The sequence below is a fragment of the Macaca mulatta genome, chromosome 6, assembly GCF_049350105.2.
Source record: "Macaca mulatta isolate MMU2019108-1 chromosome 6, T2T-MMU8v2.0, whole genome shotgun sequence".
Classification (NCBI taxonomy): domain Eukaryota; kingdom Metazoa; phylum Chordata; class Mammalia; order Primates; family Cercopithecidae; genus Macaca; species Macaca mulatta.
In genome coordinates, this window is record NC_133411.1 from 34,069,993 (window position 1) to 34,214,171 (window position 144,179).

At 40.9% G+C, this 144,179-nt stretch overlaps 1 protein-coding gene across 4 annotated transcripts; it reads left to right on the plus strand.

Annotated features, from left to right (window-relative positions):
- The first annotated feature begins 27,418 nt into the window (after positions 1-27,418).
- NPR3 (natriuretic peptide receptor 3) lies at positions 27,419-116,376 on the plus strand. Of its 4 annotated transcripts, none has more exons than XM_028849366.2 (8): positions 27,419-28,362; positions 41,716-41,838; positions 55,373-55,539; positions 103,106-103,241; positions 108,834-108,928; positions 111,006-111,141; positions 112,927-113,014; positions 114,345-116,376. In XM_028849366.2, the coding sequence occupies exons 1-8, from the start codon at positions 28,242-28,244 to the stop codon at positions 114,454-114,456; spliced, it is 978 nt and encodes a 325-aa protein (XP_028705199.2). In that variant the 5' UTR covers positions 27,419-28,241; the 3' UTR covers positions 114,457-116,376. The 4 variants fall into 4 exon arrangements, with proteins under 4 accessions (XP_028705199.2, XP_014995283.2, XP_001087354.2 ...); XM_015139797.3 differs by having other exon boundaries at positions 112,930-113,014; XM_001087354.5 differs by having other exon boundaries at positions 27,778-30,096.
- The last annotated feature ends 27,803 nt before the right edge of the window (positions 116,377-144,179 follow it).

Consider the following 144,179-nt stretch of genomic DNA (forward strand, 5'->3'; position numbering starts at 1 on the left):
CAGAGCCTCCCTCATTGCTAGCACAGCAGTCTGAGATCTAACTGCAAGGCAGCAGCTAGGCTTGGGGAGGGGCGCCTACCTTGCTGAGACTTAAATGGTAAACAAAGCGGCTGGGAAGCTCGAACTGGGTGGAGCCCACTGCGGCTCAAGGAGGCCTGCCTGTCACTGTAGACTCCACTTCTGGGACAGGGCATAGCTAAACAAAAAGCAACAGAAACCTCTGCAGATGTTAATGACCCTGTCTGACAGCTTTGAAGAGAGCAGTGAATCTCCCAGCACAGAGGTTGAGATCTGAGAATGGACAGACTGCCTGCTCAAGTGGGTCCCTGACCCCTGAGTAGCCTAACTGGGGGACATCCCTCACTAGGTGCAGACTGACACCTCACACCTCACATGGCAGGGTACACCCCTGAGACTAAGCTTCCAGAGCAAGAATCAGACAGCAGCACTCGCTGTTCACCAATATTCTATCTTCTGCAGCCTCTGCTGCTGATACCCAGGCAAACAGGGTCTGGAGTGGACCTCAAGCAATCTCCAACAGACCTACAGCTGAGGGTCCTGACTGTTAGAAGGAAAATTAACAAACAGGAATGACAACCACACCAAAACCCCATCAGTACATCACCAGCATCAAAGACCAAAGGCAGATAAAACCACAAAAATAGGGAAAAAGTAGGGCAGAAAAGCTGGAAATTCAAAAAATCAGAGTGCATCTTCCCCTCCAAAGGAATGCAGCTCATCGCCAGCAATGGATCAAAGCTGGACAGAGAATGACTTTGATGAGTTGAGAGAAGAAGGCTTCAGTTGATCAAACTTCTCAGAGCTAAAGGAGGAACTATGTACCCAGCGCAAAGAAACTAAAAATCTTGAAAAAAGAATGGGAGAATGGATAACTAGAATAATCAATGCAGAGAAGGCCATAAACAAAATGACAGAGATGAAAACCATGACACGAGAAATACATGACAAATGCACAAGCTTCAGTAACTGACTTGATCAACTGAAAGAGTATCAATGATTGAAGATCAAATGAATGAAATGAAGCGAGAAGAGAAGTCTAGAGAAAAAAAAGGAAAAGAAACGAACAAAGCCTCCAAGAAATATGGGACTATGTGAAAAGACCAAATCTATGTCTGATTGGTGTGCCTGAAAGTGAGGGGGAAAATGGAACCAAGTTGGAAAACACTCTTCAGGATATCATCCAGGAGAACTTCCCCAACCTAGTAAGCCAGGCCAGCATTCAAATTCAGGAAATACAAAGAACGCTGCAAAGATACTCCTTGAGAAGAGCAACTCCAAGGCACATAATTTTCAGATTCACCAAAGTTGAAATGAAGGAGAAAATGTTAAGGGCAGCCAGAGAGAAAGGTCGGGTTACCCACAAAGGGAAGCTCACCAGACTAACAGCAGATCTCTCGGCAGAAACTCTACAAGCCAGAAGAGAGTGGGGGCCAATATTCAACATCCTTTTTTTTTTTTTTTTTTTCGTTCTTTTTTAATTATTATTATTGTACTTTAAGTTCTAGGTTACATGTGCATAACGTGCAGGTTTGTTACATATGTATACTTGTACCATGTTGGTGTGCTGCAACCACCAACTCGTCAGCACCCATCAAATCGTCATTTACATCAGGTATAACTCCCAGTGCAATCCCTCCCTCCTCCCCCCTCCCCATGATAGGCCCCGGTGTGTGATGTTCCCCTTCCCGAGTCCAAGTGATCTCATTGTTCAGTTCCCACCTGTGAGTGAGAACATGCAGTGTTTGGTTTTCTGTTCTTGTGATAGTTTGCTGAGAATGACGGTTTCCAGCTGCATCCGTGTCCCTACAAAGGACACAAACTCACCCTTTTTTATGGCTGCATAGTATTCCATGGTGTATATGTGCCACATTTTCTTAATCCAGTCTGTCACTGATGGACATTTGGGTTGATTACAAGACTTTCCTATTGTGAATAGTGCCGCAATACACATATGTGTGCATGTGTCTTTATAGCAGCATGATTCATAATCCTTTGGGTATATACCCGGTAATGGGATGGCTGGATCACATGGTATTTCTACTTCTAGATCCTTGAGGAATTGCCATACTGTTTTCTACAATGGTTGAACCAGTTTACAATCCCACCAAGAGTGTAAAAGTGTTCCTATTTCTCCACATCCTCTCCAGCACCTGTTGTTTCCTGACTTTTTCATAATCGCCATTCTAACTGGTGTGAAATGGGATCTCATTGTGGTTTTGATTTGCATTTCTCTGATGTCCAGTGATGGCAAGCATTTTTTCATGTGCCTATTGGCTATATGCATGTCTTCTTTTGAGAAATGTCTATTCATATCCTTTGCCCACTTTTTGATGGGGTTATTTGGTTTTTTTCTTGTAAATTTGAGTTCTTTGTAGGTTCTGGATATTAGCCCTTTGTCAGATGAGTAGATTGCAAAAATTTTCTCTCCCATTCTGTAGGTTGCCGGTTCACGCTGATGGTAGTTTCTTTTGCTGTGCAGAAGCTCTTTAGTTTAATTAGATCCCATCTGTCAATTTTGGCTTTTGTTGCCATTGCTTTCGGTGTTTTAGACATGAAGTCCTTCCCATGCCTATGTCCTGAATGGTATTACCTAGGTTTTCTTCTAGGGTTTTTATGGTTTTAGGTCTAACATTTAAGTCTCTAATCCATCTTGAATTAATTTTCGTATAAGGAGTAAGGAAAGGATCCAGTTTCAGCTTTGTACTTATGGCTAGCCAATTTTCCCAGCACCATTTATTAAATAGGGAATCTTTTCCCTATTTCTTGTTTTTGTCAGGTTTGTCAAAGATCAGATGGCTGTAGATGTGTGGTATTATTTCTGAGGGCTCTATTCTGTTCCATTGGTCTATATCTCTGTTTTGGTACCATTACCATGCTGTTTTGGTTACTGTAGCCCTGTAGTACAGTTTAAAGTCAGGTAGCGTGATGCCTCCAGCTTTGTTCTTTTGACTTAGGATTGTCTTGACAATGCGGGCTCTTTTTTGGTTCCATATGAACTTTAAAGCAGTGTTTTCCAATTCTGTGAAGCAAGTCATTGGTAGCTTGACGGGGATGGCATTGAATCTATAAATTACCTTGGGCACTATGGCCATTTTCACGATATTGATTCTTCCTATCCATGAGCATGGTATGTTCTTCCATTTGTTTGTGTCCTCTTTTATTTCACTGAGCAGTGGTTTGTAGTTCTCCTTGAAGAGGTCCTTTACATCCCTTGTAAGTTGGATTCCTAGGTATTTTATTCTCTTTGAAGCTATTGTGAATGGAAGTTCATTCGTGATTTGGCTCTCTGTTTGTCTGTTACTGGTGTATAAGAATGCTTGTGATTTTTGCACATTGATTTTGTATCCTGAGACTTTGCTGAAGTTGCTTATCAGCTTAAGGAGGTTTTGGGCTGAGACAATGGGCTTTTCTAAATGTACAATCATGTCATCTGCAAACAGGGACAATTTGACTTCTTCTTTTCCTAACTGAATACCCTTGATATCTTTCTCTTGCCTGATTGCCCCAGCCAGAACTTCCAACACTATATTGAATAGGAGTGGTGAGAGAGGGCATCCCTGTCTTGTGCCAGTTTTCAAAGGGAATGCTTCCAGTTTTTGCCCATTCAGTATGATATTGGCTGTGGGTTTGTCATAAATAGTTCTTATTATTTTGAGAAACGTTCCATCAATACCGAATTTATTGAGAGTTTTTAGCATGAAGGGCTGTTGAATTTTGTCAAAGGCTTCTTCTGTATCTATTGAGATAATCATGTGGTTTTTGTCTTTGGTTCTGTTTATATGCTGGATTACGTTTATTGCTTTGCGTATGTTGAACCACCCTTGCATCTCAGGGATGAAGCCCACTTGATCATGGTGGATAAGCTTTTTGATGTGCTGCAGGATCCGGTTTGCTAGTATTATATTGAGGATTTTTGCATCGATGTTCATCAGGGATATTGGCCTAAAATTCTCTTTTTTTGTTGTGTCTCTGCCAGGCTTTGGTATCAGGATGATGTTGGCCTCATAAAATGAGTTAGGGAGGATTCCCTCTTTTTCTATTGATTGGAATAGTTTCAGAAGGAATGGTACCAGCTCCTCCTTGTACCTCTGGTAGAATTCAGCTGTGAATCTATCTGGTCTTGGACTTTTTTTGGTTGGTAGGCTATTAATTATTGCCTCAATTTCAGAGCCTGCTATTGGTCTATTCAGGGATTCAGCTTCTTCCTGGTTTAGTCTTGGGAGAGTGTATGTGTCCAGGAAATTATCCATTTCTTCTATATTTTCTAGTTTATTTGCGTAGAGATCTTTACAGTATTCTCTGATGGTAGTTTGTATTTCTGTGGGGTCAGTGGTGATATCCCCTTTATCATTTTTTATTGCATCGATTTGATTCTTCTCCCTTTTCTTCTTTATTAGTCTTGCTAGCGGTCTATCAATTTTGTTGATCTTTTCAAAAAACCAACTCCTGGATTCATTGATTTTTTGGAGGGTTTTTTGTGTCTCTATCTCCTTCAGTTCTGCTGTGATCTTAGTTATTTCTTGCCTTCTGCTAGCTTTGGAATGTGTTTGCTCTTGCTTCTCTAGTTCTTTTAATTGCGATGTTAGAGTGTCAATTTTGGATCTTTCCAGCTTTCTCTTGTGGGCATTTAGTGCTATAAATTTCCCTCTACACACTGCTTTAAATGTGTCCCAGAGATTCTGGTATGTTGTTTCTTTGTTCTCATTGGTTTCAAAGAACATCTTTATTTCTGCCTTCATTTCGTTATGTACCCAGTAGTCATTCAGGAGCAGGTTATTCAGTTTCCATGTAGTTGAGCGGTTTTGATTGATTTTCTTAGTCCTGAGTTCTAGTTTGATTGCACTGTGGTCTGAGAGACAGTTTGTTATAGTTTCTGTTCTTGTACATTTGCTGAGGAGTGCTTTAATTCCAACTATGTGGTCAATTTTGGAATAAGTGTGATGTGGTGCTGAATGGAATGTATGTTCTGTTGATTTGGGGTGGAGAGTTCGGTAGATGTCTATTAGGTCTGCTTGCTGCAGAGTTCAGTTCAATTCCTGGATATCCTTGTTAACTTTCTGTCTCATTGATCTGTCTACTGTTGACAGTGGGGTGTTGAAGTCTCCCATTATTACTGTATGGGAGTCTAAGTCTCTTTGTAAGTCTCTCCTTAGAGAATCTGGGTGCTCTTGTATTGGGTGCATATATATTTAGGATAGTTAGCTCTTCCTGTTGAATTCATCCCTTTACCATTATGTAATGGCCTTCTTTGTCTCTTTTGATCTTTGATGGTTTAAAGTCTTTTATCAGAGACTAGGATTGCAACCCCTGCTTTTTTTTGTTCTCCATTTGCTTGGTAGATCTTCCTCTATCCCTTCATTTTGAGCCTATGTGTGTCTCTGCGTGTGAGATGGGTCTCCTGAATACAGTAAACTGATGGGTCTTGATTCTTTATCCAATTTGCCAGTCTGTGTCTTTTAATTGGACCATTTAGTCCATTTACATTTAAGGTTAATATTGTTATGTGTGAACTTGATCCTGCCATTATGATATTAACTGGTTGTTTTGCTCGTTAGTTGATGCAGTTTATTCCTAGCATCGATGATCTTTACATTTTGGCATGTTTTTGCAATGTCTGGTGCCTGTTGTTCCTTTCCATGTTTAGTGTTTCCTTCAGGGTCTCTTGTAAGGCAGGCCTGGTGGTGACAAAATCTCTAAGCATTTGCTTATCTTTAAAGGATTTTATTTCTCCTTCACTTATGAAACTTAGTTTGGCTGGATATGAAATTCTGGTTTGAAAATTCTTTTCTTTAAGAATGTTGAATATTGGCCCCCACTCTCTTGTGGCTTGTAGAGTTTCTGCTGAGAGATCTGCTGTTAGTCTGATGGGCTTCCCTTTGTGGGTAACCCGACCTTTCTCTCTGGCTGCCCTTAAGATTTTTTCCTTCATTTCAACTTTGGTGAGCCTGGCAATTATGTGTCTTGGAGTTACTCTTCTCGAGGAGTATCTTCATGGCATTCTCTGTATTTCCTGAATTTGAATGTTGGCCTGCCCTACTAGGTTGGGGAAGTTCTCCTGGATGATATCCTGAAGAGTGTTTTCCAACTTGGTTCCATTTTCCCCCTCACTTTCAGGCACCCCAATCAGACGTAGATTTGGTCTTTTTACATAATCCCATACTTCTTGCAAGCTTTGTTCATTTCTTTTTCTTCTTTTTTCTTTAGATTTCTCTTCTCGTTTCATTTCATTCATTTGATCCTCAATTGTTGATACTCTTTCTTCCAGTTGATCGAGTTGGTTACTGAAGCTTGTGCATTTGTCACTCATTTCTTGTGTCATGGTTTTCATCTCTGTCAGTTTGTTTATGGCCTTCTCTGCATTAATTATTCTAGTTATCAATTCTTCCACTCTTTTTTCAAGATTTTTCATTTCTTTGTGCTGGATACGTAACTCCTCCTTTAGCTCTGAGAAGTTTGATGGACTGAAGCCTTCTTCTCTCATCTCGTCAAAGTTATTCTCTGTCCAGCTTTGATCCGTTGCTGGTGATGAGCTGCGTTCCTTTGCAGGGGGAGATGTGCTCGTATTTTTTGAATTTCCAGCTTTTCTGCCCTACTTTTTCCCCATCTTTATGGTTTTATACTCCTCTGGTCTCTAATGATGGTGAAGTACTGATGGGGTTTTGGTGTGGTTGTCATTCCTGTTTGATAGTTTTCCTTCTAACAGTCAGGACCCTCAGCTGTAGGTGTGTTGGAGATTGCTTGAGGTCCACTCCAGACCCTGTTTGCCTGGGTATCAGCAGCAGAGGCTGCAGAAGATAGAATATTGCTGAACAGTGAATGTACCTGTCTGATTCTTGCTTTGGAAGCTTCCTCTCAGTGGTGTATTCCACTGTGTGAGGTGTGGGGTGTCGGTCTGCCTCTAGTGGGGGATGTCTCCCTGTTAGGCTACTCAGGGGTCAGGGACCCACTTGAGCAGGTAGTCTGTCCGTTCTCAGGTGTCATCCTCCATGTTGGGAGATCTACTGCTCTCTTCAAAGCTGTCAGACAGAGTCGTTTGCGTCTGCAGAGGTTTCTGCTGCCTTTTGTTGTTGTTGTTGTTGTTATTTTTGTGTAGATGTGCCCTGTCCCCAGAGGTGGAGTCTACAGAGACAGGCAGGCCTACTTGAGCTGCTGTGAGCTCTACCTAGTTCAAACTTCCCAGTGGCTTTGTTTACCTACTTAAGCCTCAGCAATGGCGGGCACCCCTCCCCCAGCCTCGCTGCTGCCTTGCGGTTAGATCACAGACTGCTGTTGCTAGGAATGAGGGACGCTCCGTGGGCATGGGACCCTCCTGGCCCAGTGTGGGATATAATCTCCTGGTGTGCCCGTTTGCTAAGGCCCTTGGTAAAGTGTAGTATTGGGGTGGGAGTTACCCAATTTTCCAGGTGTTGTGTGTCTCAGTTCCCCTGGCTAGGAAAAGGGATTCCCTTCCCCCTTGTGCTTCCCAGGTGAGGTGATGCCTCACCCTGCTTCAGCTCTCGCTGGTTGGGCTGCAGCAGCTGACTAGCACCAATTGTCTGGCACTCCCTAGTGAGATGAACCCAGTACCTCAGCTGAAAATGGAGAAATCACCTGTCTTCTGTGTCACTGGCGCTGGGAGCTGGAGACTGGAGCTGTTCCTTTTCAGCCATCTTGCTCCCAACATTCTTAGAGAAAAGAATTTTAAACCCAGAATTTCATATCCAGCCAAACTAAGCTTCATAAGTGAAGGAGAACTAAATCCTTTATAGACAAACAAATGCTAAGAGATTTTGTCACCACCAGGCCTGCCCTACAAGAGATCCTGAAGGAAGTACTAAACATGGAAAGGAACAACCGGTACCAGCTATTGCAAAAACATGCCAAAATGTAAAGATCATCGATGCTAGGAATAAACTGCATCAACTAATGAGCAAAATAACCAGCCAATATCACAGTGACAGGATCAAGTTCACACATAACAATATTAACCTTAAATGTAAATGGACTAAATGGTCCAATTAAAAGACACAGACTGGCAAATTGGATAAAGAGTCAAGACCCATCAGTTTACTGTATTCAGGAGACCCATCTCACACGCAGAGACACACATAGGCTCAAAATGAAGGGATAGAGGAAGATCTACCAAGCAAATGGAGAACAAAAAAAAAGCAGGGGTTGCAATCCTAGTCTCTGATAAAAGACTTTAAACCATCAAAGATCAAAAGAGACAAAGAAGGCCATTACATAATGGTAAAGGGATGAATTCAACAGGAAGAGCTAACTATCCTAAATATATATGCACCCAATACAGGAGCACCCAGATTCATAAAGCAAGTCCTTAGAGACTTACAAAAAGACTTAGGCTCCCATACAATAATAATGGGAGACTTCAACACCCCACTGTCAACAGTAGACAGATCAATGAGACAGAAAGTTAACAAGGATATCCAGGAATTGAACTGAACTCTGCAGCAAGCAGACCTAATAGACATCTACCGAACTCTCCACCCCAAATCAACAGAACATACATTCCATTCAGCACCACATCACACTTATTCCAAAATTGACCACATAGTTGGAATTAAAGCACTCCTCAGCAAATGTACAAGAACAGAAACTATAACAAACTGTCTCTCAGACCACAGTGCAATCAAACTAGAACTCAGGACTAAGAAAATCAATCAAAACCGCTCAACTACATGGAAACTGAATAACCTGCTCCTGAATGACTACTGGGTACATAACGAAATGAAGGCAGAAATAAAGATGTTCTTTGAAACCAATGAGAACAAAGAAACAACATACCAGAATCTCTGGGACACATTTAAAGCAGTGTGTAGAGGGAAATTTATAGCACTAAATGCCCACAAGAGAAAGCTGGAAAGATCCAAAATTGACACTCTAACATCACGATTAAAAGAACTAGAGAAGCAAGAGCAAACACATTCCAAAGCTAGCAGAAGGCAAGAAATAACTAAGATCACAGCAGAACTGAAGGAGATAGAGACACAAAAAACCCTCCAAAAAATCAATGAATCCAGGAGTTGGTTTTTTGAAAAGATCAACAAAATTGATAGACCGCTAGCAAGACTAATAAAGAAGAAAAGGGAGAAGAATCAAATAGATGCAATAAAAAATGATAAAGGGGATATCACCACTGACCCCACAGAAATACAAACTACCATCAGAGAATACTATAAACCCCTCTATGCAAATAAACTAGAAAGCCTAGAAGAAATGGATAATTTCCCGGACATTTACACTCTTCCAAGACTAAACCAGGAAGCAGTTGAATCCAGAATAGACCAATAGCAGGCTCTGAAATTGAGGCAATAATTAATAGCCTACCAACCAAAAAAAAGTCCAAGACCAGATGGATTCACAGCTGAATTCTACCAGAGGTACAAGGAGGAGCTGGTACCATTCCTTCTGAAACTATTCCAATCAATAGAAAAAGAGGGAATCCTCCCTAACTCATTTTATGAGGCCAACATCATCCTGATACCAAAGCCTGGCAGAGACACAACAAAAAAAGAGAATTTCAGACCAATATCCCTGATGAACATCGATGCAACAATCCTCAATATAACACTAGCAAACCGAATCCAGCAACACATCAAAAAGCTTATCCACCATGATCAAGTGGGCTTCATCCCTGGGATGCAAGGGTGGTTCAACATATGCAAATCAATAAATGTAATCCAGCATATAAACAGAACCAAAGACAAAAACCATATGATTATCTCAATAGATACAGAAGAAGCCTTTGATAAAATTCAACAGCCCTTCATGCTAAAAACTCTCAATAAATTCGGTATTGATGGAACGTTTCTCAAAATAATAAGAACTATTTATGACAAACCCACAGCCAATATCATACTGAATGGGCAAAAACTGGAAGCATTCCCTTTGAAAACTGGTACAAGACAGGGATGCCCTCTCTCACCACTCCTATTCAATATAGTGTTGGAAGTTCTGGCTGGGGCAATCAGGCAAGAGAAAGAAATCAAGAGTATTCAGTTAGGAAAAGAAGAAGTCAAATTGTCCCTGTTTGCAGATGACATGATTGTACATTTAGAAAAGCCCATTGTCTCAGCCCAAAATCTCCTTAAGCTGATAAGCAACTTCAGCAAAGTCTCAGGATACAAAATCAATGTGCAAAAATCACAAGCATTCTTATACACCAGTAACAGACAAACAGAGAGCCAAATCAGGAATGAACTTCCATTCACAATAGCTTCAAAGAGAATAAAATACCTAGGAATCCAACTTACAAGGGATGTAAAGGACCTCTTCAAGGAGAACTACAAACCACTGCTCAGTGAAATAAAAGAGGACACAAACAAATGGAAGAACATACCATGCTCATGGATAGGAAGAATCAATATCGTGAAAATGGCCATAGTGCCCAAGGTAATTTATAGATTCAATGCCATCCCCGTCAAGCTACCAATGACTTGCTTCACAGAATTGGAAAACACTGCTTTAAAGTTCATATGGAACCAAAAAAGAGCCCGCATTGCCAAGACAATCCTAAGTCAAAAGAACAAAGCTGGAGGCATCACGCTACCTGACTTTAAACTGTACTACAGGGCTACAGTAACCAAAACAGCATGGTAATGGTACCAAAACAGAGATATAGACCAATGGAACAGAATAGAGCCCTCAGAAATAATACCACACATCTACAGCCATCTGATCTTTGACAAACCTGACAAAAACAAGAAATAGGGAAAAGATTCCCTATTTAATAAATGGTGCTGGGAAAATTGGCTAGCCATAAGTACAAAGCTGAAACTGGATCCTTTCCTTACTCCTTATACAAAAATTAATTCAAGATGGATTAGAGACTTAAATGTTAGACCTAAAACCATAAAAACCCTAGAAGAAAACCTAGGTAATACCATTCAGGACATAGGCATGGGAAGGACTTCATGTCTAAAACACCAAAAGCAATGGCAACAAAAGCCAAAATTGACAGATGGGATCTAATTAAACTAAAGAGCTTCTGCACAGCAAAAGAAACTACCATCAGAGTGAACCGGCAACCTACAGAATGGGAGAGAAAATTTTTGCAATCTACTCATCTGACAAAGGGCTAATATCCAGAACCTACAAAGAACTCAAATTTACAAGAAAAAAACCAAATAACCCCATCAAAAAGTGGGCAAAGGATATGAATAGACATTTCTCAAAAGAAGACATGCATATAGCCAATAGGCACATGAAAAAATGCTTGCCATCACTGGACATCAGAGAAATGCAAATCAAAACCACAATGAGATCCCATTTCACACCAGTTAGAATGGCGATTATGAAAAAGTCAGGAAACAACAGGTGCTGGAGAGGATGTGGAGAAATAGGAACACTTTTACACTGTTGGTGGGATTGTAAACTGGTTCAACCATTGTAGAAAACAGTATGGCAATTCCTCAAGGATCTAGAAGTAGAAATACCATGTGATCCAGCCATCCCATTACCGGGTATATACCCAAAGGATTATGAATCATGCTGCTATAAAGACACATGCACACATATGTGTATTGCGGCACTATTCACAATAGGAAAGTCTTGGAATCAACCCAAATGTCCATCAGTGACAGACTGGATTAAGAAAATGTGGCACATATACACCATGGAATACTATGCAGCCATAAAAAAGGGTGAGTTTGTGTCCTTTGTAGGGACACGGATGCAGCTGGAAACCATCATTCTCAGCAAACTATCGCAAGAACAGAAAACCGAACACTGCATGTTCTCACTCACAGGTGGGACTTGAACAATGAGATCACTCGGACACAAGAAGGGGAACATCACACACCAGTGCCTATCATGGGGAGGGGGTAGGGGGGACCTATGGCATTGGGAGTTATACCTGATGTAAATGACGATTTGATGGGTGCTGACGAGTTGATGCACACCAACATGGCACAAGTATACATATGTAACATCAAACTTGCACGTTGTGCACATGTACCCTAGAACTTAAAGTATAATTAAAAAAAAAAAGAAATTTGGTGTATTTTTGTCCTGATAACGTTACTTTTGAACATAGCATATTTGCCTGTTGTAACACGATTGGCTATCACACAGATTTAAATATAACTTGGGCCAAATCACATCCTCAAACAAAAGGAATGAATGTCTGATACAAAAGGTTCAAGCCATAGAGCACCATGGTCCTTGACATACTGTAGATATTTCAAAGGTTTCTTGAGTTTAATAAGAGCATTAAGCCCTGGGCCGGACATTTTTATAAGCTGAGTATTGAGTACATTAGTACATTCTACTCTTCTCTCATTATTTATAATAACACCCATGATCCAAAATTTACATACACTCCCCCCAATGCAATCCTCTTTGTGCCTTCATACAATCTGTTTCTGGCTCTCCTTCATCCTCAAAGTCTTGCCCCTTGCATAGCCACTTTTATTTTCACCCTTTCTTTTCTTGTCACCCCTGATGGCTTCCTGTCTTCTCTTGCTCCCTCTAGTTCTCTCCAGCTGGAGACAGCCTGAGTTTCTGGAGGATACTGAAAGCTGTTAAGGGCACCTGTGGCATAGCAAACATGACTTCTGTTCTATTTGTCCCATTATGTAAGAGAAAGAATATTGAACAAGTGCTGGTCTCAAGCTTACTTGGAAATATCTGAAGTTGGGATACCAGGGCCAATATCAAGATGACTACTAAAGAGTTCCCCCAGGGAAGCCACTGTTAACAAGCAAACATTACGCAGTAAGGTCTGTTGTGATCAGGTCGTAGATAATTCCAAACAAGTTACAACATAACAATATTGTCTAGAGTTTTGGATTAATTTGCTCATTCCATAAGCATTTATTGAACACTTACTTGGTGTAAAACTTTTTACCAGGCACTGAAGGGAATGTAATAAAAAGAGCTGCCATTTATTAATATACTGTATACTAAGCACTTCGCATCTGCTCTTTCTCAATCTTATTGTTACAACACCAGGATGATATCTGCATTTTATTTATTTTTATTTGTCTAATTTTTAATTTTTGTAACTACAGAGTAGGTATATATGTTTATAGGGTATATGAAATATTTTGATACAGGCATACAATGTGTAGTAATCACATCAGGGTGAATGGGATATCCATCACCTCAAGCATTTATCTCTTTGTTTTATTACACACAATCCAATTATACAGCTTTACTTATTTTAAAATGTATGACAAATTATTGTTGACTGTAGCCACCCTGTGGTGCTATAAAATACTATATCTTATTCATTCTATTTAAGTATTTTTTTTACCCCATTAACCATTCCTATTTCCTCCCTCCCCGCACTGTCCTCAGTCTCTGGTAATCGTCATTCTATTCTCTATCTCCATGAGTTCAATTATTTTAATTTTTAGCTCCAACAAATATGTGAGAATATATGAAGTTTGTCTTTCTGTGCCTGGCTTAGTTCATTTAACATAATGGCTTCCAGTTCCATCCATATTGTTGCAAATAACAGGATCTCATTCTTTATTATGGCTGAATAGTAATCCACTGTGCATATAAACTACATTTTCTTTATCCATTAGTCTGTTGATGGACACTTGGATTACTTCTAAATCTTCGCTATTGTGAATAGTGCTGTAATAAACATGGGAATGCAGATATATCTTCAATGTACTAATTTCCTTTCTTTTGGGCATATGCCCAAGAGGGGTTGTTGGATTGTATGGTAGCTCTATTTTTAGTTTTCTTTTCTTTTTCTTTTCTTTTTTAAGATGGAGTCTCGCTCTGTCGCCCAGGCTGGAGTGCAGTGGCACCATCTCGGCTCACTGCAAGCTCCGCCTCCCGGGTTCAGGCCATTCTCCTGCCTCAGCCTCTCCAGTAGCTAGGACTACAGGTGCCCGTCACCATGTCCGGCTAATGTTTTAAAATATTTTTAGTAGCGACGGGATTTCACCGTGTTGGCCAGAATGGTCTGAATCTCCTGACCTCATGATCCGTCCACCTCGGCCTCCCAAGGTGCTGGGATGACAGGCGTGAGCCACTGCGCCCAGCCCTCTATTTTTAGTTTTTGAGGAACCTCCAACTTGTTCTCCATAGTGGTTATTCTAGTTTACATTCCCACCAACGGTGTACAAGAGTTCCCTTGTCTTCACTTACTCACCAGCATTTGTTATTGTCTGGCTTTTGGGTAAAAGCCATTTTAACTGGGGTGAGATGATATCTCATTGTAGTTTTGATTTGCATTTCTCTGGTGATCAATGATGTTGAGCACCTTTTCACATAGTTGTTTGCCATTTGTATGCCTTCTTTTGAGAAATGTCTATTCAGATCTTCTGCCCATTTTAAAATCACACAATTAGATATTTTCCTATAGAGTTGTTTGAGCTTCTTATACATTCTAGATATTAATCCCTTGTCAGATGGATAGTTTGAAAATTTTTTCTCCCGTTTTATGTGCTGCCTTCACTTTGTTGGTTGTTTCCTTGGCTATGTAGAAGCTTTTCAACTTGATGTGATTCAATTTGTTCATTTTTTGCTTTAGTGCTTGTGCTTGTTGGGTATTGCTCAAGAAATCTTTGCCCATACTAATGTCCTGGATAGTTTCCCATGTTTTCTTGTAGTAGTTTCATAGTTTGAGGTCTTAGATTTGATTTTTGTATATAATGAGAGATAGGGTTTCAGTTTCATTATTCTGCATATGGATATCCACTTTCCCCAGCACCATTTATTGAAAAGGCTGTCCTTTCCCTAATGGATGTTCTTGTCCTCTTTTTCAAAAATGAGTTCACTGTAGATGTTTGGATTTGTTTCTGGGTTCTCTATTCTGTTACATTGGTCTCTGTCTGTTTTTATGCTAGTACCATGCTGTTTTGGTTACTATAGCTTTGCAGTATAACTTAAAATCAGGTAATGTGATTCTTCCAGTTTTTTTTTTTCTTTTTGCTTAGGATAGCTTTGGCTATTCTGAGTCTTTTGTGGTTCCATATAAATTTTAGAACTGTTTTTTCTAGTTCTGTGAAGAATGTCATTGGTATTTTGATAGAGATTATATTGGATATGTAGATTGTTTTTGGTAGTATGGGCATTTAACAATATTGATTCTTCCAATCCATGAACATGGAATATCTTTCCATTTTGTTGTGTCTGCTTCAATTTCTTTCATCAGTGTTTTATAGTTTTCATTGAAGAAATCTTTCACTTCATTGGTTAATTCCTAGGTATTTTATTTTATTTTTAGCTGTTGAAAGCGGGATTACTCCCTTGATTTCTTTTTAAGATTATTCACTATTGGCATATAGAAATGCTACTGATTTTTGTATGTTGATTTTGTATCTTGTAACTTTACGGAATTTACCAGTTATAATATCTTTTGTGGAGTCTTTACATTTTTCCAAATACAAGATCATGTCATCTGCAAACAAGAATAATATGACTTCTTCCATTCCAGTTTGAATGCCCTTTATTTCTTTCTCTTGTCTGATTGCTCTGGCTAAGACTTCCAGTACTATGTTGAATAACAGTGGTGACAGTGGGCATCCTTGTCATATTCCATATCTTACAGGAAAGGCTTTCAGTTTTTCCCTATTCAGCATGATACTAGCAGCGGGTTTGTCATGTATGGTTTTTATTGTGTTGACATATGTTCCTTCTATACCCAGATTTTTGAGGGTTTTTTAAATTGTGAAGGGATGTTGAATTATATTTAATGTGTTTTCAGCATCAGTTGAAATGATCATATGGTTTTTGTCCTTCATTCTGTTGGTATGATGTATTACACTGATTGATTTGCATATGTTGAACCATCCTTGCTTCCCTGGAATAAATCCTACTTGGTTACAATAAATGACCCTTTTAATGTGTTATTGAATTTGGTTTGCTATTCTTATATTGAGGATTTTTGCACCAATGTTCATCAGAGATATTGGCCTGTAGTTTTCTCTTTTTTTTGATATGTCTTTTTCTGGGTTTGATGTCGGGGTAACATTGGCTGCATAGAGTGAGTTTGGAAGTATTCTTTCCTTCTTGATTTTTTGGAGTAGTTTGAGTAGAATTGGTATTAGTTCTTCTTTAAATGTCTGGTAAATCCAACAGCAAAACCATTTGGTTCTGGGCTTTTCTCTGCTGAGAGACTTTTTATTATGGATTCAATCTTGTTACTTGTTATTGGTCTGTTCAGGTTTTGGATTTCTTCATGGTTCAATCTTGGTGACTGTATGTGTCTAGGAATGTATCCATTTCTTCTAGGTTTTCCAATTTATTGGCATATGGCTGCTTATAGTAGCCTCTAATGATTCTTTGAATCTCTGTGGTATTGGTTATAATGTTTCCTTTTTCATCTCTGATTTTATTTATTCAGGTATTCTCATTCTTTTTTTAGTCTTGCTAAAGGTTTGTCAATTTTCTTTATCTTTTCAAAACACCAACTTTTCATTTTGTTCATCTTTTGTATTGTTTTCTTTGTTTCTGTTTCATTTATTTCTGCTCTGATCTTTATTATTTCTTTTCTTCTACCAATTTTGGGGTTGATTTGCTCTTCCTTTTCTAGTTCTTTAAGATATATTGTTAGGTTGTTTAATTGAAGTTTTTTTACTTTTTTTTATGTAGGGGTTTATAGCTATAGACTTTCCTGTTAGTACTGCTTTCACTGTATCCCGTAGGTTTTGGTATGTTGTGTTCCATTATCCTTTATTTCAAGAGATTTTAAACTTTCCTTCTTAATTTCTTCGTTAACTCACAGATCATTAAGGAACATATTGTTTAATTTTCGTGTGTTTATATAGTTTTCAAAATTCCCCTTTTGATTTCAAGTTTTATTCCATTGTGGTCAGTGAAGATACTTGATATAATTTCATTTTTTTTGAATTTCTAGAGACTTGTTTCGTGGCCTAACATATGGTCGTTCTTTGAGAATGATTCATGTGCTGAGGAGAAGAACGAATATTTTGCAGTCATTGGATGAAATGTTCTGTAAATATCTGTTAGGTCCATTGGTCTATAGTGCAGGTTAAGTTCAATGTTTTGTTGTTAATATTCTGTCTGGAAGATTTGTCAAAGGCTGAAAGTGGGATGTTGAAGTCTTCACCTATTATTGTATTGGGATCTGTCTCTCTCTTTAGTTCTAGTAATCTTTGCTTTATACATCTGGGTTCTCCAGAGTTGTGTGCATATATTTGCAATTGTTACATCCTCTTGCTGACTTGACCCTTTTATCATTATATAATGATCTTGTTTGTCTCTTTTTGTAGTTTTTATCTTAAAATATATTTTGTCTAAGTATAGCTACTCCTGCCCTATTTCAGTTTCTATTTGCATGGAATGTCTTTTCCATCCCTTTATTTTCAGTCTATGTGTGTCTTTGTAAGCAAAGTGTGTTTCTTGTACACAACAGATGGTCGGATCTTGTGTTTTTAAATCCATTCAGCCAGTTTATGTCTTTTGATTGGAGAGTTTAGTCCATTTACATTTGATGTTATTATTGATAAGTAAGGACTTAACTCCTGCCAGTTTGTTATTAGTTTTCTGGTTACTTTTGTGGTCTTCTCTTGTTTCATTCTTTCTTGTCTTCCTTTTAGTGAGGGTGATTTTCTCCGATGGTATGTTTTAATTTCTTGCTTTTTATTTTTTATGTATGTGTTGTATGTTTTTTATTTGAGGTTACTATGATGCTTGCAAATAATATAACCCACTTATTTTAGACTGATGGCAACTTAACACTGATTGCATAAACAAACTAACAGACAAGCAAAAAGCAAATGAACAAAAACTCTGCACTTCATTTTTGTATTTTTTATTATTTTATTTTACTTTAAGTTCCGGGATACAAGTGCAGAACGTGTAGGTTTGTTACATAGGTATATGTGTGTCATGGTGGTTTGCTGCACCTATCAAATCAACCCATCATCTAGGTTTTAAGCCCTGCGTGCATTAGCTATTTGTCCTAATGCTGTCCCTCCACTCATCCCCTAACCCCTGACTGGTTCCAGTGTGTGCTGTTCCCCTCCCTGTGTCCATGTGTTCTTATTGTTCAACTCCCACTTATGAGTGAGAACATGCGGTGTTTGCAAAAACTCTGCACTTTAACTTCATCCTCCTGCTTTTTAATTTTTTGTCATTTGTATTTATATTTTCTTGTATTATGTATGTCTTGAAAAGCTCTTGTAGTTATTATTTTTGATTAGTTTATGTTGTTGTCATTCTACTCAATTTATGAGTAGTTTACACACCACAATTACAATGTTATAATATTCTGTGCTTTTCTGAGTACCTACTATTACACAGTAATAGTGAGTTTTGTACCTTCAGATGGTTTCTTATTACTCATTAATGTCCTTTTCTTTCAGATTGAATCACTTCCTTGAGCATTTCTTGTAGGACAGGTCTGGTATTGACAAAATCCTTAGCTTTTGTACTTCTGGGAGAATGTTTAATTTTCTTTCATGTTTGAAGAATATTTTCACCAGATATACTATTCTAGTTTAAAAGTTTTTTCCTTCACACTTTAAATATGTTGTGCCACTCTCTCCTGGCCTGTAAGGTTTCTACTGAGAAGTTTGCTGCCAGATGTATTGAAGCTCCATTGTATGTTATTCGTTTCTTTTTCTCTTGCTGCTTTTAGGATCCTTTCTTTATCTTTGACCATTAGGAGTTTCATAATTAAATGTCTCAAGTTCTTTTTTGGGTTAAATCTGGTTGGTGTTATATAACCTTCTTATACTTGAATATTGATATCTTTTTCTAGGTTAGGAAAGTTCTCTGTTATTATCCCTTTGAATAAACTTTCTGCCGCATCACTCTCTCTACCTCCTCTTTAAGGCCAATAACTCTTGAATTTGCCCCTCTAAGGCTATTTTCTAGATTTGGTAGATGTACTTCATTGTTTTCTTTTAAATTATTTTTTCTTTTTAAAATTATACTTTAAGTTCTAGGGTACACGTGCACAACATGCAAGTTTGCTACATAGGTATACATGTGCCATGTTGGTTTGCTGTACCCATCAAGTCATCATTTACATTAGGTATTTCTCCTAATGCTGTTCCCTCCCCCAGCCCTGCACCTCCCAACAGGCCCCAGTGTGTGATGTTCCTCGCCCTGTGTCCATGTGTTCTCATTGTTCAGTTCCCACCTATGAGTGAGAACATGTTGTGTTTGGTTTTCTGTCCTTGTGATAGGTTGCTGAGAATGATGCTTTCCAGGTTCATCCATGTCCCTGCTAAGGACATGAACTCATCCTTTTTTATGGCTGTATAGTATTCCATGGTGTATATGTGCCACATTTTCTTAATCCAGTCTATCACTGATGGACATTTGGGTTGGTTCCAAGTCTTTGCTATTGTTAATAGTGCCGCAATAAACATATGTGTGCATGTGTCTTTATAGTAGCATGATTTATAATCCTTTGGGTATATACCCAGTAATGGGATGGCTGGGTCAAATGGTATTTCTAGTTCTGTATCCTTGAGGAATTGCTACACTGTCTTCCACAATGGTTGAACTAATTTACACTCCCACCAACAGTGTAAAAGTGTTCCTATTTCTCCACATCCTCTCCAGCATCTGTTTCCTGACTTTTTAATGATTGCCATTCTAACTGGTGTGAGATGGTATCTCATTGTGGTTTTGATTTGCATTTGTCTGATGGTCAGTGATGATGAGCATTTTTTCATATGTCTGCTGGCTGTTTTTTAAAAATTATTTTTTCTTTTGTTTCCTCTGACTATGTATTTTCAAATATCCTGTCCTCATGTTCACTAATTATTTCTTCTGCATGATCACTTCTGCTATTAAGAGATTCTGATGCATTTTTCAGTAGGTCAATTGCATTTTCAACTCCAGAATTTCTCCTTGATTCTTTTAAATTATTTCAATCTCTTTGTTGAATTTATCTTATAGGACTGTGAATTCCTTCCCTGTGTTATCTTGGATTTAATTGAGCTTCCTCAAAACAGCTATTTTGAATTCTCTGTCTGAACGATCACATATCTTTGTCTCCCCAGGATTGATCCTTGTTGCCTTATTTAGTTCATTTGGTGAGGTCATGTTTTCCTAGATGATCTTGATACTTGTGGGTGTTTGTCAGTGTTTGGGCATTGAAAAGTTAGGTTTCTATTTCGTCTTTGCAGTCTGGGCTTGTTTATACACATCCTTCCTGGGAAGGCTTTCCAGGTATTCAAAGGGACTTGGGTATGGTAATCTAAGTTTTTGGTCACTGCCTCTGTATCTGCATTAGGGGGTATCCCAAGCTCAGTCATGTTGTGGCTTTTGCAGACTTATAGAGGTACTGCCTTGGTGGTCTTGGATGAGATATGAAAGAGTACTCTGGATTACCAGACAGAGACTCTTCTTTTCTTCCATTTATTTTCTGCCAAACAAATGGAGTCTCTCTCTCTCTCTGTGCTGAGCTGCCTGAAGCTGGGGAGGGCTGACATAAGTACCCCTGTGGTGGCCACCACCACTGGGACTGTGCTGGGTCAGACCTGAAGCCAGCACAGCAGTGGGTATTGCCCAAGGTCTGTAGTAATCACTGCCTTGTTACCAGTTAGGTTCACTCAAGGCCCTAGGGCTCTACAATTAGCAGGTGGAAAAGCCAGCTGGGCTTGTGTTCTTCTCTTCAGGATGGTGAGCTCCCCCTGTCCCCAGGTGGGTTCAGAGATGCCATCCAGGAGCCAGAGCCTAAAGTTGGAAACCTTAGGATCGACCTGGCTCTCTAGTCTACAGTGGCTGAGCTGGTACCCAAGCCACATGACAAATTCTGTGCCACTATTCCCTTCCCTTTCCATAAGCAAAGGAATCTCTCTCTGTGGTCATCACCACTTCAGGATTATGATGAGTGACTTCCTGGCTACTGCTGATGTTCACTTATGGCCCAAGGACTCTTCAGTTAGCTTGTCATAAATATTGCCAGGCCTGGAAGTCTCCCTTCAGGGCACTGGGCTCCCCTCTGGCCCAGGAAATATCCATAAATGCCATCCAATGGCTTCTTGGGGTCTCCATTTCCAAGAGCCAAGGCCTGGAATTGGGGACCCCAAAAGCCCGTTTAGTGTTCTATGCCACTGTGGCTGAGTTGGTACTTAAGCTGGTACTTAAGGAGACAAAGTCCCCTTTATTATTCCCTTTCCTTTTCTCAAGCAGAAGGAGCCTCCCCCAGTAGCTACCACGGCTGGGAATGTCCTGGGTCACACCTAAAGCCAGCATAGCCCTGGGTTTCACCAAAGGCCCATAGCAAATACTTCCTGGCTATTACTGCTGACTATTCAGGGCCCAAAGGCTCTTTAGTCTGCAGGCGATGAATCCTGCCAGGACTGGGTCCTTCCCTTCAAGGCAGCAGGTTCCCTCCTTGCTCAGAGTATGTCTAGAAATGTCATCTGGGAGCTAGGGCCTGGAATGGGGGCCTCAGGACTCCTTTTGATGGCTTATCCTACTGTGGCTGAGCTGGTATCAAAATTGCAAGACAGTCCTCTTTTCTCTTCCATTTCTTCTCCTCAAGTGGAAGGAAGGAGTCTCTCATGGAGCTGCAAGCTGCACTGCCTGGGTTTGAGAGACGGTGGGGTGCAAGCACTGCTTTGGCCACCCTGGCTGGTGTCTCTCTAGGTCATGTGCCCCCCACGTCCACTGGCTCCACGCCTAGCACAGCACCAGGACTTGCCCACAAATTGCAATCCCTGTGGCCTAGACTGCCTTTCAAGTTTATCTAGAACCCAGAGCACTTTAGCCCACTGTGGCAAGGCTTGTTGTATCTCAGGTTCCAACCACTAGGATGGATGATTCCCCTCTGGTTAGGGCTAGTGTAAATGCTCCCTCCATAGGCACTGGCTGAGTTCTGCTCAGTGTTACTTTCTGCTGTTAAAGGGAAGCACTGAGTCCCAGTGCAAAGTCCCACAGTCATTGCACTCTGTCTCTCAAGTGCACAGATTCTGTCTCCACACCACGTGGCTGCTGCTGGAGGATGGGGGAAGGGGAAAGGGGGAAGGGTAGCATTGGCAATTCAAGGCTGTCTTTCCTACCCTTTTTAGTACCCATTTCAGTGATATGAAATGAAAACCAGGTACTGTGATTTATCATCTGGTTTTTGGTTCTTATGAAGTGTTCTTTTGGTTGTGTGTGTGTGTGTGTGTGTGTGTGTATAGTCGTTCAATTTGGTGTTCCTGTGGGGAGAACAACTGATGGAGCTTCTATTTAGCTAGCTTGCTCTGTCTCCCAATTGATATCTCTATTTTAGAAGTGAGAAAATTGAGAAAGTGAAGGTTAAACAGGTTAGGTGATAATGCATAGACAGGTTTATGAGGCTTCTAAATGCATGATCTTAACACAGTATACCACCCTAGAGACTAGATCCCAACCCAGACATATTTTCCTGCAAATAGAAATACAGTTTGGTGTGATCACAAATCTGAGCAATGTTATGGAAACTGAGATGGGAGAGGAGATCATTTCTGAGGCTATTACAAGAGAGTAAGACCCAGTGGCTCTGCAACATGCACTGGCATTTGCACATGGCCCAATGCCCATTCCCCAGCCAGTGCAGGAAAGTTTTCTAAAATTTGATTTTATATATTTGTGTGCTTTCTTCAATCCTTTTTGGAAGAAGGCAGCGTACAACTAAATAAGTCCATTAAATGTAGTCAGTATTGGTATGCATGAAGTTGAAGTGCATATAAGGGGTCTTCAAAAAGTTTGTGGAATATGTGTATTATGAAAAAACTATGCATAGATTTCAAAATTATTTTTTAACAAACTTATACTAACTTTTTATGACACGTCTGAATAGGATTCAATTTGAGGCACTATCAGAGCAAAATGAATTCTGCTGAAATTGAAGGAAGGCGAAACATTAAATTTACAGTGAAGCTTGGGTTGAAAAATGGTGAAGTAATTGGTGCTTTACAAAAAGCTTGTGGGGACAATGCCTTAAGGAAATCAGAAGTGTATAAATAGATAACTCATTGTGAGAAGGGACAAGATGATGTTGATAATGAAGCCCACAGTGGCAGACCATCCACATCAAGTTTTGAGAAAAAACAAACAAACCAACCAGCCTTGTTCATGCCTGTATTAGTCCATTCTCACACTGCTATAAAGAAATACCTGAGATTGGGTAATTTATATTAAAAAAAGAGGTTTGATTGGTTCACAGTTCTGCAGGCTATACAGGAAGCAAGATGATGGCCGTCTGCTCAGCTTCTGGGGAGACCTCAGGAAACTTACAATCACGGCAGAAGGCAAAGGGGAAGGAGGCATGTCTTACATGGCTGGAGCAGGAGGAGGAGGGATGTGGAGGGGGAGATGCTACACACTTTTAAACAATTAGATTTTATGAGAACTCTATCACCATGGCAGCACCAAGGGGGATGAGAAACTGCCCCCATGACCCAGTCACCTCCCACCAAACCCCTTTTAAATATTGGGGATTATAATTCAACATGAGATTTGGGCGAGGACACAGATCCAAACCATATCAACGAGGAAGACCAGCGATTAACAGCAGAAATAATAATCGACACCATAGATATCTCAATTGGTTCAGCTTACACATTTCCGATGAAAAATTAAAGTTCAGCAAATATTCCAGTCCATGGGTGCCAAAACTGTTGCAGCTAGATTAGTTGAAGACAAAAGCAGAACTTTCAATGGAAATTTTAAGCAAATGAAAGATCCCAAAGCATTTATTTGGAGAACTGTCCCTGCCAAATCTCATGCTGAATTGTAATCCTCAGTGTCAGTGGCGGGGCCTGGTGGGAGATGTTTGGGTCATGGGGGAGTATTCCTCATGACTTGGTGCTGTTCTTGGCAATAGTGAGTGAATTCTCATGAGATCTGGTTGTTTAAGTGTGTGGCACCTCCCTGCCAACTCTGCACTCTCTCTCAGCATGTGAGGTGCCTGCTCCCCATTCGCCTTCTGCCATTCTTGTAAGCTTGCTGAGGCCCTCATTGGAAGCTGAGAAGATTCTGGTGCCATGCTTCTTGTACATCCTGCAGAACCATGAGCCAATTAAACATCTTTTCTTTATAAATTACCCAGTCTCAGTTATTTCCTTATGTCAATGCAAGAATGGTCCCTGTGTTGTCATTTCAACACAGGGGATGAAACACTGCTTTACCAACATGATCCTGAAGACAAACACAATGAAAGCAGTAGCTACCAAGAGGTTGAAGTGGTCAAGAGCCAAGGTTATGGCAACGGTTTCTTGGAATGCTTAAGGCATTTTCCTTGTTGACTTTCTGGAGGATCAAAGAATGACAATTTTTGTTTATTATGAAAGTGTTTTGACAAAGTTAGGCAAAACTTTGCAGAGAAATGTCTGGGAAACTTCACCAGAGACTTCTTCCCCACCACAACAATACTCCTCCTCATTCCTCTCATCAAACAAAGGTGATTCTGTGAGAGTTTTGATGGGAAATCATTAGATATCTACCTCATAGTCCTGATTTGGCTTCTGACTTCTCTTTGTTTCCAGATCTTTAAAAAATCTGTAAAGGGCACTCATTTTTTTTTTTTTTTTCCAGTTAATAAAGATTACATTGACATGGTTAAGTTTCCAGGACCCTTGGTTTTTTAGGGATAAACTACATGGTTGAGATCACCACTCAGAAGAGTGTCTTGAACTTGATGAATCTTATGTTAAGAAATAAAGTTCATATTTTAAATTTTTATCTTTTAATTCCATTTTACATGAACTTTTTGAAGTCCCCTCATACACTCATTTTTGTGAATATAATAATCTACATAAAGTAACTTGTCTATAAATCAATGATATAAGAATTCTTCATATAGCTTGCAAATCTCATGCCAGTATTCAGGTTAAATCACAGACTATATATTTTTCAGAAGTCTTTCTAAATGTCACTTTGCCTCAGAACATCTTCAAAGAAGTGAAAAAAAGATTGTAGTTGATAGAAATCTAAGAGGATTATAATACAGAAACAACTATGTGTTTTCAAAAGAACCCCTTAAGGTCACATTTAGCTGCAGCTTCTGAAGAAATTGAATCATAAATTTAATTAGAAAAAAAATAAAATTACTATTATTTATAGTGCTGGAAAATTAAAATAATAGATTTGTATAATAGAAGAAAAAGGGTAAGTTAATGAAGTTCCTGCCAAGGAAAGTGAGAACCCAGAGGCAAAGTTTTAATTTAATTTTTTGGCATCCATTGATTTTTTTCCCCACTTCTTGAATAGTTCCCTCTAAAACAGCAACTGTATGTAAAGAATGAAATCTCAACACTCATTACATTATAGAAATGTTCTTGAATTATTTGTAATGTTCTTTCATCTTTTCTGCCTCTAGGGGGGAGTGTGTTTTCAACAATTCTGGCCTCAGAAGGTATTTTATTGTGGGCCACAGGCTTCACAGGGGTATTCTTGAGTACAACTTTAGGACTGGCTCAACGAGGTAGAAAAGGCCCTTTGAAAATCTGGATGGGTTCTTACTTTAGAGGTTGCAGCCAGGATGCCAAGGGAGAAGAGTTGCAGAGACTGTTACGGTTGGTGGAGAAAACTTACTTCTGATAGAATTTCTAATACACTTCAAAGAATCACATGTTAGTTTCCCTATATTAATGCTGTCGTTCCTGGTGTGAGAAATAACATATAGACAGTAATTTCATTTCATAGAGCTGAAAAACGAACCGTTGAATACTTTATAGAAAACTTGCCACCTTATTGTAGTAGCTTAAAAAAAAAACAAAAACAAAAACAAACAAAACAACAAAACATGGTTTGTGGATCTTAAGTAAGACATTTCTAAACCTCATAAAAAGTCTATTAGTTTTGGAAATATCCTGTTTAGGGCTAACATCGTCTTTCTTTCAAATGGCTAATTTTCTTTCATTTTGTAGCATTTTCCGATAATTTTCCTTTGGTTTCATTCAACAACTGAAGCCAGAAAGGAAGCACCTAGTAAAAAGGTTACCACTCTTTTGAATGTTAAAAAAAATACTTATTTTTTCCCCATTTCAGTGTTTTACAGAATTGAAAGAAATAATATTTAAAAATCGAGTCAAAGAAATGAGTTATTTCTATTTTTTCCTTTTTTTTTATTTTGGTTCATTTTTGTGACTAAAGTGCTGTAAAAATTCTACTATAAAATGTTATTTGTGGGTTTATTGTGCTGTAGTGGCCTCAAAACTTAGCTATATATATAAAAAATTGATATAAAGAATGTTGTTACTTAGAGTAGGAATTAACTTTGTTCCTAACACTTTTACATGATGTAACTGGTGGTCCATGGTTTGTTTTGAATCCAATCCAATTTAAAAATATTCTCAGGGGATGAAGAGGTATTTAAGTATATAATTTATACTGTTTGGGCCTTAATTCATCTAGAGAGTAAGGGGTGTCAGGCTGGGTGATTTAAGTCTTCTGGCCTGAAGATTTAGAACTACATATTTACACAAACTTTTAGTTGGTTGCAAAAATTCTAATTTGATGGAAAGTAAACAAACCCATAACACTGAAATCCATACACTTACATTACTTGGTGGGTCCTCCTATAATCTTGTGACTCTTTTCATTTGAAAAGGTTTTAAAAAAATCTTAATTGTTGCTCCTTGGAATTCATAAGGGGTGTTTTGAGCCTCAGCAAAAGCATAACACTGGCATTTGTTTTTTATTCGTTCCGCTGCATGGTTTGGGGTCTCTTCCCTTCCGCAGCTTGGTCTTGTTGGTGCTCTTAAGTGTGACAAACTGCAAGTCGAGAGCTCTTGTCCAAAAGCTGCGGAGAGGCTACGGGCACTCACCCCTAACTTAGGTGCACTGCCCTGCTGTTGAACTGCGGGCGAGGTTGGTTTGCATCTGGGATGGAACAGGCGTTCACACTGGTGCCACTGAAACCACAGGCTCTCCGCATAAACCCACACCACACACAGCAGAATCATATCGCCGTTGGCTGGTGTTCCCCAGACACAGGGCATACCGCGGAGTAACAGGAAACCCTGGTTCCTTGATGTCTCCTGGCAACCAGTTTTGAAATCCATTAAGACCCTTGGAATTCATGATTTAGCTCTTGTTTTGTTGTTGTTGTTGTTGTTCTTTTTTTTTTTTTTTTTTAAATCCATGCTGTCATAAATGCCTGTCGTTCTGCAAATTCAGGAAAGATGTAATTGCTGTGAAGCACTAAATCTCAATTTTCAGTGTGTGTGGATTACCTGTTTGTGGAATTAAATTTTATACAGACGTCTCTTTTGCTCCTGGTTAGTGGCGCTAATTAAATAAATGGAAATTCTCGCAGGAATTAGAAGCTCCTACTTAACGGGGAAGATTTCAGGATCACAGTGCATAATCTGAAATCTAAATGACCCAGAAGCTGAAACATTACCCATAATCACATTGACGTTTCCAGAAAGAGTGATGAGAGTGCTGTTAAGGGCGGCGAGCGCTGACGCCAGAAGTTGCCATATCTCCAGAAACCCCAGTTTGCCTTTTTACCCGTCGCAAGTGAGAACCAGAGCGCATTAGGGCCTCGGAGTAAAAAACGCCGGGTCTGGGACTGCCGCACCGGGGTTGAGTCGGGTGCAAGTTTCTGCCGAAAGAGGGCGTTGGTCTGAGACTAGAAGAAATTTGTGGATACGGACGCCTAGTTAAATGAAAGACCATTTTAACACATTTTCAATGTATTTAAATGTGCAGGACTTAATTGTCAGAATTCTCCCTCCTAGTGTAGCACGTTCACATTGCAAATGACTTGCAGAAGAAGGTCCAGTTCCGTTTTGACCTGCCCAGCCGCACGGCGGACTCCCGCGATGCTCCTCTGGTCACGGACTTCTCCAGAGCCGCTTCCCTCCGGTCTCCACCGCTGTTGTGGCTGTGGCCAGTGAAAGGACTGGGTCTCCGAGGCAGAACTTTTCTTGGCGTCACGGAACCACGGCACAGTGCCTGGAGCGCTCCAGATGAGGAGCGGTTGGATCTTTGAGCGCTCAGGTTGGAGGGGAGCGTGTGTCGTACCCGGGGGACCTACCGGGAACGTTTTGGGAAAGGCAGTCCCTTTATTTAGGTACCTGGTTTAGCAAACAAAGCCCCGAGGACGCTTTGGGGATGCTTTCCAAGCTTTGTGACACCTCCAGAAGTTGAACCGTTCGCTCGCCTTTGGGAGCAACAAGTTTCACTTTCCTGCTCTCAGTGAGCTGACGGAGGGTCCATGAACTGGGACACTGTGACCCCGGCACCACTGCGATTCCAGCGCGAACCTGCGTGGCCCAGCGGGAGGGGGCTGGCGCGGGGCTGAGGAAGGCGGGGTGTGGGTGACGCCCGGGCCAGCCGGGCACACCAGGTCCGCGATGGAGCCATCTGCACTGGGACCTTGGTCCTTGTTCCCTGACCTTGCACCGAGGGACCAGGAAGGTCAGGTGCTCGCCCCGCGTGGGTGCGTCGGGAGGGAATGTGGCCGCAACCAGAAAGGTGAGAGCAAGCGGCACCTAAGGATTATTGCACCGAAACCACAATTTCTAGAACCATCCCTTTCTCCCAGTCCTGTTGTTGTTGTTTTCTTTTTTTTTGCACGGTGTGTGTGTGTACGTGTGCGTGCGCGCGCGCATTTCTCTACTTTAAAGCACATTTCCTTGTTTAAAGCCAGGAGCTGGAGCTGGCAAGGGAGAGGCGGGGATCGCAGAGGCACGCGGCGTGGTGGGGGCTCCTGCCGGTGCAGACGTGGGCGATTTCAGCTTTAAGGAAAAGGCTGAGGGCCGGCGGGGAGTGGTGGTTAGGGACAGGGGCGCGATGGGTAGGGAAGGGGTGCGGGGAGGAGCCCTGATGTAAGAATGTTAATGAGAGACTCCCCCAGCCCAGCCCCCACTTCTTCCCACCCCTACCCACCCTACCCGCTGGAAATACAAGCCCGGCCTCGGAGCGCCATGTGTGGTAACACGCTCAGCCGCTGCCACGCTATTTAAACGCGGGCTATGGATCCAGGAACCGGCGCGAATCAATGAGATCAAACGCGAGGGAGATGCATCGTCAATTACAAACACTTGGACAAGTCTAACTTTTTTTTTTCTTTTACAAAAACGCTTTCAAAAGCAACCTTAGCAACGCCCAAATAAGAAGCCACCTCTAAGCAAAATAGTATATGTATAAAGGGAGGGCGAATATATACAAGTATATATGTATAGTACAGACGCACAGGTTTACACCCGGTGAACTTTTTCTTTTTTCTTTTTTTCTTTTTTTAAGAAAAACTAGTGACATTGCAAAGAAGGACGCTTCCTCTCTATCTTTTGGCGCATTACTGAAGGGGGTATTCTATTTCGTTAAAGCGCCCAAGGGGGCGCAGGGACCTTGGAGAGAAGAGTGGGGAGGAAAGAGGAAGGGTGGGTGGGGGGCAGAGGGCGAGTCGGCGGCGAGGGCAAGCGCTTTCTTGAGGCACGATGCGGTCTCTGCTGGTGCTCACTTTCTCCCCGTGCGTCCTACTCGGCTGGGCGTTGCTGGCAGGCGGCACTGGTGGCGGTGGCGCTGGCGGCGGCGGCGGGGGCGCGGGCATAGGCGGCGGACGCCGGGAGAGAGAGGCGCTGCCGCCGCAGAAGATCGAGGTGCTGGTGTTACTGCCCCAGGATGACTCGTACTTGTTTTCACTGACCCGAGTGCGGCCGGCCATCGAGTACGCTCTGCGCAGCGTGGAGGGCAACGGGACTGGGAGGCGGCTTCTGCCGCCGGGCACTCGCTTCCAGGTGGCTTACGAGGACTCGGACTGTGGGAACCGTGCGCTCTTCAGCTTGGTAGACCGCGTGGCGGCGGCGCGGGGCACCAAGCCTGACCTTATCCTGGGGCCAGTGTGCGAGTATGCAGCAGCGCCAGTGGCCCGGCTTGCATCGCATTGGGACCTGCCCATGCTGTCGGCCGGGGCGCTGGCCGCCGGCTTCCAGCACAAGGACTCTGAGTACTCTCACCTCACGCGCGTGGCGCCCGCCTACGCCAAGATGGGCGAAATGATGCTCGCGCTGTTCCGCCACCACCACTGGAGCCGCGCTGCGCTGGTCTACAGCGACGACAAGCTGGAGCGGAACTGCTTCTTCACCCTCGAGGGGGTCCACGAGGTCTTCCAGGAGGAGGGTTTGCACACGTCCATCTACAGTTTCGACGAGACCAAAGACTTGGATCTGGAAGACATCGTGCGCAATATCCAGGCCAGTGAGAGAGGTGAGCAGGGGCGCGTCCCGGACCCCGGGCCCTAACCCAACCGCTCTCCGAGGCTCTTCCTGCACACCCGTCCACTCTGCAGACCCCACTCCCCCTTGCGGCGCTGAGGGCGGGTACGCGCGGGCACTCGTTCAGGTATGCGCTGTGTGGCTGCGACGACCTTTGACGACCGCCCATCGCGGTCGAGGGGGTCCCAGGGAGGTGAAGGGGTTGGAGGGGAGGGCGTCTGAGCCCGCAGCTCCTGCGTGCCCAAGTCCAACAGGTGCTGTCAAACCACTTGGGTGCTTTTTCTTCCCGGTTTCCACTTTGCCAGCACTGGGCTGGCGATTAGGGGGCGCACTCCCAGTGACTGGCTCCATCCACGGTCTGAAGCATCCGAGACGGAAAGAACTTGTTCCTCAGTCCTTTGCCGGCTTGCACCCCAACTTAGTGCGGAAGCGTCCGCGGACGCCTCGCAGCCAGGCGTCACCACTTGGCTGGCCTGCTCTCGAGGTTTCCCTGACTGTTGTTTCCACAGACCCCAGGTTTCTTTTAAAGGCTTGTTGAACCACTCTTCTCATTCCTTTCATTTCCCTTCCAGCCCCTTATAAACGAACTTCTGTGGTTTCCATCAAAAATGCCCCTGTGTGTCTGAATTCTGGCTGCACTCACTTCCCCCGGCGTGTTCTGCAACGCAGTCTCTAATGCGCCCAGAGCTAAGCTTTGCGGGAGTACCTTTAGAAGAAACGGGAGCTGAATCTTCTTTCCACCTGTCCTCCAAATTTTCTCCATGGGTCTTTGGGTGTTGGAATAAAACCCAAACTGAACAAAGGGCTCGAGGCTAAGGATGGTGGCTATGGCTGCGGGGAGCGGGTGGACGCGGACGTGTAATCGCCAGTGTGGCCCATTTTACTGTAGGGTAGAATCTGAGGGAAGGCGGGCTGAGATCCCAGCATAGCGGCGATCCCTCCTCCCTCCAGTCAGGGATTAGGAGCACAGCGATGAGGGAAAACGGTCTCTGCTCCCCCTCGGCGCTCACGCACCTGGAATCTGAGTGGTGCAATCCCGGCAAAGCTCCCCGAGACCCCAGTGCCACGCGAATGAGACCGAAGGGGAGCGGAGCTGAGCCAGGCGCGGGGCGCGTCCACAACTTGGCATGGCCGGGCACCTGGGCGTTGGTCGTAGGGGACAGCGCAACCTGAGGCCCAGGGCCCCAGGAACAGGTGAGAGTGGACAGAGAAGCCATCAATATTGGCGCTGCAGTCACCGCCTTGCCATCTTGGCCACCTGGGACTCACCCTTTAGAGCAAAGAGGCGAGAGGTGTTTGACAGTAGGAATGCCTTGCCAAGTTTTGAGCTCTCGAACTCCAGGCTGTCTGTGCCGAATCCCTGCCAGCCAAGCAGGCGGGGCGCGGGCTTTGCCGATTATGAAAAAGGGCACGTGTGTCCAACGGCTGCGGGCTTGCCACGCCTCGGCAAGGAACCCACATCTAAGCTCCCAACTCGCAGTCGCCGGGTTTCTGCAGCCTCCATGGGGGAGTCTGCGCCCCGGGCTGCTATGGTTCCCGGAACCTGCTTCTTCAGTTCTCGGCTTTCGAGGGCTAGGAGCTAAAAGTCAGAGACTTCCCAAGGCGGGCTGGGGCTTGGGGTGTGTCACCCTACGGGCGAGATCCGCGGTTTGCTGACTTGTCCGTAATGCCACTACCCTGTAGGTCCCAATGTCAGCGGCTGCCCCGGCGCACGTGGCCTGGGATACAAAACCAAGGGCGTGTGTGAGCCCAGAGGAGGGCAGATCGCTGCCCGGGCCCCTCAGCCTCACAGCAGTGGCTGAGGCCTGGGACTGGGCGGACAGCAGTGCCCTGGTGGGCCTGGGGACTGGTGCGCCCCGGGCTTCAGAGGACTAGGGCTGCAGTCGGCTGCTGGGAATTATTTTTTAATTCCAAAAGCCTTATAGACGTTCCGAAGTCTCCTTGCTTTTTTTTTTTTTTTTCCTCCAAGTTTGCATTGAGTGGTGAAAGTTTGCTTAACTGACCTGTATATTTTACAAGTGATAAGATTAGTATTTTACAATTCTTACTCTAAAAAAGATTTCCAACAGTGACCTGGCAGATATTTAGAAATAGGAAACACAAGTTTCTCCTCTAATCGTCCTCGCCCTGCCACCCTGAAATTCCTTACACTCAAGAGAGAAAGTTGCCTAATAACAAAGCTCTCTTAGGGGACCTTTTACAAACACATTGAAATAACACAGTTACTTTACCATAAGAAGTTAATGTATTAAATAGGGCTTCGGTATATGGTTGCAGTGAAGTTTGTGGCTCGGTCACCGACTGGGGATCTTGGACTGCTATGAAACCTCTGTACCTCAAGCTCCTTAGGTAAAGTGGGGGTAGTCAGAGCACCCACGTCTTTGGGAAACTGGGAGGGTTAGAGGAGCTAACCCAGGAATGCGTGGGAGCAGTGCCAGGCGAATACAAAGTGCTCAATAAATGTGCGGTTTCATTGTAGTTATTGTTTTATATATGATGACAATCACCTTTACCCCAAGGGTGAGGCCATGCCATGGGAAAGAACCCTGGACTGAGATGCAGATGCTCTGGACTTGGCTGGTTTCCTTATGTGAGTTTTCTTCTCTGTGAAGCAATGTGTGAGGTGAGAATCAGGCCTCTTCAAACTGATATTCTCACCCAAGTGTGAAAATGCAGCTGACAGTATTTTTGCTTTTGAAAATTCCCTATTAAGCATTATGAATTAAAGTAGGAGAGTTCCTCCCTCTTTTGGTGAGAACATTGACATTACTTTTTTTTTGGACTTAAGTTTCTCTTTAAAACCAAATCACACATGTTTGAACAAGTAAAACACTGACATGCCAGCATCTCAAATAATAATGCGACTAAAATTTCACATGGCGTACTATAGAAAGAAAAACTAAGGGACGTCAATTATTCCTTCATTTTAAGGATTTACCATCTAAGTCAATAATTTAAAATCTTTTTTTCCTGTCATGTCTTTTGCTAATACCACTAAAATAAACAGACCTGAACACATATTATTTTTAAAAACAATGATCTTTATTTAAAATGGATTTTCTTATACAGCCAGCTACTGCCCTCAGTATTCCACACACTTAACAATAAATTTAGTTTTAAAAAGACAGGCTTAGAAATAATTTTTTCAAGCAATAAAAGCCAGTAGTTGTTTTGTCGATGCACTTTATATGGTGCAGAACTAGAAGTATCCTAATGCAAATGTTGTTATGTGAAGAACTGTAGTTGTATCCTTTTAGTTATTAGTATGTCATTAATCTGGGCCTAGATAATGACTGTATAACATTATACAGTTGGTAGAGATAGAGATAACAGTATTTAATCCATACAAGAGTCATTTATTTTTAGAATTAGTCTGGGGTAAATGACCGAGTGGTCAGTCAGCAGCATTTTTAAGGAAGGAACCCATGATAAGTGTAAAATAACTAACACAGCAGGGGAAAAAGGAGCATTGTAGGCTGCAGTGTGGAAATTCTAAAGGCCTTTGGAGTAGATGGAGCTTTATGAACAACAGAAATAAAGATTCAATCTGCATTTTGCAAACAATATCCATTGCTATGTAGTGTAGAAACAACCAGAGGGAAACTTTTTTGAAAAAAATTAGATTTACTTTTTACCAAAGTTTAGTTCTACAGCTATAGAAAGTGAGAAAACTACACAAGGTTTATGAGGATAAAAAGGTTCCTGTCTCCTACTCTCCATTTTTCACTCTCAATTCTTGTTAGCTGTTCCTGTAGGTATTGGCCTTCATATCTCTTAATAACATGCTACTTTTTTTTTCAGTTTTAGGTCTTATCTCTTGGAATCCTAGTGGAAGAAAATTCTCTTCTCGATCATTCTATTGCCTGTTAACCACACATGCAAGCTTTCTTTCCAGTCATCTTTCCAATATGGTTGTGTCAAAATTTTTCTCAGTAGGCTGAGACAGGAGGATTGCTTGAGTCCAAGAGTTTGAGGCTATGGATTGTACTATTTGAATAGCCACTGCATTCCAGCCTGGGCAATGTAGCTAGACCCCATCTCTTACACAATCTTTTTAGTTAGCCCAGTATTCAGTATAAGCATTATCATTACTTTCTAAACGATAGTTAAGGTTAAGTCACATAGGCTCTTATGTTGCCATTTCCTTTTTTCCCCTAGTTATTTTCCTTGGAGTTAAAAAAGTCCATTTTTGTTTATTTGCTTAATTTCCTATGGATTTATAATTAAGTAATCTTCTAATTCTTTATTTTAAATCTCCTGAGTTTTTTTTTAAAATTATGCTACTTTAAGTTCTAGGGTACATGTGCACAATGTGCAGGTTTGATACATAGGTATACATGTGCCATGTTGGTTTGCTTCACCCCATCAAGTCATCATTTGCATAAGGAATTTCTCCTAATGCTATCCCTCCCCCAGTCCCCCAACCATCAACAGGCCCTGGTGTGTGATGTTCTCCACCCTGTGTCCAAGTGATCTCATTGTTCAATTCCCACCTATGAGTGAGAACATGTGTTTGGTTTTCTGTCCTTGTGACAGTTTGCTGAGAATGATGGTTTCCAGCTTCATCCATTTCTCTGCAAAGGACATGAACTCAGCCTTTTTTGTGGCTGCATAGTATTCCGTGGTGTATATGTGCCACATTTTCTTAATCCAGTCTATCATTGATGGACATTTGGGTTGGTTCCAAGTCTTTGCTATTGTGAATAGCGCTGAAATAAACATACGTGTGCATGTGTCTTTACCCAGCATGATTTATAATCCTTTGGATATATACCCAGTAATGGGATGGCTGGGTCAAATGGTATTTCTAGTTCTAGATCCTTGAGGAATCACCACGCTGTCTTCCACAATCGTTGAACTAATTTACACTCCCACCAACAGTGTAAAAGTGTTCCTGTTGCTCCACATCCTCTCCAGCATCTGTTGTTTCCTGACTTTTTAATGACTGCCATTCTAACTGGCGTGAGATGCTATCTCATTGTGGTTTTGATTTGCATTTCTCTGATGACCAGTGATGATGAACATTTTTTCATGTGTCTGTTGGCTGTATAAATGTCTTCCTTTGAGAAGTGTCTGTTCATATCCTTTGCCTACTTTCTGATGAGATTGTTTGTTTTTTTCTTGTAAATTTGTTTGAGTTCTTTGTAGATTCTGGATATTAGCCCTTTGTTAGATGGGGAGATTGCAAACATTTTCTCCCATTCTGTAGGTTGTCTGTTCACTCTGATGGTAGTTTCTTTTGCTGTGCAGAAGCTCTCTAGTTTAATTAGATCCCATTTGTCTATTTTGACTTTTGTTGCCATTGCTTTTGGTGTTTTAGTCATGAAGTCCTTGCCCATGCCTGTGTCCTGAAAGGTATTGCCTAGATTTTCTTCTGGGTTTTTTTTATGGTTTTAGGTCTAGCATTTAAGTCTTTAATCCATCTTGAATTAATTTTTGTGTAAGGTGTAAGGAAGGGATCCAGTTTCAACTTTCTACAGATGGCCAGCCAGTTTTCCCAGCACCATTTATTAAATAGGGAATCCTTCCCCCATTTCTTGTTTTTGTCAAGTTTGTCAAAGATCAGATGGCTGTAGATGTGTGACATTATTTCTGAGGGCTCTGTTCTGTTCCATTGGTCTATATCTCTGTTTTGTTACCAGTGCCATGCTGTTTTGGTTGCTGTTGCCTTGTAGTATAGTTTGAAGTCAGGTAGCATGATGCCTCCAGCTTTGTTCTTTTTGCTTAGGATTGTCTTGGCAATGTGGGCTCTTTTTTGATTCCATATGAACTTTAGAGTAGTTTTTTCCAATTCTGTGAAGAAAGTCATTGGTAGCTTGATGGGGATGGCATTGAATCTATAAATTACTTTGGGCAATATGGCCATTTTCATGATACTGATTCTTCCTATCCATGAGCATAGAATATTATTCCATTTGTTTGTGTCCTCTTTTATTTTATTTTATTTTTGTTGAGCAGTGGTTTGTAGTTCTCCTTGAAGAGGTCCTTCACATCCCTTGTAAGTTGGATTCCTAGGTATTTTATTCTCTTTGTAGCAATTGGGAATGGGAGTTCACTCATGATTTGGCTCTCTGTTTGTCTGTTATTGGTGTATAGGAATGCTTGTGATTTTTGCACATTGATTTTGTATTGTGACACTTTGCTGAAGTTGCTTATCAGCTTAAGGAGATTTTGGGCTGAGATAATGGGGTTTTCTAAATATACAATCATGTCATCTGCAAACAGGGACAATTTGACCTCCTCATATCCTAATTTAATACCCTTTATTTCTTTCTCCTGCCTGATTGCCCTGGCCAGAACTTCCAACACTATGTTGAATAGGAGTGGTGAGAGAGGGCATCCTTGTCTTGTGCCAGTTTTCAAAGGGAATGCTTCCAGTTTTTGCCCATTCAGTATGATATTGGTTGTGGATTTGTCATAAATAGCTCTTATTATTTTGAGATACATTCCTTCAATACCTAGTTTATTGAGAGTTTTTAGCATGAAGCATTGCTGAATTTTGTCAAAGGCCTTTTCTGTATCTATTGAGATAATCATGTGGTTTTTGTTGTTGGTTCTGTTCATGTGATGAATTACGTTATTGATTTGCATATGTTGAACCAGCCTTGCATCCCAGTTATTTTGTAGATATTTTCCACAGTTGGCCACTGTGGGTTCTTCAACATCCTCCTGGTGCTTCCATCACCTGTCTGTAGAGCTAGATCCCTGTGTGTTTCTCTTTTTTGATTATGTTTCTGTTTTGGTGGAGCACATCTACCAAGAGCTTTCTGAGAAAGGATGAATAAGGCCGAAAGTTTGAGATGTTTTGTGACTAAAAATTTTCATTATACCTTTATACATAATTATAGTATTCTAGGTTGGAAATAATTTCCCTCAAAATGTGACAGTATTGCTTTACTGTCTTCTAAATTCTAACATTGTTATTAGAAATCTGGAATCAGTTTGGATTCTGAACTTATTGTTCGTTGCTTTGCTTTCCTGGAAATTTTTAGACTCTTCTCCTCTTCCTTGTGTACTCAATAGGCCTCTTTTATCCAGAAACTCATATCTTTTAATTCTTTTAATTCTGGGAATACTTCTTAAATTATTTCTGTGATACTTGTATTCTTTTCATTTTCTCTATTTCCTCTTTCTAGGTTTTTTCTAATTTGGATGCTAGACCTCTTGGAATAATCCTCTACTTTTCTTACCTTCTGTTTACCACCTATTTTTTTTTTTTTTTTTGTAATTCATCTTGTTTGGATATTTCCTTGGCCACTTTTAAAGTTACTGTTGAGTTTTTCATTTTTGGTATCATATTTTCAGTGTGTAGGACATGGCATACTCTGCTTTGCTTCCATGCAGTAATATCCCTCTTTTCCTTCTAAATTTAGAATTAACTGGAAGTTGGGTACAGTAACCAGATGGAGAATATGAATATATCCCTATTATTGATAAAACCAGTTGAACATGGATTTAGATCTATTTCCAAAAGGGCCTGCTTGCTATTACTTCCTCCCAGAATTAGGCAGGAATATCTACTAAATCACAGACAGTGCCATTTAGCTGCAAATCTCCCCTGCTAACTCTTGACCATGTGACAAAAGAAGCCCATGATGTATGCTCTCTGCAAACAGCCACAACCCAAAGAAGAAGGAAGAAAAGACTGAGCCAGCGTACTCAGTTTTAGGTTCAACAGTCAGACATTTCACTTCTTTTCCTCTTGTTGGGGGTGAGGGGAGGGAAAATGAAAGCACATTGAGAGATGAGAAATGTTAACCCATTAGAGGTTTCTCCCAATGAAAACTTGAGGTTTTGGAAATAACTATTCCCCCGATTCAGGGATACTACCTGGAATGTTTTTGATTCTCTGAATTGATACCTCTTTGCATTTCTCTCTGCTGTCCTTAGAGTGATTGCAAGAACATGATGCAATAGTGAGAAGTCATTTACAGAAGTAATTGTGGGAACCAGATGATGGAGGGTGGCATGGAACATTGAAAGTTCTTTGGCAAGGAGGATAAAATAGAGTAGAATGAGGAAAAGTCTATACATAAAGTTAGAGTTACATCGTCGTCCCCTCTTTTAGAATTTTAACAATTTGACCCAAAATTAATATTTATGTATTTAACTATACTGAGATACAACAAAAACTGCCTTAATTAACCTCCATTTTTGCAGGTCGCAGGATTAGCTGATGTTCTCTGTTCTCTATAAATCTTATCACTTGTTGGTAGATGCTGGCAGCTAGTAGAGTTCTCCTGAGTGTGCCACACACTTCTCATACTTCTTCATATATTTTCTAAGAGTTGTCCCCAAGTCCGTTGATGCTGGTTGTGCTTATTATGATAAATATGTAATTTAATTAGTTATTATATAAATTGATGAAACATAAGCAGGAAAAGAAAGTTATTTTAATTAAAACTATTCTAAACCTTTTGATTGTATAAAGGCAAGTTACTAAAAATACTTGCTGTTCAATTAGGCATGAGTGAGACAACCCTAAGAGATTGGGGAGCATCATAAAAATCTAGGATCGTGTACTCTGACTGCTTTGCCAGTGTCATTAGGTGCTTGTTCCAGTTTGAACTGAAACTGGATGATAATGTGCATTATGGGTTTGGTTTATTCAAGAAAGACAATGCTCTGCCTATGAACTGGGAAATTAGGGCTTCCTTTTGAGTCTTAAATCACATGGCCAACACAAAATGGATAAGATCTAAAATAATCAAAATCTGCTTAGATAGACACAGTGCCACTCTATGTCTCTCTTGCTCAGTCTAAGTGGGTACTAACATTTACAGAAAGAATGTAGGCTGGGTCTGATGGCTCGTGCCTGTTATCTCAGTACTTTGGGAAGCCCAAGATGGGCAGATCACTTGAGGCCAGGAGTTTGAGACCAGCCTGGCCAACATGGTGGAACTCTATCTACACAAAAAGTACAAAAATTAGCTGGGCGTGGTAACATGCACCTGTAGTCCCAGCTACTTGGAAGGTGCTGAGGTGGGAGGATCGCGTGAGCCCAGGAGATGGAGGTTGCAGTAAGCTAAGATTGAGTCACTGCACTCCAGTCTGGGTGACAGAGTGAGAGTCTGTCTCCAAACAAACAAACAAAATAACAACAACAAAAAAGAAAACAAAGAATGTGTCCATCAGAAGGACTTGGTGGTGGTGGGGTGTCTGTTAGTTTGTTTTCTGTTGCTATGACAAAATACCACAGACTGGGTGATTTATAAAGAAAGAAGTTTATTTAGCGTATGGTTCTAGAAGCTAGGAAGTCCAAGAGCATAGTGCCAGCATCTTGTGAGGGCCTTCTTGCTGTGTCATAACACTATGGAGGGCATCACATGGTAAGAGAGCAAATTTGTGCCAACTCAGGTCTCTCTTCCTCTTCTTCTAAACTGCCAGTCCCATCTTAGGGGACCCACCCTGATGACCTTATCTAATCATAAGTATCTACCAAAGGCCCCATCTCCAAATACCACCAACAAATGATTTTGAGCATTAAGTTTCCAACACATGAAATCTGGGGGACACAACCAAACCATAGCAGGAAGAGAGAGAAGGAGATGGGCCAGGAATGTAAAAATAGAAAAAAGGTGCCACAGAGGCCAGTGTTTAGGGAAACTTCAGACAAAGTTTAGGAAAACTGGTCCTCTGGTCCTTGGACCCTGCCTGTTTGGTCCTGAACCAGATATATCTCTTAGATGGATGCCTAGGGTCATCAAGTCCTGGTGACTTTGACAGCTGAATCCTCTACTGGCCTCCCTGATTCTGATTTCATCCTTACTTGCATCCTACTGCTTATAATTTGTCTCTCCAGTTAGCATGCCCAGCTATAGGGCATGTTGACACAAATATATTCATAACCATCCTGGACCTCATTGAATTTAAATAGTATGCATTTCAGATTACCTACACATATCTGAGTTAGGTTATTGGAAACTTGCCCCTAAGCAATGATTCTACTCTCTATATGTTGACAGAATCAGGTTCTGCATCTTGGAATTGAGAGCCAGATCCTGGACTATGATCACTTGCTCGAAAAATGATGAGGGCTGCTTGGTGGCCAATCAGCCAGAACTTCCCGGAACCTCCTGGAGACATCTACTCTTGGAATCCACATTCTTCAAACTTGTCCAGCCTCAGTCCCTTGTTGAATGTGTTATGGGACACCTTGACTCTTTGTTCATTTAAGAGGCTAGAATCAAATCAGAGGTAAAACAAGGGTCTAAGTCATAACAAATAATTAGGAGTTTCTTTGAAAACTTTCTTACTGAGGCATCTTGGAATTGATTATCCCAAATATATACCTATACTTTCAGGGCAGAAACAACACCTACTCCCATTGTTACAGATCTTTAAGAATTTTGTATTGTTTTAGAAACTTTTTCTCTAGAGCTTTTATGCTGTACACCTAGCCCTTCTGGGGTATGAAATGTCAGAGTCATGATCTAACACTGAATTAACGTGTGCAGTAAACTAAATATCAACAAGAGCCCAACCTCCATGCAGGTTGCCAAGGCTGCTTTGGCATAGCCTGAAGTTTGTTTTACGTGTTTCAGCACCCATGCTTTTACAAAGAACATACACATCTTGGAGGGCTGGCATGCATCGTGATAATGCGGTTTATAGCACCCAGGTCTCTCCAGGTCTCTCTGCACAGTATGTGTGCAGCAAAACACAGTGGATCTGGTCATGGAGACCTGGGTCTATCAACAGGGGTCAAATTGACTGGGTAATGGTCAAGCCCTACTTCACTCTAGCCTGTGTAGCCCTTATATGGTAGGCAACAATATCTAGTTCGAGAGGCTTTCGAGTTGTGTGAAGCCTCTTGAATCCAACAGTGTGGATATAAACTGAGAGAACAGGGGAGAGACACCTGGAATCTTACAAATGATTTCTTATGTATGTTGAGACAACCTGAAAATAATGTTTTAAAATTCAAACAGCAGAAAGCTTGTAGCACTCCCTGAATCCTCTGATTTGTCAAGTTAATGTTCTCTCTAAAATCATTAAGTTTGCTTTTTCAGGACAGTGCATTTACTATGCTATTAAGTATAAAAAGCAGTTGACAATTTTCACTATCTTATATTGGGCAAATCTGGTGATTTATTTGATGCAGTTTTTTTTTAAAAAGAACTTTTTTTTTTTTTAAAAGAAAAGGTCCAGAATCCAATCCAGCATCACACACTGTAGTCAGTAGCCTATTCCTTTAAGCCTCTTTCAGTCTAGAATGTTTCCTCAGCCTGTCTTTGTTGTTCATGAAATTGACCATTTTAAAGAGCATACGCCGATTTTCTACAGACCATCCCCCAAGTTGGGTTTGTGACTTTCTTCCTTCTGATTAGATGTAGACTGCCCATCTAGACATTTTGGTCCTTAGAGTGTTATTCCACGTGTCCCATGAGTGTGTGTTCCCATGGTTGGTGATGTTGGCTTCCATCTCTTGGTTATGGAGGTGTCTGCTAGGTTCCTCCATGGTCCATTTGTAGTTTATAAGTGATTGTGAGGAGATACTTCAGGACCATACAAGTATCCCATTCCTTGTCAGATGTCCCTCACTGGTGTCAGCATGCTCAAAGTGCTCTGCAAAGGGGTGCCTCATGTGTGTTGTTTGTTCCTCCCCTAGTGGTGATCATGTGTGCGAGCAGTGACACCGTCCGGAGCATCATGCTGGCGGCGCACAGGCATGGCATGACCAGTGGAGACTACGCCTTCTTCAACATTGAACTCTTCAACAGCTCTTCCTATGGTAACTCTGCTTTCACTTTCCCCTCCTCTGCTAAGGTTCCAAGAGAGGTTATCAGATGCCGATGAATGGTGGGTTGGATAAATAATATGTGGTACATAAACACCATGGAATACTATGCAGCTATATAAAAGAATGGAATCATGTCCTTGGCAGCAACATTAATGGAGCTGGAGGCCATGATCCAAACAAATTAAAGCGGGAACAGAAAACCAAACACTGCATGTTCTCACTTATAAGTGGGAGCTAAACATTGAGCACACATGGACATAAACATGGAAACAATAGGCACTGGGGACTCCTGGGGGTGTTGGGGATGGGTTAGAAAACGCTGTTGGGTATTTACATTCACTACTTAGGTGATGGGAAACATACTCCAAACCCCAGCATCACACAATATTTCCATGTAACAAATCTGCACATGTACCCCTTGTATCTAGAATAAAAGTTAAAATAAAAAACAAGGGGGTTGTGAGAAAGATTCAAAAATTTGAAATATGTCCATAAATGCGATTGCCATAAATGCAATTTTGGAAATTTGTGACTCTGAACACTCCTACAGCTTCTCAAATTTCTTGAATTTGCTTGATCTCTAACAATTCAATTAGAGCAAAAAGATACCATAGTCCTGTGATGTCAAGGCTCCTGTCTGGGTATGAGCGTAGCCCAGTCCTGCACTCCAAATGATCATAAATCCAGGTCCCAAAGACCCCTTGTCCAGTGCTTTTCCAACTGCATGTTGCTATCATCATGAAAGTATCATGAACAGAATAATTTCAATGAGATTTGGGCAGAATTTTTAATAGAATGGAATAGACTAGAACATAACACTACTGAACAGGTAAAGGTGTGTCACACTTAGCATGTGTATTGTTTTAGAAAGCTTTTACTTTAGTAATATTATTGCACATTTGTGTGTATATGTGCATGTTACACCTATGTTTACAATGGGCCACAGTGTGAAATAAAATAACTGTTATTGCAAATTGAGGTAAAAATCATTTGAAAGCCACTGTTCCCAGTCCCCTTTCTTTCAGATTACTGCACCTTAAACCTCTCCTATACAGAAATTGTGAGCCACTAATGTATAGAGTTGAAAGCATTTAATTCCCTATAATGAATCTGGGGAAGTTTGCAGGGTTCCTGTTATGGAGGGTGTTTAAGGAGATCATAAAGATAATAGGTACAAGACATTTCTCCCCCAAATGTGGTTAGGGCTCTCTCTGAAGCAGACAGCACAGGGCTACAGAACATGTTCTCAAACGCTGCATGCTGGCTGCTCAGAGTGGAGCAGTGGTAAGGGAAGTGTAAGTGTGTATATCACAAATGGCATGTTTATACTGAGCTTCACTTCCCAGTTCTTGCTGATGAGATATAGTTGGACAGGATCTAAACCTTAAAACATAAGCCCCGGTTTCCTGCTCTGATATCCTGGTTTACTGGAGCAGTACATCATTGTGCATATACAGATAATAAAACACACTTATCATGGAGATAAAGAAAAGTTGATGAAACAAAAGTAGCCACTGCTTCCTGTAGCGGATAAAATTGGAGATTTGAGGCTTGCAAGATAAACACCCTATTTTGCCCTCCTTGCTGCCATGATGGTCTTTTCCTCTCTGTTTCACACAAGCAGAGTGGTGGTTTCACTTCTTGACTCAAGATCAGAATGCAGTTTTACTACGAGCTGCAGGGTTGAGTTCATTGAAATAATGGTAGAAACTAGTGAAAATGAAAAACATGTATGTTGAGTTTTGCAAGTTGGCAACTACAAATACAGAATTTAGAGGCAGTGCATGTGAATTTAGAGACATTAGGTCTGGCAAGTACCTAATACAAATGTTAGGTACTAGAATTCCTCTCATCCACAGATAAAGCCTTTATTACTTTTCCCTGTTAATTACAATACATGAGTATTGTAGACAATTTAGAAAACACAGAAAAGCACGGGAAAGTAAATAAGTTATCATAATTCTGCCACGCAGACAAAAGTACATTGATAATTTTTAGAAGTATGTACATCCTATTTTATAAATATATGTCTTACAAAAATATTCTTCAATATATTGATCATACTATTTATGGTATGGCTCTATGTTCTTTCATAATGTTGATAATCATCTTTTATAAGTCTTATTTTTCAATATTGATGTTGTTCCCAGCTTTTTGCTATTAAGAACAGTGCTGTGTTGAGTATACACACACACATATACACACTCTCTCTCTCACATATTTGTACATATATATATTATCTGTAAAATAAATTTCTAGAAGTAGAATTGCTGGCTCAAAGGTTATGTGCTTTTAATCTTTTTTTTTTTTTTTTTTTTTTTTTGAGACAGGGTCTCACCCTGTTGCCTAGGCTGGAGTATAGTGGCGTGATCTTGGTTCACTGTAGCCTCAACACCCTGGGCTCAAGTGATCCTTCTACCTCAGTCTCCTGAGTAGCTGGGACTACAGGCATGTGCCACCAAGCCTGGTTAATTTCTTTTATTTTCTTTAGAGACAGGGTTTCATCATGTTGCCTAGGCTAGGCTTGAACTCCTGGGCTCAAGTGATCTGCCTGCCTCAGCCTCCCAAAGTCTAAAGGGACTACAAGCATGAACCACCATGCTGCCTGCCATTTAGGTTTTGATAGATATTGTTCATTTTTACTTTTGCAGCAAAGTGTGTAATTATCTGTTTTCTTGTAACCTTGTCAACCCTGTATAATCTAACTTTTACCTTATTTTATTTAATTGAATTTCTTTTTATGTTTATAAGCAAAGTTTTGCAGTTTTCTCATTTATATTGTGCATTTTTCTTGTGTTTGTTCTTAGGTATTTTATGTTTTTTGGTTGTTATTATGATCATGATCTTTTCCCATTGTATTTTGGAATGATATTTATGTAGAGAAGCAATGAGTTCTTGTTTATTTATTTTGCAAGAATTCTACTTATTAAAATCCTCTGCTCTAATAGTTTTTGTATCATTTCAAATAACAATGACAGTTTTTTTCCTCCATTTTGATAGTTGAACATCCTATTTCTTATTCTTTTCTTATTGCATTGGCAAGAACTTCCAGAATAATATCATATAACGGGGGTTATACTTTAAATTTTGACTTCTGTCATGAAGTAGATGGTAAGGTACCCTTTTATTCCTAGTTTATCAAGTCTGATTTTTAAAATCAGAAATGAATATTGAATAATATCAAATGCATTTGACCTGTTCTCCTAATAAATTTAAAAATATTGGGCCACCATGGCATTCTTGGAATCAAGTGTACTTTGTCATGATGATTTTTTAAAAGATATATTGTTGAGTTTAAGTTTTTAGTATTTTATTTAGGGTTTTGGATCCATATTCATGAGTGAGATTCAAGAGCACTTTTTGGCTGGACTGCAGTGGCTCATGCCTTTAATGCTAGCACTTTGGGAGGCCGAGGCAGATGGATTACCTGAGGTCAGGAGTTCAAGACTGCCTGGCCAACATGGTGAAACCCCGTCTCTACTAAAAATACAAAAATTGGCTGGGCGTGGTGGTGTGCGCCTATAATCCCAGCTACTTGGGAGGCTGAGGCACGAGAATCGCTTGAACCTGGGAGGTGGAGGCTGTAGTGAGCTGAGATCTCACCACTGCACTCCAGCCTGGGCAACAAGAGAGAAACTTGATCTCAGAAAAAAAAAAAAGTATTTTTTTGGGATGACATTGCCAGATTTTAGTATCAGGTTCTTATTAGCTTTATAGAATTAATTGAGATACTTTCCATTGTTTTCCATGCTCTATAACAATTTTGATACCAGGAATATTCCTTGAAATAAAAAAAAAGTTCAACTCTGTATTTGCACCTAACTTCTTTCTGGAAGTAATTTTTGGACAACTTAAAAAAACTCTTCTATAGTGAAATAATTTCACACATAAAAAACTTACAAAAAATGTAAGTTGAGAATCACTTATTTGAAATTCTTGGTATTAAAGTGTTTCAGATTCCAAGTTTTTATTTGGATTTTGGAATCTTTGTGTGATATATATATACGTGTGTGTGTGTGTGTGTGTGTGTGTGTGTGTATATATATATATATATATATGTAAAATGAGACATCTTGGAGATGGGACCCAAGTCTAAACATGAAATTCATTTATGTTCCATATACCTTATACACATAGCCTAAAGATAATTTAACTTTTTCCCTAAGGATGCCGAATAATCTGTATATCGTGTGCCTGTGTTTTGACCCATCACATGAAGTCAAGTGTGGAATTTTCCACATGTGGTGTTATGTTGTTATGTTGGTGCTCAAAAAGTTTTGAATTTTGGAACATTTTGGATTTCCCATTTTTGGAGTAGGATGCTTAATCTGTATAGAGACTTCATGTACAGTTATGTGTTGCTTAATGATGAAGATACATTCTGAGAAATGAGTGGTTAGGCAGGTTCAGCATTGTATGAACACCATAGATGGTTTTCATACAAACCTAAATGGCATATAGCTTACTACACACCTATGCTATACGGTATAGCTTGTTGCTCGTAGGCGATAAACATGTACAGCAAGTTACCATACTGAATACTGTAGACAATTATAGCACAATAGGATTTGGGTATCTAAACATAGATTCTATCTAAGCATAGAAAAGGTATAGTAAAAATACAGTTTTATAACATTATGGGACTGCTGTCATATATGTGGTTTGTCATCGACTGAAATGTTATTTGGGGCTTGACTGTACATATTTTACCAAGCTTACTCTAATGTTACCAGATAACCATAGTACAATGATCAAAACAGGGAAATTAATGTTGGCACAATATTATTAACTAAACTACAGGCCTATTTGAAGTTTACCACCACTTCTCTAATGTCCTTTTTCTGTTCCAGGATCCAATCCAGGATCTCACACTGCCATTTAGTTGTTATGTCTCCTTTATCTCCTCCAGTATGTGATAGTTCCTCAGTCTTTCCTTCTTTCATGACTTTGACACTTAAAAAAAAAGTTTTCACTATGACCAAGTGGGGTTTATCCCAGGGATGCAAAGTTAGTTGAGGATATTTGAAAAGCAATCAATTTAATCCATCACATTAAGGAAGTTAAAGAAAAAAAAATCACATGATCATATCAATAGATACAGAACAAGCTTTTAACAAAGTTCAACACCCATTCATGATCTTAAAAATAAAAAATAAAAAATAATAAAACAAGAAATATAGGGGAACCTGCTTAGGTTGACAAAGAATACTACAAAAACCTTACAGCTGATATCACAATTAATGGTGAAAGACTGAATGCTTTTCCCATAATATGAGAAACTAAGCAAGGATGTTCACCTTCATTACTCATTCAATTTGCCACTAGGGGTTCTAGCCAGATAAACAGGGCAAGAAAGGAAAATAAAAAGCATACAGGTTGGAACAGAAGAATCTGCTGTTTTGTACAGATGTCATGGCTGTCTATGTATTGAATCCCAAATAATCTACAAAAATTCCTTAAAGCTATTTAATGAGTTTAGCAAGGTCCCAAGATACAGGTTCAACATACAAAAATCACTGTGTTTCTATATTCTAGCAATCAACATGTAGATGTCAAAATCAACAATATAATATCATTTAGTCAAAAAAGAAACATTTAAAAAATGTAAACTAAAAAATATCTAGTTTTTTTTTTTTTTGCTGAAAACTACAAAACGCTGATGAAACCACTAATGAAAGAAATAAAAAAATGATCTATATTAATGAGAGACGTACCTTGTTCATGAATTGGAAGACTCAACATGGTGAAGAGGACAATTTTTCCTTACATTGAGGTTAAGTAAATTTCTTATAAAAATTTCAACAAGTTTTTTTTAGATATAAGGAAGATTATTCTAACTTTGACACTTTTCATGAACCCATTATTTTGTAGAATGTCTTTCAATTTGGATTTATCTGGTATTTTTCCACAATGAGATTGAGTTTGTGCATTTTGGTGAGAATACTGCAGGCATGATGTTGTGTCCCTCTCATTGCATAATACCAGTGCATAAGAAGCCATACTATATGACTTATTGCTGGTGATGTTTGGGCAACTTTTTAACACTTCCTTTCCTATGAGTTTAATTTTTCTGCTTCTTGAAAATTCTACTACACAGAGTTATACAGAATGCTCTTACACAACTTACAAAGTATACTTGGGGTTTCTGATTAGATCCTTTATATTTTACATTTACACCATATTTGCTCTGACTTTGTGCTTTGGTGTTGTTCTGCCTGAGAGGCTCTGCCATGTACTAGCTGTTAGCTCTAAGAGCTAAGGGTTAAGAGATGGTTAAGAGCTTAATCTTTAACCCTGGCAAAGTAACATAACTCTGCCCTCCCCTGCAAGCCTTAGTTTCTTCTAATGAGAATAATAATACTTATCTTATGGCATCAGATTGAGTAATAAATGAGGTGATGTATATAAAATATCTTGCAAATTTCTCAGAATAACTATTTAATAAATGTTAGCTATATTTTATTAGTCCTAGTTTATTTTGACCATTACACCTAATACTTAAAAAATTATCTTAAGTTTATACATTTTTTTGTGTGGTGATAGGTTTATAGATAGATTTAAGGCCATACATTCTGTTATCAGGTTAGCCAATGTTAATATAATACATCCCAATCACCTGGGTGCGTTAGGAATTGCATCTTCATGCACCTAACCAAGAAGTCCAGTTGTAGTGATTTTAAATAAATGTAGAGATTTATTCTCTTACCTGAAACACATCCAGAGGTGGGAAGTTGAAGGCAGGGATGATGACTTCCTAATGTCATCAGGAGTCCAGGCTGGTTCTGTTTTCCTGCTACTCTTAATCTTAGTGCATAAAATCCATTCTCAAGATCAAATATGGTGGCTAGAGCTCCAGGGATCATGTGTTAATTCTAGGCAAGACAAAGAGAAAAGACAACAGGTAAAAAGAGACCCTCCTGGATGACGTGGTTCTCTGTGAAAGGCTTTCCTGGAAGCCCCACTCATTAACTTCTGCTTACTTTTCACTGACTAGCTCTAGTAATAAGGGATATCAGGGAATGTGTGCTTTTAATTGGACTCACTGCTATCCTACATCAATTTAGGAATCTGTTACTAAGGAAGAAGACAGCGTGGATGTAGGAAGGCAACTGTCCATCTTCCACAGACTCTGAAGCACCTTTTTCCTTGGGGTAGAAGCAGTCAACAGAATCACATGGTGGGCAGAGTGACCTAGACCGAGCTTCTGCTATACATCAGTAGTAAAGGGCCTTGTTTGAAACTTTGTACCCCAATAATCAGATATATATGTTCATGAAAAGTTCTTCAACATCTACCTCTCCCTGGGCCTCTTCATACCAAACCCTATACTTTTTCTAGGAAAAGGCCTCTGTTTTATTTTATTTATTTTATTATTTATTACTATTTTATTTTATTTGTTTTTTGAGACAGTTTCACTGTTGTCACCCAGGCTGGATTGCAATGGCATGATCTCAGCTCACTGCAACCTCTGCCTCCTGTGTTCAAGCAATTCTCCTGCCTCAGCCTCCCGAGTAGCTGGGATTATAGGCATGTGCCACTAAGCCCGGCTAATTTTTGTATTTTTAGTAGAGACAGGGTTTCACCATGTTGGCTAGGCTGGTTTCGAACTCCTGACCTCAGATGATCCACCTGCCTCAGCATGCCAAAGTGCTGGGATTACAGATGTGAGCCACCATGTCCGGCCAAGGCATCTAATTTTAGTCACTACTTATTTGATGTTGGATTGAAACAAACATATTGATAGAGTATCTATTTTCACTAATTACTAGATTGTTTGATCTTGGTGAGCACTCAAAAAAAGATTCTCAGATTTGCCCAAATTATGTGATTACAGGAGTTCAGTGGGTAATATATTATGGGATAATTCAAGTGATTGAAAATAAGACATAGGTTAGGTTTTAAACATAGGTTTAAAAAAGTCTAGAAAGAAGGTAATATATATTGCCCCATAGAGCTTTTAAAGGCACCAGTTGACATTTTTGTCCATTGGCATTACCTACTTAGAAGGTAGGTTAGGTGGTAATTTATCTGGGCGATCCTGTCCAGAACTGTTATTATTGTAGAGCTTCCCTATCTTCCTGAGAACTCAGAGAGCACTAATTAAGATGAGAACAGAAGTTCAGTAGAGATTGGTGATGCACACAAATTAAATTATTTGACTGGCTAAAAATGGAAAAATAACAGAAAAACCAGGGAGAGATTAGAATTATGTTTTGCCATAAAAGTGATACATGTACATTAAAGTTAATTTGGAACACAGAAAAAAGAAAAAGAATTCTCACATAATTCATCAATCATAACAGCTGCTAAACAGCATTTTGGCACTTCCCCTTCTGATACTTTTTACTCTGCTACATTTGTTTTTAATGTTTTTGTCAACCACTGCATATACAATTTTAAATCTTAGAACACCCAAACTCTGATGAAATGAGTGTACGTTGGGTAGGGCATTGGTATTTGGAGTCTGGCTTGCATTAGGATCTTGTTCCTATCATTTATTAGCTAAATGACTTTGGGCATGTTAATCTCCTTGAGCCTCAATTTCCTCATCTGTAAAACAGGGATTGTACTTAAATCTTTTTCAAAGAGTTGTTATGAGAATTAAAGAAAGAAATACTGCAGGTTAGAACAGCTGTGTGGAGCGTGCACAATGGTAGCCCCCATTAAGGGGTGCTGTTATTAACAATGGGTGTAATTGGACCAGCCTAGCCATGGCAAGCATGTGACAGTGGGTCGTTTGGAGAGGGTGGGGGTAAGCCAAGGAAGGCAGTGATTTTCTCTCCTTAAATGACCACCAGAGCTGAAGAGCCACAGTACTGTGGGGCCAGGCCAGGTGAATGCTAAGCATTCATTTCTTGGACAGATTCTGATGGCTCAGCTACTCATTCAGGTGACATATATTGAAAGTTTACTATGTGCTAGGTCCTATATAAGTACCGGGAACTACAGGATGGCACAGTTACCCCAACATGGGTACCCTTTATTGGCTGCAGCTCTTCAGCCACAGGGTTGCTGGGCATAGGGCTTGGTGCTGAGCAGACTACTTTTCTCTTTCATAAGTATTCTGGACCCAGTGCGAGCTTGGGTGTTTAATACGGCATTAGTATCCACCACTCCTCTGCAAGTGCTGTCCTCAAGGTCACCAGTGAGCTTCTCATGACCAAATCCATTAGCCTTACCTGAGACCATGCTTCCATGCCTCCAAAGCTGTGCCACCCAATGGAACTTTCTGCAATGACGGCTGTGTTCTAGTCTGTGCTGCCCAATATGGTAGCCACTAGCCACATGCGGCATTGAGCGCTTTAAATATGGCAAGTGTGACTGAAGAGCTGAATTTTTAATTTTAATTGCATTTAAATAGTCACACATGTGGCTAGTGGCTCCTCCGTGAGACAGCACTGCTCTAGAGCATTCAATCTTCTTGTCATCCATCCCTTTCTGGTAACCCTATGCTCTTAGCTTTGGCGACACAGCATTCTTCTGGTTCTCTGTTAGCTCCTCTCTGTCTCCTCTTACTCCTCTTGCCCACTAAAAATAGCATCCCCCCAAAGTGTCTGTGCTCTGCCCTTCTCCCTCTGCTTTCTGCACTGTCTTTCATGTCTGGCGAGGCAGCCCCTGGTTTCTAACTTGGAGCCGTGTGGAAATGACACCCAGCACGGTCTCTAATCCTCACTCCTCTTTTTGACTTCGGACTAGTGTTTCCACCTTTAGCCTGGTGGTCACTTGGACATTCTGCAGTCGCCTTGGATTTACCATACCCCTAACTGAAATCATCATTTCCATGTCCTCCTAACCCCCTCCTCCTCCACCCGGCTCTGCTGCTGCTTTACTGATAACCTGTTTTCCTTTTCTCCTTGGCGTCATCTGTGACGTGCCTCCCTCTCTGTTGTCCCTCACTCCCTAACTGTTGTACAGTCTTAAGATTCCTAGCGCACAGCACTCTGCCTTTGTTCTCAAGGGCTCTCTTTTTTTGATAATAAAAGTCAAGGCTTATTGTTGAAAATTTACTATATTCAGAAAAATACCAAAAAGAAAAGAAAAGAAAAGAAAACTCGCGCATAATTGTAACCATCCCGAGAACCATTTTTAACTTTTTTGGTGTGACTTCCCACATATAACCTTCCCTAACCTCTTGCCTGGATTACTGTGGCTGTGAACGCTTGGTGTCTCCCCCACCCTAATCCACTGCTATTTCCCAAGGCTGATTCTCATCATATCACTCTTCTGTTCTGCTCATAAATCTCCAGAGGCACCCAGTTGTCTACTGCATTAAGTTTGTCCCCACTGATGGGGCATCATGCCAAGCCGACCTCTGCTTTCCTAATGCTCAACAGCCCTGATATGGGAGATGTTACTGACACACCACAGTTAGAAATGCCCACAAAAGCAGGAACTCATAGTATCAGTTATGGTTAGAATAGATACCAATTTAGCTTGGCTTAAATTTATTAAGCACTACTATTTCCATCCTTTTTTTCTAGGAAGCAAAACTCCAGGCCAGGCTCGGTGGCTCATGCCTGTAATCCCAACACTTTGGGAGGCTGAGGCAGGTGGATCACTTGAGGTCAGGAGTTCGAAACCAGCCTGGCCAAGACAGTGAAACCGTGTCCCTAATAAAAATACAAAAATTAACTGGATGTGGTGGTGCATGTCTGTAATCCCAGTTACTTGGGAGGCTGAGGAAGGAGAATTGCTTGAACCCTGAAGGCAAAGGTTGCAGTGGGCTGAGATCATGCCACTGCACTCCAGCCTGGGTGACAGAGAGAGACTGTATCTCAATAAATAAATAAATAAATAAATAAATAAATAAAATAAAAGAAAGAAAAAGGAAAAAAAGAAAAGAAAAAAAAAAAAGGAAAACAAAATTCCAAAGCCATTACTTTTTAGATTGTGGTAGACAGATTTATTATACTGGATTTTGCTTCTTTGCAAATTAAAAAAGTTTTTGTCCATTTGGTTCCCTGAGATAGTTGCAGTTTCTAGTTCTATGTGTATTTTCTAATTACATAGCATACAAGTCTGTAGAGTTAAGCATTTCCCTTCTTAGACCCCTGGAGAAAACTTTTTTTCCAGAGCTGAAACTCGCTCCCTCTTTGCTTGAGACATCACCTCTACTGAGTCTTGATACTTTGAGTCAATGAAAAATGAATCAATAACTATTTATTGCATGCCTGCAAGCAATGGGCTCCTCCATTGGACAAAGATGTCCTGAGCCTTCTTAGAATTTGGGGTCTTCCTGGCGATGGACTTGGCCTCTTAACAAAGGCCATGCTGTATCTTGATGATTGAGCATCCAGCTGGTTTTGCCTGCTTGATGGCTCACTGGCCCGAGCATGGGTATGACTCTGCCCACACTGTTGCCTCCTCAGTGTCTGGGAGGTTTCATGGGAGAGGAGGAAGACTTTGTCAAGTTTTGCTCAGTGGCCTGAAAGTTAATCTTGTGCTCAGTGAGTACAGATTTAGTGCCTAATGAATTCTGTCCTCAGCTGTGTCTTATTTATCTTTTAACAGCTCCCTGGCACATGTAAGCAATTAATAAATGGTTGCTATTATTAGGATTATGATTATACAGATGCCTCTGCAAACATTTTCTTTGTCTCTGCCTTTTCTCGGGCTCTAGACTAAGTGCCCAGCTGCCTCCTGGCTGTCAGGCACATTTGCACCTTGCCTGTGTTGTGATGTAGGCTCAGCCAAGCATGCCTTCCACCCTCCTCCCCTCCTATTAAAATCCTGTTCACACAGTTAGGACCTTTCTAATGCCTCTTCCTCACATGCAGCCTTCCCCCAGGTTAGAGCTCATTGCCTCTTCTTCTCTGCTCTGTGTTGTTTCTTGTACCCCCCGTAGTAAGCTGTGGTCCTACCTGTAATGACTTCAGTTGTTTACGTGTCACACCCTCAGCCTCTCATTGAATGTGGTGGAGACTGTATTTACAATGCTCACCCTGCCAGTCTCAGGACCTTGTATAGTTCATACATGTTTGTCTGATTCACACTGTCATAGAAATTCCAAAGCCCCCAAATCTTTGCTAAACTTCTTCAGAAAGAGTAGAGTGAGTGCCACAAAGTCCTGGCCGTATATCCCAGAGACATTCTCACGGCTTAGCTGTTGGGTTCGAGGCCTCTGCCAAGGATGAGGGGGCTGGCGCTGGACTCCGGCAGGTGGAGTTCCTTGTATTTTCAGAGATCACCAGGAATCATAATAATAGTTCATAGAAAAATAGCTTATTGTCAAAAGTTAGAGGTCCACCTTGTCTTTTGGGGCTCTGTAAGCCACATGTTTTCTGGAAAATAAAATAACGAAGAGAAAAGTAATTATTCTTACTCACGTAATTTTTTGCTTTTGTAAAAGAGAGACCTGTGAAAGACTGGGATACCCAGCTTCTCACCGCATCAGTTTCCTTATCTGTAAAATAGAGAGGATCATAGTCCCCATATCGCGGGGTCTTGTGAGGAGGAATTATTTTTATGCATATAAAGTGCTCAACAAATAGAGCTTTTATTATTATTATTTTATTATTTATTTTATTATTATTACATATGTGCTTAATAAATGTTAGCAATGTTAATTATTATTATTATATATATACTTAATAAATGTTAGCAATTATTATATATGTACTTAAGAAATGTTAGCAATTTTTATCTCATTACCACTAATGCACTAATGGACATCGTCTAATAAATAATTTCTATGATGTTGCTAGCACTAGAGAGACACGAATCTTTGAGTTCACCTAAGCTACTGTTCACCCTGAAAAGATTCAAGAAATATCAATAATCTCAAACTTTTTTAACAGCACTAACTTTCTTTTTTTAAAATTATACTTTAAGTTCTGGGATATATGTACAGAACATGCAGGTTTGTTACATCGGTATACACGTGCCATGGTGGTTTGCTGCACACATCAACCCGTCATCTACATTAGATATTTCTCCTAATGCTATCCCTCCCCCAGCCCCCCACCTCCTGACAGGCCCTGGAGTGTGATGTTCCCCTCCCTGCGTCCATGTGTTCTCATTGTTCAACTCCCACTTATGAGTAACATCACTGTCTAATAGTTGTGCATATCCATTGTCGTGCGTCGCTGTGACCTGCCGTCCCACCCACACATAACATCAGGTTTATTATGCCACACTAGCCACTTGATTCACCTGCACATTTGATCGTAGGTATTAAAAAAGAAGTGTGAATGGCAAGGAATAAAAACTGAATTCTTTCTTTTATAGTGCTGCAATTTTGGGGGTGGGGTAGAGCTGAAAATTGCACTTACATGGTTATTACAAGGCAATTACCTCAACAGTACTCTTCTTTCTTGCTCACGTTTCAAAGGAACACATGTGCAAAGGGCCTTCTTCTCCTTTAATGGTCTTGACATCACATCATACCTAAGGGCAGAGCTATGACAATACTTCTCTTCCTGGTTGCCAAAAGTAACATGCGGGGGGCACATCGCAGTTGTAAAGGCAGAATGGCCTCTTTTTGGTGGCTGGCTTGGAATTGCAAATATTTTTATTTCTTTCATAGGAGATGGCTCGTGGAAGAGAGGAGACAAACACGACTTCGAAGCTAAGCAAGCATACTCGTCCCTCCAGACAGTCACTCTACTGAGGACAGTGAAACCCGAGTTTGAGAAGTTTTCCATGGAGGTGAAAAGTTCTGTTGAGAAACAAGGTCTCAATATGGAGGATTACGTAAGTGCCTGATTATGAACCTAGGCCTTCAGCATCCTGAAAACAGTCTTCTAATTAAATCAGAGATGACAGAGTGTCCCGTTCTGAGCCATTCAAAAATTCCTAGGTTCAGGTCTGAATTTCACTGTTGCCTTCTGTGTGTGTGTGTGTGTGTGTGTGTGTGTGTGTGTGTTTTCTTTCTGAGTGGTTTTCCTCCTTCCCTCCCAAATATACTCACTATCATCTGTACCCTTCACTTACACTTTTTCAGCTGCTGCAGGAAGGACCATTGCTATTTCGTGGGCACTTGTGGTGGTGCTGAGTAGAATGTCTGTAGACTTCCATCACGTATTTGACTAAGAGGGTTTTGGGGGAGAAGAAGGATGAAGGAGTGCCAAAGGTTTGCATGCCTCATTTTTCCAAAGCTTGGTGGCATTGGGTATTTGGGGTTTTAGGAGACACTTTCTTTTGGCAGCCTGGCTTGGCGTTCTGGCTAGTCTGCTTGTGGATGGTGTTGTCGCCTCTTTCTGCTGGAAGTTGCTTCCTGCTCACATATTGCAGGACTTCACATTCCATTAGTGCTGTTGTTACTAGTGCATTTCAGGAGTGGACAAGAGTCAGAACCTTAGTTCAGACTGAGGATTAAGCAGAGGGACTCATCTAAGAGCTGGCACCGCAGGCAGCTGACCACACCTCATTTGGCATCATTGTTTTGACTGCCTCTGACATGCTTTGCTGCATGGCCAACACGCCACTCCTGTAAATCCTTTCTTAGAGCAGGATGAAAGGTGGGCACCTTGGACTAGTTGAGTAGGTGTGCTGGTCTTCAAAACGAATCACTCTACAGCATCCAAAACTGAAAAGGAGCACCTTCTTCCTCCTCTTCTTTTGTTTTGAGTCAACATTTCGCTCTGTCTCCCAGGCTGGAGTGCAGTGGCGCGATCATGGCTCACTGCAGCCTCAAACTCCTGGGCTAATGCGATCCTCCCTGTTCAGCCTCCTGAGTAGCTGGGACCACAGGTGTACACCATCATGCCAGCTAATTAGGAGCACATTCTTAATGATAGGCATACGGCCTGGATAGTCCCTGCTCAAATTGGATAATGATCAACTTCATAAGAGATGGCCACTTCCAAACAGGGTTTCTCCTAGTTTCTCTACTTGAAGTACCACAGAGTACTGGCATTGGCCTCAGAGCTGCCTTCAGAGTCTAGATCTAGCACTTCTGAGCTGTGTGGCTTGGAAAAATTGCTCCATTTCCCCGATTCAAATTACTTTTTCCTGCTGGAGGATTTAGGATTATTTACCTGAAGCATTTAGCACTATCCCTGTCAGAAAGTTAGAACGAAATAAATGGTACCTCTTTTGTACCACTGTTTCAAGATTATACCTGTCTTTATAGGAATTTGTTATCAAATGGCATACAAAGTGTCTTATAAACATATTTATTAATGTTTTAAATGTTGCATATACTATACTCACATCATTTAAAATATCTTTTGACTTTTTAAATCAGTGCTGTCTGGTAGTTATACAACGTGAGCCAAAAAAGTGAGCCACATATATAATTTTAAATTTTCTAGTTGACACATTTGAAAAAGTGAAAAAAAAAAACAGGTGAAATTAATTTTAATAATATATTCCAATTAACACAATATAAACACAATATTTCAACATTTAATAAATTAAAAAATTTTAATGGGATTTTAGTGTATTTCTTGTACTACGTCTTGGAAATCCAGTGTGATTTTACACTTATAGCGTGCGAAGCCCTTGTTCAAGCTCCACATGACATAGCCACACATGACTAGTGGCTACCATATTGGACAGCGTGTTCTGAATTATGAAAGAAGTAGGGTTTCTGCAACAGAGCCTACGTTTAAGGAAACATATGGTAGTGCTGTCATCATCCAAATCCTTTGTCTCAGAAACAAGAAAGAACACAAAAGGTACTGAACTTCCTTCAGTAGTGCTGCCACATGTAGGCTGGGTCGTTATTGAAAACATCAAACTCTTTTACATATGCCACTGTATATTATTTTACTTTATTAGGTTCATATTAATTTTATGGTTTAAAAACTCAACAATGGTGCCATGTTGTCTGGTTTCCTCTCATTGGGCAAAAGTTGGCATCCCAGCCAGGAGCAGTGGCTGACGTCTGTCCTCCCAGCACATTGGGAGCCTGAGGCCGGCGATTGTTTGAGCTCAGGTGTTGAACACCAGCTTGGGCAACATGGTGAAACCTCATCTCTACAAAAAATACAAAAATCAGCCAGGCATGGTGGCATGCACTTGTAGTCCCAGCTACTTGGGAAGCTGAGGTAGGAGGATCACCTGAACCCAGGGAGGTCGAGGCTGCTGCAGTGAACCGTGATCGCACCACTGTGCTCCAGCCTGAGTGGCAGAGTAAGACCTTGTCTCAGAGAAAAAGTTGGCATCCCACTACTGGGTAATTCTTCTTGGTTATCTGTTATTCTGTGTTCATAATATTACATCTTATTTTAATGGTAGTCTAAGCAAAATCTCACTGGAAACGTATACCTACTACAAAGCTTTATAGAACATTCCAAACCTAATAAGAGCACTGTAGAGATTGTTTGCAGCCCTAGATTACCATACTGCTTCCCTCTGATAGTGGGACTGTTAAAACTGACTTCATAAATAAATAAAAATTAGAATTTTAAGTAGAAGTTGGAGCTAACTATAATAACTTATTTTAGTTCTGAAGATGTGTCCATCTTTTGTATGTATGTAGGTTTTAGTGGGCCTTTTTTTTTTTTTTGAGATGAGGCCTCCCTGTGTTGCTCTAGCCAGTTCGTGGGCTCAAGTGATCCTCCTGCCTTAGACTCTGGAGTAGGTGGGATTACAGGTGCGCACCACCACTCCTGGCTGAGTTGGGCTCTTGTAAACACCAGCTGCAGAGGTTTATCAAGTTAGGTTAGACAGGTGGTCCTGGTGAGTATCATGGGAAGGAACTATGGGAGCCAAAGAGCCAGCACCTGGTGTGGCTGGGTTCCCAGATTCTAGTGCTTGATCTAATGTGGTGGGAGAGCCTGTAGGAGTCTGGGGTCTAGACTCAGTCTTTTTGCTTCTCTTACTTGTGCTAATGAGTTGTCTCATCTGCTTTCTTAGAACTCCAGTTGATGACACCCATCGTGAGCTCTTCATTCTCTGCTATCCATCTCGAATTCAGTGACTTTGGTGGACTCTCATTTGTTCTAAAATTAACCATGCATTTCCAAAGAATCACATAATCTAGGAATAGTGGCAGTTTTGTTTCTTTTAAATTCTTCTACTTTTAAGTATGTTTAATTGAAAGTGTACTTAAGAAGCTGGGCACAGTGGTACATGCCTGTATTCCCAGGTACTTGGGAAGCTGAGGTGGGAGGATCACTTGAGTCCAGGAGTTTGAGCCCAGACTGGGTAACATATCAAGACCTCACCTCTAAAAAGATAAGTAAATAAAGTAACTTTTTAAAAGTATAATTAAGAATGTGTATACTTAATTCAAGTATTAAGTATATTGAATTAAAATTAAATATAATTAATTAAATTAAAACTTCAAATGGCCTTGGGTGGGATCCCAATACATGTTAAATATAAGCAGTGATAGTGGGCATCTTAACTTTAATGTAAAGAGTATATGACAGAATTCATATCTGTTCACATCACCACTTAAGCATGATGTTTGCTGTGGAGTTTGGGGGACACTCTTTATTAGACTGGCAATTCCCTTTTCTCTCTTGTTAGTGAAGTTTTTTTCTTTGGCAAAATGATTCCTTGTAATACGATAACTGAAACAAAAATAGCACATCAAGCATCAAGGTTTGTATAATGTAGGTTAAGGAAAATCTTTGGACATAGGTTTTTTACTTTAGGTGTTACATGTCATATGATACCACTGACTCTATTTCATATATGTTAGTATTGCATTCATCATATTACCATGTTTTCAGCATCCTTAAAAAGGTTATGGTCTTCTGAAAATGAAAAATTTGAAACTTTAAAATATTTACAGACTATACTAAAGCATTGGGAGAATAGAGTAGCAATGACGGTTTTAGTAAAATTAATGTTCCATATTTTTAACTTACCAAATTTTGATGGATTAATGCCATTTTGTTTTGGTAAAATTGATCTCTTCTCTCCTCTATCCATCTCTTGCCCTCTCTCTTTTTAATTGACTTTTTAGTAGAGATAATTGCACATTTACATGCAGTTTTAAGATGCAGTACAGAGAGATTCCTTGTATACATTTCCCAGTTTCCTGCAATGGTAACACTTTGGAAAATTATAAGATCACAACTAGGATATTGACACGGATACAATGCAATTATTATGCTCAGATTTCCCAGTTTTACCTATACTCTTTGTGTGTGTGTGTGTGTGTGTGTGTATGTATTAAGTTCTATGCAATTTTATTCTGTGTATATTTGAGTGTATGAATTTTATCAAATGTATATTCTTACACATATTGTGATACTCAGTGTTTCTTTATTCTGTTATAAAGTTGCGATGTGAGTTGCATTAGTAGATGTTTCTGATTGTAACCATTTATGCACTCCTAGAATAACCTAGGACCATCTCAACCTCAAGACTGAGTTGTTCTATTTCCCAGTTCACATTTTGGGGAATATACTTACGGTTGAACCTACACATGCCTGCCTAGCTGGAGATTTTCAGGCCGGGATGTCTCAAATGCTATTAGCAGCCTGTAAATTAGCTTCCCTGAGTCCAGTGTTTACTCTAGTTTCCCTCAGCTTGGGTGGTACATGTAAGTGGTGTGACAGAAAATACGGTTGTTTAGGGCTAGTCTATCATTGGGGCTGTAAGTGTTGCATATATTACGCTTGTCTAGTCATCAGTACATGTATCTTATGATAGTGTCCCCACTATTCCTATGGGTAATATAATATTTTTAAAAAAGCATTTGTCCTTTTACTAGTGAACCAAGGGGAAATCTATTCCATTCTGATGCATTGTTTTTTTTTTTTTTTTTTTTTTTGAGACAGAATCTCATTCTATCACCAGGCTGGAATGCAGGGGCACAATCCTGGCTCACTGCAACCCTTGCCTTCTGGGTTCAAGCGATTATCCTGCCTCAGCCTCCCAAGTAGCTGAGATTGCGGGCACATGCCACCACACCCGGCTACTTTTGTATTTTTAGTAGAGATGCGGTTTCACTATGGTGGTCTATATGGTCTTGATCTCTTGACCTTGTGATCTGCCCGCCTCAGCCTCCCAAAGTGCTGGGATTACAGGCGTGAGCCCTCTCGCCTGGCCTGCATCATGTTTTAATGAGGTCCAGTGACCACCACTGGAGGCAGTGCAGCCCAGTGGTTAAATATGCAGGCTTGGGATTTGATAGACCTGGCTGCCTCTTACAATTCTTATCTTGGGCACCTTTCTGAGACGTAGTTCGTTTGTTTACTGGCTATCAAATGGGAAGCATAATTTTTAACTGACTAAGTTGTTCAAATAACTCAATAATTGTATAAAAATAATACAATATTCACCACAATGCCAGGCATTCATTGGATGGTAAGCATTCATTGGTGCTTGCCAATGATGAATACTAACCGTGACGAATACGTGGCAAGCATTCATCGGATGGTAGCTATCATTTCTCTTACTTTTGTTTCTTGTATTCCAGGCTGATCTATATGACACTCTTGTGTGCCTACTGCACGCAGTACTCTTACTCATCCTTCAGATTGTAACTCAAACACCACTTCCTCAGTACAGTCTTTCCTGACACCCCAGACCATGTCATGGTGCTCGGTTCCTTTCCATCACAGCACACCCCTTGGGTTGTAATTACACACTGATGTATGGGATTTTCTGATTACCCTTTGTCTCTTCTACTGTAAACTCTTCGAAAGCAAGAACTACTCTTATTTCTGCCCAAGCTTGCATTCTCTTACTGTGTACCTGGCACATAGGAAGTGGCCAAAGTACCTATTATTATTGTTATTATGGTTATTATTTTTGTTATTATTGAATAGAAAGGACATAAAATCAAACCCACTTCCTCTACAGTGGCGGAAACTGAGGCTGAGAAAGGTGGGGTGGGCTTTCCAAATGTAACTAGCATATTGCAGTCAGTACAGTGATGTTGGCTGGTGGTGGAGTCCTATGCTTAGACCTTATTGGGTACACAAAGCCAAGTATTCAGTTTCTCTTATGCCATGGGAGATAGTGTGGGGATAGTAATGGGGTTTCGCAGTGGGGGTTCTGAGGACCATCTGGAGGTCACCTGAAATCTAAAGTGAGAAGTAAAGCCCACTGCAGAGGTTCTCAAGTGTCAGTGGGGCTCTAAGTATGACTCAGACAAGTTTTTGCCAAGTACCTGCCTGGCCTTCTCTGGTGGTTTCTATTGGGTTGCCCATACGTGCAGTGGCCCTCACTCAAGGACGTCTTAATGGTGGTGGTTGGCCTCTGCCCACGAACAGTTCCAATTCCAGAGCACTGGTATTTGGTTTTAGAATGCACTGTGTGGTGGCCAAGCCAAGATTAGTTGCATCCCTTGACTCCTGCCTGGGTCAGTGACTTTCTTTTTCCACTACATCAGTCTGACCCTTTTAACAACAATGTACCCCATAAGGGGGCAAACCCATGACCTGAAGATCATGTGTCTCAGGCTCTGCAAGTGAGCCTGGCAGCAACACAGGCTGAAGAATTTCCTTCCTTTCCCTGCACCCCACCTGCCCAAATACACACATGTAATTTACTGGTTTCTCTCTCCTCTTTCAGACACTTGGCAAAGTCTGGCTAGGACTTCATCTCCTCTTCATCCTCAGTGACCTAGTTTTCCTGTTTTTTTCTGAAGTGTAAACCATCATTCCTTTGATCATCAGATGCTGTTTACTGAGTGCTCCAGAAGTATGGATGTGAGCCTGATCCTGGAAAATGAGTGATCCCATCTGGGGTGGGATCCTCACCCCCTAAAAATACTTGAGCATGTATATAAATATCCATGGCTGTGAGCTCTGGGGGCCCATGAGAGCTGCATTCCTATGCCAGCATGCACAAAAAAACAACATATACCTTACTGTAAAGCACTCTGACACGCTGGTGATAATCACAGGAGTCTGGACAGTTTATTTTGTAGCAGATCGAATGTGGCACATATGTGAAAATATCCATGTTTCTAGAGAATCAAAATTAAACACTGAGTTCATTTTGCTCTTTAGTAAGAGATACCTTTCAAATTCATTCATGTTTTCATGAGCTCGTTAGGTGGATGAGGGTTTCTTGACTTAGGGTGTGTTAATTCTTTATAATTATGTACAAAATGTTGTGTGTAAGTGCACATGTGTATACTTTTGGAGAGAAGAGTCAGCAGCCATCATCTGATTCTTAATGGGGGTCAATGTAGCAAAAAGTAGAAAATCATTGAACTAGACCATGGCTTGTCAATTTTCCATTCACCCAGTTACTGTCTTCAGCTGTGTTTATTCACATGGCTAGGGTACTACAACATTGTGTATGTCAGGTTGCACTGAAAAATCACTCCTTGGAAGAAACTAAAGAAAGACCTAAATGCTGAACTGCTACCTTATCTTACATGATAAAAGCCATTAGTTTTATTTCTGAGACGAGAGACATACTCATTCATTCATTCTGTACCAGGGAGACAGTTCAGTCTTTTCAATTCCCAGTGTTTTTGCATTATGCTTTTAAGAGTAGACTTAAATTTGTCCCTGCTACTATTTCCCATGTTAGACTGAGTCAGTGTTGGAGACACATTTTCCTCTCAGTCAGCTTATTTGGCTTTTCTGGCCTGTAAATTCCACTTTTGGCTTGACCCACTCTCCTGATTGTGTTTGGCACTTTTGAGACCCATTCGCTGCCTGGCCCTTTAAAAGTTGGTTCTGTCTTTGGGTGAAGTTCACACTCCTTCCCTCATATTGTTGTTGTTTAAGTCAAAATAATACACAACTTTGTAGATTGAAAGGGCCCAATATAATGAATTGAAGAAAAGCCCACAATGAATTAAAAACACATTCATAGTACTAAAGAGTTATAGATAAACATGAATCTTCTTTTCTGCCCTTCTCTACTTCTAACTCCCATTTCCCTAGAGACAGTCATCACTAATGTTTTATCTGCTTTTCTGCTGTTTCTCTCCATATTTCTAAAATTGATTATTTATATTGCTGTTTTTGATAGTAAAAATTTTGATATTATCTCTTGACTTCCTAAAGTGGAAAAAGATTTAGCTAGCTCTTTTATGTACTCTTTCTCTGCCAGTTCTTCCTTTTCCTTCTACCTTCCCAATATTTTATAACATAGTTTCTGGTTAAAAATACATTCATAAAATAAAATGTGAAGAAAAGCTAAAAAAAATTCAGAACTTTTGTTATTATGACCATATAAATACTTATAGTAGAACCATATAGTATTCTATAATTACATACCCTTTCCAGTACAGCTTTTTGTTTTCTCTGACCTTACTAATTGCCTTAGTTTTTTATTTGCTTCTGTGTCTGTGTAGTTCTTACTCTTTCATTTTCACTCTCTCAGCCAAACATTTTAGATAATGTCAATTTTTTAAATCCTTTATCGTCCTGCTCTAATCTAGAATAATTTATTTCTCCAATACTACCTGGAAATGTCCTACAGTTCTCTCCTATATTATATCTCTTTTCTTGGGTATCATATCTCCTTCTTTCTTAAATTTCCCCTTACTTTTGAAGAAGAAAGGAGGCATGCATCAAACATCTTTTTTTTTTTTTTTTTTTTTTTTTTTGAGATGGGGTCTCACTCTGTCACCCAGGCTGGAGTGCAGTGGTGTCATCTCAGCTCACTGCAACCTCCACCTCTGGCACTTAATAGATCCTCACACCTCAACCTTCTGTGTAGCTAGGACTATAGGCTACATTTTTAGTATTTTTAGTAGAGACAGGGTTTCATCATGTTGCCTGAGCTGGTCTCGAATTCCTGGGCTCAAGTAATCCTCCCACTTTGGCCTCCCAAAGTTCTGGGATTACAGGTATGAGCCATCATGCCTGGAAGGAAAATCTTTTGAGACTTTGAGTATCAGAAAACATTTTGTTTTAGTCTTACATTTAATTGACAGTTTAGCTGGGTATAAAATTTTCTTTGAATATTAATTTCCCTCAAAATTTTGATGCTGTTACTCTACTGTTTTGTGGCTGTTAGTGTTACCATTCTGATTATTTATCTTTTTCATGCTTTCTTTTTCTCCAGCTCTAAAAGCTTTTAGTATTTTCTCTTTCTTGTTGATTGTATCAGTAAGGACCTAGTCAGGAAAACAGAGCCTATGCCAGGTGATTCAACAAGGATTTAATACGAGGAATTACCTTTAAGGTGTAGAAAGAGCTGAGATACCAAATGGCGGAATAAGGCAAGCCAGAGATTAGCAACAGCAGAAAGCTATTACCACCTGTAGAGCTGGAAGGACCACGGAAGAGATAGTTTTCCCAAGACTCCAAAGTTAGGGTTGCCATTGGGAGATAAAAGGATAGAGTAAATGCAGCTTCTTCTAAAGATGCTGCCCAAGGCAAAGGGAAAGTGGGAGAAATATCCTGGCTTTTTTCTTCTTTCTGGTAGGACCAGAAAGAAGTGCTTCTTCTTGGCTGAACCAACTAGATGTCAGCTGACAGGGAAAGGGACCTGGAGGAGTTATTTTCATATGATATAGGGCACAGCAAAGCAGATGAAGGGAGGGGAATGAATTGGCGGGGAATGAAATAGGCAGACAACTAGATTCACTGGTATTCTGAAATTTCACAATAATATGAGCGTTTTTACATCCCTGTTATGAGCACTTTTTGCTTGCCTTTTCTGGAACTTTAAAATGGGATGTTGGCTCTTCTCAGTTGATTCTCTAATTTTCTCTCCTATTTTCCAACTCTTCTTTTTTCTTTTACTTTCTGAGAAATTGACTCACCTTTACCTTCCAGCTTATTTATTGAATTTTTAATTTTTGCTATCATATTTTTAATTTTCAAGAGCTCTCTCTTGTTTTCTGTGCCCCCTCCTTTTAAAAGATAGCACCTTGACTTGTTTCCTGTATACAATAGTTTATCTTTCTGAGTGCATGCTTTCATCAGTTGTAGAATACAATTTAAAAAATATTTTAACTTATCCAAAGTTGAGATTCATTTTATAATTGGTGGACTGTCATAATTTAATAAGTAGAATTTTTTCTTTCTAAGGGCAACTTAGAAAAAAAAGTGCTTCTTACAATTGCAGGTATATTACATTTGTTGAGATAAGGTTTTTTCCTCTGAGAACTAAATCAGAAGAAAAAAAAGAGATAAGTTTTTTGAAAAATTTTTTTTACTTTCTGCATAGTGTATGCCTTTCAAGTTCATTTTTTTCTATTAATTTTGATCTCTTTCTCTTATAAACTTTTCTCAAACTTTTGGTAATCCTTAGCTGTCTGTTTATATTTAAGGGTGAGCCACTATGGAGCTTTCCTGGAAAGCTCTATGTGTATGAGTGGAACTTGTTATAATAATGTATCAAGCTTGTTATTCAAAGGATTATCCCAAATATGAATATCTGGAAGTCAGTTTCTTATCTTAGGTTGGTCAGTTTTACTACAAAATTCTCCTCCAAATTCCTTCTTGAGAGTCATAAGGCTGCCCTATATTCTGGGGGCCCAGGGAGTGAGAGTCTTACCTTTAGGACAGCAGACTTATTACTTAAACCCAATTTTCAGTTTTATGCTTCACCCAGTCTTCAGTTGTGCCTGGTACCTTCCTGTTCAGATCTTCTTTGCTTCAACATCTTCAGACAATAAAACTAAAGCCTTTTGCCTAAATGGGATGGGGCACTTTCTTCTCTGTATAAGGTTAGGGAGGAGATCTGACTCAATTTAAGGTTGAAAAATGGGATATTTACATAAAAATAATTATGAGAGCTCCTATACAGACTTTCAACTAGTCTTGCTATTTTCAGTGCCACTGCATCCCCCACCTCCAGAGGTAGCAGTGGCTCCAGTTCTAGAGCCTCTGAACTGGAATGGCTTTGCTTCTTGTTGGAGTTCCCTGCCACCCTCCTGCGTACACTTTGGTTATATTTTGTCAATTCTATTGAGTCAGTTACTTTTCCCAACTTCCAGCATTTTGTTGATATTTCTTTTCTTTTCTTTTTTTTTGAGATAGAGTCTTGCTCTGTCACCCAGGCTGGAGTGCAGTGGCGCGATCTCAGCTCACTGCAACCTCTGCCTCCCAGGTTCAGCAATTCTCCTGCTTCAGCCTCCCGTGTAGCTGGGACTATGGGCGCCGTCTAGCACGCATGACTAATTTTTGTATTTTTAGTAGAGACAGGGTTTCACCATGTTGGTCAGGCTTGTCTCGAACTCCCAACCTCAGGTGATCCACCCACCTCAGCCTCCCAAAGTGCTGGCATTACAGGCATGAGCCACTGTGCCCAGCTTGTTGATATTTCTTATCTGCTATTTCCTTTCTGTACTCTTTAGACTTGTGGGTTTATGCCTTAAAACATTTATTTATTTCATTTTGGTGGGGATTTTAGAAGGAATCTGTGTTTATATGGCTGTGATTTACCTGAAGCCTCTTCTGTATTGTTGACTTTCAGTACCATGCAAGTGTTCAAAGATGGTGGTGCCATTTTTTGTGGGGTGGAGGTGGGGTGGGGAATAATCTTACCAAAGCAGGGGTAAGAGAGACAGGATGTGTTTGAGGGAATGAGTGAACAAATGTTTTGGTCCGAAATGCCCTAGCTCTTTTAGAAATTCCCATTTGGTTATAGTTTCCTTCTAAGGACCGCTTTTCTTCATTTACTAGCTCAGTACATTCTTTCACCCTCGTGGACATACCTGACTTCTGTGATTCTTTGAAAGCAACTACAGACAAGCAAAACACATGAACAATAATGCATACCAATTTGGTGGTCTGCGGGCTTGTCATCTTGGTGTGTGAAGACCGCTGATTTTACTTTATGCCTGGAGCTGTTTCCTTTAACATAGCTCTTTGTCGGCTGTTAAAACTGAGTGTTTTGTACATGGACAGGAACATCATCTAGGGATCCTGTTCCCAGTGTAAGGAGACTTTTTAGGTTTTAACGTAGATTTTAAAAAATTGAGCTGATTCAATTTTAAGGTGAAAAAAAGGGATATTTACATAAAAATAATTGGAGATATTTGTGTCCTGGCAGGTTATTTGTAGTTTATCACAGTGTAATGTAGCAATTTTATACCCTTTCTATCTGTTAGAACTCTTTTGTTGTAAAATAAGACAGAAAAAAGGTGAAAAATATTTGAGGATATAAACTTGTTGAAAGGGCCCCAGTTACCTTCCATTGCACCTTAGAGATTCTGAAATGAATCCACCCTATAGTAATCATTGTTGCAGACAGCATCCTTCTAGTGCCAAAGGAGGGAGGGCAGGGTCCTGACTGTGGCCAACCACAGTGGACTTGGGCCGAGAAAGCCCTTGGCTAGGTCCCTCGTCTTCCTGGTGCTTCCTCTGTTGTGCAGCCAGAGATTCGGACCCCCACCACAAGGGGCCTTCCCATTCCCAGGATTTTGTTATTACATGCAGGCAAACAGTGTTTTTCTAATAGTCTTAATTTAGAGACTGAGTTTCATTGTTGTTATCTGGGTATGGAATTTACTTAGCCCTTATTGACAAATCGGAGTCCCAATAATCACAGTCACCACTTCTCACCCCCCATCTGAGGAGAATGTTTTAACAATCAAGTATTCTGCTGCTTGTAACACTATATCAGAAACATCTCTTGGAAATTTTCATTACTCAAGCTTTAAAATACAAAGGGCCAGCGTTTCTTCAGCTCTAAACTGTCACCGTTCTATGGTGTGTAACTGTTTCTCAATGCAAAACCTACTGTTGTATACACAAATTAAGTAATTGCAATGTTCTGTGTCCAATATGTGTTTGCAAAGATACAGTTGTGTAGTTATGCAAACGTAAAATTAGAGCCTAGTTTTTAAAAGTGGGTCAGAATTTCTCCAATGAATTTCAGAGTTTGGATTTTTTTTGCTTTGTTTTGTTTCATTAAAGTTGTGTTAGTTATAAAGAACATGTAAAGTACATTTTAAATGAAATAATGTTGCATCCTTAACACTTTGGCTTTCAAATTCAGTTTTATGTTTATTAATGTGACCTCTGTTCTTGTTTTTGGGGTAGAATTTGGTAAATGCTGTTTTTATTTCTAACCAGGTATTCTGAGCAGGGGGTGATTTTATAACCGTGGATATTTGCCCATTTGAGGTTAGCAGGCCACCCGTAGCTTGTTTTTTCTCCTCATTTAGAAGTGAAAATTTAACTAATTAAACAAACACCCCAGTAGTAACCAATGCACAGCAGTATTGATAGGGAGGTGGGATGTGTGTTTGGGCGTTCCCTCTCTCCCAGGTCTCCCTCTGACACTCAAATATGAAACAAGAGGTTGAGGAGCAGGTGGTTTATCTAGCCAAGGTGTTTGAAAGGGACTGGTTTTAATAAGTAATTGTTTAGAATAGCCAGACGTCACATGTTGGAAAGTCTAAAATGTTGAAAAACAATGCTCTAATTTCCTTAAATGAGGAAGAAGTGTCAGCATTAAAGCTGTTTAAATCAACTTGGGGCTAGGCGCGGTGGTTCACACCTGTAATCCCAGCACTTTGGGAGGCTGAGCCGGGTGGATCACCTGAGGCTGGGAGTTCAAGACCAGCCTGGCCAACATAGTGAAACCCCATCTCTACTAAAAATTCACAAAAGTTAGCTGGGTATGGTGGTGGGCGCCTGTAATTCCAGCTACTCGGGAGGCTGAGGCAGGAGAATCACTTGAACCCAGGAGGTGGAGGTTGCAGTGAGCCAAGATCACGCCATTGCAATCCAACCCGGGCAACAAGAGCGAGACTCAGTCTCCAAAAAACAAAAACAAAAACAAAAAACCGACTTGGATTTTGATACTAGTTTTGCACAGAAGCAGCATGGAAGGTGATATTATTTGAAAAGTTATCGGATCATCAGTAAAATCTTGGCCAGGCACTTCCTGCCCTCTTGTCTTGTACAATATCATTTAATTGGAATTGTATACTCCTACGTAAAAAATTTTAAGCTAATGGGAGAAGCTAATGGGAGGAAATAAAATGAAGCCGTATTCGCCCCGCTTCCAGCGAGACTGCAAGGCTGAGCTGCATCTGGATAGAAGGAGGCTTTCCCCTCCCCTCCTTCGCCCTCACCCCCTTTCTTTCAAGTCAGCCAGGGAGTAATTTGTCCATATATAAAGGTCCTTTCAGGCACTGGAGGGCTTTGCTAATTGTATTTGAGAGAATAAAGGTAAACCACAAGTTGGCTTTTAACAACAGAAAAATAATGAGTTCGCATGGCAACATGTTTAGTAAGATTAGTTTTATTAGGAAAATGTAATCAAGTGGACTGAGGTCTTGCAGGAGGAATGGCTGATGAAAAGCCATTCATTTTCTGTAGCTAAAGAACTATCAGTTGGTGCTCAGAACACATTTAAATAAACAGGTATTTAAATCTAAAAAATATATGTTCCTCCCATTTTCTTGGACTAAAAGGGAAACTTGTTTATTCCGCTAACATTTAATTAACTTTAGTTGTGCTAAATTAGAATATTTGAAGAACTTGGGAATCTCCTGATTAGAGTGTTTTTTGTTTGATTGTAAATAAGTATTTGCTTGCAACTGGCACATATTGGCAGGTGTGGATTTATTAATTTCAAAAATACTATTGAAGTGGTACAATCTGAAAATGTGAAGAGCCACAATACTTGTGAAAAAGGCCTTTTCCAAGTAATGAGCTTCATTTTGCCCTTCTGAAAGATAGTCACTGGTTTTTTTCCATTACGTGTGGTGATGTAGTTAATTTCAGTTAGAAAGATGTTTTGTGCTAATGGTGACAATACACTTAAATATGCATGAGTAAAATAGCAATGCAGTGTGGGAATATGTTTCATAATTGAAATGCTATGCTATTTTCTTTTTTTTTTTTTTTTTCTGTATGAAGGAGAAGGGCACTTTAGTTAATTTGGCCAACTTCTTCACAATTGAAACACAGTTTAAATTCTTGTTAGAATAGTCCAATCACTTAAAATATGGACTATAGACACATGACCAGTTCAGCCTGTAGAAAGAACATGTATCAGCTCCAGCAGTTATACCCGTCAGTGTAACTGAAGGAGACTGAGGCAAATCTGTAGAGGATAAAAGCTCAGATTTCCTTTTTATTTCCTGTCTTTCTTACCCCTTTCAATGCCTCTGAGCACCTCAGGGTCTCAGCCTTTTTTTTTTTTTAACTTGGTGAGGAACTCTTATATTAGAGGCTCAGCAGATTAGCTTTACCAGGACATTGCATTTAAAGGAGGAACCTGGGAAAGGAAGGCTTAAAGTAAACAAATTTAAAGGTGATTTTTTGCTGTCAGTCACAGGAGATGAGAATGTCCCTCAAATGCCAGGATTTACTCCTTTGATAAGAGAGCCCTGCTCATGAGACATGTCTTCAGTCAGACCACCTGATGGCCACATTCACAGCTGAAACTCCCTTGCATGAAGTTTTGCATTGCACTAGTAAAGCAGAAGCAAAATTACTCTGCATTTTAGATCATTTGACAGCACCCAGAAATGCATGCCCATGTAGTCAGCCTTCCAGCTTGGAAGAAGAGAGACTGACAGGCCACTGCCAGCTTCCTTGGCCACGGTACTAACCAAGGACTCTGGTGTTTGATGCTGACAGCAGCCAAAGATTTTTAAAGTCTTAGGGCAGAGTTCTGGTTCATAAGGTCTGGCCGTTGATGCTGCTATCCATGTGGGTAGATGTGGTGGAGGAGCCCAAGGTAGTGGTTCAATAAATATTAATTGATGGGCTTTAAAATAATCGATGACCCGAGGGTGTGCCAGCTGGTGTGCCAGAGACTTTAATTTGTTAAATGAAGTAAACCACACTGAGTTGCTCTTGGAAGTTATGAAAAATGATTGTAAAGGGTTTTTTTTTTTTTCCTTTTTTAAGCTCAAGCACTTTGAGTGATAGTATCCAAAGAAAACAGCCCAGCAGCTGAGTGCAGAACCTCCCTGTGGCCCTGCAAGCAGTGTGTATATAGTAACAGTTTTAAGTGATATCCTTTCTGGGGTCCAGCCAATTGTTAACAGAAGGAACTGGAATAATATATTGCTGGGGATTCAGCCCTCTTACTGATTGTAACATTTCAAAGGAGCTCAAGCTGCAGGAAATTAGTTTGGATTAGTATTTATCTTCTGATTCTTTTCCTCCTCTGGAGAAAAAAACTTGTTTCTTCTATAAAGATCTTTAAAAATCTTGCCCCACAGACTGTGATTTGGAGGTGGGGGGGGTGCACAGAGGGTTATGTTTTGTATAATAAACAATATGACTATTGGCCTGAATTTGAAGACCTTTATTAATTATTTCTTCTACCCAGATATCTCTATGTGGGATAATTACTAAATCACTGGTGTTGGACAGCTGCGTTTCTACCCTGTCTTAAAGATCTTAAAGAGATTTAATTTCTTTGTTAGTCAACAGTTCTGTGTGAGATTGACATACCAGTTTTCCCACTGTTGCCACACATACTACATTCATTTCGATCTTAGGTTATTTTTCCTTTTCTGTGCTCAGTGGTGACATATATTTATGGTAACCGTATGTTCAAGAATTCCTTGGATTAAACAGATTTCAGATGCGGTTTATTTGACCTCTCAGTGCACATATATTTTTGCTAACCACTTGACTCTCCTTATCAGCACGCATATAGTTAAGCCTGAAGATGGTTGGTGGTTGAACCCATATACGCACCCTCCAGCACTCACTGAGCTCCTCCTCTGGGTAAGGTATTGTACTACGTGCTGTGAGGACAATTTAGCACTTGTGTTGGGGGCCCCTGGTGGGTCAAAATAGATGAGTAGAGACGAACCTCTTAAGTGAGGCAAATACAGGAAATCCAGGCTTAGAATTAGAGATGCACTAGACACGTTTAAGGAATAGTGAAATAACCCCGCTTGAATGGAGGGATTCTTAGAGGAGCGGTTTGGAAAGATCTGTGTCTTTTTGAGATTTGTTCCTTCCTTGACTGCCAAAACACCGTCATCTCCAAGTTCTCTACCTACATTGCCGCATCCTTCTTAGTCTTCTTTGATGACGCCTGTTTTTTACTTACTCCACGAATACTGATGTTTCCCAAGCTTTTTCCCTTGGCCCTTTTCTCTCTAAACACTGTTTCTAGGCAACACATCTGCTTGCCTGAGCAGGATGTTCACCTCTATGTGGATAACACCTAACCTTCTATCTCAGGCTCCAACCTCTCTCCTGAGTGACAGCCCCACTTCCAGTTTCCCGCTGGCACCTCTGCCTGAATAGCACTGTGTCTATCTACATCTTCTTATTGGAGACTACTCCATTCAGAGTTCTGTGACCAAGCCTAGAAGATGAAAGTCTGAGTTCAAAGAGCTTATTTTGCCCACAGAAGAATGTAGGAAGGCAAGGGGATAGTAGTAAAAAGTATGATTTCCAAGGATTTTGAAAATCGAGTTGTTTCAGGTGATAATAAGGTCTATGGGCTTGCTACCCAAAGTGTGGTCTATGGACCAGTGGCATTAGCATCACATGGGAGATTATAGAAATGAAGAATCATAGTCCCCCGTTCCTCAGACCCACTGAATCATGATCTGCATTTGAACAAAATCCTCAGGGGGTACTGTCTGCATATTAAAGTCTGGGAGACATTGGTAGAGAGTATGTGCATAAAAGTGAATTGACGAAATTGAATGGAGATGAAATAATGGCGGGCAAGGAACCAAGAGGCTACCGTGTTGAATGAATGGATAATGCACAGGGACATTGAAGTGGCTCACCAGGAATGCAACAGAATGTGGGTGGAGAGGAAGAATGTGAGCTGACTTCTGACCTCCGTAATGTATTCATTATGCCCTGAGAGTGAGGGAGGGCACTTGTATCAGATGATAGTGATATTTGACATATAAGATTTTTGATGCCTCAGTTCTTTGAGAACACTGGTTAAGATGATTTTTTTTCCCTTTAAATTCTGCATCTCAACTCTTAAAAAATTATAGCAGATCCTTAAATAATGATGAATTGGCTTTGTCAGCAGTGGATCTAAAGAGATTAGCCTTCTTTTCTGGCCTTATGTCAATTTACAAAATTATTTTCAACAACCCTAAGGCTGACTTTAACAAATCTAATATCCAATGTTACCTTTTTTTTTCATAGTTCATATTTTCCTGACAGTTAATTAAAAGTTGTGTTTGCTAGGGCAAATTTCTTTCTTTCTTTTAATCCCACCTGATATGCGGATAACATCTTGGAACTCTTTATACTTGCTAGAGAAGTCATATCAAGTCTTCTAAAGAAGAGACTGATATACTTGGAGTTCTACCCCTGGGTGTAAGTTAGGTGTTTAGGGAAGTGTGTTGCTTGATAAACACATGGACACTGATGTTAGAGGTGCTTGTTTGGTGTTAGGAGACTTCAGTTCTAGTTGCACCTCCATCCTTCCCTCTGCATGATGTTGGGTGAATCAGGCTACTGTTGTGGGCTTTAGTTTCTCATGTACACAGTATACTGGTTGTACTGTATGAGGTCTAAATTCCCTTCCAGTTGTAAAATTTTGTGATCTGTAAGCCTGTTAAGAATTCCTATAATGTTGAGGTAATGTATCCCCCTAAGACATGTACCCAGGAGTCTCTCTTGTATGGTGGCCAGTCTATTTATTGGGCTCAGGTCATTCTACCTTTCAAAATATTGAGAATATCTTTATGATTCCAAATCATGATACATCTGCATCTGGAATACTCTGTATAGTTTTGATAAATTTCTTAAGAGAAATAAGTCTCACCACATTAGTAGAGTATATTAGCCTTAAAAGTTTCAAAAAAGAAATAGAGTATCTTTTAATTGCCCAAAGGAGTGAAACAATTTTCTTATAAAATAGGCTAAAAAGATCAGTCTCTTTAAAATATATAAGATATAGCATGACCCAACCTTGTGAAGACTATGGGACATTTCTTGAAATTTGAAGACAATGGAATTCTCAAACTGAAGGGATACTTTCAGGATAATTATAATGAATTATTATTTTTCCTGATAGCTAATAAGCATATAAAATCCATTATTTCCATAGTTTCCAAAGACTTTTAAGTGGGTTCCAGAATGATTTAAATCAGTTCAGTATGATGGATTGCAAATGGGAATAAGAGAGTGTTGATCATTGGTGTGTTACCCTATCCTTTTAGGTTGACATTTGAGATCTACAAATGTCTTTAAAAAAAAAAAAAAGAATTATTTTCGTTAAATGATGAGAAACCAGTACTAGACTGGACAAAAATACAAATGTTGACCTTATTATTAATGGTTTTTCATGTATTCTAAAGGTACGGACTGTGGAAAAGCTTCTACAATTTTCTAGGCTTAGGTTGTTCATTTAGGAAATTGATTAATATGCAAAACTTTAAAAAATGGCAAATTTCAAATATACACAAATAGAAAGCCCAGTAAAGGGAAACTCCGTGACCCCATCACTCAGATCCTACAATTATCAGCTTGATCTAATTTGATTTATAACCTTTTCCCTACTCTCACATCCTGAAAATTTTGAGGCAGATCTAAGGCATCATGATTTCATCTGTAAATATTTTAGTATGTGTTTAAAAGATAAGATTCTTTATTATTTTGTTAAAATTTGTATGCAATCAAATATGTAGATCTTAATTGTACAGTTTGGTCAACTTTGCTGAAAGTGTATGTCCTTGTAAGCACCACTCAAGATATAGGACATTTGCAGGATCATATACTGTTCATTCATGTCCCTTTCCAATCAATCACCATCTCCATAAGCAGGCATTTTTATTTCTATTACCACACACTAGTTTTGTCCAGTTTTGAATTCATACAACACATATTGTATGAGTGAAATCATGTGGTTTATACTCTTGTGTCTAGCTTTTTTCACTTTATATGCTGCTTTTGAGATTTTGCATGATGATGCATACCTTAGTAGTTCATTCTTTTTAAAAAAGTTGCTGAGTAACACTTTTTTTTACTATACTTTAAATTCTAGGGTACATGTGCACAACGTGCAGGTTTGTTACAAATGTATACATGTGCCATGTTGGTGTGCTGCACCCATTAACTTGTCATTTACATTAGGTATATCTCCTAATGCTATCCCTCCCCCCTTTCCCCACCCCACGACAGGCCCTGGTGTGTGATGTTCCCCACCCTGTGTCCAAGTATTCTCATTGTTCAATTCCCACCTATCAGTGAGAACATGCAGTGTTTGGTTTTCTGTCCTTGCGATAGTTTGCTGAGAATAATGGTTTCCAGCTTCATCCATGTCCTGGCAAAGGACATGAACTCATCCTTTTTTATGGCTGCATAGTATTCCATGGTGTATATGTGACACATTTTCTTAATCCAGTCTATCATTGATGGACATTTGGGAAGGTTCCAAGTCTTTGCTATTGTGAATAGTACTGCAATAAACATACATGTGCATGTGTCTTTATAGCAGCATGATTTATAATCCTTTGGGTATATACCCAGTAATGGGATGGCTGGGTCAAATGATATTTCTAGTTCTAGATCCTTGAGGAATCGCCAAACTGTCTTCCACAATGGTTGGACTAGTTTACAGTCCCACCAACAGTGTTCCTATTTCTCCACGTCCACTCCAGCACCTGTTATTTCCTGACTTTTTAATGATCGCCATTCTAACTGGTGTGAGATGGTATCTCATTGTGGTTTTGATTTGCATTTCTCTGATGGTCAGTGGTGATGAGTATTTTTTCATGTGTCTGTTGGCTGCATAAATGTCTTCTTTTGAGAAGTGTCTGTTCATATCCTTCACCAACTTTTTGATGGGATTGTTTGTTTTTTTTCTTGTAAATTTGTTTGAGTTCTTTGTAGATTCTGGATATTAGCCCTTTGTCAGATGAATAGATTGTAAAAATTTTCTCCCATTCTGTAGGTTACCTTTCACTCTGATGGTAGTTTCTTTTTCTGTGAAGAAGCTCTTCAGTTTAATTAGGTCTCATTTGTCAATTTTAGCTTTTGTTGCCATTGCTTTTGGTGTTTTAGGCATGAAGTCCTTGCCCAAGACTATGTCCTAAATGGTATTGCCTGGGTTTTCTTCTAGGGTTTTTATGGTTTTAGGTCTAAAATTAAAGTCTTTAATCCACCTTGAATTAATTTTTGTATAAGGTGTAAGGAAGGGATCCAGTTTCAGCTTTCTACACATGGCTAGCCAGTTTTCCCAGCACCATTTATTAAATAGGGAATCCTTTCCCCATTTCTTGTTTTTGTCAGGTTTGTCAAAGATCAGCTGGTTGTAGATGTGTGGTATTATTTCTGAGGCCTCTTTTCTGTTCCGTTGGTCTATATCTCTGTTTTGGTACCAGTACCATGCTGTTTTGGTTACTGTAGCTTTGTAGTATAGTTTGAAGTCAGGTAGCATGATGCCTCCAGCTTTGTTCTTTTGGCTTAGGATTGTCTTGGCAATGCGGGCTCTTTTTTGGTTCCATATGAACTTTAAAGTAGTTTTTTCCAATTCTCTGAAGAAAGTCGTTAGTAGCTTGATGGAGATGGCATTGAATCTATAAATTACCTTGGGCAATATGGCCATTTTCACGATATTGATTCTTCCTATCCAGGAGCGTGGAAAGTTCTTCCATTTGTTTCTGTCCTCTTTTATTTTGTTGAGCAGTGGTTTGTAGTTCTCCTTGAAGAGGTCCTTCACATCCCTTGTGAAGTTGGATTCCTAGGTATTTTATTCTCTTTGAAGCAATTGTGAATGGGAGTTCACTCATGATTTGGCTCCCTGTTTGTTATTGGCATATAAGAATGCTTGTGATTTTTGCACATTGATTTTGTATCCTGAGACTTTGCTAAAGTTGCTTATCAGCTGAAGGAGATTTCGGGCTGAGATGATGGGGTTTTCTAAATATACAATCATGTCATTTGCAAACAGGGACAATTTGACTTCCTCTTTTCCCAATTGAATACCCTTTATTTCTTTCTCCCGCCTGATGGCCCTGCCTGGAACTTCCAACACTATGTTGAATAGGAGTGGTGAGAGAGGGCATCCCTGTCTTGTGCCTGTTTTCAAAGGGAATGCTTCCAGTTTTTGCCCATTCAGTATGATATTGGCTGTGGGTTTGTCATAAATAGCTCTTATTATCTTGAGATATGTCCCATCAATACTGAATTTATTGAGAGTTTTTAGCATGAAGGCTGTTGAATTTTGTCAAAGGCCTTTTCTGCATCTATTGAGATAATCATGTGGTTTTTGTGTTTGGTTCTGTTTATATGCTGGATTACGTTTATTGATTTGCATATGTTGAACTAGCCTTGCATCCCAGGGATGAAGCCCACTTGATCATGGTGGATAAGCTTTTTGATGTGCTGCTGGATTCAGTTTACTGGTATTTTATTGAGGATTTTTGCATCGATGTTCATCAGGGATATTGGTCTAAAATTCTCTTTTTTTTGTTGTGTCTCTGCCAGGCTTTGGTATCAGGATGATGTTGGCCTCATAAAATGAGTTAGGGAGGATTCCCTCTTTTTCTATTGATTGGAATAGTTTCAGAAGGAATGGTACCAGCTCCTCCTTGTACCTCTGGTAGAATTCGGGTGTGAATCCGTCTGGTCCTGGACTTTTATTGGTTAGTAGGCTATTAATTATTGCCTCAATTTCAGAGCCTGCTATTGGTCTATTCAGGGATTCAACTTCTTCCTGGTTTAGTCTTGGGAGGGTGTATGTGTCCAGGAATTTATCCATTTCTTCTAGATTTTCTGGTTTATTTGCGTAGAGGTGTTTATAGTATTCTCTGATGGTAGTTTGTGTTTCTGTGGGATTGGTGGTGATATCCCTTTATCATTTTTTATTGCGTCTATTTGATTTTTCTCTCTTTTCTTCTTTATTAGTCTTGCTAGTGGTCTATCACTTTTGTTGATCTTTTCAAAAAACCAGCTCCTGGATTCTTTGATTTTTTGAAGGGTTTTTTTTGTGTCTCTGTCTCCTTCAGTCCTGCTCTGATCTTAGTTATTTCTTGCCTTCTGCTGGCTTTTGAATGTGTTTGCTCTTGCTTGTCTGGTTCTTTGAATTGTGATGTTAGGGTGTCAATTTTAGATCTTTCCTGCTTTCTCTTGTGGGCATTTAGTGCTATAAATTTCCCTCTGCACACTGCTTTAAATGTGTCCCAGAGATTCTGGTGTGTTGTGTCTTTGTTCTAATTGATTTCAAAGAACATCTTTATTTCTGCCTTTATTTTGTTATGTACCCAGTAGTCATACAGGAGCAGATTGATCAGTTTCCATGTAGTTGAACAGTTTTGAGTGAGTTTCTTAATCCTGAGTTCTAATTTGATTGCACTGTGGTTTGAGAGACAGTTTGTTATAATTTCTGTTCTTTTACATTTGCTGAGGAGTGCTTTACTTCCAACTGTGTGGTCAATTTTGGAATAAGTGTGATGTGGTGCTGAGAAGAATGTATATTCTGTTGATTTGGGGTGGAGAGTTCTGTAGATGTCTGTTAGGTCCGCTTGGTGCAGGACTGAGTTTAGTTCCTGGATATCCTTGTTTCTGTATTGTTGATCTTTCTAATGTTGACAGTGAGGTGTTAAAGTCTCCCATTATTATTGTGTGGGAGTCTAAGTCTTTTTGTAAGTCTCTAAGGACTTGCTTTATGACTCTGGTTGCTCCTGTATTGGGTGCATATATATTTAGGATAGTTAGCTCTTCTTGTTGAATTGATCCCTTTACCATTATGTAATGGCCTTCTTTGTCTCTTTTGTTCTTTGTTGGTTTAAAGTCTTTTATCAGAGACTAGGATTGCAACCCCTGCCTTTTTTTGTTTTCCATTTGCTTAGTAGATCTTCCTTCATTTCTTTATTTTGAACCTATGTGTGTCTCTGCATGTGAGATGGGTCTCCTGAATATAGCACACCGATGGGTCTTGACTCTTTATCCAATTTGCCAGTCTGTGTCTTTTAATGGGAGCATTTAGTCCATTTACATTTACAGTTAATATTGTTATGTGTGAATTTGATTCTGTCATTATGATATTAGCTGGTTATTTTGCTCGTTAGTTGATGCAGTTTCTTCCTAGCATCGATGGTCTTTACATTTTGGCATGCTTTTGCAGTGGCTGGTTCCAGTTTTTCCTTTCCATGTTTAGTGCTTCCTTCAGGGTCTCTTGTAAGGCAGGCCTGGTGGTGACAAAATCTCTCAGCATTTGCTTGTCTGTAAGGATTTTATTTCTCCTTCACTTATGAAGCTTAGTTTGGCTGGATATGAAATTCTGGTTTGAAAATTCTTTTCTTTAAGAATGTTGAATATTGCCCCCCACTCTCTTCTGGCTTGTAGAGTTTCTACTGAGAGATCTTCTCTTAGTCTGATGGGCTTCCCTTTGTGGGTAACGCGACCTTTCTTTCTGGCTGCCCTTAACATATTTTCCTTCATTTCAACTTTGGTGAATCTGACAATTATGTGTCTTGGAGTTGCTCTTCTCGAGGACTATCTTTGTGGTGTTCTCTGTATTTCCTGAATTTAAATGTTGGCCTGCCTTGCTAGGTTGGGGAAGTTCTCCTGGATAGTATTCTGCAGAGTGTTTTCCAACTTGGTTCCAGTCTCCTGGCAACTTTCAGGTACACCAGTCAGACGTAGATTTGATCTTTTCACATAGTCCCATATTTTTTGGAGGCTTTCTTTGTTTCTTTTTACCCTTTTTTCTCTAAACTTCTCTTCTTGCTTCATTTCATTCATTTGATCCTCAATCACTGATACTCTTTCTTCCAGTTGATAGAATCAGTTATTGAAGCTTGTGCATTCATCACGTAGTTCTCGTGCCATGGTTTTCAGCTCCATCAGATCATTTAAGGACTTCTCTACATTGGTTATTCTAGTTAACCATTCGTCTAGTCTTTTTTCAAAGTTTTTAGCTTCTTTGCGATGGGTTCAAACTTCCTCATTTAGCTCAGAGATGTTTGATCATCTGAAGGCTTCTCTGTCAACTCATCAAAGTCATTCTCCATCCAATTTTTTTCTGTTGCTGGTAAGGAGCTGTGTTCCTTTGGAGGGGGAGAGGTGCTCTGATTTTTAGAATTTTCAGCTTTTCTGCTCTGTTTTTTCCCCATCTTTGTGGTTTTATCTACCTTTGTTCTTTGATGATGGTGACGTACAGACGGGATTTTGATGTGGATGTCATTTCTGTTTGTTAGTTTTCCTTCTAACAGTCAGGATCCTCAGCTGCAGGTCTGTTTGCTGGAGGTCCATTCCAGACTCTGTTTGCCTGGGTATCAGCAGTGGAGGGTGCAGAACAGCGAATATTGCTGAACAGCAAATGTTGCTGCCTGATCATTTCTCTGGAAGCTTCGTCTAAAAGGGGTACTTGGCCATGTGAGGTGTCAGTCTGCCCCTACTGGGGGTTGCCTTCCAGTTAGGCTACTTGAGGGTCCTCCACTTGAGGAGGCAGTCTGTCCGTTCTCAGATCTCAAACTCTGTGCTGGGAGAACCACTACTCTCTTCAAAGCTGTCAGACAGAGACATTTAAATCTGCAGGGGTTTCTGCTGCCTTTTGTTTGGCTATGCCCTGCCCCTAGAGGTGGAGTCTACGGAGGCAGGCAGGCCTCCTAGAGCTGCAGTGGGGTCCACCCAGTTTGAGTTTCCTAGCCACTTTGTTCACCTACTCAAGCCTCCTTGCCAGTAATAACTATGTTGTTCAAATACACCACGATTTGTTTGTGTATTCTTCTGTTGATGGATTTTTTTTTTTTTTTTTTTTTTTTTTTTGCCAGTTTGGAACTATTGTGACCAAAGTTGCAATGAGCATTCTTGTATAAGTTTTTTGCCGACCCACGCTTTCATTTCTGTTGAGTAAATATCCAGGAATGCAATTGCTGCATCATAGCATAGATGCATGTTTAACTGTATAAGTTAAACATGTATAAGAAGCTGTCAAAGTAGTATCATTTTACATTCCCACCAGCAATGTATGGAGTTACAGTTGTTCTACAACCTCATCTACATTTGGTGGTGTCAGCTTTTTAATTTTAGCTATTCTGATGTATGTAAAATGCTGCCTCACTGTGGTTTACATTGTATTCCGATGACTAGTGGTTTTGAGCTACTTTTCATGTGCTTATTGGCTACTTCACTTTTGTGACCTGTGTGCTGAAATACTTTGCCCATTTTAAAATTAGGCTGTCTCTTTGTTGTTGTTTGAAAGAGTTCTTTTTTAAATGTTCTGGATATAAGTCAGATGTATGTATAATGAATATTTTCTCTGCCTTTTACCTGCATTTTAATATTTTAAATGTGCTTTTTGATGAGCAGAGGTTTTTTTTTTTTTTTTTTTTAAATTCAGATGTAGTCAGTTTTTTTAATGTTCAGCTTTTTTGGTATCATCTTTAATAAAAAATTTGCCAACCCTAAAGTCACAAAGATATTTTCTGGTTTTCTTTCAGAGCTTCATAAAAGTTTTGACTTTTATTTTAGGTCTGTGATCTGTCTCAGGTGAATTTTTGTATTTGCTGTGAGTTGGGAATCAAGTTTTAGTTTTGTCCCATCTTCTTTTGTTCTGCCACTCTGCATTGAAAAGACTTTGTTTCTCCCATTGACTTGCTCACGTGTCTTTGTCAAAACTCAAGTGTGGTTTTTAGACTCTTTATTCTGTTCCATTTATCTATTTGTCTATTCTTACACCAGTTCTATACTGTCTAAAAAACTGCAGCTTTGTAGCAAATATTCAAATCTGGCAATGTGAGCCCCCTAATTTTTCCTTCTCTTTGAAAAAGTTTTGCCTACTCTATGGTTTTTCCTTTTTCTATATAAATCAACTTGTCAATTTGATTTAAGAATCAACTTGTTAGTTTCTAAAAAAAAATCCTGGACTTTTGATTTGGATTGTATTGATCTGTACACCAATTTGGGGGAAAACTGACATCTCAGGTATATTGAGTCTTTCAATCCATGAACATGAGACACTTCTCCATTTATTTGGGTCTTCTTTATCTCAGCAATATTTGTAGTTTTCTGTGTAAAGATCCTGCATATTTCTGATTTTTTAAAAAAAGTGATTTTATGTCTTTTGCTGCTGTTGGACACAGAATAAAATAATCATTTCCAGTTGTTCATTGCTAATATATATAAATACACTTGATTTTTGTATACTGGTGTTTGTTTCTGTTCTTTAGATTGGGACATTTTCTACTGCGATACCTTCAAGATCATGGACTCTTCTGCTGTCTCCAATCTGCTTTTAAGCCTGTCTAGTGACTATTTCCTTTTTCAATATTGTAGTTTTCAGTTCTACAATTTCTATTTTTTTTTTTATAACTTTCATTTCTCTGCTGAGATTACCTATCTGGTAACTCTCTTTGGCCAACTTTTTATTTTTATTTTTATTTTATTTTTAAATTTATTTTCATTTCAATTTATTTTCATTTTTTATATTTTTAACTCAAAAATATAAATTTTTTTTTTTCATTGTACTTTAAGTTCTGGGATACATATGCAGAATGTGCAGGTTTGTTACATAGGTATACACGTGCCATGGGTGGTCTGCTGCACCCATCAACCCGTCATCTACATTAGTTATTTCTCCTAATGCTATCCCTCATGTAGTCCCCTACTCCCCAGTAGGCCTCAGTGTGTGATGTTCCCCTCCCTGTCTCCATGTATTCTCATTCTTCAACTCCCACTTATGAGTGAGAACATGTGGTGTTTGGTTTTCTGTTCCTGTGTTAGTTTGCTGAGAATGATGCTTTCCAGCTTCATCCATGTCCCGGCAAAGGACATGAACTCATCCTTTATTTTATGGCTGCATAGTATTCTGTAGTGTATATGTGCCACAATTTCTTTATCCAGTCTATCAGTGATGGGCATTTGGGTTGGTTCCAAGTCTTTGTTATTGTGAACAGTGCTGCAATAAACATATGTGTGCATGTGTCTTTACAGCAGAATAATTTATAATCCTTTGGGTATATACCCAGTAATGGGATTGCTAGGTCAAATGGTATTTCTGGTTCTAGATCCTTGAGGAATCACCACACTATCTTCCGCAATGGTTGAACTAATTTACACTCCCACCAACAGTGTAAAAGTGTTTCCATTTCTCCACATCCTCGCCAGCATCTGTTGTTTCCTGACTTTTTAATGATCACCATTCTAACTGGCGTGAGATGATATCTCATTGTGGTTTTGATTTGCATTTCCCTAATGACCAGTGATGATGAGCTTTTTTTCATATGTTTGTCAGCCGCATAAATGTCTTCTTTTGAAGTGTCTGCTCATATCCTTCTGTTTTTAAGTGTCTGTTCATATCCTTCACCAACTTTTTGATGGGGTTGTTTCTTTTTTTCTTGTAAATTTGTTTATATTCTTTGTAGATTCTGAATATTAGCCCTTTGCCAGATGGATAGATTGCAAAAATTTTCTCCCATTCTGTAGGTTGCCTGTTCACTCTGATGATAGTTTCTTTTACTGTGCAGAAGGTCTTTAGTTTGATTAGATCCCATTTGTCAATTTTGGCTTTTGTTGCCATTGCTTTTGGTGTTTTTGTCATGAAGTCTTTGCCCATACCTATATCCTGAATGGTATTACCTAGGTTTTCTTCTAGGGTTTTTATGGTTTTGGGTCTTACATTTAAGTCTTTAATCCATTTGAATTAATTTTTGTGTAAGGTGTAAGGAAGGGATCCAGTTTCAGTTTTCTGCATATGGCTAGCCAGTTTTCCCAACACTATTTATTAACTGGGAAACTTACCTCATTGCTTGTTTTTGTCAGGTTTATCAAAGATCAACTGGTTGTAGATGTGTGGTATTATTTCTGAGGCCTCTGTTCTGTTACATTGGTCTATATCTCTGTTTTGGTACCAGTACTGTGCTGTTTTAGTTACTGTAGCCTTGTAGTATAGTTCAAAGTCAGGTACTGTGATGCCTCTAGCTTTGTTCTTTGGCCATCTTTTACATCTTTTATTTTTTATTTATATTCATTTATTTATTTATTTTTTGAGACAGAGTCTTGCTGTGTTGCCCTGGCTCACTTTCAGCTCACTACAACCTCTGCTTCCTGGGTTCAAACAATTTTCCTGCTTCATCCTCCCTAGTAGCAAAGGCCACCTCTCTCAGCTATTTTTTTTTTTTTTTTTTAGAGACAGGGTTTCACCATGTTGGTCCGGCTGGTCTTGAACTTCTGATCTCAAGTGACCTGCCCACCTTGGCCTCCCAAAGTGCTGGGATTACAGATGTGAGCCATCATGCCCGGCCTCTTTGGCCATCTTTGTGAAAAGTCCCTAAACATATTTATAATAGCTGCCTTACAGCTCATATCTGCTAATTCCAACATTTATATCATCTCCAGGTCACTTTCTATTCATGATATTTTTCTTGAGTATAGGTCACCTCTCCAGCCCCTGCATGTCCATTATATTTTGATTTTATACTGGATGTTGTGGATGATATGTTATAAAGATTGTATTCAGAGTATTCATTTGAAGCCTTAATTTTTGGTCTAGCAGGTAGTTAAATTACTGACTGACATCCTTGAACTTTTGGAAACTTGGTTTTGTTCTTTCTTTTTTTTTTTTTTTAAATTAATTTATTATTATTATACTTTAAGTTGTAGGGTACATGTGCATAACGTGCAGGTTTGTTACATATGTATACTTGTGCCATGTTGCTGTGCTGCACCCATCAACTCGTCATTTACATCAGGTATAACTCCCAATGCAATCCCTCCCCCTCCCCCCTCCCCATGATAGGCCCCGGTGTGTGATGTTCCCCTTCCTGAGTCCGAGTGATCTCATTGTGCAGTTCCCACCTATGAGTGAGAACATGCGGTGTTTGGTTTTCTGTTCTTGTGATAGTTTGCTAAGAATGATGGATTCCAGCTGCATCCAAGTCCCTACAAAGGACTCAAACTCATCCTTTTTTATGGCTGCATACTATTCCATGGTGTATGTGTGCCACATTTTCTTAATCCAGTCTGTCACTGATGGACATTTGGGTTGATTCCAAGTCTTTGCTATTGTGAATAGTGCCACAATAAACATACGTGTGCATGTGTCTTTATAGCAGCATGATTTATAATCCTTTGGGTATATACCCAGTAATGGGATGGCTGGGTCATATGGTACATCTAGTTCTAGATTCTTGAGGAATCGCCATACTGTTTTCCATAATGGTTGAACTAGTTTACAATCCCACCAACAGTGTAAAAGTGTTCCTATTTCTCCACATCCTCTCCAGCACCTGTTGTTTCCTGACTTTTTAATGATTGCCATTCTAACTGGTGTGAGATGGTATCTCATTGTGGTTTTGATTTGCATTTCTCTGATGGCCAGTGATGATGAGCATTTTTTCATGTGTCTGTTGGCTGTATGAATGTCTTCTTTTGAGAAATGTCTGTTCATATCCTTTGCCCACTTTTTGATGGGGTTGTTTGTTTTTTTCTTGTAAATTTGTTTGAGTTCTTTGTAGGTTCTGGATATTAGCCCTTTGTCAGATGAGTAGATTGCAAAAATTTTCTCCCATTCTGTAGGTTGCCTGTTCACTCTGATGGTAGTTTCTTTTGCTGTGCAGAAGCTCTTTAGTTTAATGAGATCCCATTTGTCAATTTTGGCTTTTGCTGCCGTTGCTTTTGGTGTTTTAGACATGAAGTCTTTGCCCATGCCTATGTCCTGAATGGTACTACCTAGGTTTTCCTCTAGGATTTTTATGGTATTAGGTCTAACATTTAAGTCTCTAATCCATCTTGAATTAATTTTCGTATAAGGAGTAAGGAAAGGATCCAGTTTCAGCTTTCTACTTATGGCTAGCCAATTTTCCCAGCACCATTTATTAAATAGGGAATCCTTTCCCCATTTCTTGTTTTTGTCAGGTTTGTCAAAGATCAGATGGCTGTAGATGTGTGGTATTATTTCTGAGGGCTCTATTCTGTTCCATTGGTCTATATCTCTGTTTTGGTACCAGTACCATGCTGTTTTGGTTACTGTAGCCTTGTAGTATAGTTTGAAGTCAGGTAGCGTGATGCCTCCAGCTTTGTTCTTTTGACTTAGGATTGTCTTGGAGATGCGGGCTCTTTTTTGGTTCCATATGAACTTTAAAGCAGTTTTTTCCAATTCTGTGAAGAAACTCATTGGTAGCTTGATGGGGATGGCATTGAATCTATAAATTACCTTGGGCAGTATGGCCATTTTCACCATATTGATTCTTCCTATCCATGAGCATGGTATGTTCTTCCATTTGTTTGTGTCCTCTTTTATTTCACTGAGCGGTGGTTTGTAGTTCTCCTTGAAGAGGTCCTTTACATCCCTTGTAAGTTGGATTCCTAGGTATTTGATTCTCTTTGAAGCAATTGTGAATGGAAGTTCATTCCTGATTTGGCTCTCTGTTTGTCTGTTACTGGTGTATAAGAATGCTTGTGATTTTTGCACATTAATTTTGTATCCTGAGACTTTGCTGAAGTTGCTTATCAGCTTAAGGAGATTTTGGGCTGAGACAATGGGGTTTTCTAAATATACAATCATGTCATCTGCAAACAGTGACAATTTGACTTCTTCTTTTCCTAACTGAATACCCTTGATTTCTTTCTCTTGCCTGATTGCCCTAGCCAGAACTTCCAACACTATGTTGAATAGGAGTGGTGAGAGAGGGCATCCCTGTCTTGTGCCAGTTTTCAAAGGGAATTTTTCCAGTTTTTGCCCATTCAGTATGATATTGGCTGTGGGTTTGTCATAAATAGCTCTTATTATTTTGAGATACGTTCCATCAATACCGAATTTATTGAGCGTTTTTAGCATGAAGGGCTGTTGAATTTTGTCAAAAGCCTTTTCTGCATCAATTGAGATAATCATGTGGTTCTTGTCTTTGGTTCTGTTTATATGCTGGATTATGTTTATTGATTTGCGAATGTTGAACCAGCCTTGCATCCCAGGGATGAAGCCCACTTGATCATGGTGGATAAGCTTTTTGATGTGTTGCTGAATCCGGTTTGCCAGTATTTTATTGAGGATTTTTGCATCGATGTTCATCAGGGATATTGGTCTAAAATTCTCTTTTTTTGTTGTGTCTCTGCCAGGCTTTGGTATCAGGATGATGTTGGCCTCATAAAATGAGTTAGGGAGGATTCCCTCTTTTTCTATTGATTGGAATAATTTCAGAAGGAATGGTACCAACTCCTCCTTGTACCTCTGGTAGAATTCAGCTGTGAATCCATCTGGTCCTGGACTTTTTTTGGTTGGTAGGCTATTTATTAATTGTTGCCTCAATTTCAGAGCCTGCTATTGGTCTATTCAGGGATTCAACTTCTTCCTGGTTTAGTCTTGGAAGAGTGTAAGTGTCCAGGAAATTATGCATTTCTTCTAGATTTTCTGGTTTATTTGCGTAGAGGTGTTTATAGTATTCTCTGATGGTAGTTTGTATTTCTGTGGGGTCGGTGGTGATATCCCCTTTCTCATTTTTTATTGCATCAATTTGATTCTTCTCTCTTTTCTTCTTTATTAGTCTGGCTAGTGGTCTGTCAATTTTGTTGATCTTTTCAAAAAACCAACTCCTGGATTCATTGATTTTTTTGGAGGGTTTTTTGTGTCTCTATCTCTTTCAGTTCTGCTGTGATCTTAGTTATTTCTTGCCTTCTGCTAGCTTTCGAATGTGTTTGCTCTTGCTTCTCTAGTTCTTTTAATTGTGATGTTAGAGTGTCAATTTTAGATCTTTCCTGCTTTCTCTTGTGGGCATTTAGTGCTATAAATTTCCCTCTACACACTGCTTTAAATGTGTCCCAGAGATTCTGGTATGTTGTATCTTTGTTCTCATTGGTTTCAAAGAACATCTTTATTTCTGCCTTCATTTCGTTATGTACCCAGTAGTCATTCAGGAGCAGGTTGTTCAGTTTCCATGTAGTTGAGCGGTTTTGATTGAGTTTCTTAGTCCTGAGTTCTAGTTTGATTGCGCTGTGGTCTGAGAGACAGTTTGTTATAATTTCTGTTCTTGTACATTTGCTGAGGAGTGCTTTACTTCCAATTACATGGTCAATTTTGGAGTAAGTACGATGTGGTGCTGAGAAGAATGTATATTCTGTTGATTTGGGGTGGAGAGTTCTATAGATGTCTATTAGGTCTGCTTGCTGCAGAGATGAGTTCAATTCCTGGATATCCTTGTTAACTTTCTGTCTCGTTGATCTGTTTAATGTTGACAGTGGAGTGTTGAAGTCTCCCATTATTATTGTATGGGAGTCTAAGTCTCTTTGTAAGTCTCTAAGGACTTGCTTTATGAATCTAGGTGCTCCTGTATTGGGTGCATATATATTTAGGATAGTTAGCTCTTCCTGTTGAATTGATCCCTTTACCATTATGTAATGGCCTTCTTTGTCTCTTTTGATCTTTGATGGTTTAAAGTCTGTTTTATCAGAGACTAGTATTGCAACCCCTGCTTTTTTTTGTTCTCCATTTGCTTGGTAAATCTTCCTCCATCCCTTTATTTTGAGCCTATGTATGTCTCTGCATGTGAGATGGGTCTCCTGAATACAGCAGACTGATGGGTCTTGACTCTTTATCCAGTTTGCCAGTCTGTGTCTTTTAATTGGAGCATTTAGTCCATTTACATTTAAGGTTAATATTGTTATGTGTGAACTTGATCCTGCCATTATGATATTAACTGGTTATTTTGCTCGTTAGTTGATGCAGTTTCTTCCTAGCCTCGATGGTCTTTACATTTTGGCATGTTTTTGCAATGGCTGGTACCGGTTGTTCCTTTCCATGTTTAGTGCTTCCTTCAGGGTCTCTTGTAAGGCAGGCCTAGTGGTGACAAAATCTCTAAGCATTTGCTTATCTGTAAAGGATTTTATTTCTCCTTCACTTATGAAACTTAGTTTGGCTGGATATGAAATTCTGGGTTTAAAATTCTTTTCTTTAAGAATGTTGAATATTGGCCCCCACTCTCTTCTGGCTTGTAGAGTTTCTGCCGAGAGATCTGCTGTTAGTCTGATGGGCTTCCCTTTGTGGGTAACCTGACCTTTCTCTCTGGCTGCCCTTAAGATTTTTTCCTTCATTTCAACTTTGGTGAATCTGGCAACTATGTGTCTTGGAGTTGCTCTTCTCGAGGAGTATCTTTGTGGTGTTCTCTGTATTTTCTGGATTTGAATGTTGGCCTGGCCTACTAGGTTGGGGAAGTTCTCCTGGATGATATCCTGAAGAGTGTTTTCCAACTTGGTTCCATTTTCCCCCTCACTTTCAGGCACCCCAATCAGACGTAGATTTGGTCTTTTTACATAATCCCATACTTCTTGCAGGCTTTGTTCATTTCTTTTTCTTCTTTTTTCGTTTGGTTTCTCTTCTCGCTTCATTTCATTCATTTGATCCTCAATCGCTGATACTCTTTCTTCCAGTTGATCGAGTCGGTTACTGAAGCTTGTGCATTTGTCATGTATTTCTCGTGTCATGGTTTTCATCTCTTTCATTTCGTTTAGGACCTTCTCTGCATTAATTACTCTAGCCATCAATTCTTCCACTTTTTTTTCAAGATTTTTAGTTTCTTTGCGCTGGGTACGTAATTCCTCCTTTAGCTCTGAGAAATTTGATGGACTGAAGCCTTCTTCTCTCATCTCGTCAAAGTCATTCTCCGTCCAGCTTTGATCCGTTGCTGGCGATGAGCTGCGCTCCTTTGCCGGGGGAGATGCACTCTTATTTTTTGAATTTCCAGCTTTTCTGCCCTGCTTTTTCCCCATCTTTGTGGTTTTATCTGCCTCTGGTCTTTGATGATGGTGATGTACTGATGGGGTTTTGGTGTAGGTGTCCTTCCTGTTTGATAGTTTTCCTTCTAACAGTCAGGACCCTCAGCTGTAGGTCTGTTGGAGATTGCTTGAGGTCCACTCCAGACCCTGTTTGCCTGGGTATCAGCAGCAGAGGCTGCAGAAGATAGAATATTTCTGAACAGCGAGTGTACCTGTCTGATTCTTGCTTTGGAAGCTTCCTCTCAGGGGTGTACTCCTCTCTGTGAGGTGTGGGGTGTCAGACTGCCCCTAGTGGGGGATGTCTCCCAGTTAGGCTACTCAGGGGTCAGGGACCCACTTGAGCAGGGAGTCTGTCCCTTCTCAGATCTCAACCTCCGTGTTGGGAGATCCACTGCTCTCTTCAAAGCTGTCAGACAGAGTCGTTTGCGTCTGCAGAAGTGTCTGCTGCGTTTGTTTAGTTTACTGTGCCCTGTCCCCAGAGGTGGAGTCTACAGAGACAGGCAGGTTTCCTTGAGCTGCTGTGAGCTCCACCCAGTTCGAGCTTCCCAGCAGCTTTGTTTACCTACTTAAGCCTCAGCAATGGCGGGCGCCCCTCCCCCAGCCTCGCTGCTGCCTTGCCGGTAGATCACAGACTGCTGTGCTAGCAATGAGGGAGGCTCCGTGGGTGTGGGACCCTCCCGGCCAGGTGTGGGATATGATCTCCTGGTGTGCCTGTTTGCTTAAAGTGCAGTATTGGGGTGGGAGTTACCCGATTTTCCAGGTGTTGTGTGTCTCAGTTCCCCTGGCTAGGAAAAGGGACTCCCTTCCCCCTTGCGCTTCCCAGGTGAGGCAATGCCTTGCCCTGCTTCAGCTCTCGCTGGTCGGGCTGCAGCAGCTGACCAGCACCGATCGTCCGGCACTCCCCAGTGAGATGAACCCAGTACCTCAGTTGAAAATGCAGAAATCACCGGTCTTCTGTGTCGCTCACGCTGGGAGTTGGAGACTGGAGCTGCTCCTATTCGGCCATCTTGCTCCGCCCCCTCAGCTGTATCGGTTTTGTTCTTTCTTAGGGTTACTCTGTTTTGGTTTTGCTTTTAGTCTTAGGATGAATTGTTAGTCTTTGGACATAGTCTTGACTCATAACGTGTAGTCCTTTTGTGGAGTTTTAGTGGAAAGTATGAGGCATTCCCCAATTTCCTCTAGCTTGGTGGAGTTCAAACTCCAAACTCTCTTCTGTGCAGAGGGCAGCAGTTCAGATGTTCCTCAACTTCTCAGCCTACCCTCTTTCTACTGGACTCCTGATGTCTCCCTTGTGCATGTGCAGTTTAGGAATTAACCAGGGACTACAGAAGTTTATGAAAAGACTTGGGTGCTCCTTTCTCTGTGGCTCTGTTCTTCCCAGGAATTACCCCTTGATACCAGCTCTCACCTATCTCTTCTGATCTTTAAAGCCAAGAAGCTTGTGACCTTCTGCTTGAGTGCCACCTGCCCCCTGCTTCTGGGACCAGGGGGTACCCTCAAGGGAAAAGCCCTGTCATTTTAGTTTCCAAATAGTGTTGTCTCTTCTTTTTAGGGTCAAGTCTCTGCTAGCTACTGTCTGCATTTGGTCAATTTCTAGTGCTTTCAAGTAGTTCTTCAAAAAAGAATTTGGCCGGGTGCGGTGGCTCCTGTCTATAATCCCAGCACTTTGGGAGGCCGAGGTGGGTGAATCACCTGAGGTCAGAAGTTCGAGATCAGCCTGGCCAACATCGTGAAACCCCATCTCTACCAAAAATACAAAAATTAACTGGGTGTGGTGGTGGGCGCCTATAGTCCCAGCTACCCGGGAGGCTGAGGCAGCAGAATTGCTTGAACCCAGGAGGCGGAGGTTGCAGTGAGCCAAGATCACGCCACTGCACTCCAGCCTGGGTGACAAGAGTGAGGCTCCGTCTCAAAAAAAAAAAAAAAAAAAAATTTTGTCCAGGATATAGAATTATTTTTGGAGAGAATTAATCTGATACAAACTATGCCACCAGTACTGGAACACTCTTTTTAAAAACATAACAATATTTCTACTAATCACACCAAAAAGTTGCCAATGATTCCTTAATTTTACCCAAATGTAGGGAATCGAGTTTCTGATGATGGAGATAATATTTAGTTTAGCTTTTTTTTCTTTAATAGCAAACTTGATAGAAAAGCTTTCTTAAAAAATGAATTTACTCATTCACTGGCTGAGAAGCATATTGTTATTAGGTTGGTGCATGAAAAGTGATGGCAAATACCGCAATTACTAATAGTTATAGCATGACTGTCCTTATCTTGGTGTTAAAGCCTGGAAATCTTCCCCTTGGCAGCAGCTGCTGAGCCAGTTTTATAGTAATCTCAGGTATTCAGGACACAGTCAAGAGAAAAGAAGTATGTGACAAAGGCCTCTGAGCAGCTAAAGTAGATTTATAATCAATTAATTTTATCACAGGGGAGTCTTTCAGATCCTCACTCAGAACCTATTTACCCTGATTTTAAGTACAGCTATAACAAGCCTTGTGATTTCTCCCCCTGGCTGATAGAACATTAGTGGGAGTGAGTGAGAGTGGGGACGATGGCATGCTACGGGCAGGCACAATGTCAGTGGCAGGAAGTGACTGGTGACAGCAGCATTAACTCCAGTGAGTGCAGTTTCTGTATTTGACGCAGGGCTAGGTCCCAGGGTAACAAAGACACTGGAGGTTTCGCTTGTGCATCAAGGAGCTTGTGCAGTATCAGGGTACGCAGATGTGCAAAAGTGCAAAATGGGCTGGTGAGTGAAATAATAACAAACTTTCACTGAGTGCAGTTATGGAAGGAAGGAGGAATTGGATGGTTCAGAGAAGACTTCAGTGAGAAGAACTTTGCTGGCTTACATAAGGTTGATCTCTGTCTGTAGAAGTCTTTAGAGGATACATTCGACACATTGAAAGGAAATCAAGTGGAACTTATAAGTAAAGGCACTATTTTCAAAGCTATGTTTAGGAAAACCTGCAAAGGACGGTTAAGAACCCCAGGGCCTATAAGCATGGTGGGAAGCTGTGACCACCCCTAGACCAGAAGGAGCAAGAGGAGGAAAAGTTACCAGAACTGCAGGGCCTGTGGCGGTTGCGGAGAACTGCCTGTGGCGTCTGGTCTGGGAGAGCAGCCCCTGGCATCCCACCTTTATCTCCTCTGCCCTCTCACCTCCTGCTAATACAACCAGAAGCCAGAGGAAGGGTGGGGGGTGCCCATTGGTGCTGTGGGTATATGTCGGCTTCCCAGGGCACAGAGATGGCTGGAGAAGGGTGGGAAGTGGACTGGAGGGGTAACCTGAGAATAGCCAGCAAAGTTGAGTAGAATTTTGTCTTAGGTGACACATGTCCCTCGGGGAGGACAGTCCCAGCCCCAGAGCTAAGGTGTGAAGTATCTCAAGGCATGCTCAGAGAATCCAAGTGGTTTTGTAAGAAGTAGGGCACAGAGTTCATCTGGGGGGTGGCTAGCAATGGACAGTGTTCCTTACCCTCCTGAAGCATTTATACTGGATTTGTGAGCTGTTGAGATCCCTAGAGGTCCCCAGCAGGAAGGGGACCAGCAGCCAAGGGGAGAAAGCATGGCAGGAAGGAGTGAGGGTCGTCAGCTCATGTTCCACCAGTGCGGACGAAGAAATAATATCTGAAAAACACAAGTCTGGTGTCAGCATTGTGTAGATAGCACAATCCCCACCTCAGTAGTGATGGAGGCGACTGGACCGTTCATGATCGTAGCCTTACATATCACAGTCAGCATATTTCTGTTACCAAGGCAGCAATGTCTGTGGTTCATTTTAGGAGCATTTCCAACCAAAGGTCTTTAGATTACATAAAAAGTTTTGATACTTAGAGAAATGATATTAAGGAACCTGGAAAATTTGCTTATTTGAAACATCTTTTTTTTTCCCCTAATGAGATAAATGAAGTTTTGCTACATTTATTATTATTATTGTAATTTATCAAGGCTATTATTATAATTATCACTCCAGAATAAAGAACTTAATTTATAAGAAAAAAACAAACAACCCCATCAAAAAGTGGGCAAAGGATATGAACAGATACTTCTCAAAAGAAGACATTCATACAGCCAACAGACACATGAAAAAATGCTCGTCATCACTGGCCATCAGAGAAATGCAAATCAAAACCACAATGAGTTACCATCTCACACCAGTTAGAATGATGATCATTAAAAAGTCAGGAAACAACAGGTGCTGGAGAGGATGTGGAGAAATAGGAACACTTTTACACTGTTGGTGGGACTGTAAACTAGTTCAACCATTGTGGAAAACAGTATGGCGATTCCTCAAGGATCTAGAACTAGAAGTACCATACGACCCAGCCATCCCATTACTGGGTATATACCCAAAGGATTATAAATCATGCTGCTATAAAGACACATGCACACGTATGTTTATTGTGGCACTATTCACAATAGCAAAGACTTGGAATCAACCCAAATGTCCCTCAGTGACAGACTGGATTAAGAAAATGTGGCACATATACACCATGGAATACTATGCAGCCATAAAAAAGGATGAGTTCATGTCCTTTGTAGGGACATGGATGCAGCTGGAAACCATCATTCTCAGCAAACCATCACAAGAACAGAAAACCAAACACCGCATGTTCTCACTCACAGGTGGGAATTGAACAATGAGATCACTTGGACATGGGAAGGGGAACATCACACACTGGGGCCTATTGTGGGGAGGGGGATGTGGGAGGGATGGCACTGGGAGTTATATCTGATATAAATGACGAGTTGATGGGTGCTGACAAGTTGATGGGTGCAGCACACCAACATGGCACATGTATACATATGTAACAAACCTGCACGTTGTGCACATGTACCCTAGAACTTAAAGTACAATTAAAAAAAAAAAAACTTTCAAAACCAAAGTCATCGTATTTCATAGTGAGTGCTAGTTGGAAAACATTTAATCAGTAGATCTTTTATTACCTGGTGGAGTTACTCATGTGTTTAGCTGCTGTGTGAGGTAGGACATTCATCCTTCATGTCTGGCTTATTTAGAGGCATCTTTGGTGAGTTCACGACTTAGCAGAAATCCTGATTCACTTGACCCGATTCTTGAGTCAAGCTGTTGTTAGCTGCTTGTTTAAAGACTAGGTTGAGATGAGGGACAATTAGTTTGTTGTCTCATGTCCTGTTTTGCCCTTTCTCTTCCATCTTCTGCCATGTCATTCCCTCTCCAGGTGCAGGTTCTGTCCCTCCCTCACCCTGATGATGGGTTGGAGGTCAACTCAGTCACAGCAACTGAAGGACATTGTCAGTTTTAGTCTTGTGTCATTTGTCTCTCTCAGTGTACATGCTCACTTGTAGAGCCACCCAAGTATTGGCCAATTAAAAACACAAACTGGAGCACAAAACTGTTTTCTCATATTTGCTGGCTTAACAAATGTGTCAATAGGATAAATGTTATAACTGGGCAAGCCAGCTTTAGACTCTTAAAAACTTGCCCACTCAACGTTTTCTTGAGTTTTGACCCCATCCACTGACCAAGATCTCTTTTTCCTGTTAGGATGTTAGTCAGACTCCCCATCTATGAATGTTTTGTAAGGTGCAACAGAACTCAAGCTATGTTTACATAACTCCTAGCATATAGTAGGTGTTCAATAAAAGTTGGCTATTATAATTATTGCCCAGCAGTGAAGAGAACTGCTTGACTTTGTTTAATTTAGTATTTTGTAAATCTGCTTAACCAAAATACTGCTATTTCTAGAACCATTCATTAACATTTCAAGGAATGCTACTGTTCTGTGGAATACAGCTTGGGAAACTCTGAATTAAGAATTGGACAAAATTAAACTGTTGGAGTTGGGGTTCTGGATCTTAGCTTAGTCCTCACCACACCTTGAAATTGCTTAAATAAAAACAGGGAAGTTTCATTTTAGGGTATAAAACAGAAATTTAAAAAAAAAAAAAAGCCACCTGTATAAAAGCCTGTATTTTTGTCCATTTATTCTTTGTAAACACATCTCTAGGTGACTCGAAAAGTTCAAGGGAAGCTGTCTGAAGTTCTCAGGACCAGTTTAAGAGGGTATCGTGAAGTCAGAGAAATTAGAATTATATGCTCCTTCTGATTTTGGCCTATCAGAAGTAATAAAGCCAGAAATTGTACCCCTCCTCTTTCCCTGTCTCCACCTCCCTTTGACCTGGTCACCCCTCTTCCTGTCTGTATTGCTGCCTGGCACAGTTGCAGGGTGAGTGGGATGCCTGCTCCTGCTCCTGTTCCTGCCCTTCTCCTGTTGGGTTTTGGTTTATGCCTTTGCCCACCTCAACTTCGTGCCTTGATAGGACACAGACCTCTGGGAAGAGAGGCCTGCATGTGTCCCGAGCAGTCTTATGGGGATTGGGTCACCAGCCTTCCAGAAGCATGTCTGGTTGGCACTGGTGAATCGTCAGGGCCTAGGACAGACATCACTCACTTGCTCATCTGAAGGCCAGGAACGATTATGTCATTATGTGTGTGCATTTCTCAACTAAGCCTTCAAGAGGGTGATGGGATGAGAAGCATCTGTATATGACGCATGTGTGACACATCCAAAGGGCAAATATATCAGATGACCATCTTCCCTGTGTGAGCCTTGGGAGAATTTTCAAAAGTCATTCTCACGTACTTGTGCTCCATACCCACCAATTCCAAAAATCGATGCCCACGGAGATGTCCTCGTTGCTTCCCACGAACAGGACCAGCGTTCCTTGCTGAGGTGTGCTCATGCCTCTGGATTCAGCTCTGTGACCCTCTGCCGTCCCTGTCATTGTGGGAGGTGAATGAGGGCTCTAACTCTACCTAATGATCTTCCTAAGATTGCTTTTGTTTAATGATCCAGTCTGTTCTAGGCGATGAGAGGGAAAACAGTCTGCAGGCAGCCCCACCTCAGGAAGGTCCAAGTTAATTTGCCAGCCCAGGGCATTGCTACCGGTGCAGAACTGAGCCCATGATAGGGACAGTTATTTGGGAAACTTAAGTCAGACCCCACCCTAAATAAGTTCTAACTTCGGTCTGTGGAGCAAGAAGTATGCCAGAGGGTTCAGCGACGCTTCCGCTATGCACAGAGTTGCACAGGAAGACCCCGGCTCTCTCCCTGTGGTGTTTCCTGACTGTCAGCCACCTGCCCTTTGCATTTTCCCAGAGTTCCACTGGGATAAGGGTGCAGATTTTCAGCTTCACTTTCCTCAAGGCTAAAATACGTCATCAAGTGACCATGTGAGAATTCCATGAAGGCAGTCCCTCTACAGAACAGACATGGGGATCTCTGTCAGTAAGAAAGAGATCTCCCTCTGTTTGGTGCTGAGGAGGTTGTGAGGCTACTCGGTTTATGGCAGTTGCTGCTGTGACCCTAAATTGTACACTTAATTTCATGATTGAAAAGGAAATTGAACAAAAATAGATACTCTATTTTTAAAGTCTAGGTACTGTATTGTATTTGTACAGTGTTCATCAAATGCGGAATGTTCTTTAACCTTCGTGCTATGCACACAGCGTTCCCAGACCACTTCCTTCTGCTATCTACCACCTCCAGAATGAAACTGGACCAGTTTCATCTCAGGTCAGAGAAGGTGGTCTGGCCACTGTTCACTATGATGAGGGACAAACCTGTGATGGGCCCATCTCCTCTCTGACCTACTTCCCATCCAAATTTCCCTTTCCCCCATCTCCCCTTCAACCAAAATGGGTGATTAGATGGCATGTCTTTTGCAAGTGATTCTTGAGAAATGCTGCCTGGCACCCTCAGTTTCCCTTCTTTGCACTGGGAACCACCAGTCTGTGGTAGGGAAGGTAGAACTACTGTGTGCTATGCTTGAGTTCCCGTGAACACCAAAGGCAAAGCTCCAGGACAGCCTAGCTAAGCATTGAACTCGGTCACTTTCTTCCAGCAGCCTCTGTCTGAGAGCTTGACAGCCTTTCTCAGATATCCAGCAACCCCAAGAGCTAGACCACTCTCACTTTACAGAACAGCTGAGGCCCGCAGCGTTCTATGCTGACTTGTTTGGAATGCAGGCATTGAGGAATTCATCTGACTATGAATTTGCGTCTCCAGAGAGAAGTGAGAGCGACGTGGCTCGCTGCCATGGTTGGGAGCCAGGCTGTGAGCAGCAACACTTTATGATGAGTTAGAAAATAAACAGCAGCAACAACTTGATTTCTATTCAGCTCTCCCCATGATAGAGGATCTAAAAAAACACTAATAAATCAATGTGGCTGGCAGGTGCTATCAGAGAGGAAGGCCGGGGCAAAAACAGCGTTCTTCCATTCTGGCCAGCTGCAGAGGACAGAATCAAGAGAATGGAGATGACGGGCCTGGCACGGTGGCTCATGCCTGTAATCCTAGCACTTTGGGAGGCCGAGGTGGGCGAGTCACTTGAGCTCCAGTTTGAGACCAGCCTGGGTAACATGGTGAAACCACATGTCTACAAAAAATACAAAAATTAACCGGGCATGGTGGTGCACACCTGTAATCCCAGCTACTTGTGGGGCTGAGGCAGGAGGAGCACTTGAACCGGGTAGGTCAAGGCTGTAGTGAGCTGAGATTGCACCACTGTACTCCAGCCTGGGTGACAAAGTGAGACTCTGTTTAAAAAAGAGAAAGAAAGAGAGAAAATAGAAATGAAAGGAATGAGAGTTTATGCCTTCTTGTCATGCTATCTTCTTTTTGCAAGAATAAGTGGAACATGGTGAAAGCTTTTCATCTCATTGGAAGGCCACTTGATTTGATAAACAGCACCAATAATGATTACCCTGGAGCATGGCTTTCAGCGAGGCCCGTGTCACAACTTAGCAACTTGCATGCACAGAGCTGTCTACCTGTTTGTAGGTAGCAGTGGTGCTTTTTGGTGGAGATTGGAAACTGCATTGTTCTCTTCTCCCCGTTTTCTGAGCATCTAGTAGAAGAAATGGCTGCATGTAGGAACTTAGTTAAGGCTTATGGCTGATGATAGTAAGGAAAATTTCCTGGCAATAAGGGATGCTAATTACTAGAACAGTTTGCTCCGTGGGGGAATCCCAGCTGTTTACCTGTGATAGCTAACAGCATCATGACCTGTGTTGGTCAGGACTTGGACTTTGAGGTTCTGTCCAGAGGCAGGGGGCGTATTAGCTGACCTTGTTCCTTTCAGCCTGGAGGGCCAATAGGAAGTGTTCCTAAGCCAACTTCATACTTGGGGGTTTTTTTTTCTCCCTTATTTTTTTCTTAATTTGCACGTCTAATTTTCAGTGTCTACAATGTGCTAATGGGCTTTCCACCCACTAAAAATCACGTGTAGATGTGAGAATGTTCTGGAGAAAAGCCGGTCTCTGGGGCTTTGCTTCTGGCTTGAGGTTCTGTGAGGTAGGTGTTAGGAAACCTCCCCCGCAGTGGGCCGGGTGCCAGCAAACCTCAGCGGGGTCAGCAGCTCTTCTGATAATTTTGGCAGGAGAGGGAGACACTCAGCCACCCTGAGAAGAAAGAATGTATATTTTGCGATCCATTTGCAAATCAAGCTAGAATGCATTTTCAGAACTGGGTGTGTATTCAGGGCCTGTCTATTTCTTTCCACCATCAAACCTGCGAGGACAAAAGTAACTCAAGTTCAATATAACTCAAGTTCATTGTTCTCCACCACATAATCTTTCTTCCTATCCTGGATTGTAGCGGGGCAGCTCAGAAGGCATGTCAAGAAGGAAGGAAGGGGAAGGGCAAGACAGGATATGGTAATGGGGCGCACAGTCAGTGCTTCGGGTGATCAACATCAACATGGTGGTCCTGGGTTAGGATTTCGAGGAGGCGACGGAAGGAGGAGGATGAGAGGGGGATGGGTGATGCCTGGTGGCTGGTGCTTAAGCAAGGCGTGTCTTGGGAACCGCAGGAACAAGGAACTTGCAGGGCACAACCCTTGTACAACAAGGACAGAATGCAGGAAGGCTGAGGAGAGCAACCAATGCTCTTCGGGTCTTCAAAGTAACAAGGGGATTTGATCAGAACTTTCTGAGGGCACCTGGCATCTCCCACAGGCCATGACTCTGTGATTCTCTGACTTTCCTCTGGAGCTGGCTGGCTTCTGTAAAATTATCAAAGAGAAGATAGACCTTAAACTTTAAAAAAATGTGGCCTGAGAATGAAATTATACCGCTAAAGTTCACTTATTAAAATTCATCAGCATGAAGACTTTCTCAAGCCATAATGACTTCATGGCCTAAGTGGAAATTTCATATTCCTTTGGAAAATCAAATTGGCATAGCCAAATGAGCAGAAAATTGTCTTTGACTTGTAGATGTTATTTCTACATTATTTTTCTTTGCGTGAGAAACTAATCACTCACTCTGACACTTAGGCTTGACAGCTAGGAGTAAGAGTCAGAATCTGTCAGTTGCTTCCATGGTCCTAGGAACTGTTTGCGGTGTTTTACGTGTACTGGTTCATTCAATCCTCAGAAGAGCTCTCTGAGGTGAGATGGTACTAAACCCCCACTTAACAGATGAGGAAATGGAAGATTAGAGAGATTAAGTAACCCATCAGGGCCAAGACTGGACTGTGTGTCCAGCCAGCTAATTCCAAACTCCTGCAAATCATCAGTCTTTCCCACTCTCCACCTCTTGCAGAGGGTCAACAGATGACCACTTGAACTGCACCTGTCATAGTAGGGTGGAATTAAGAGCTTGGTGTTGTGGAACAAAGAGAACTGTCTACTGTCTGGGGAACAAACAACATGAACACTAGCCTTCTCTCCCACTGAGTGTAAAATGGGCCAATAACACACATGATAACGGTAAGAAAATCACTTATATATTGAATACTGCTGTTAAGAATTTGAAACTAAGCAGGATCTCTAGGTTAATAATTCTCCATCTCTAGAGCGTCACAACACCAAAAGCTAACAGTGAATGCTGACTCTGTCAGACACTCTTTGAAGTCTTCTACATTTTTTCATTTGTTTAAACCTAACGGCATCCCCATGAGATAGGTACTGTTATTTTTCTCATTTTCCAGATGAGGAAACCAGAACACAACTAGGAAGTGGCAGAGCTGGAAAGGGGGTCCAGGATATTTAACCATTAGGCTAAACTGCTTCTCAGCACTAGTTTTTGGCAAACATGATATATCTGCTTCTGGGATGCAAACAGGAGTTCCCATCCTAGGGGTGCGATAAGGTTAAGTAGATCCAGTTGCCGAGCTGTATCTTGTGAATGTTTGTGCACCTGAACCAGGTGATGCAGAAGGTCAGTTGCAGCTGTCTTCCCATGAGGTTTCCTTCTAGAGATGGGGCGGGTAGTGGGGTTTCCCCACTAAGCCATGCCAGGTGGTTATCTACAGAATGCCCAGTTCATTTTGCATCATTGGCATTTTGTCTTTGACATTTTCTTCTGAAATGAGAAGGCTTGGACTTTTTGTACTTTTTGTACAGAGTTTGTTTGTAAGCCTCTTGGTGTTTCAAGATAGAATCTGCTCATTCATATCCAATGAATGTTATAATGGGTTTAAATGTGGTATTAGAATTTATCAAAGGTTGCTTTTAATGTAGGTAAGGGGTGAACTAAAGTGATTAGATGCCTGCTGAAGACAGTCCAAGTTCCTCAGTGTGGTCTCCAGATTCTCGATGATCTGACTCTCCTTACCTCTCCAGCCTCCTTACCTCTCCATCTTGGTGTGACCCTGTTTCTCTTGCTGCCAGCCTAGCAAAACATTTGCACTTCCCAAAATACACCAGGCTGTCAGAATGTGCCCTGACTCTGTGTCTTTGCCCCCACCTGAGAAACATCTCCTCATCTTCAAAACTCAGTTCAACTTTTTTCACTGCTGTTAAGCCTCTCTTTCCCGCCCTTCTCCAACCCATCAGACTGACCACTCCCATTTTGGTATTTGTACTGTATTCTGAACAGACCTTGAACACAGCACAGACTCCAACACTTTAAAGCCCATAAAATATCATGATAGCATTGGCTTCTGTTAGTTGGGAATTTGATATGTGCCAGGCATGATAATACCAAGCATTTTATTTAACAGACTTCTTGCAACCACCTCTTGAAGCAGGCATTAGTCTCATGGTCAATATATAGATGAAAAGAACAAAGCTCAAATAGATGAAGTGACTTCCCCCAATCCACATGACCAGTGTCTATGTTTAGGAAACTTTTAAGTTTCCTGAGGGCAAGGGCTAGCTTACTTGAGTCAGGGCTCAACTGGGATATACCAACAGTCCAAGCCTGTTTTCCATTCCTGTCCTTGGAGCTTGGCAGGGAGTAGGGATAGGGAGTGGTTAGATGTACTCAAAACACAAATTGGAAAGAGAGACTAAGACATTTTTACTAATGGGAGAGAGGACACAAATGCTAGGCAGACAGGCAGAAGTTACAGCATCTACTCTTCTTTGCACTCATAGCACCAGCACTCTAGTAGGTATCAACAGTTGTTAAATATAAACGAATGGATCTCTACTGTTCTTTCGTTATGCTCCACATTCAGAGCATGAAGAGATCATGGGGCTGTTGAAGATGGAGAAGACCTCAAAGGGGAGGCTGAACTCACATAAGCTTGAGATAGAGGCAGATGTGGGGAAGGAGGAGGGGACTTGTCCAAAAGGGACCGTTGGCAAAGGTGGGCACACTTGAAATTCTTGACCTGGTTAACAGGTACAGTTTTCTTAACTTCTGTAATAGGCTTTCCAAATTCCCCAACTGGGGAAGGGCTTTCCCCTCTGAGCCATGCCAGGAAAGTCATGGCATGATTCTTGTTAGTGCCCCTTCTGCCCACCTCTGCCATGGCTAACAGCCCTCAAGTCTAACTTGTTAACCCTTTGGATTGCTCATCTTATTCCTGACATGAGTCAGTCATGTGGTGTTTTGGCTCACGCATCTGGGGTTTTCTTTTCAGGTTAACATGTTTGTTGAAGGATTCCATGATGCCATCCTCCTCTACGTCTTGGCTCTACATGAAGTACTCAGAGCTGGTTACAGCAAAAAGGATGGAGGGAAAATTATACAGCAGACTTGGAACAGAACATTTGAAGGTAGGGATTCCATCTATAAGGCAATGACATGGGGCCAATTGAGCTGCTGATTTTCTGGTTCTAGTTTTCACAGTTGCAGCTGTGAGGCCTTTCCAGCTTCTTGCTTTTCTCAGCTGTAAAGCGGCCCATCTCATAGGCTTGTTGTGCCAATTAAATGAGTTAACACATGTGAAAGTGCTTTGAAAAAGCTCCACTGAAAGAGGAAAGGCCTTGTCTCCTGATTATTTAGGTAACAGCTCTATGCTTCTTAATATTGCATTGAACACAAGCCTCATGCATAACAGGACAATCAGTTTGTGAAGAGTTTTGTGATGATTTTAAAACCAGTATTAATCCCAGATATACATTCATGTGTTCAGACTATGTTGGTTTTTTGTGAAACGCAGAAAACATTAACTGTCACAGTTAAACCTGGTGGTTTGAGATGATTAGCAGGTCCAGTCGAGCCCTGTGTTTTTTTGGTTTTTGTTTTTCGTTTTTTTTTGAGATGGAGTTTTTGCTCTTGTTGCCCAGGCTGGAGTTCAGTGGCACGATCTCGGCTCACTGCAACCTCCGCCTACTAGTTTTAAATGGTTGTCCTGCCTCAGCGTCCTGAGTAGCTGGGTTTACAGGCACCCACCACCACACCTGGATAATTTTTGTATTTTTTAGTAGAGACAGGGTTTTACCATGTTGGCCAGGTTGATCTCAAACTCCTGACCTCAGGTGATCCACTCGCCTTGGCCTCCCCAGCTTTCTTAATAACAGGGAAGTATAGGAAAACAACAAAAAATGGCCCATAATCTCATCTCAAGCAACCTCTGTTGGCACTGAAAAATAGTACAAGATAAGACTATGCTTGGCTAGGAAATTTAAACAGTACAAAAATGTGCAAATTGAGAGGTGAAAGCTTTCCTTCCCAACCTGGTCCCCTCTCCCCACTGTGAATCACTATTAACGATTTCCTATGATTCTGTCTACAAATATTTTAAGTCTTCTGCCAGCACATATGCATTTGTATATCTTATCTTAAAATTTGCATGAAAGGGGTCATAGTATGAATGCTATTTTTCATCTTAGGTGTTTTACTTGTATGTCAAGTTAAAGAATTTTCCATATGAGAGCTCACTGATCCAACACATTTTTAAATGACAGTTACATATTTTTCTACTGTATGGCTGTACAGGAATTTCTTTAACCAATCTCCTATTGATGGACACTTGTAAAGTTGTTTACAATTTTTGCTATTATGCAATATGCTGTCACAAGCCTCTTGCACATCTTGAAGAATTTTTGTGAGTCGTTCCAACAGGGAACATTCCTACTTGTGGGATTTCTGGGTCCAAAAGTATGTTGGTGCTTTTTAAAGTGCATTAGAAATTGCCAAAAAGCTTCCAGAAAGTTCTGCTAATCTATATTCTTGCTAACAGTGTATTTAAGAGTGCTAGTTTCCTCTCACCTCGCCAACACTCAAAGAAAATGAACATGAAACTCAATATGGAAGTGACCTCATTACTGGAGCCTTGCAGATATCAACTCTATATTCATTTATTCATTCAACAAATGTTCATTGAGCACCTACTATGTACCAGGTGCTGTTCAAGGTGCTGAGGATTCAGCAGTGAACTAAAGACATTTCATGCAATCAGTTGAGCTTACATGCCAGTGGGGGGAACAGGCAACAAACAATGAATACAGTATACCTTTCAGAGCTATAAAATAAGGTAGGATAGGGAGCTAGAAAATGCCAGGCAAGGAGGAGTGGGACTGCTAGTTTAGAGTGGTCAAGGAAGGTCTCTGTGAGAGTGAAGTTGAGTAGAGACCCAAGGGAAGTGAGGGAAGCTCTGTAGCTGTTTAGGAGAGAGCATTCCAGAGGGAGTGGTAAACGTGGAGATCCTGAGTGCATGTGGGAGACTATGGAGTGTCCCCAGAGAGAGCAAGATGGCTAATGTGGCTGACACCAAGTGTGACAGGCAGTGTGATAGGTGCCAAAGCCCGAGAGGTAATGGGGTCAGATCATGCGGACCTGCAAGCCTTGCTGAGGTCTTTGGGCTCCACCTGGGTGAGACAGAAAGTCACCTGAGGCTTTTGAGTGACACGATCTGCCTTGTGTGTTAAAAGGGGTCCTTATGGCTGCTATGTGGGAAATAAAGTAGATACGCTTATGGGTATCACTTGACAACCCGGTACATAAAGTACAAATCGCTGAACCAGGGTTCAGTGCATCCTAGCCACTAACTAGAAACCTTGTCCTCTGAGCTTCTCTTTCTTCACCTGTGTGATAAGGAGGTTGGTCTAGTTAATGACTGACAAGAGCTCTTTCAGTTTTACATAGTGCTTGCTCTTCCTTTGAGCCCTGTAATGCACTGGGGTATGCCTATATCTATTTGTAATCACACTAGTGACATTTTTCAATGGCAGGAGCAAATACTGCCAAGTTTAGATTTGAGGCACATTTTTTTTTCAGTTGGGACTTCTGTCCTTCGGTTTGTCCTCAGTTCTTAGAAAGGGCAGGACAGGACAGTAGGGAGAGGTTGAGCTCCATCTAGAGTTGTCTGGGCAGTTTCTATGGTGGCAATTGGCAGATTTCATTTCTCTCTAGTGGATGCCATGTCTTACTCAGAACCGGAGTGACATCTCCCTTAGCATTAGACAGATTGTAGTTCATGGGTGAGTACACCTCCGGGATTATCTTATTTTACCTCTGACTGCTTCAGTTGAGGAGCTGGAATCCAACAGGATAATTCTGGGGGCATATTAGGACAGAGCCAAATTTCCCAGAAGTTTTGCACAATACACTGAGAACCTGGCATCTGTGGACACGACCTTGGTCGGCCACATCCCATTCTTAGCTATTACTCACCACGTGGTGTGGTCATTTGTTCTTGGTCTTCTGACAGAGGGACAGGAGCCAGAGTTGGGGGATGCTGGAGGGCGCCACTGAGGGAGGGTGTGAAGGGGAGGGTAGGTGCCCATGATGGCTGGAATGTATTTTGGTTAGAGCCAGGGCATGGGCTCAGTTTTCCCATAGGCTATCTTGATGTCTGTATTCTAAGGCCAGTTCTACACAGGCAATATGAAACGAGTCCTGAAACAACCAACTGTGCAGTTCAATCTACAATTAGAATCTCATTTGGTCAAATGTAAAGATAATTGAGGCCAAGGTAAGTTTTTGGCTTGAATTGCTTGGAGAGCCCATTTTATTTGCTAAACAATGGTCCATCTGAGGGTAGGCCTAAAAAGAACTCTAAGGTATCTGTATGAAGAAAAACCCAAACCTTCCTAAAATTAAAAACAATTTTAACTTTATTGGTCACCATTCGGTGACCATTAAGTTGTCAAGGGAAAAATACTCTGGCTGTGATTTGACAAATTTGGCTTTTATTGCCATGAAACCTGTGATCAACTCTCATTTCAATAAACGGCCTGGGAAGAAGCTGGATTTCCTCTGTGTGAGAGGTCAGAGTGACAAGGTAAATAGGACTGTGGCTTAAACTTTGAGCTCCACTACAGCCAAATAGAAATGGGGTGGAAAGTCTCATTACTTATGTACAGGAAAATTCTGCTGTAAGCCTGACAATCTCACCTTATGTACGATCCTCTCAGGTGAAGTCTCACTTTGCTAATTGGCCACCCTGAGGATTCTCACCCCATTTCTTGGCAGAATTGCAATAGCTTAAAGGTACAATAGGTCTTAAATTACTAGGGCCACCTCATCTTATAAAATGCTCTGCAAAATACTTAGCAGGACACAACATCACAAACACCTCTCAACAGAATGACAAATGGTTTTGGATGGCCAATAGCTATATATTTTAAGCCTATTTATCACTTAAGAGTTTTATAGGCTCTCAAGGATACACAAGTTTATGGTAGGTGTACCCTTTGTAACCAGTCTATATTAAGAAGACAAAAAAATCAAAGTGAATGCTAGCTTCCATTCTGTTTCTGGTAAAGTAGACCAAAGTCTGGAAAAATCAGTGGGCCTTCAAACCACAACCCAAAGGACAGTAAACCTAAATACCTGCCCTCTCCAAGCCACACTAGAGGATGGAACTTTTCCTTGGGATCCTTTTTCCCAGACATTCATTTTACTAGAGGAGTCAGTACTTCCAGAGAGAACCAAATCAGAGAACCAAATCAATAGAAAGGCCAATTAAGAATTACACCAAACTCTCCCCAGATGAAAAGGAAATAACTTTAGTTAATAAAAATGGGGCTGATGTATGCAATCTCTTTTTCAGTGAATGAGAATTATGACACAGACATATTTAATATCAGCCAATAACATATATTTGTTTTATTGATTAGCTGCTCTGAGCCACCATTATAGGCCAAAGCAAGTGGATACCCAAGGCCCTCCATTCTGTGGCCACCCGGTTCCAGCCTTATATGTCACTGACTCCCTTTTTCCACATGGGCCATCTTCCCAGAAATCTCACAATTCCTCTGGTCTCTTTGGGCCTCTGTGCCTTGGTAGACACACCTAGGCCAGCCTTTCAGCCTCTCTCCCACTTCTTGATTACTGCTTGCCCAATCTCAGACTTCCTCCAACATCCCTATGAAATTCCTGCTCTTTCACTGAGTCCTCCCTGATTCTCCAGCTTGATGTGCTGGCTCCTCCTCTGAGTGATGTGGGCACAGTCAGGTCTTCTCTACCAAGAGTAATTATAAAATAAATAGTAGTAATAACAGTGATAGTAATAATGACAGTAGGTGAAAACAATTAACATCCCTTAAATGTGCTGAAAGTGCTTCATTTGTTTTATGTCATTTAATCTTCTCCACGGCTGCTTGGTAGGGAGGTACTATTATGCCCATTTTACAGTTGTGGAGACTGAGGCTTAGAGGGCTAAGTTCCTTGTCCAAAGTCATGGAGCTATGTAAATGTAGAAACTGGTATTTGAAAGCAAGTGGTTAGATTCTGGTGTGAACAAGCTAAATCCCCAGTCCAGGCTGCCCCTCTCTAGAGCAGAGAATGTGTTCAATTCATCTTTGCCTCAGCTGCAGCACTAATTCAGTACTAAGCGTCCAGAGAATGTTTGGATAAACAATCAGCGAAGAACTCAACCGGGATAAAGAAGAATAGCTTTTCTTAGCTATTGGCCCCGGTGACCCACAAAGCAGGCCCGCTGCTCTCCTGTGTATTAAAGCAGCCTGGAAAAAAGCACATTCACTGAGTCCTGGCCCTGGAATGATTTTTCTTTTATAATGTTCGTCCAATGATAACGCAAACCCATGGCAAATCTATAAATGTACCCTACCTCCACTTCTAACTCTGCAATAAAAAAAAAATTAATACAAAACTCTGGGATAAGCACGCTGCTTTCAGGATTAGCCTTAATCTTTTTTTCAAACATATTCCCCAAAGAAGATCATTTATTTCTTTTTCTTTTCATTTTTAAATGGAGAAATGTTAAGAATTTAGGAATGCAGACGCAGATGAAATTACAATGTCTTTCCAAAATGCCAACAAAAATGCTCAGAGTCTGATGAGATTCCCTGTGGCATGAGTTTGTTTAAAAAATCCTGCCAATTCATTCTCTTGTTTTTGTTGGCAGACAGAGGTATTTTAAGTAACCAACGTTGAGTTCTTCGCTTCTGGTCCTGTAGGTATCGCCGGGCAGGTGTCCATAGATGCCAATGGAGACCGATATGGGGATTTCTCTGTGATTGCCATGACTGATGTGGAGGCGGGCACCCAGGAGGTGAGCACGTGAGACCTCTGTACCAGTTGCTCCTTCTGCCCGTGGGGACTCTGAGGAATGCATTTGTTCTGGTGGCCAAAGAGCTGTCTCCAATGCAGCTTCCAAATAAAAATGAGTTGAAAAACCTCAACTTTTGATTGAGGGTATCAAGGAAGACTTCAGGAAATGGTTTCATGTTTATTCTAAGTGAGGAAATCCTACCCTTCAGGTGGCGAAGAATCACACCTTAGTCTTATGGATGAGGGTGTTGGGGTGAAATCAGTAAAGTGAAACTAAGTTTCCTCCCTTAAGATTTGAGTTTTCTGGCGGAGTGGGAGGGTGGGTGGTTGCAAACTCAACGTGTGTTCACGTTTCCAAAGATGATGTAGTTTCAGGATAATATCGTGAAGAGAAAAGAGTGCCCCGGACACAAAGATGAGTCTTCTGTGCTTGGGAGTGTGAACTCTGCCTCAGTTTCCTCATCTGTAACATGGAAATCATCATGTCTTCCTGGCTGATGTCACATGATTACTGTTATGGGGACAGGTCAAATGAAACCTAGAAAAGTACTATCTACATTTTAAATTACAAATATACATATACAATTATACAAATATGCAGTGCTTCAGCAAAGAATGCCACTTCCTCGGTTTCCTTGATCGCTGGCTCCCAGGGTCATCGCTCCGGTGCCCTTCATGGGACCTGGCATATGGGACTTGCTGTTTTCCTCTTTGTATGTATCAGGTTGGTGCAAAAGTAATGCGGCTTTTGCCATTATTTTTAATTATTTAGTTTTAATGGCCAAAACCTCAATTACTTTTGCACCAACCTAATAGATGCCTGGCTCTTGTGGGAAGTTCTGAAGCAGCAGGAGTCACCCTCGCTACGTTTAATGAATGATTTTTTTGCCCACTGAGTGGTCTGTGTCTCATCTGTATTCCTGGTTCCCCCCCTCCCCCGGGAAAGGTGGGTAGCGACAGTTCATCAGAGTCCATTGTGAGGTTGCAGGGGTGAAGGTGTATAAAGCCGTTGGCAAGTGCCCAGTACACGCCAGCGATTGTTACATTTTGGTGGCGATCTAGGCTTCCTCTAGACCTGACGTGGCCTGTGAGAACCTGCTGCACCTCGGTCAAGAGAAGGGGAGGAGATGTCCCCAGCCACTCGGGAGCCATATGCTTGTTTTCAGACAAAAGAGCAATGACTCCCGAGAACCTGGGTGGGAAGGCACTTCTAGAGTGGGGCTTGGGGAACTGATCAAACAATCGTTTTAACCAGAAACTGAGGGATAACCATGGAATCAAACCATAACAGAATAGCGATTTTCCAGGGGCCAGAGGAGCCAACTAAGAGAAAGAGAATTCAGCCTGGAAATGGGGGTGCACATAGGGTGGATTCATCAGAGAGGAGAGTGCAACTCTTGAAGGAAGTCTGGCAACTGGAAGTGGTCAAACAGGAGGTTCCTGAAAGACGCTCTTTCATTATATGTTGAACAATTGAGGGCTGTGAGGCTGGGTACCTGTCATACGCTTAAATCGGGTATACAGTGGACCCTGGCTGTCCTTCACATGTCCCTGAAAGTAACTTGGGCGTTACAATTGGCTGACGGGGTGGGCTGCTCCGGGACAGGTGGGTGGGACAGTGCCCTGTCCGATGAACAAAGCAAAAGCCAGGAATTCCAGGATTATTCCTTTCCACTAGGTGGTAGTGACTGAAGAATCCTAGGGGCAGCGCTGACAGGGCTGGGCCTTCAGTGAGGGCAGGGCCCGGGGGCACCACTCTCAACACTTCCCACCTTCTTCTGCTCTGGCACGACCGCTCTTAATGCTCTCTTGAGAGCACCATTAGTGACTTCAAATCTTGACTTATAAAGTCCCCAGAACACACAATGACCATCAGTGTGGACAACCGACGAACCTGCCCAATGTACCGCGCTTTTCTGAAGCACTTGCTGTCCTTGCCCTGGAGACGGTGATTTGATGAAATGCCCAGAGGCAGCCAGTTTAGATCAGGCTGTGCATTTTGGGGAATAGCTGTGGAAGACTGCGAGCTTTGTGCCTCCTTTGACCTTTCGGCTATTTGTTTTTTTGCCTCTATATAGGTTATTGGTGATTACTTTGGAAAAGAAGGTCGTTTTGAAATGCGGCCGAACGTCAAATATCCTTGGGGCCCTTTAAAACTGAGAATAGACGAAAACCGAATTGTTGAGCACACAAACAGCTCTCCCTGCAAATCATGTAAGTCTAGAGACTTAATTTGCTATGTATGTCATCACCTCTAACCTCAGCGTAATGTAAATTTAAAACCCAAGTGTTTCTAGGGCTTACATTTTGGAAGTTTACATTTCTTTCTCTGATGTGGTAAAACATCAGAGGGAACAGTTCACAAACTGGCATCTTGCCTTTAGCAGAGGCGTTCAGGTCTTGTTTCCCTTCCAGCCTTCTCTTCCACAATGGTAGAATGTTTCTCCCTATTTTTACATCTCTTACTATCATCTCTTGGCTAGGCCATGTTTCCACTTTTAGAGAAAATCAAAATATCAATTAGTAAATATCACTTGCTTATTCATCTCTCATAGCAAGTCTCGTTCTGATTTTCCAAGTTTGTGGTTACTTTCTAGCTCCTCAGAACCAAAGAGATAACATCCCTTAAACATCTGAACATTTACACATTGGCAAATAAGTGTAAGATGTATTACTTATGAGCAGTTTTGTATACAAGTAGAGAAGCAAGTGGATGTCCTCATAAGTAGCTTACAAATAGGAAAGTTGTTAGAAATCATTGTTTTAGAGAATAAGGTAGGGAGGGAGAACAAAGTGAATATAGGTCTTTCAGGAGGCCAGTTGATCATTTTAGGCTAATATATGTGTGCTTTTGAAAGCATCTTTTAAACTGTTAGGTATTTATGTCTATGCAATAATTACGGGAAGGAATTAAGGAGGAAGTGTGTTAAGAACACACTGGGGAGATTGGGCCTGTATTTGAAATCTCACTGTTGTTACTTGCTGGTTTTGTGACCCTAGGAGTGTTCCTTCAGCTTTTTAAGCAGTTTTCCAATGTGTAAAGAGAAAGAAAAGTGCCCAAAGCTTAGGACTGTTTTGAGGATTACACAAGATGACGCATCGAAGGCTGCATACTAAACTCTAGATACAAGCTAGCTATTTATCATTTTTCTATAACTGGGACACCACTGAACTTGATTGTTTCAAAGTGTTATCCACATTTTCACAAAGCTATGTAGGACATTTTGACATGAAACTTTGGCTTTGGTGAGAGAACATCTAAAAACAGAACATTGACTCAATGAATTTTTCATCAAATCCTCTAGCACTTTGAAGTGTCACCATCCATCTGTGAAAAATAAGAAGCCCTGGGTCAGTGCCCTGGTCCATCTGGTTGTCTTCTTTGACTTATTTATTTATTTATTTATTTATTTATTTTTGAGATGGAGTCTTGCTCTGTCACCCAGGCCGGTGTGCAGTGGTGCAATCTCGGCACGTTGCAATCTCCACCTTCCAGGTTCAAGTGATTCTCTTGCCTCAGCCTCCTGAGTACCTCCAGGTGCCCGCCACCACACTCAGCTAATTTTTGTATTTTTAGTAGAGATGGGGTTTCACCATGTTGACCAGGCTGGTTTCTAACTCCTGACCTCAGGTGATCCACCCACCTTGGCCTCCCAATTCTTTGACTTTAAACTCAAAAGAGAGTGGCTATATCTGAATTCTTCACTTCCAGTTTTCCTCTGATTCTTGAATTTTCTTCTGTTCTCATTGTGTCCACACTCTAAATAGTGTGCTTGTTTATCTAGCACTTTCTCAAATGGTTCTTAAGCTTTGCACTAGGCAAAAACAAACCAAAACATAAAACAAAAAAACAAGTGTACTGTCCCTTAGAAAATATTTCTGAAAAAGGAAAAGTTGCCTCCAGTGGGAAATCGAGGGACATCTTGCAATGAATGAAACTCGAGGCATTTCTAACTGTATCTCAAAATGAACCCTGGTTATCTATGCTTCTTTTTCAAGCAGGTGGCCTAGAAGAATCGGCGGTGACAGGAATTGTTGTGGGGGCCTTACTAGGAGCTGGCTTGCTAATGGCCTTCTACTTTTTCAGGTGAGGACCATTTGTAAAGGTACAATTCACTCTCTTCTACTGTCTTTGTCATTTGTTTTTGCTTGATTCTCTTTGTGACTTGTCCACATCCTCCTTTCACCCAGGAAGCACAGTGGTTAAAAAATCTCAGCCATTCTTTTGGTGTGACTCTAGGTTTGGTGGTCAGTGGTTTAGCATACTGGGTGCTGGGGTCATGGGTTTCAGTTACATCTCACTGTGGGACAGAGAGCTGCTGCTGCCCTTTGATCGCAGATTTTTATTTTTTATTTTTTTGAGACGGAGTCTCACTTGTTCTGTTACCCAGGCTGGAGTGCAGTGGCACGATCTCTGTTCACTGCAACCTCCACCTCCTGGGTTCAAGCAATTCTCCTGCCTCAGCCTCACGAGTAGTTGGGACTACAGGTGCAGGCCACCTTGGCTGGCTAATTTTTTGTAGTTTTAGTGGAGACGGGTTGACTAGGCTGGTCTTGAACTCCTGACCTCAAGTGATTCATCCACCTTGGCCTCCCAAAGTGCTGGGATTACAGGTGTGAGCCACTGTGTCCAACCCTTTGATCACAGATATTCTGACAAGAATTCCTACCACCCACCAAGTGAAGCAGTTGGGGAGGGAATCTGGATAAAGGGGGAAATAAACTTCTCCCTTCTCAGGCTTTCTCCAATTCAGAATTAGGTGCCGGGGCTCACCTTAAAGAGGAGGAGGGAGCTTTGCGTAGCCCATGCTCTCAGGCTGATCTGTGCTCGGTATCTGGAGAGCCCACATGCTCATCTGCCACTGTGGTTAAGCTCCAAGGCTTGCAAAATTGTAGTAATGTATGTGTGTTCAAGGTACCGATCGTTCTGCCCCGTAAGGGTGGTCCATTCCTTTGTAATCTTTGGTGGTTGAGTTTGTGGTTTTTTCGTAAGTCATTAGAGCAAGGTTTCTTTATTTCTGCATGGGATTGTAACTAGGCGTATGTGACCCTTTGTGGGAACATTGTATTCCTGTTCCTTTGGCCACACTACCCGTAATTTGATTTTTATCTAGGGCATATCCTGGGAGTCAGGGAGAACTTCTGTAGCGGAATAGACAAGACCTAACCCCCAAGGCACCCAGGGAAGAAGGGGAAGGCTTGTTCTGTGGTATTTGGAAAAGCATGCCAATTTTCTCTCTTGAATAAGGGCATCACGCCTGGGGGCACACTACTTTAATCTCTGACCAGGGTTTCATGTTCTGTCACTTCTCATTTATCAACTCAAACCCAGATGTCTCTTGAGGGCACTCTTTGTAAGAGAAACCGTGGTATTTTGTAGCAAGTTTTATTACGACATTCACTTTCCCTTTACCCAGGAAGAAATACAGAATAACCATTGAGAGGCGAAACCAGCAAGAAGAAAGTAACCTTGGAAAACATCGGGAATTACGGGAAGATTCCATCAGATCCCATTTTTCAGTGGCTTAAAAGAAGCCCCCCGCTTTTTTTTTTTTTTCTGCCTGAGATTCTTTAAGGAGATAGATGGGATGAAAGACATCAATGAAACAGAAGGGGCGTTCTTGAAGAATTCATTATTTTAAGCAGTTAGTCATTTCATTTTCAAATTTCTTTAGAAGCTCAGGAACTATTGTTAATCACCATCTGCCTCCAGGCCTTTCATCTCATGACAAACAAATGTAATAATGATATCATGTCACTCTGTTAAATGTTCATACTGTTTCAAGGGCATATGATTAGATTTATGTTTTTAAAATCTGATGTCTCCATATCTTGATGGCTTTTGGCAGCATTTCACACAAGGATATAAAATGTGGTTTTCTTAAATGAAATGTTTCGTAGCTAGAATAAAATTATTTTTACAAGTAGAACATTCTTGGAAAGAATTTAACACCCAGTAAGGGGAAAATGTAATGAAAAATCTCAAGGTTGGTAATACAGCCTTACTCCCTCTAGAGCTGGAGGACAGGTTTGTGGTTGAGGACTTCTATGTCCGACGTCTACATTCAGGTTCTGACTTCATATCTTGAAAAAGGATTTCCTCCCTTTTTCAGTGTCTCATAAATGCTACTCTGGATTGTTGTAAATATTAGTGAGATGGGAGGATTTACAGAAGAAAAGCAAGTCTAAAATGTTTCCTTTTTGATGTAAAAAAAAAAAAAGTCCCATTTCACACTAACATTTTATTTTACAAGTATTTTAATCTTATATTTTGGCATTAGAAAAATTTATCTTTTTTTTTTTTCATTTTGAAGGTTAAATGTTGCTTACATTTTAAAAGCATGGGTGAAGTGTACAACAAACCAATAATGATAAAAAATGCTTCTCTTTTTCTCCCCGTTTCCCTCTTTCCCTTGGGCACAGCCAAATGCTAATTTCTGCTTTAATTACAGAGATGTGGAAATGTATTCAGATTTCAAACTCTACAGGAATATATCAAAATTTTAACTCTTTTGCATTTTTACTGTTTAACTGTTTTAAATGCGAGTTATTTTACGGTGATACTCCTTCCAGTTCTGGCCAAATGATGAGTTTCAAGATCAAGAGTAAAAAGTTATTAGAATTAAACAGAGTTTTATAAAGGGAGATAGCCCTTTTCCCTCAAGAACAACTTTGTTGAGAGTTACAACTTGACAGCAAGTACAGAAATGACAAATTTAAAACTTTTACATGTGGCATTTACCAAAATTCCCAGTGATGATTTTGGTTAAAAGAGGGAACCTAAATAGCTACTCTATTCCGTTTCAGTTAACTCCACAGAACTCTGTAGGCATCCATGAATAACTGTAATAGTGGGTTAGGTGTGGAGATAGGGAATTTGGACAAAGTTGAGTAAGTTTTTATTGGTTATCTGCTTTGCACCCAGTAGTCTGCACATGAGTTTAAACTCAGGTTACCACTTTCACTTATACTTCATGGAGAAGATAGACAGTGAGGGAGGAATGGGAAGCTGTCATGTCAGTGCACCATCTTGGAATTACATAACTGGGGTCTTTCCTCAATAACATTTTGAGCATCTGAAAAATAGTTTAAAAATTATCTTAATATCTATTGAAGGGCATGTCTAGGGAGGAAACAGGAGAATTTGAGCAGTCTCTTGGTGGTGATGAAGCTGGTAGTTCACACAAGTAGCAGTGCAGGCAAAGGTAAGCTCAAGCTGCCTGTCCCAGATGCTGGCCCATGTGTGCGTGCTTCCCTGGGAAGCTCCCACTTGAGTCACAGTTAACAGATGATTTCTGTGTGAGGCACATTTCTCTTCTGTTGTTTAAGAAATGGGAGCTGGGAGGCAGCTAAGAGGGCGTGATAAAAGAATTAAGTACAATCAACGGAAACAACTATGTTGTAGTTCTCCATGCTGGATGCAAAGGAAAAAGTGTCGAATTCCAAAAAGGATGGAAGAAGAAGGCAAGAAGGGCAGCCTCCAGAAGGTCTAGTGCAGGAAGAGAGTTTGAGAAGTAAAATGCAGGAAAGCAAAGCATTGTACCGCTTGGGACTCCCCGAGATGAAACAGCAAGGAAGAATTGTGTCCATTTCAGTTACTTGAATTGGAGAGCTTGTTTCTCTCATTTTTATTTTTCAATGATTTTATTTTATTTTTTTATTTTAGAGATACTAATTTTCTCTCGTGCTTGTAAAAAAAATTCACATTTCAAGTCTATGTGCTTATTACGGGAGAAAAATAATCTACCTGGTTGCAGTTTTTGAGTATAAACATTTCTAACCTTTTTAAAATTTCTATAGCAACCCATTAACACTAACATTTTTAGAACAAATATATTCTATTTTAACTTCAGGTAGAGGAATAGTCCTAAACTTAATATGATAGCTCTAGATAAACTCTTAAAGACAAGTGAGCATTTAGTATTCTAAAAATGGCAGAACAAATCATGAGGTTTCTGGATGCCATACCAATTTAAAATCAATTCTCATGTTAAGATTGCTGGCTGGGCGCGGTGGCTCATGCCTGTAATCCCAGCGCTTTGGGAGGCGGAGGCGGGCAGATCACGAGGTCAGGAGATCGACACCATTCTGGCTAACATGGTGAAACCCCGTCTCTGCTACAAAAAAAATACAAAAAATTAGCCGGGCATGGTGACGGGCGCCTGTAGTCCCAGCTACTCCGGAGGCTGAGGCAGGAGAATGGTGTAACCCGGGAGGCGGAGCTTGCAGTGAGCTGAGATCGCGCCACTGCTCTCTAGCCTGGGCGACAGAGCGAAACTCTTTCTCAAAAAAAAAAATAAATAAATAAATAAATAAATAAAAAATAAAAAATAAAAAAAAAAAATAAATAAATAAAAAAGATTGCTTATTTACATGTCAGTCATGTACGACTTTTTCCTTGAAATCTGCGTATGGGTTACAAAAACTCTGTTAAGTTTTGAAAATTCCATTAAGTTGGAAATCTTGGTTAAAAATGTAGGTGCTTGGCCCAAGGTTACCCTGAATTCAGATCTCTCATGATTATATTTGGGGATTTACGTTCCTAACTGCTAAGCAACATCTTTGACAACTAGTAATTCATACTCTACTAGTAGTCACATGTCATATAGTAAAATAAATAGGGCTTTAGTTCTTAAGTCATTCTATAAGTTTTTACCCTGAAATCGAGGGTGTTCAGATTTCAAAAGGGATACTTTATCAGTATTTTCTCATCCAGTCAAACTTCAGCTGACATTGATACAGGTCAAAATGCATAGATGCTTTTTGGTGTTGGAAATAAGTGTGTGTCTTATGGTCATCATTGTCTTCTTAGATTTTTGGGTAGGGGGGGCAGGTAGGGGGAGACTCAGAAATAAAAGTGTTCTCCAGATCACTTCTATCTGGAAAGAATTTTCTGTACAGAGTCCGTCTCTCCCTCAAGACTGACCACAGGTTTCATGAGAAGGCCCCTGAAAACATCACATTTCTCTGAAGAGCCATCAACTTGTCTTCTCTGGAACCACAGGCATGGTTCTACAGACCCTACTGTAATTCTTCACACTTCAGAACCCATGATTAATGGAGGGGAGAGAGAAATGCATGGGAAAAGAACACCTCCTTTTCTCCTTTCTCTTAAATTCAAAGACGTTTGCTTTGGAATGCCCTCACTTCTCTCTATTCACAGGCTTCTAGAATCATTAATTTACTCAAGGCACATGTGCCTTCTTTGCCCCAAATGCATCAGTTTCATTTTAGTTATGGCTGATTTTGGGTGTGTGTGTGTGTAAAATATGCAGTCAACAATGAGATGAAGGCCATTGCATAGATCTCATGCAGATAGTGATGGATTCAGAAAGTAGGTTCCAGTGGTGTCGCTAGCTTCTTGTAAGCCAGTATACACTGGCTATTTGTGGAAGTCTCTGGGAGGTCAAATAGAGCGTTATGCCACTGGGAGTGTTTATAAACTGGAAGGAACAAGCACCTGTGTTTCTTGGGACACAAAGCACTCAGATCCTGAGTGGATGCAGACATGAGAGTAAATGTCAGCCCAAATTAGGCCACTCGACCTACGGACATTTCATGGGTTTTACTTAATCACACCCCATGGTTTCGGGCTACATAAGGAAGCTGGTAACGAGCTGAATTTCTTATTCGGTGGAAAAAACGGAAACTGTCTGAAAACACAGGATATATTTTAGGGGTAATTGTGGAAGCAAAGAGAATGAGATGATGATGTTCAGAGGGACCGGCTTCTTCTTCAGTTGTATTTAGAACTGAATAATAATCAATAATTTAGTCCCCCTTCAACAGCCATACTCAGCAAGAAGCGTGGGACATACTGAGCAAGAAGAATCAGAAGCTTGATCCTCTAAAAGAAATAGGAGAGGGTAGCTTTGCCTGTTGCCACTGTCTTTACTCTCCCTTCTGCCCCCCACCCACATCCACATCCAGCGTCACTCCAAGGATGCGTCAGCATCTTGCACATGCAGGTAGAAATTTGTGAGTAGGCCTGCATACTTCCTCGGGGGAAGAAAGACAAACTAGTGCTGGTTGTAAGAATGTAGCTGGCTTTTCATCAGAACCCTTATGCTAACCTGACCACACTTGCTCTCGGGGAAGTTCGAGCCTGTGATGTGCATAAACTCTAACAAGCCTGGCTTTGGTGCTCAGCACGCAGATTCCATAAATGTCTCTTGCAGGCATAGCCCACAGCTAGACTGCAGGATTAAAATAACTTCCAAAAGGTGCTGGATTGGAGTTTGTTCAAATTTCTCATTAACCACTAATGTTAATTCATACCAAACGCAAAGTATTCTAAACCAGCTGATGCTGTTAATGTTCATGTTTTAAGCTACTTCAAACACAACGAAAGCGTTTCAGTGGGAGTCAAGTCTCACAAGTAAAAGTCCATTTTATAATAGCTCTCTGATGTATCAGGTGCGAGATGATACGTAGGGGAGAGATTTGAACAAGCAGAATTAAGTGTTAGCAAAAATGCTTCATTGCTTCGATTCATGTTTAAAGACCTAAATTTCTATGCACAAGGAATAAAGGGCCACTTACCAAGTGTAAATCACAACATAGGCTACCAAAATATTTCTTATTTGCTAGGAGAACAAAGCTGTCACAGTGCATAATAGTTGGACAGAGATGGCTAAAACAGAGGCAAATTCAGATTTGGAAACAGGTGTCCTCTTTATTATTGATTGCCAAGATCTGAAAATCTTCAGTGTCTTATAAGATGACAGTGAAGTAGCCCCTGAACAGCATGGAGTTGCTGTGAGCATGTTCATTGCAGACCTTTGCGTTGGGTCCTGGGAATCTGAGCTTTGTTCTCTGTGCATGGTGGATAATTGAAACCAAGAGGACGTGGAATAGACCTTGTGACAGATCAATTCTGCGACCTCTGTTTTCTGGGTCACATTATTCATTGTTAATTTAAATACAGGACTACCAAACAGTACAAACCTACCATGAGTCTGGTGGAAAAGTAAAAGTAAAAGCTGCACAAGTTACATACAGTTTATTATTCTAATGTACAACTATTTGCATATAATGTGATTTAATTTATTGTTGTTTTGTGTAGAAAAGGAGAACTAATGACTGTGGATATAACCCCTGTTTTGTATAATATATTTTATTTCTTGTGCAAACTGGTCATTTGAAATATCTACTTCATTTGATGTTTGGATATAAATGTGTATGTGTCCTTGTAAATGTTTCTATTAAGCAAGAATGCCACATACTCAGAGTATAACAATGTGTTCTCATTAAAAAATACATCCCACAGAAACCTTTTCCTGTTTATAATTCAACCAGCACACACTGCACATATCCATATTCTTTGAGGGCTTTTGTTCTTCTGGGACTTGTTTAAGTCAAAGGGCAATAGGTGGGTCTGATGAATTGTAATATTTGAATGATCCCCATGAAAAGACTCAAGAATTTCTGCCTAGCAAAGGCAAATTGACAGAATTTTAAAATGGGGGGTAAACTTTGAATCAGCAGGTAAGGGAAGAAATCTTCATGAATGACAACCATCATCTCGAGTCACTGCAGCTCGAGAGCACTTCATGGTTGACCTCACGACTCATGTTATTAAGTCCTTTGCCATTTTAAAGAGATCCTAAGTCAATTTTGTCACTTTAAAGACCTCCCCAGGTTCCAGCATACTAAGCAGATTAACCAGCCTCCAGCATCTCCAGTTGCCTCTGGGTTGTAAAAAGCTGCTTCACCATCTGGGAAGTTACTTATGATTTATTTTAAGCCCAAGAAACACATAGCAATTCTTATGGTTGGAGCAATGTTTCCCTGATCCTGCTGCTGCTGCCACCACCAATGAGGTCCCCAGATGACATCACGAATGCCACTCAAACTCCCAATGTTTGAGGAGATTCTGCTGACTTGGGGTGGAGTGGGGTAGGGCATGGGGGCATGGCAGGAATGAAGGGTAGAGACAGGAAACCTCTGGAAAACAGGCTTTTCCATTGTGACTTTTCCATCTCTGTTTTGGGAGACATGGCCTCCTTGAATCTTTCCACCCTATTCCGACCTCCCCAGTCCCCTCTGAATTTCATTTCATGCATACCCAACAATCCATGATGGGCTAAAGGTGCCTTATGACTGGCTCTTTGGGCTGTGCCCACTGAAGAAGCCCTAGGGAGCTCCAAACACCATTGATTTAGAGCTCTGCTCTAACCCTAAATCAGGGGCATCTCGCATTGACTTAAATAGCAACTATTATAGTGAGAGGTACCAATGGCCGTGTGTCTTTAAAAAAAAATAGCTTTTTTTTTTTTTTTTTTTTTTTTTGGAGATGGAGTCTAGCTCTGTCGCCCAGACTGGAGTGCAATGGCGAGATCTCAGCTCACTGCAACTCCACCTCCTGGGTTCAAGCGATTCTCCTGCCTCAGTCTCCTGAGTAGCTGGGATTACAGGCATGTGCCACCATGCCCAGCTAATTTTTGTAGTTTTAGTAGAGATAGGGTTTCACTATGTTGGTCAGGCTGGTCTTAAACTCCTGACCTCGTGATCCACCCACCTTGGCCTCCCAAAGTGCTGAGATTATAGGCATAACCCACCACACCTGATCAAAAAATAGCACTTTCATAAACCATCCATTAGCATCAAACTAGAGTCAAGAAAAAAATTCCCTTTGCAGGCCTGTGCAACGCTGATGATCATTAGCTGCTGAAGTTCTTGAAGAGTGGAGAGGAGGAAGAAGATAAGCAGGGCAAGATGTGCTATGTGTTTTGTATTAATCCATCATGCCATTTTCTCACATGCCCCTTCTGTCATTTCCATTTCATAGATGGCGACACTCTGGAGCCAGACTCCTGGGGTTCATAGCCTGGCTCTGATCCTTGTGTGAAAATGAGGTTAATACTAATTCCAAACTCTTGGGGCTACTGTGAGAACTTTACATTTAGGATTCTGCCTGGCAGGTAGTGAAACATTCAGTGGAATTACTATTATACTCTCTTGTCTTCTTGGATAAGGAGACAAACCTCTCAGTTGGTAATTTTTGAGGCCTTTAAGGCAAAAGGAATTTCTACTGTTGAAAGCCAGGCAGTCCACTTTTCTTTCTTTTCAATTTGGCTTGATGACAAGTCGCCTCGACCTCTTGGAGGATGAAATGAAAGGCAAGAGGTCCGTTTCCTGTACACCGCCCCTTTCCAAAGGGTCCCGACAAGGGCCGAGAAAGGGACGGTGATGGCCACATTACCTCTGAAGCTTTCAGAGGGCCTGTGCAGCTGTACTCAAACCTGGATTCCCTCCTTAGAGTGTAGGCACCAACCCTGGAGCAGCGGGCCATACATGCTGTACCAGACTTCCACCCCCTGCTTTCTCCCCGCACTGAGACGGGCCTGGGGACTGCTCTTTGGAATTCATCCCCTCACTACTGTGATTGGTCAGAGCAGTTCCTGCCATGACATAGAGGACTCATGTGTCCTAAAGAAGAGCCTCCCACCTTGGTGCCCTCAGCCCCAGGGCTTTCCAGAGAATGCTGGCATTTTGTCCTAAATGCAAGAGTAACACCTCATTAAGGGTATTGGTGGGTAGGGGATTTCCCAGTGTAGACAAAGGAGGTTTTCATTCCACCGCTACTCCAATGGCCCGAGAGAGACCAGGCGTCACACAGGCTGGCAGAGAAGGCTGCATTAAAGTGACCTTTCTGGACTAGAGGACGTGAGGTTCCTGGTACCCACAAGGTCCTCCTCCTCCCAGTGCTAGCAGCTACAGAGACCAGAATAGAGATGACACCCGCTCTTCTGGAAGGGCCTCTGACAGTTCAGTTCAGAATGAGGATGGAATAAAGCAGATCTGGGAGGCTTACTCCAGGCTGTGTCACCCCCTGCATCCCTTGCAAGTGACCCCTGCTAGGTTCCCTCTGGTGGTGCATAGACTGGTTCTGTGGAATGCTTGAGAAGGACCAGCAGTACATGAAGAGATTGGTGTTCCCCCAGTGAGAACCTTTTGGATGATATCAAAGATACGCTTTCAGGCAAACATCCAGCAAGAGGCTGACTCTCAATAGAACTGGACACCTGGCATTTTAACCATATACTACTTTATGACTATTCTCAGCATTTTATTCAGAAGGAAAATGAAGACAGCAGAAAGTATGCCATTCTCAATTTGATGACACTAGCTATTTGTTGAGAGCCTTCCACATACCAAAGGGGGGCTTAAGTACCTTAGATGTGTGCATGTATTGCACTCTCACAGCACCCCTATGAGCTAGGACTGTGGTTATCCTCTTCATCTTAGAAATGTGTAAACTACGTTGCAGGCAAGATGGCCAAATAGGAACAGGTCCGGTCTGTAGCTCCCAGCTAGATCAATGCAGAAGAGGGGTGACTTCTGTATTTCCAGCTGAGGTACCTGGTTCATCTCACTGGGACTCGTTGGACAGTGGGTGCAGCTCATGGAAGGTGAGCAGAAGCAGGGTGGGGTGTCACCTCACCTGGGAAGAGCAAGGGGCCTGGGAACTCCCTCCCCTAGCCAAGGAAAGCCGTAAGGGACTGTGCCGTGAGGAATGGTGCATTCCACTCCAGATACTATGCTTTTCCCACAGTCTTTGCAACCCGCAGACCAGGAGAGTCCCTCAGGTGCTTATGCCATCAGGCCCCTGGGTTTCAAGCACAAAACTGGGCGGCCATTTGGGCAGACACCAAGCTAGCTGCAGGAGTTTTTTTTTTTTTTTTTTTTTCATACCCCAGTGGCACCTGGAATGCCAGCAAGACAAAACCGTTCACTCCCCTGGAAAGGGGGCTGAAGCCAGGGGCCAAGTGATCTAGCTCAGAGGATCCCACCTCCACAGAGCCCAGCAAGGTAAGATCCACTGACTTGAAATTCTCTCTGCCAGCACAGCAGTCTAAAGTCGACCTGGGATGCTCAAGCTTGGTGGGGGGAGGGGTGTCCATCATTACTGAGGCTTGAGGGTAGTTTTCCCCTCACAGTGTAAACAAAGCCACCTGGAAGTTCAAACTGGGCAGAGCCCATGGCAGCTCGGCAAAGCTACTGTAGCCCGACTGCCTCTCTAGATTCCTCCTCTCTGGGCAGGGCATCTCTGAAAGAAAAGCAGCATCCCCAGTCAGGGGCTTATAGATAAAACTCCCATCTCCCTGGGACAGAGCACCTGGAGGAAAGGGCCGCCATTGGCACAGCTTCAGCAGACTTAAACATTCTGCCTCCCAGCTCTGAAGAGAGCAGCAGATCTCCCAGCACAGTGCTCGAGCTCTGCTAAGGGACAGATTGCTTTCTGAAGTGGGTCCTTGACCCCCATGCCTCCTGACTGGGAGACACCTCCCAGCAGGGGTCAACAGACACCTCATACAGGAGAGCTTTGGTGGGCATCTGCTGGGTGCCCCTCTGGAATGAAGCCTCCAGAGGAAGGAACAGGCAGCAATTTTTGCTGTTCTGCAGTCTCTGCTGCTGATACACAGGCAAACAGGGTCTGGAGTGGACCTCCAATGAACTCCAGCGGACCTGTAGCAGAGGGGCCTGACTGCTAGAAGGAAAACTAACAAACAGAAAGGAATAGCATCATCATCAACAAAAAGGACATCTACACAGAAACCCCAGCCAAAGGTCACCAACACCAAAGACCAAAGGTAGATAAATCCTTGAAGATGAGGAAAAACCAGTGCAAAAAGCCTGAAAAATTAAAAAAAAAAACACCTCTTCTCCTCCAAAGGATTACAACTCCTCACCAGCAAGGGAACAAAACTGGACAGAGAATGAGTTTGATGAATTGACAGAAGTAGGCTTCAGAAGGTGGGTAATAACAAACTCCTCCGAGCTAAAAAAGCATGATTCAACTCAGTTCAAGGAAGCTAAGAACCTTGAAAAAAGGTTAGAGGAATTGCTAACTAGAATAACCAGTTTAGAGAAAAACATAAATGAACTGATGGAGCTGAAAAACACAGCACGAGACCTTTGTGAAGCATACACAAGTATCAATAGCTGAATCGATCAAGTGAAAGAAAGGATATCAGAGATTGAAGATTAACTTAATGAAATAAAGCGCAAAGACAAGTTTAGAGAAAAAAGAACAAAAGGGAACAAAGGCCTCCAAGAAATATGGGACTATGTGAAAAGACCAAATCTATGTTTGATTATTGTATCTGAAAGTGATGAGGAGAATGGAACCAAGTTGGAAAACACTCTTCAGGATATTATCCAGGAGAACTTCCTCAACCTAGCAAGAGAGGCCAACATTCAAATTCAGGAAATACAGAGAATCCCACAAAGATACTCCTCGAGAAGAGCAACTCCAAGACATACAATCGTCAGATTCACTAACGTTGAAATGAAGGAAAAAAATGTTAAGGGCAGCCAGAGAGAAAGGCCGGGTTACCCACAAAGGGAAGCCCATCAGACTAACAGTGGATCTCTCTGTAGAAACCCTATAAGCCAGAAAGAGAGTGGGGGCCAATATTCAACATTCCTAAAGAAAAGAATTTTCAACCTAGAATCTCATATCCGGCCAAACTAAGCTTCATAAGCAAAGGAGAAATAAAATCCTTCACAGACAAGTAAATGCTGAGATATTTTGTCACCACCAGGCCTGCCTTCCAAGAATTCCTGAAGGAAGTACTAAATATGGAAAGGAAAACCTTGTGCCAGCCACTGCAAAAAATACCAAATTGTAAAGACCATTGATGCTATGAAGAAACTGAAAGTAACAGGTAAAATAACCAGCTAGCATCATAATGACAGGATCGAATTCACACAAAACAATATTAACCTTAAATGTAAATGGGCTAAATGCCCCAGTTAAAAGACACAGACTGGCAAATTGGATAAAGAGTCGAGACCCATCAGTGTGCTGTATTCAGAAGACCCATCTCATGTGCAAAGACACACATAGACTCAAACTAAAGGGACGGAGGAATATTTACCAAGCAAATGGAAAGCAAAAACAAAACAAAACAAAACAAAAAACAGGGGTTGCAATCCTAGTCTCTGATAAAACAGACTTTAAACCAACAAAGATCAAAAGAGACAAAGAAGGGCATTACATAATGGTAAAGGGATCAATGCAACAAGAAGAGCTAACTATCCTAAATATATATGCACCCAATACAAGAGCACCCTAGTTCATAAAACAAGTCCTTAGAGACCTACAAAATCACTTAGACTCCCATACAATAGTAGTGGGAGACTTTAACACCAATGAGACAGAAAATTAACACGGATACTCAGGACTTGAACTCAGTTCTGGACCAAACAGACCTAACAGACATCTACAGAACTCTCTAACCCAAATCAATAGAATATACATTCTTCTCAGCACCACATCACACTTATTCTAAAATTGACCACGTGATTGGAAGTAAAACACTCCTCAGCCAATGCAAAAGAACAGAAATAGTAAAAAAAAAAATCTCTCAGACCACAGTGCAATCAAATTAGAACTCAGGATTAAGAAACTCATTCAAAACACACAACTACATGGAAACTGAACAACCTGTTCCTGAATGCCTACTGGGTAAATAACAAAATTAAGGTTGAAATAAATAAGTTCTTTGAAATTAATGAGAACAAAGAGAGAATGTGTCAGAATCTCTGGGACATAGCTAAAGCAGTGTTTAGAGATAAATTGATAGCACTAAATGCCCACAGAAAAAAAGCAGGAAAGATCTAAAATCAACACCCTAACGTCACAAAAGAACTAGAGAAGCAAGTCCTTTTAAGAGAACAAAATTCAAAAGCAAAAAAATTCAAAAGCTAGCAGAAGACAAGGAATAACTAAGATTGGAGCACAACTGAAGGAGATAGAGACCCAAAAAACCCTTTCAAAAATCAATGAATCCAGGAGCTAGTTTTTTGAAAAAAATTAACAATATAGATAGACCACTAGCCAGATTAATAAAGAAGAAAAGAAATAAGAATCAAATAGACACTATAAAAATGATAAAGGGGATATCACCACCGATCCCACAGAAATACAAACTACCATCAGAGAATATTAGAAACACCTCTACGCAAATAAACTAGAAAATCTAGAAGAAATGTGTAAATTCCTGGACACATACACCCTCCCAAGACTAAAACAGGAAGAAGTAAAATCTCTGAATAGACCAATAACAATTTCTGAAATCGAGGCAGGAATTAATAGCCTACCAACCAAATAAAAGCCCAGGATCAGATGGATTCACAGCCGAATTCTACCAGAGGTACAAAGAGGAGTTGGTACCATTCCTTCTGAAACTATTCCAAACAATAGAAAATGAGGGACTGCCCCCCAACTCATTTTATGAGGCCAGTGTCATCCTGATACCAAAACCTGGCAGAGACACAACAAAAAAATATTTCAGGCCAATATCCCTGATGAACATCAGTGTGGAAATCCTCAGTAAAATATTGGCAAATTGAATCCAGCAGCACATCAAAAAGCTTATCCACCACAATCAAGTTGGCTTCATCCCTGGGATGCAAGGCTGGTTCAACATACGCAAATAAACAAATGTAATTCAGCACATACACAGAACCAATGACAAAAACCACATGATTATCTCAATAGATGCAGAAAAGGCCTTTGACAAAAGTCAACAGCCCTTCATGCTAAAAACTCTCAATAAACTAGGTGTTGATGGAATGTATCTCAAAATAATAAGAGCTATTTATGACAAACCCACAGCCAATATCATACTGAATGGGCAAAAACTAGAAGCATTCCCTTTGAAAACTGGCACAAGACAAGGATGCCCTCTATCACTGCTCCTATTCAATATAGTATTAGAAGTTCTGGCCAGGGCAATCAGGCAAGAGAAAGACATAGAGGGTATTCAAATAGGAAAAGAGGAAGTCAAATTGTCTCTGTTTGCAGATGACATGATTGTATATTTAGAAAATCCCACCGTCTCAGCCCAAAATCTCCTTAAGCTGATAAGCAACTGTGTCATGATACAAAATCAATGCAAAAATCACAAAGCATTCCTATACACCAATAATAGACAGAGAGCCAAATCATGAGTGAACTCCCATTCGCAATTGCTACAAAGAGAATACAATACCTAGGAATACAACTTATAAGGGATGTGAACGACCCCTTCAAGGAGAACTACAAACCACTGTTCAAGGAAATAAGAGAGGACACAAACAAATGGTAAAACATTCCATTTGGATAGGATAAAAACATTCATGGATAGGAAGAATCGGTATCGTGAAAATGGCCATACTGCCCAAATTAATTTATAGATTCAGTGCTATCCCCATAAAGCTACCATTGACTTTCTTCACAGAATTAGAAAAAAGCTACTTTAAATTTCATAGGGAACCAAAAAAGAGCTCATATAGCCAAGACAATCCTAAGCAAAAAGAACAAAGCTGGAGGCACCACACTACCTGACTTCAAACTATACTACAAGTCTACAGTAACAAAAACAGCATGGTACTGGTACCAAAACAGAGATATAGACCAATGGAATAGAACAGAGGCCTCAGAAATAATGCCACAAATCTACAACCACCTGATCTTCGACAAACCTGACAAAAACAAGAAATGGTGAAAGGATTCCCTATTTAATAAATGGTGTTGGGAAAACTGGCTAGCCACATGCAGAAAACTGAAACTGGAGCCCTTCCTTACACTTTATACAAAAATTAACTCAAGATGGATTAAAGACTTAAACATAAGACCTAAAACCATAAAAATCATAGAAGAAAACCTAAGCAATATCATGCAGGACATAGGCATGGGCAAAGACTTCATGACTAAAACACCAAAAGCAATGGCAACAAAAGCCAAAATTGACAAATGGGAGCTAATTAAACTAAAGAGCTTCTACACAGCAAAAGCAACCAACATCAGAGTCAATAGGGAATCTACAGAATGGGATAAAATTTTTGCAATCAATTCATCTGACAAAGGGCTAATATCCAGAAACAATGAAGAACTTAAACAAATTTAAGAGAAAAAAACAACCCTACCAAAATATTGGCAAAGGACATGAACAGACATTTCTCAAAAGAAGACATCTATGCAGCCAATAGACACATGAAAAAATGCTCATCATCACTGGTTATCAGAGAAATGCAAATCAAAACCACAATGAGATACCATCTCAATGCTTTTACACTGTTGATGGGAGTGTAAATTAGTTCAACCATTGTGGAAGACAGTGTGGTGATTCCTTAAGGATCTAGAACCAGAAATACCATTTTACCCAGAAATCCCACTACTGGGTATATACCCAAAGGATTATAAATCATTCTACTATAAAGACACATGGATATGTATGTTTACTGCAGCACTGTTCACAATAACAAAGACTTGGAACCAACCCAAATGCCCATCACTGATAGACTCAATAAAGAAAATGTGGCACATATACACCATGGAATACTATGCAGCCATAAAAAAGGATGAGTTCATGTCCTTTCCAGGGACATCGATGAAGCTGGAAACCATCATTCTCAGCAAACTAACACAGGAACAGAAAACCAAACACCACATGTTCTCACTCATAAGTAGGAGTTGAACAATGAGAGCACATGGACACAGGGAGGGGAACATCACACACTGGGGCCTGTTGAGGGATGGAGAGCTAGGGGAGGGATAGTGTTAGGATAAATACCTAATGTAGATGATGGGTTGATGGGTACAGCAAACCACCAGGGCACAAGAATACCTATGTAACAAACCTGTACGTTCTGCACATGTATCTCAGAACTTAAAGTATAATAAAAAAAATTCGATTTACCATAATTTTATTGATCTTTACATGAATTGTTGCTTTTGTAGGTCAAAAAGTGGTCAACTATTGGCAATTTCACGTAGCTCGATCTAGTATTTTGGAGCTATGTTGCTGATGTTTGTTTGTTCAGGTTTGTTATATTTTCTGATATATTGTGTGATAACCTTTTTTTACTTTAAAGTCTGTTTCATCTGCCATTTATATGTTTAGAGCATCTTTATTTTGATCAGTATTTTAAAAATGTAATCCACTTATCTCTCTTCTGATTAAATTCTATTTGGACTAAAAAAAAAAAAGAAATAAAAAGAAATGTTTGATGAATTAAAATAAGTTGGGCTGGGGGTATTAATTCTAGCAAAGTCAAGGTATTGCTGTCTAGTACCTAGTGTCAGGGAGGATGGTTATCTCCATAGCCAGTGTATGATACTGATACATACTGATGACATATCTGAGACTGGGAAATTTATAAAGAAAAAGAGGCTTGATGGACTCACAGTTCCACATGGCTGGGGAGGCCTCACAATCACAGTGGAAGGTGAAGGAGGAGCAAAGGCACATCTTACATAGTGGCAGGTAAGAAAGCATGAGCAGGGGAACTGCACTTTATAAAGCCATCAGATTGCAAGAGACTTATTCACTGTCATGAGAACAGCACTGGAAAACCTGCTCCCATGATTTAATTACCTGCCACCGGGTCCCTCCCACAACACATGTGGATTATGGGAGCTACAACTCAAGATGAGATTTGGGTGGGGACGCAGCCAAACCGTATCAGCCAGACAAGTTTTAAAAGGCTTTATGAGATGATGAAAGAGGTTGGGAGTCAATCAGAGACAAGATCAGGACTTGTTTTTGGGCTCCAGTGTCTTGTTTGGGTGTGTTAGATGAATCATTTAACCTCACCTATAAAATACATGTATGTTTGTATGTTTTGCACCTCTTACAGAAATATTGTAGTTACAAAGTAAGTGGCATCATTGGGGCTTTTTTTTTGTCCTCCAAAATAAAGCTCTACCAACACAAGAAAAAAATAAATAAAATAAAAAAATGTGTAAACTAAGGCACAGAGAGATTAAGTAACTTGACCAAAGTCTCACAGTTACCTAATGGCAGAGCTGGGGTTGGAGTCAGGCTGCTGGCTGTAGGCAGTGGCTATGCCAAATGGCTCAATTCATTATTCATCATTTTCCATCTTCTATAAGTGACCTCCCTTACTTTTCACCACCTCACACCCATCTCTCTCTCTCCATTTCCACCACCCCTAAACAAGGCCTTCATCACCTTATCTCCAAATGAGAGGAAGAATCCTCCTAACTGTGCTCCTTCTAAGCTTTCCTCATTCATGCAACTGTCATCTCATCCTTCCTAAAATACTGCACTGATAATGTTACTCCTGAGATAGGAGTTAAGAAGAAATTACTTAGGCGATAGTAAGGGTATGGGAGTCCTTGGTAAGGCTTTTCTTTTTTAATGAAAAGCAACCCCAAATCATTTTCTAAGAAAGAGCAGCCTCCAAGCTAGGAGCTTGCAGGCCTGAATGCTGGCAGGAACTAAGGACTAGAGCTGTTCAAGATGGCGGCTCCATCTTCCCTTCCCTGCTAGCCACGTGTGCTGTAAAGGAGCAGAGAAGATGGCACCTCTCAACTGGAAAATCCATTTGCATAAGAAAATTAGACCAGCCTTCCTCAGACACTACGTACAGACGTGATACCTGATTGAACAAATCTGTAGGGCCTATGTAAATTAGACACTGCCTTCTCCACCCTGCCTATAAAATCTGCTGTAGCCTGCCGACTTCCCCTCTTTTTGGACATCTCTTTCTGTTTGGCAAGGGGCTGCTCTCTTCTCTCCTTTCTCCTGTCTATTAAACTTTCCACTCTTTAACCCACCCACCTGTGTCCATGTCCTGAATTCTTTCTCAGTGCTGGAGGATGAACCCCAGCGTATGTACCCCAGACAGTGTAGCAGTTTCACTCCCTTGCTCAAAAATCTTTAAGTACTCCTATCCCCCACAGATCAGGTTCCATATTCTACGGCTGATGTCCAAAGCCCTACAACCTCAGTCTTGCTGTATTGATTTATTATCATTCACTATTGCTTCGATGCAGTTAAATTGTGCTGCATTTGACTTAACTGAAATTGATTTATTTCCCTGCCCTTTCCTGCCAGAGAGTCTCAATTCCCACTGTTCCTCCTGCCTGAAAAAATCCTTTGCTTTCTAATTGAGTCCACCCATCTGCAGTTTGAAATCCTATTTCCTCTGTAAGCTTCCCTGTTCCCCCTAACCTGAAATGAACTCTACCTTATTTTGTGTCTCAGGGGCTATGAATGGGTGGTCAGCAGATGCGTTTTGTTTGGGCAACCAGTTTTTAGAAAGAAATGGAATATGAATGTCTTTGGATAGGGCAAATGTTTTCGATTTGCCAGCCTCCCTTCACTCCTGATGTTCTTAAACCCAGCTCTCTTCACAAACTTATTTTAGGGTTTGCAAACCCTGTGTGTACAGCTAACTGGTGAGCTCTTCTCTCTTCTATTGCTACCTTATTTATCCTTTTAACGTTATAATTTCCAGACTGCTGGCCTTCAGAGAATTGCCTGACACTGTAGATTTGTCTTTCTCTCTTTAGCTTCTTTATCAAGTAATAACTGATTCCAAAACAAAATGTTTGCTGTACCAGGGGAATTATTACTTGAAGAAATTCTACAGTATTTTTGTAATGCTAATACTCCATAATAAGTCTGCATTGTGAAATCAGATTTTCTGAAAACTGGCTTATTCTTAAGTGGCTTCCCACAAGAAAGACTCTAAGAGATCATAAATCCCTGCTTTTCTATATTCTAGCTCTGTGGCTTCTGCAAACCATAGGACCTTTTTGCCTTTGTACAATTGGGAAGATAATAACTCCTTTGTAGGGTTTTCAAGTGGTGACTGATATGCACCAGAAACTCAATAGACTGGAGCCATTCATTAATCTTTTCATGAGGTAAACCTTATTTACTTAGTGCCTCAAGTTACTGGGTTCCTGGTGTTAAGACTGGCCCATAATGGAAGCCCTGGGGGCCTCTTTAGTGTGTGGCTCAGAGCAGGTACATTCTCATTCTCATCCTCATTCTGTGTCTGGAGTTGGTTCCTTCTGGCGGGTTCCCGGTCTCGCTGACTTCAGGAATGAAGCTGCAGACCTTCCCTGTGAGTGTTACAGCTTTTAAAAGTGGCACAGATCCAAACAGTGAGCAGCAGCGAGATTTATCGTAAAGAGCGAAACAACAAAGCTTCCACAGTGTGGAAGCAGACCTGAGTGGATTGCCTCAGCTGGCTGGGGTGGCCAGCTTTTATTTCCTTATTTGTCCCCTCCCATGTTCCGTTTCTGTCCTATCAGAGTGCCCTTTTTTCAATCCTCCCCATGATTGGCCACTTTTAGACTCCTGCTGATTGGTGCATTTTACAGAGCACTGATTGGTGAGTTCTACAATCCTCTTGCTAGCTACAGAGCGCTGATTGGTGCGTTTTTACAGAGCACTGATTGGTGCCTTTTACAAACCTCTTGCTAGCTACAGGGCGCTGATTGGTGCATTTTTACAGAGCACTGATTGGTGCCTTTTAGAATCCTCTTGCTAGCTACAGAGCGCTGATTGGTGTATTTTACAATCCTAGCTACAGAGTGCTGATTGGTGCGTTTTACAATCCTCTTGTAAGACAGAAAATTTCTCCAAGTCCCCACTCGACCCAGGAAGTCCAGCTGGCTTTACCTCTAAATTCAACAGATAAGGACACTGAGGCACACCCAAAGTTGTGGGTGTGAGGGTTCTGGCTGGAGCAAGGATGAGCACTGATGTGTGTGACATGGACTGTCTTCCACACTCTGGGCTAAGCCCCTAGTCTCACACAATCCTCACTGTACCCCAATGAGGCAGGCACTGTGTTCATCTCTGAGACACAGAGTGGTTAAACAACTTGTCCCAGTCACCCAGCCATGAAATGACAGGGCCAGAACATGATAGCAGGGAGTCTGGCAGCAGAGCCCAGGTGCTCCTCCACTCCAATGGCTGCAGTGGCACTGCTGGTGGTCTCCAGGGTGCATGCCTTAGGAATACCTGGAGAACCCTCTAGAGGCCCTGCCATCTTTCACCCCTGTTGCCTGCTGCCCTATCAATCATGATGAGAGGAAAAGAGTGCCTTTACAGCAGAATTGAGGATCACAGCTCAGGGCTTCCCAAATGCCCATCTGTAGACTGGTATCAATTCAGAAAGTTTTACAAGTCTGTGCTGAAATACAGAAAAACTAAGATGAATTAAGATGATGTAGGGAAGTGTTCATAAACATAAACTGATTAAATATTTAAATATCATTTTTTTTTAGCAGTCTTGCTCTGTTGCACAGGCTGGAGTGCAGTGGCCTGATCTCAGCTCACTGCCACCTCTGCCTTCCTCAGGCTCCAGTGATCCTCCAACCTCTGCCTCCTGAGTAGCTGAAACTACAGGCGCATGCCACCACACCCAAGACATTTTTGCTTTTTTGGGTGGAGACGGGGTTTTGCCATGTTGCCCAGGCTGGTCTCAAACTCCTGGGTTCAAGCGGTCCTCCCACCTCAGCCCCTTGAGGTGCTGGGATTACAGGCGTGAGCCACCAGACCCAGCCTTAAATATCAAATATTAAATATCAATACTAAAACAATATGTAAAGCTTTTTACTCACATTATAACTTCATGATTTTGTGTATGAATTGTGAAAATACCTTTTCTGTTAAAAATGATAGTGATAATTGTGGATTTTTTTTTTTATATTCTTACTTGACAAAATAAAAAGTTGGCAAACTCACTTTTTTTTTTTACTTGAATGAAATTCATAAAATCGATGAATCTAGAAACATTGCTTTAGGCTGTTGCTTCATGGAATGACATCATGTCTGCATGCTTACTTACTCATTGTAACATGAGAATGTGTCTTGTCTTCCGGGCATCAGGATTCAGTTTTTCCCTCATTTCGTACCCAGTGACTTAGAGCTATCTGTTCAGTAAATCCCTGCTGGCTGATTCTTCTAAGGGCCACACAAAACCTATGTCCCAGCCCAGGTTCCTAATAGTGTATCTCTGTCCTTCTGTGAAAGATCTCTCACATTCTGACTATAGCTGAGTGATGAACAAGTCATCCTCAAACCAAAACCGTTGGCAAAACAAACATCTCAGACCACTGCTCTTCCCTTGAAAGGTTTTCAGAGCTGCTTCTCAAAACCAGGCCCCGAGGTTGAACTTTCAGCTGCATTTACAAGCAGCCTCTATAGTGAAACAGATCACTACTCACCGGCTTATTAAAACAACCGCAATAATGGGAATGATAATAACGTGACAACACATTAGAGACGTTTTACTCAGTGGCTCCTTCCAAACTGTGACACTAAAACGTATTTTTCTAACTTTAAGACTTTTCTAAACTTAGCTGCTTTGACTTGAGAGATAAACAAGGAAATCCCATGTCTCCAAAATCCCTGCGTATCAGGGATGCTTTTTGCATTTTATTCTCATTTCTACCCACCCAAGATCCTGTATCTTCTCATTCAAGTAAGCCTCGGCTCAAAGCTATTATTTATTATATTTTATTTAAGAATGACTAGGCATTCTCTCGTTCGTCTCTGTCATATAAAAGAAACCAACCCGCTGGCAGTGTGCTGGAGCTGGCTGAGACTGGCTTGTGAGAACAAGTGATTAAATTGTTAGAAATTTTGTGAACCGGTTGGAAACTAAGCCATTCTTGAAAAACAAAATTATAAAAGCTTATAATTAAATAAGCTTTATGAAAAAAAAAGATAATGAATACTCCAAGCACCCCCCCTTTTTTTTTTTTTTTAACTTTTAAGTCCAGGAGTACATGTGAAGATTTGTTACATAGGCAAACTCATGTCATGGGGGTTTGTCTCATGAGTCTCAATGTGTGTTGTTATCCTCTATGTGTCCATGTGTTCTCATTACTCAGCTCCCACTTAGAAGTAAGAATATGTGGTATTTGGTTTTCTGTTCCTGTGTTAGTTTGTTAAGGATAATGGCCTCCAGCTCCATCCATGTCCCTGCAAAGGACATGATCTCATTCTTTTTTATGGCTGCATAGTATTCCATGGTGTATATGTACCACATTTTCTTTATCCAGTTTACCATTGATGAGCATTTGGGTTGATTCCATGTCTTTGCTATTGGGAATACTGCTGCAATGAACATATGCATGCATCTGTCTTTATGATAGAATGATTTATATTCCTTTGGATATATACCCAGTAATGAGATTGCTGGGTCAAATGGTATTTCTGTTTTTAGATCTTTGAGGAATCACCATACTTTCTTCCACAGTGGTTGAACTAATTTACACTCCTACTAACAGTGTATAAGTATTCCTTTTTTCTCTGCAATCTCACCAACATCTGTTATTTTTGAATTTTTTAATAATAGCCATTCTGACAGGTGTGAGATGGTATCTCACTGTGGGTTTGATTTGCATTTCTCTAATGATCAATGATGTTAAGCTTTTTTTCATATGCTTATTGGCCACATACATACCTTCTTTTGAAAAATGTCTGTTCATGTCCTTTGCCCCCTTTTTAATGTTTTTTTTTTCTTTTAAATTTGTTAACATTTCTTATAGATGTTGGGTACTAGACCATTGTCAGATGTGTAGTTTACAAATATTTTCTTCCATTCTGTAGGTTGTCTCTTTACTCTGTTGATAGTTTCTTTTGCTGTGCAGAAGCTCTTTAGTTTAATTAGATACTATTTGTCAATTTTTACTTTTGTTGGAATTGCTTTTGACATCTTCATCATGAAATCTTTGCCTGTTTCCAGAATGTTATTGCCTAGATTATCTTCCAAGTTTTTTTTTTTTTTTTTTTTTTTAAGTTTTGGGTTTTAAGTTTTGAGTCTTTAATTCAATCTTGAGTTATATATATGCAAAACACCACTTCCTAATGATTTTTACTACATATTACTATTATCTATGTTGTTGAGGTTATTTATATTTACCTTTTTGTAGGATGGAAATCCTATGTGATGATGGGCTCTGTGCATTTCTTCCCGACTCTGTGTTCCATGATGTCACGTTGGTAGCTTGAGATTGGCCATGGTGCAAGTATTTACAGCATGGAAATCAACAAATGCTGCAAATCATGGCACATTTTCCTCAGACCTGGTTCTTATGTGCTTACCAGGACACCACTGCCTCCCATTCTCTTCTTCCTACTAGGTAGACCCAGAACCCAGCCCATCAATGACACTTTTCTTTCAGAGGTAAGGAAATCGATGTTCTATGAAATTAAAACTCAAAGCGGAAAAATGGCCAACCCAGGGCTTCAAAAACCTAACTAGTGCTCTTTTTTTGCTTGTGAATGAGGACACCTCTGACCCCGAAAACTGTCTTGAATTTTAGGGTGAGTTTTCCAGCTTCATAATGGCCCTGGAGAAAGTTCTGTTCTAAGGTCTGCCAGGAGATCAGAGATCTCGATTCCTGAAACAGAAATCCTCAAAATACAAAAATTCTTTTATGGTCTCAGCTGAAAGCCCCAAATTGTTGTCTCACCAGAAACCTTAAGTATTTCAGTGAGGTTTGTGTGTGCATTGTAATTTGGGGGATGGATAGGAAAGCAAGTAGGGGACACAAAAGGAAGAGAATCACTAGGAATCTGACAACAGGAAGTTCTGCTATTGAAACTTTCAGGCCTCTTACCTCCTTCTAAATTTACTGCACCTACTGCCACACACCACCTACAAATGCAAGGCACACATGGTGAAGGTGGAAACATAAAATATATGGAACATAAAAATTCAGTTGTAAACAACTGAAACTGTAGGCCTTCCAAGTAAGACTTCAGTCCATATCTATTTGCAAGATATTATCTCTTGTGACATTTGAAATATTATATTTATAAGGTAGAACCAATCTAAGCACATTTACATTAAAGCAGAGGAATTTTTACAGGCTCCCCCAGGAATAATGATTATAATTTCCTAAATAGAATGAAGAATTCAGCATCAACTTCCACTTTGGAAATCATTTGTGTTAACTATATAAACGTTCAGAGATCAGCTGCTATCTTTTAAAATCTCCTATAGAGCAGTATTTTAATATACTTAATTTTATTCCTACAAAATTTCTAAAAGGAATGTAATAATTGATAATAAATTAGTGTCTTTTTTTTTTTTTTTTTTTTGAGACAGAGTCTTGCTGTATCTCCCAGGCTGGAGTGCAGTGGTGCGATCCCAGCTCACTGCAACCTCCGCCTCCCAGGTTCAAGCGATTCTCCTGCTCAGCCTCCCGAGTAGCTGGGACTACAGGCACTCACCACCATGCCCGGCTAATTTTTTTGTATTTTTAGTAGAGATGGGGTTTCACCATGTTGGTCAGGCTGGTCTTGAACTCCTGGCCTCAAATGATCCACCTGCCTCGGCCTCCCAAAGTGTTGGCATTACAGGCACGAGCCACCGTGCCCAGCTCAATAAATTAATGTCTTATCTCATCTTTTCAGGATATTATCTGCAAGGCCCAGCTACTGCCCTCAAAACACTAGTGTTTTCTCTCTTCCTCCCTATTGGCTGAACATGCTCAGTGTCTCCCTAGGCATTATAGCTGTGCTTCCAGAATGGTATTTCTGACTCAACACAGATTCTATTTCACACCTAACCTTTTGTCACCTAAAGTTTATCTTCTTTTCTATCTTAGGACCTCAGTCAGGCCATTGTAAATGTTTCCCTTGACAACCACAACATATGGTGTTAATTACAGAGTGTCTAGATACAATGTTACATTACATAAAAAAGGGTAGAGAGGCCAGTCACGGTGGCTCATGCCTGTAATCCTAGCACTTTGGGAGGCCGAGGCAGGTGGATCATGAGGTCAAGAGATCGAGACCATCCTGGCCAACATGGTGAAACCCTGCCTCTACTAAAAATACAGAAATTAGCTGGACGTGGTGGCACACGCCTGTAGTTCCAGCTACTCGGGAGGCTGAGGCAGGAGAATCGTTTGAACCAGGAAGGTGGAGGTTGTAGTGAGCTGAGATTGCACTGCTGCCCTCCAGCCTGGGGACAGAGTGAAACTCCGTCTAAAAAAAAAAAAAAAAAAAGGTGGGGGGTAGAGAATGTTCTTCATACCAAGCCATAGACTTGTGTATTCAACTTGCATTGATCCTCTGAATTTTTAAAGTGTGAGTGATGCTTTCTGATACACAAATAAAGGATTGGGAATAGACAATAAAGAGAAAATGAGAGCAACCAGGACTTCAGTGGTCCTCTCAAGAGCTGGAGGGTGGTTTAGAGGTTCACATGACTGTCTGCTAAATTAGCATTACATCCAAACAGGATGCTGGGCATTGTAGGGAGCTTACACAGTTTAGTTTAGCACAGATCTTGCAATGAAGAAAAGAGAAGCTCTATGTAGGTTGTCTAGACAGATTGTATTATATATTATTGTGCTCATATATCAGGTAGAAGATACAGAGTCCAGGCATGTCTTAGCTCCATTGAAAGCCACTCTCTAATTCCTTCACTACCTTTGGTGAGGAGGATTCGTGATGCAACTTGGACTTCTCACCCTTTGCTTGAAAAGCCCATGGTAACTCGGCTGCACTGGTAGGTCCCCAAGGGCTTCATTCTTTAAATCCCTTTCGAGTATGTACAGGAGACATTCCTGCAGCCTACTTAGGAAACTATTTCTTGAGGAACAGTCATCACATTTCTGAAAAATTATGGTGGCAGCTGATCCAAAATCTTGGCCTTGAACTCCAGCCAATGTTTTCTTGACTCCAAAGTGTCCTGCCAAAACGAAGTAATTGCACAGCTGACAGAACCTCTCTTGTTACCTCTTAGGAATGACCATAATTTACAGCCTGCAATGCCAATGGGGGTCTCCCAGTGAACATACAGCTACTCTGGGTGCATTTCAGTGAATCATCACAGGGCTAACTGATATTCTCATATTCACCTTCTGAGGAAAACATGGAATTCCTTACTGAGGAGAATGAACACCACCAACAACGAGCTCTGTTTTTGTTGTAACCATGTGCTCCTTTCCCCCTGCACCCCCCATCCAGGTACCTACTAGTTCCCTGACTTTACAGCTTGGTGCCATTTCCTAAGACCTCCAATTCTCCTCCCAGGTACTGTTCCCAGACTTGAAGTAGCCATGACCAAAGCTGTCACCAAAGAGATTTGTTAAAGGAAAGACATCATATTTGGCTTTTGAAAAAGGCAAACTCCTTCCTTCTAAGAGGAGGAACTGTTTCATTTTTGAAAGAACACTCAGAGCTTGACTGTTCTTTTTAAGGCAAGGTAGGTTCTGGGCCAGAGGTCTTCTAGACTATAGATTCTAGAATCCATTAGCCTTGGAATGGGGCATACGGGGAGATTAGAAGATGTGTTTGTAGCCTTTGTGAACCTAGGTAAGTAGAGGAGTAGTCGAAGACCTGTAGGTGACTAAATGCTGCTAAGGCTTGAGGACCCGAAGATTCTCCAGGATCTGTCATTGAGGATCTGTCATTGGAGTCAAGTGACTTTAGCGTCCTCTGCTTTCTGATAAGGAGAAATGTATCCAGAGAAGCACTGAAGTAAGTTTGTCTTGTTATTCCTCAGGACCAGCCAATGGGAAGAAAGATCGGGGGCTGGTTCTGACTGGGAGGCTGAGAGTCACCCAGGGTCGCCCAAGAGAGATACTTAGTCGTGGCAAATTTTCCATGAAGCATTTATTCTCTGTTCCTGCAAGGCCGTTAAAGCCCAAGTATTGATTTATGCAAACTGGTCACCTCCCCACTCACTTAGTACCTGGAAAAATGGCCCTTTGGCTTCTACTCTTACTATGCTGGTGTTCATTTAGTTCTTTCTGCATTTCAGACCCCTGGAGCTTTCCCTTAATTTTTTTGTGAGCTCAGCTATGCATTTAAAAGAATATTCGTTATATTCATCCAGTATTTCTAGCTGTTCTGTAGTGGGCAATTTCCAGGTAATCATGTCCTCCATCCTGCCAGAGATGAAGTTTTTGTGATCTGATGTAATCTGAACGAGATCCACAGTGGATGCCCTTTCTTCATTAGTAGGAATTGTCAGGGTTGCCACAGTCCTGCATCAGGATGTGTGAGTGCGGTGAGTTTTTGCAGGGGTGGTCTGCGTTACTCTCGGGAGGAGCTGTCTGACGGGGGCAGCAGGTGACATTTTGCTGCAGGGCTCCTGGGTCTGATGCCCAGATCAACTATCTGAGTCCTGAAACCTCTGTTGGTCACACTTACCACCTAGGCTCTGATTCATGCCAACAGTCCACACTATTGATCTCATTTCTAAGGCTCGGACCCACTGACTCACCTTGTGTTCAGTTCATTGCTGTCATGCTGTTTCTCACTGCCTGATTGTTTTGAACTCTCTCCTTGCTCCAACCTGAAGAACCGTGCATATCCATCTTTAGACTCAGGTTTCCCCCTGCTCCAGGCCCAATCCACTCTCGTGTTTTAGTTCCTAGGGTGTAACACTTTCTCTTATTCATCTCCCCAAAAGGGACAGGGACAAATCATATGAAGATCCTGCCATGAAAGTTCAGGTAGTATGTATTCTAAGGAGGAGAGAGTAAGTCTGTGTTGTCAAAAGATGTGGATTTACCAAGATATTCAGAATTGAGGAGACTTGAAATTAGCAGAAAGGAGGACTTGTACAACTCTATTCAGTCCCTCTGATACCCTGAGATTATCACTTTAACTCTATCTTCATTAATACACTGAAGCCCCAGTAGCTCTTAAGTTACTGGGAGAGAGAATCTTGACCCCTTAAAACTGTGTTCCTTCTCCCACCCATTTTTCTGTTGTTTGTGAGGAAGTCCCCCACCCTATCTCTCTTGAAGTGAATTGTCAGCAAAAGTATTCGCAATGCTTTTCTTTCTCTGTCTCTCTGTTATATTATGGTAATAGACACATAACATAAAATTGACCATCTTAACCATTTTTCACTGTGCAGTTTAGTAGTGTCAAGTATATTTATATTGTTGTGAAACAAATCTCCAGAACGTTTCTGTTTTGCAAATCTGGAATTCTATACCTATTCAACAAGTCTCCTTTTTCTTGTCCCTCTAACCCCTGGTAACCATTACTCTACTTTCTGTTTCTATGAATTTGATTGCTTAGATACTTCCTGTTAGTGGAATCATAACATGTTTGTCCTTTTGTGTCTGGCTTATTTCATTTAGTATAATGTCCTTAAGATTTATCCATGTTGCAGCATGCAACAGTGTATCCTTCCTTCTTAAGGCTGAATTTCCACTGTACGTATATACCACATTTTGTTTATTGATTTATCTGTTGATAGATATTTGGATTGCTTTCACCTCTTGGCTATTGTGAATAGTGCTGCTATGAGCATGGGTGTGCAAACAGCTCTTGGATACCTTGCTTTTAATTCTTTTTGATATCTATCACGAAATGGGAGTCCTGGGTCATACGATAGTTCCATTTTTAATGTTTTCAGGAAGCTTTGTACTGTTTTCCATAGCAGTTGCACCATTTTATGATCTTACTGACAGTACACAAGGGTTCCAATTTCTTCACATCCTTGCCAACACTTATTCTTTTCTGTTATTATTATTATTTTAATAGTAGCCATCCTAATGGGTATGAGATGGCAATGTCTTTCTTATACTTCTTTATAAGATTCCTGGAATTATGGATGTTTTGAAAACGTTTGATCAGTTAACTTTAGATCACTTAGTTCAACTTTCAAAGGCAGATGGAGATTCAAATGATCTTTAAAATGCAAAGTGGTTTTGAGTTTTGACAAATTAAGCATTTCCTGATCAAGATTGGAAAATATCCAGAACATTCATGTTTGGTTTTCATCCAAAACTGTCACTTGGTTAACATTCACCACCAAATTCCACCTGATTTCATTACATAAACTTTATAGAGCTCTCCTTACAAGTCTTCTGTGTATTTTGCTAATGATGGAAAGACCACTTCATCTTGGCTTCTGCTTTTCTTCTGTGAGCTCATCATAGGGTCATTGTGTTGCAACTTTTATACTCTTGGATTAGACTAGAGCTACATGAGTCTACTCCCTCCTGATCCTAATTTCGATCTTTCCTTAAGCTGAAACAGCTGGCTTCTTCTCGAGGTCACAAAGGTTACTTTGACTACCTTTAAGGAATGACCATAAGCAACATATTGTTTTCACCTCAAATTACTTTCATGTTAATCAGATTTTGTTCGCAGTTGATATTGAATCAGAACCTGTAGTATTAAGCTTAGCAACCTTGTGCTTCTGTCGGCATCAAGCCATTCCCAAGGAGGGAAAGGGAGACACACACCTTTGGATATCTCACGTTGCCTTTCTATCTAGTGTGACTCTCCTCAAATACATGGCACTAAAATTTTAAAAATCATACTTCTTATATTTCCTTTTACTTCATTATCTCAAGTTATAGCCCTGCACCCATTCAACACAGCAAAGTACATAGCAAGGAGAATGTACGACTCATAATTGATGAATATTTTATTTTGTTGGGAGATAGCCCAAAGACAACATGGTGTGCCAATGTATGCTGGACCAAACACAATTAAACATTTTAGTCCAACACAACTGAATGTTTCTGACCTTGCAGTTCATTGGCTGCTGGTACTTTGTGAATAAGTTGGTATGAGATCATGATATGGTTTGGCTGTGTCCCTATTCAACTCTCAACTTGAATTTTATTTCCCAGAATTCCCACATGTTGTGGGAGGAACCCAGGGGGACATAATTGAATCATGGGGGCCGGTCTTCCCTGTGTTATTCTCACGATCCTGAATAAGTCTCACACGAGCTGATTGGTTTATCGGGGATCTCTCCTTTTGCTTCTTTCTCATTTTCTCTTGCCACTGCCATGTAAGAAGTGCCTTTCACCTCCCTCCATGATTCTGAGGCCTCCCCAGCCATGTGGAACTCTAAGTCCAATTAAACCTCTTTTTCTTCCCAGCCTTGGGTATGTCTTTATCAGCTGTATGAAAACAGACTAATAGAGTAAATTGGTGCCAGTGGAGTGGGGCATTGCTGAAAAGATAACCAAAAATGTCAAAGCAACTTTGGAACTTGGTAATAACAGGTAGAGATTGGAACGGTTTGAATGACTTAGAAGAAGACGTGAAAATGTGGGAAAGTTTGGAACTTCCTAGAGACTTGTTGAATGGCTTTGCCCAAAATGCTGATAGCGATATGGACAATAAAATCCAGACTGAGGTGGTCTCAGATGGAGATGAAGAACTTGTTGGGAACTGGAGCAAAGGTGACTCTTGTTATGTTTTAGCAAAGAAACTGGTGGCATTTTGCCCCTGCCATAGAGATTTGTGGAACTTTGAACTTGAGAGAGATGATTTAGGGTATCTGGTAAAAAAAAATTTCTAAGCAGCAGAGCATTCAAGAGGTGACTTGGGTGCTGTTAAAGGCATTCAGGTTTATAAGGGAAACAGAGCATAAAAGTTTGGAAAATTTGCAGCCTAACTATGCGATAGAAAAGAAAAAACCATTTTCTGGGGAGAAATTCAAGCCTGCTGCAGAAATTTGCATAAGTAGCAAGAAGCCTAATG

What these genes read in the sequence shown, in the direction of transcription:
- NPR3 (XM_001087354.5), top strand. Translation starts at nt 29,328, where the DNA reads ATGCGGTCTCTGCTGGTGCTCACTTTCTCCCCGTGCGTCCTACTCGGC. An exon ending in TATCCAGGCCAGTGAGAGAG is followed by an intron (nt 30,097 to 41,715) that starts GTGAGCAGGGGC and finishes TTCCTCCCCTAG; the next exon opens with TGGTGATCATGTGTGCGAGC. An exon ending in TGGAGGCGGGCACCCAGGAG is followed by an intron (nt 108,929 to 111,005) that starts GTGAGCACGTGA and finishes GCCTCTATATAG; the next exon opens with GTTATTGGTGATTACTTTGG.